The following is a 136,863-nucleotide window of genomic DNA, read 5'->3' as shown; positions in this document are numbered from 1 at the left end:
GCAGCTATAGGCAATGCCAGTTGTGGCCCAGGCCTGTTTGGACCATTGAACCGGGTGTTCAAGTGCTTCCTTGCCATGACGATGCCAGCAATACACCTCTGAGCGCCACAGTCAAAGGTGTGAATAAACTCTGGTAGATGCCAGACCATCTCGTTCTCATCCAGGTTCACACAGAACTGCTCCTCCTCATCAAACTCAAACATATACTCTCTAGAGGGTCTGTGTGTCTGCACAAACTCTGCATATGTTGACACATGGTCTGCTGCATGAAGGAGAAGAAGATGGAGAATGGGTGAACATGAAAGAAGCTACACAGAATGCAGGAAGCAAACAGGTAACAGGAAGGTTATTGGGAACATGAAGGAATAACACAGAAAATGAGAAATGCAAAACGAAAGAAAAGAAAAGGAGTGAGAAGAAACAAAGACAGAAATGACCCATGGATGATATAGGTTGTTTCTCTTGTCCCCGAAGACTTAACATCCAAATATGATAATGATAATATTGAAGACAATAAGATAATATTTATTGGGCACTTACTATGTGCTAAACTTACTCATTGAGTCTTCACACCCCCATGTAGAAGAAATTATTTTCCATAATAGGGAACTGACTCCAGAGGTAAAGTAAGTTGTCCAAGTCACACAACTCCTGGTAGAAACAATATTGAGTAGTCCTCCTGCCCCACTCCCACAGGATCTCAGAAAACCTACAAGACAATACATTAAAAATTACTGATCTAGCCATAAAGCAAGGCAGGGAAGTGGAAGGATGGAATAAATATTTCAGAGTGGAAAAAGATCGTGACGGACATGAAAATACCTCCAGAGTCGTAGTGGCATTTATTGACTTCAAGTTACATTCTTACTTTTAGAAGAAAAATGGTTCCTTATATAATTTTATCCACAACACTTACATCTTAGGCAGAGTAAATTTAAAAGTATTATCATTCACATAACATTCACAAAATTGTCTTGTGGAGTGTAGTTTCACCTGGAAATACAAGTTGTTGTATTTGAAACATCTATGGGATAGTATCTTAGCTTTACCTGATATGTAAGAAGCAACAACTGGTTGATAACAAAAAGTGAATTATTATTACAGTGAAAAAGTAAAGATGAGAGAGTTTGGGGTTCAGCCTGGAAGAGGAAGTGAAGCAAAATGGCACTACATGGTTGATGGTCCCTAAGCGAGGATTTCCCCTCCCAGACCAACACGGGGAGAACCAGTCCTCTACTTAGATGCATAGAGTGACAGCAGGTTCAGTGTCGCACACGGATGGTGAGGGTCGCCCACTGAGTTTAGGGTCTAGAGAATTATTCACCTACAGAAATGAAGCCCAAAGGAAAAAAAAAATACATGGTGTATAGACTGGGCTACACAGATGTAATTGGTTCAGCTTAGGCTACTTTATATTTATTATATTCACAAAATCTGAAAACTAAAAGTTGGCACATTTTGAAGCAAATTCCACACTTCAAATATTAATTTTCATTCAGTTAAATAAATGCTTATTGTGAACTTTCACTCTCCAGGTAATAAGGATGTAACTCTAAAGATAGAGACTTTGTCCTCAATCTACTTGAAATTCAAGAACAAAAGAGACAAAGAAAAGATTATTGCTACATGTGGTGGTTTGATCACCACTGAGTATCACAAGGTATACCAAGAGCTACTTAGGAACAAAGTTAAAATATGGTTTAGGAAAGGTTCCTAGGGACAGTGTTCACCTGCAGATAGCAAAACAGAGAAAGGGGAAATGGCTTTCCAGCAGGAGAAGCAGGCTCAGGAGCAGAGAGGCATAAAGCTGCAAGGAGAACTGCAGTTCTTCAGTGTGACTGAAGCCAGAGGAGATGTGGACCGGGCTGCACTGTAACCTGCCTTGTGTGCTGATGACAGGTGTTTGTATTTTATCCCACAGGACACGGGGGAAACTGTGAAGGATCTTAAGCAGGAGAGTAACATGGTCAGATTTGTGTTTATATGGGGCACCGATAGGAAGGATGGGCTGGAGGAGGCTGGACTCAAGGAAAGACCAGTAGGACTTTTAAGCCCTCTGGTGGGAAGTAACGAGGGTGTAGGCAGGGGCAGGAACATGGCGTGAAGAGGACAGCAGATGGGTTTGATGGCAGTAATGACATGAGAGGCCATAGGAATCACTAAATCATCTGCCAGAAGTAGGGATATGAAGAAGTCTAGAATAACCAGGCAACGTGGAGAATTGTGGCATCAGTGACTGCAAAGGTGATAATGAAGTGATTGAGAGAAGATAAAATTTTCTGTTTGGGACATACTAAATTTTAACTTCTAGGGAAACAAATGTAGTTGATTTGAAGGCAGTGAAATAAATGGATGGGTGTCATGCTACACTAGGTTAGTGACATAAACTGGAAGGAGGCTCATGGTGGGTGAAGTTCTAATTTTGGGTCAGGATACTCAAGAAAAGTACACAAAGTCAGGATAGCAGCGATCTGAGTGTGTGCTCCTGCATCCAGATAAACACAGACATGAAGACAGAGGCTGAGAAGGAGAGGACTAGAAAGTGGTAGGAAAACAGAGAGGAAGTGGATTCATAAAAGACAACAGACAAGAGAAAACTTCCAGGAAAGAGGCGAGGATGCATCTCAGATACACTAATGACACACATAAGACAGAAACAGAAGAGTGACCACTGGCTTGAGTTGTATAAAAGTCATTAGTTGCCACCATGAAAGCAGCATCAGAGATGAGGGAAAGAAAAAGGGAGAAGTGCATTGGGTTGAGGACTGAATGAAATGGGAGAAAATCGATAATAGGCTGGGCACAGTGTCCCCTACCTGTCATCTCAGTGATTTGAGAGGCCGAGACAGGAGGATCACTTGAGGCCAGGAGTTTGAAATCAGCCTAGGAAACATAGTGAGAGTTCATCTCAAAGAAAACAATTTTTGATTCCCTGCCTTCCATGAGCAACATAGCGAACATAAGCTCTGCAGATGTGCTCAGACTTGAGCCTGACTCACTGAAGAGAGTCTGGGGTTGCCAGGCCTCAGACGCCAGATTATAATCAGCCTCTTCCCAGGCCCTGCATAAGTGAGGCCCACTCTGTGGGGCAAACAGTGCCCAGGGGTGGTACAGGCCCTACAGAGATCACAGACTGTTCACCTGATGAGAAATATCTTGAGGAACTCACTTCACAGATCCCTCCAGAAAGGAACCACTGCAGGAGAATATGCAGAAAACTGAAGGAATTCATAGATCCTTTTAAAGAAGTGAGGAGCCACTGCAAATTCCACCAGACAGATGAAAAACTGTGGTTTCCAAAGAGTGAGAGGGGAAAAACCTGCCTCCGAACACATATCCCCACTGGGGAACCCGAAAATCCAGTTTACAGGAAAAGGATTTAACTTTACCTAGACCTGAAACAGACTTAGCATGAAAAATAAAAGTAGGCCAGGCGCGGTGGCTCACGCCTGTAATCCCAGCACTTTGGGAGGCCAAGGCGGGCAGATCACGAGGTCTCAGAGATCGAGACCATCTTGACTAACACCGTGAAACCCCGTCTCTACTAAAAAGACAAAAAAGTTAGCCAGGCATGGTGGCAGGCGCCTGTAGTCCCAGCTATTTGGGAGGCTGAGGCAGGAGAATGGCATAAACCTGGGAAGCTGAGCTTGCAGTAAGCCGAGATCGCCCCACTGCACTCCAGCCTCAGTGACAGAGTGAGACTCTGTCTCAAACAAAAAAAAAAAAAGTAGATGCAGCAGTGGGAAGAGTCTCGTAGGCACGCCCAGTCTTTAGCTCAAGCCTAGGGATGCCATCCCTGACTATGTATCACAAGGGCCCTGGAGGAAGGCAGATAGCAAAATTTGGAAAGGGTCACAGTGTGAAAGAAGCATCCAACTGAAATTTGTTATAATTTTGACTGGGCACAAATCCTCTGGAGCAGAATCTGGGGGCGAACAGGAACTGCTGGAGAGAGAGCAGAAGTTACTGCCAACATTGTGGGCAGATAGGGAGGCACATGGCCTGAGAGCTGTGCTTGCTTTCTAAGCAGGAGACTTACAGCCTGGAGTGAGGTCTGAGTCCCTCCTGAAGGCTGCCTGGAGATAAACTCAATGCTGTTAGTGTGGCACAGCAGGAGCAAGACCTGCCTCGCCCACTGCATGGGAGCTGGTTGAAGCCTATTGCTACTAGCTTTCCCCCACTTCTCTGGTGACAAAGGCAGCCATAATTCCCTCTGGAACATAATTCCATTGGCTGGAGAAAAACCTCCCACCCCATCTCTCACAGTGGCTGCAGCAAGCCCCGCCCAAGGAGAGTCTGAACTCAGACCTGCCTAACCCTGCCCACACCTGAGAGCATTTCTCTACCCACCTGGTAGCCAATCACAGAAGATGTAAACTCTTGGGAGCTTTATGACACCGCCCATTGCCTGAGAAACCGAATGTTTATCTTGGCCAGCTTAGGGCAAGCTTATATCCCCCTTCTACTATTGTAGCTGGTGCTCTCTTGAAAGCACCACATCCCGGCTGGAGGCCAAACAACTCAGGACATTACAACAACTCATGGCAGAATTACTGCTCCAAGAAAGGAGAAAACAGTTAATTCCACTCTCTGAAAAATCCTGACTAACCAGTGGTTCTCGGTCTGTCCACGTGATAACTACACTGCTAGCATAACCAGCATTTAAGAAAGCCACCACACTAAGTCTATCTACAACCAAGGACTCTCACGGAGTCTACTTCACTCCCCTACCACCTCCACACTAGACCCCAGCAATGGATCCAAACTAAGAAGAAATCTCTGAATTGCTAGATAGATAATTCAGAAGGTTGATTTTAACTACTCAAAAAGATACCAGAGAAAGGTGAAAAACAACTTAAAGAAAAATTTTAAAAACACAGGATATGGATTAAAAATGCTCCAGGGACATAGATATCATAAAGAAGAAACAATCCAACTTCTGGAAATGAAAGACACACTTAGAGCAACACAAATGCACTGGAAAGTTTCAACAATAGGATCAAACAAGTAGAAGAAAGAACTTCAAGACTTTCTAATTAACCCAGTCAAAGACAAAGAAAAAAGAACTTTAATAAATAAAGCCTCCAAGAAATTTGGGATTATGTTAAATCGCCTAAGAATAATTGGCATTCTTGAGGAAGAACAAAAATCTAAAAGTTTGGAAAACATATTTGAGGGAATAATCGAGGAAAACTTCCCTGGCCTCGCTAGAGATCTACACAACCACATACAAGAAGCTCAAAGACCACCTGGGAAATGTATCACAATAAGATTATCTCCCAGGCACATAGTCATCAGGTTATCTAAAGTCAAGATAAAGGAAAGAATCTTAAGAGCTGTGAGGCAAAGGCATCAGGTAACCTATAAAAGAAAACCTATCAGATTAACAGCAGCCTATAAACCAGAAAGGATTGGGGTCCTATCTTTAGCCTCCTCAAACAAAATAATTTTCTGGCAAGATTTTTGTATCCTGCAAAACTAAGCTTCATAAATGAAGAAGAGATACAGTCTTTTTCAGACAAATGCTGAGACTGCACTACTACCAAGCCAGCACTACACAAAATGCTAAAAGGAGTTCTAAGTCTTCAAACATAACCCAAAAATACAGCAAAATAGAACCTCCTCAAAGCATAAATCTCACAGGGCCTATAAAACAATAATGGAAAAAAAAATAAGGAATTCACGCAACAATTAGCACAAGAAATAGAGCAGTACCTCCCATCTCCCTATTAACATTGAATATAAATGGCCTAAATTCTCCACTTAAAAGATACAGAATGGCAGAAAGGATAAAAATTCACCAGCCAAGTATCTGCAGTCTTCAAGAGTCATCTAATGCGTAAGGACTCACAAAAACTTAAGGTAAGGCTGGGCGCGGTGGCTCAAGCCTGTAATCCCAGCACTTTGGGAGGCCGAGACGGGCGGATCACGAGGTCAGGAGATCGAGACCATCCTGGCTAACACGGTGAAACCCCGTCTCTACTAAAAAATACAAAAAACTAGCCGGGCGAGGTGGCGGGCGCCTGTAGTCCCAGCTACTCGGGAGGCTGAGGCAGGAGAATGGTCTAAACCCGGGAGGCGGAGCTTGCAGTGAGCTGAGATCCGGCCACTGCACCCCAGCCTGGGCGACAGAGCAAGACTCTGTCTCAAAAAAAAAAAAAAAAAAAAAAAAAAAAAAAAAAAAACAAAACTTAAGGTAAAGGAGTGGACAAAGATATTCCATACAAATGGAAAACAAAAGCAAGCAGGAGTAGTTATTCTTATATCCGTCAAAACAGACTTTAAAGCAACAACAGCTAAAAAATTCAAAGAGGGACATTATATAATGATAAAAGGATAAGTCCAACAGGAAAATATCACAATCCTGAACATATATGCACTTAACATGGGAGCTTCCGAATTTATAAAACAATTATACTAGACATGAGAAATGAGATAGACAGCAACACAATAATAGTGGGGACTTCAATACTCCACTGACAGCGCTAGAAAGTCATCAAGACAGAAAGTCAACAATGAAACAATGGACTTAAATTACACTAGAAGAAATAACAGATATTTACAGAACATTCTACTCAACAACTGTAGAATATACATTATTCTCATCAGCACATGAAACATTCTCCAAGATAGACCACATAGTAGACCTCAAAACAGGTCTCAATAAATTTAAGATAACCAAAATTATATCAAGTACCCTCTCAGACCACAGTGGAATAAAATTGGAAATTAACTCCAAAAGAAACCCTCAAAATTATACAAATACATGGAAATTAAATAATCTGCTCCTGAATGATCCTCGGGTCAACAATGAAATCAAGATGCAAAATTCTTTGAAGTGAAGGATAATAGTGACACAACTTGTGAAAACCACTCAGACACAGTAAAAGCAGTTCATAGCATTAAATGCCTGCGTCAAAAAGTCTAAAAGAGCACAAATACAAAATGTAAAGTCACACCTCAAGGAACTAGAAAAACAAGAACAAACCAAACCCAAACCCAGCAGAAGAAAAGAAATAACAAAGAGAGGAGAAACAAATGAAATTGAAACAAAAAAAAAATACAAAAGATAAATGAAACATGAAGCTGATTATTTGAAATGATAAACAAAATCGATAGACTATTAGTGAGATTAACCAAGAAGAGAGAGGATCCAAATAACCTCAATTAGAAACAAAATGGAAGAAAATACCACTGATATTACAGAAATTTAAAATATCATTCAAAGTTACTATGAACACCTTCACACACACAAACTCAAAAATCTAGAGGAGATAAGCTCCCGGAAATATACAACCCTCCTAGAATAAATCAGGAAGAAATAGAAACTCTGAACAGACCAATAAAAAGCAGAAAGATTGAAATGGTAAGTTTTAAAAATCTGCCAACAATAAAATAATCACAGGTTCACATGGATTCACAGCTGAATTCAATCAGACATTCAAAGAAGAGAATTGGTACCAATCCTACCGAAACTATTCCAAAACATAGAGAAAGAGAGAATCTTCCCTAAATTATTCTATGAACCCAGGATCCTAATACCAAAACCAGGAAACTAACAAGAAAACTACAGACCAATATCTCTGATGAAAATAGATGCAAAAATCCTCAATAAAATACAAGCTAACGAATCCAACATATATCAAAAAGATCATACATGATGATCAGTTGGGTTTCATGCCAAGGATGCAAGGATAGTTTAATATGCACAAGTCAATAAATGTGGTATATCACATAAACAGATTTGAAAACAAAAATCTCAATAGACACAGAAAAAGCATTTGACAAAATCCAGCATCGCTTTATGATTAAAACCCTCAGTAAACTTGACATACAAAGATCATAACTTAAGGTAACGAAACCCATCTATGACAAACCCACAACCAACCATATACTGAATGGGGAAAAGGTGGAAGCATTCCCCCTGAGAACTGTAACAAGACAAGTACCGGAAATCCTAGCCAGAACAGTCAGACAAATCAGTAAATAGGAAATCAAACTGTCGCTGTTCACTGAGGTTATGATTGTATAGCTAGAAAACCATAAAGACTTATCCAAAGAGCTCCTAAATCTGATATACGAATTCAGTAAAGTTTCAGGATAAAAAAATCAATGTACACAAATCAGTAACACTGCTACACACCAACAGTGACCAAGCTGAGAATTAAATCAAGAACTCAACCCCTTTTACAGTAGCTGCAAAAAAAAAAAAAAAAACAAAAAAAAAACTTAGGAGTATACTTAACCTTGTAGAGGTAAAAGACCTCTACAAGGAAAACTAAAACCACAGCCAAAAGAAATTATAGATGACACAAACAAGTAGAACCACGTCCCATGCTCATGGATGAGTAGAATCAATATTGTGAAAATGACCATATTGCCAAAAGCAATTACAAATTCAATGCAATTCCCATCAAAATGCCATCATCATTCTTTACAGAACTAGAAAAAAAATCCTAAAATTCATATGGAACCACAAAAAAGTCCACATACCCAAAGCAAGATTAATCAAAAAGAATAAATCTGGAGGCATCACATTACCTACAAGGCTATAGTCACCAAAACAGCATGGGAATGATATAAAAACAGGCACATAGACAAATTGAACAGAATAGACGTCTCAGAAATAAAGCCAAATATTTACAGCCAACTGATCAAACAAAAACATAAAGTGGGGAAAGGACATCATATTCAACAGATGGTACTGGGGAAATCGGCAAGCCACATGTGGAAGAATTAAACTGGATCCTCATCTCTCACCTTATACAAAAATCAACTCAAGAGAGATCAAAGACTTAAATCTAAGACCCGAAACCATAAAAATTCTGGAAGACAACATCGGAAAAACTCTTGTAGACATTGGCATAGGCAAAGAGTTCATGACCAAGAACCCAAAAGCAAATGCAAAAGAAATAAGATAAGCAGATGGGACCTAATTAAACTAAAAAGTTTATTCAAAAGAAAAGAAATAATCATCAGAGTAAACAGTCCACAGAGTGGGAGAAAATATTTGCAAGCTATACATACAAAAAAGGACTAATATCCAGAATCTACAATGAACTCAAACAAATCAGCAAGAAATAAACAAATAATCCCATCAAAAAATGGGCTAAGGAGAGGAACAGACAATTCTCAAAAGAAGATATACAAATGGTAGACAAACATATGAAAAAATGCTCAACATCACTAATTATCAGGGAAATGCACATCAAAACCATTATGTGATTTCAAAACCACTTTACTCTTGCAATAATTGTCATTAGTTAAAAATAAAAAAAATAATAGATGTTGGAGTAGGTGTGATGAAAAGGGAACACTTCTACACTACTGGTGGGAAATTAAACTAGTACAACCACTATGGAAAACAGTACAGAGATGCCTTAAAGAACTAAAATAGATCTACCATTCGATCCAGCAATCCCACTACTGGAGGAAAAGAAGTCATTGTATGAAAAAGACACTTGCACACACATGTTTACAGCACCACAATTCACAATTGCAAAAATATGGAACCACCCCAAATGTCCATCAATGGGTGAATGAAGAAAATGTGATATATATATATGAGATAAATGTGATATATATATATATATATGAGATATATATGATTGATGTACCTTAAAATACTACTCAGCCCTAAGAAGGAATGAAATAATAGCATTTGCAGCAACCTAGGGGGAGTTAGAGACCATTATTTTAAGGGAAGTAACTCAAGAATGGAAAACCAAATATTGTATATTCTCACTTATAAGTGGGAGCTAAGCTATGAAGACACAAAGGCATAAGAATGATATAATGGACTTTGAGGACTTAGGGGTATGAGTAGGAGCTGGGTAAGGGATGAAAGACTAAACACTGGATACAGTGTACATTCCTCAGGTGATGGGTGCACCAAAACCTCAGAAATCATCACTAAAGAACTTATCCATATAACCAAACCCACTTGTTCCCCAAAAACTATTGAAATAATTTTTTTAAATAAAACTTTTATGGGAAGGACGCTCTGGAGTTCTGAGGAGGAGGCATGAGCATGTGTGAAAAAGGCAGAGATGAACACAAAGGAGGGATCTCTGAGAAAATAATGGCTACCAGGTCACTGCTAGACTCACCGCAGGGCCTTCTAAACCAGGGGGCCCTGGATACCCTGTGGAGTCAAAGGTTAAAACTCAGAGGCGACAGGGCCAGCACACCAAACCCCACTCACTTCTCCTCTTTCCACCACCTCAGCCCTGTGACCAGCATCACTTACAGGTTCCAGCACTGCAGGCTCTCTCTTCTCTCCCTTCAGCCCCCGGGGTCCATGGGCAGCCTGAGGGAGACACACATGTAACCCCAGTGGGGCCCGTGAGCAGCCAGGACACCAGGCCTGCCCCCATCTCAACTCCAACCTTGATTCTTAGGTCCTCTGGAGACCAGACCAGCCCTACACCCAAGCCCCACAGCCCTCCCCTAAATACCTCTGTTCACAAAACTCTCAGGCCTGCCAAGGAGACCTCAGGGTTCCCAGCACCCTAGTTCCTAGTCCCACCTCAGCAAACACAACCTCTCCAAATCCTGGAGAGCCTCTTTCAGAAAGAGGACTTTGAGTCTTTCAGTCTTTCTCCAGAAAAGAAAAAGTATATGCCGTTATGCACAAAATTTTATTTAGAATTTGAAGGAGTTCAAAAAGGTAAAAACCCCACACAAGTTAAGTATCCATACTCTAAGTAAATTTGGAGAGCATTCCCCAGAGATATTCCAAACTGAGGCCTCATAATTGGCTTTTGCAAAAGATATAGTTCTTGGGCTCAGTTATCCAAGCCCCAGAGCAGCCCCCTACAATACACCCCACAGTTCCTCTCCCAGCAAGGATGCTTTGCCCTTCCTCTGGCCCTCATGTACACTCCAAGCCAACCAGTTCCCTCCCTTGCACACCTCCACTGAGATGCCTGTTCCCAATCCAGGCCATAGCCAAGATAAGGGTAGGGAGAAGGTGAAACATTCACCACCACCCCAACTCACCAAAACAAAGATCTTCAGAATGCCCCTCTCCACTTTCATCCTGACAGCAATGATCAGTTTCAAAATTCTCCCATATCCAACATCAACCCCAGAGATCCAGACAGCAGCATAAAGGAAAGGCAGCAGAAGGTTAAGGGTGCCAAGAGTGGGAGGTGTGGGATGCAGCAGCAGGGTAAAGAAGGCATCCATAACTGCAAGGCAGGCAGAAGATGGAGCAGAGTAGACAGGAAGCAGTCCCACTGACAAGGAATACTGGAAGATATGAGAACAACTAAGGGACACAGAACAAAATGACAAATACTTAGATGCAAGAGTGATGCCAGGGCCAAGGAAAATTAAACATAACCAAGATGGCCACAAAACAATCCAGACAAACAGGAAGTGGCTGTACAGACAGGAAGCAGCCAAGAAAAGAGGATCCAGGAAGTGAACTTTCAACATTATGGCTACCATGATCCAGAGTGAAAAGAAAGGCACAAAACAGGTAGAATGGGACTCCTGAAAAGGGAATTATGCATGCGAGGTTTGGTGGGTAGATGAGCGGGAGGTACAGAGTAGATGGAATCAGATGAGTGAATAGATAGATGAGTGGAATTGAATAGGTGGGTGAATGAATGGTTGGATGGGAAGTGAGTGGGTGAGGAGATGGGTGCATGAGTGTATTGAAGGAGAGAGCGGTTGAGTTCCAGGAAGGATAATGGATAGCTGGGTGGCTGAACGGATGCATGCATCCTTGTATGCGTAGGTAGATGGGGTGTGTGAGTGGGTGGGTGAGTGAACAGATGGATGGATAAGTTGAAGAGGACAGATGAACAAAAACATAGTCGAATAGATGGGTGTAAAGAAGGGGAGAGTCGTTAAGCAGGGGGAAGATGGGCAGGTGAGTGGATATAAGCCTTCCTGCATGAGTAGATGGGTAAGTGTGTGATGCATAGGTGAGTAAATGGTTGGGGGAGTGGGTGGTGGATGTGTGCGTAGGTGGGCTGGTGAATGAGTGAATGGATGGGGTGGATGAGGAGAGAGATGGGTTCAAGGGATGGATAGATGGGGGGATGAAGACTGAAGGACAGAATAAGCGGCTGTGGACAGTCCTGCCACATAAGTGGACATCTAGTTATTCTGCAGAGATCAGTAGTCCTGAAGATAGGAAATGCAAATAAAAATTCACGAGAAAAAAAAATGAAGGCTTAAGAAATAGGAACACTGGATACTGGGGCCAGAAAGGGAGTGGGCACAAGATAGGGGACTAGAAGTCACTCCTTTCTCTGATTTCTGTGGTTACCTCAAAGACTTCTTCATCCAGGATACAGGCACCAAGGATTATCACCCCACAGGTGTCCAACACTGAACTAGTGTTTCAGGGGAGAGGCCGGGTGACTCACATCTTGCAGTCAACAATGAGGGTGACAGACTGGCCCTTCACGGCCATAGCCACACGGTGCCACCTGGTCATGGAGTGAGAGGTTCAAGTGACTGACTGAATCGGGGATGTCAACAGGGTTGGAGAGCAATTGATGAAAGATAAAACCAATGATGATGAGAACACTAATCACAAAAACTGCCATTTATTGAGTGCTTACCGTGCACCAGTCACTGGGCCATCACTTTCTCACTTGATTGTGCTGATTCTATTTACTGTCCATCCTAAGATGTAGAAACTGAGGCTCAAAAAATTTAAGTAACTTGCCCAGGGTACAGGCTAACACAACATGCAGAGAAAGATGCACTCTGAGCCCAAACTCTGGGCTAGAATTGACTGAACTTTGGGCAGTGCGTAGGTGTGGTGTGGCCAAAAGAAGGAACAGGGTTTCACAGTTTAGAGTATACAGGCTCTAGGGCACTTTCTCCCAAAAGTGTGGGCCGGGCAGACCAGAGGAGCAAACAGATTTACTTGCCAACTACCAGGGTGAGGCTCCAGAAGACCAGCTGAGCAGGGGGTTGAAATCGTCCCGTCTGATCCTCATACAGGAAGCAGACAGGTTGGCCCAGCTCCAGGCTCAACTGTTGGACTCCCTGGGCACTGTAGAGAGTCAGGAGGGGGAGCTTGGAGACCAGGACGGGTCCAGAAAACAGTTAGGAGAAAAATCTTTGGGAAATCCTCCTGATGCCCGAGAGAAATACACACAGAGTGAGAGGCAAAGAGAGCCACAACCCCTTTCCTCCTGGTGTCTGATTCCAGACCCCACCCCGTTACCTCCCTCACCTTGTCACTATACCTAGGAAGAGGTAGAGGGTGGGTGTGCTGAGTTGGGCAGCTTATGACACTCAGTAGGGGGACAGATACCCCTTGCCCTCCAGACACCATCAGGGAAGGAGGGAACCTCAGACCCAGGAACAAATCCACAGGGGGTGCACCTAGGAGAGTCCATGAGGGTCAGGGGAAGGGACATGCCCTCAGGAGGGAATAAATGGGAGACTTTGTTTCAGAAGGGAGCGGAACTTGCACTTGTGGCCACAGTGGGCTGCTAAGAACTCCTCAGCAGGACAGCTCAGCTGTGGGAACTGGGAAGGGGTGAGACTGGGAAGAGGGGAGGCTGGAGAAGTGTGTGATGATGCTGAACAGTGTGCAGCAGGAGGGAAGGTGTGCAGATGAGAAGAGAACTTGAAGGGTCAGCAATTCCATCAGGCTTTGGGGTAGAGAGCACATGAACTGAGAAAGAAAGCTGAGATGGAGTTTGTAGGACAACTGGAATTCAGATCTCTCCTGAGTCCTCTTTCTTTCACATATTTCGTCACCGGCCTCGAGACACACACAGTTACTGTCATCCCTGGGTTCGGTACTGTAAGCCCAGACCCATCTTTCCCACTCCCTTTGTACCTGATCCTCCTATTTCTCTGCCCTGTTTAGGTCCCAGGCAGAAGCTACGTGGTCATCTCTGTGCCTGCTCTGGTCCTCCAGGTGAACAGCACTTAGAAGTCAAGGAGTTCTCTAAAGTCAATGAATTTCACCCCCAAGCTCCTGCTGACTTTGAGGGCATCCGTATGCATCACGTCTCCAACATATCCTGACAAGGGGAAGGGATTTCTGAAGCCAGAGAAGAAGCTCAGTTCTGGAATGATGGTGATGAAGGAGAAATAATTGCTCACGTTATGTAAAACTGCTCTCTGTAAGGATTTCAAAACCAAGGTAAGATTTCTGAAATGACTTTTGTTGAACTTCTGACTCCACTCTACTTCCTCCTTCCTGGAAATCTTTACTTCCTTGGCTTATGTGCCAGTATATTCTACTAATTCTTCTGCATCTCTGCTTCTCCATTTTCTTTGAATAGTTCTCTTTTGACATTTTGTTCATTATATATTCCATTAATTTAGATTGCTTAAGATATTTCATTAAAATATGATTGACTTTTATTACTGAGTTCTTTTGGTATCTTCCTAAATTTTGTACCTAAGGTAAGTGCATCCCTAGTCCCGGCCCGGCTTTCCACACTGTCTCTTAATATCTAACATTCTCCATTCATTTCATTCATTTTATGTAAGTCATTGTAAATCCTTATAGATAGAATTATAAATGTGTGTAAACAATGAAAAATTGAAAAGAGAGAGAATATATCCTATGTCCTACTGGATATTAACATATACTATAATGTCATAGTAAAGAAAAATAGTATTAAAAACCTACTATATGTCAAACACTGTTAGACACTAAATATTCAAATAAAAGTAAGATATACATCTTGTCCTCCAGATGCTTACAATTCACAGAAGGGACCACAAGTGACAAGACAACACAGGCCCAGATGGATAAGTGCAGATATGGGGCATGCACAAGATGCTGCTGTCAAGGCATCAGGGAAGGCTTCCTGGGGAACAGATGGCTTCAATGTAGACAGTCCAAAAACAGGGCAGAAGCCACTTCTCACACAGCAGGAAGCAGGTTCAAAAGTGTGGGCCCAGTGTGGCACATGACATATTTGAAGAACTTTGGATGCTTCAGTATGAATGGAGCCAGCTTTGGACGTGGAACAGCAGCAAGAAAAGAGGAAAAATAGACGGGCATGGACTAGATCATGACAGATGTTACATGCAAAGCTCGGGAGTCGTTACTCTGTCCTGGGAGTCATAAGGAATTATTGAAGGATTTTAAGTGGGAGAGTGATGGCACATTCGCAATTTAGGAAGATCACTATGGCAACAGTGGGCAGCATGAGTGGAAGAAGTTGGTTCAAGAGGCAAGACCAACAGTGCCTGAATAAAGAGAGAGGAAATGGGCACAGTAGCAAAATGATGGAAGAAGAGGACTTAATTTGATTGACATTAAAGGGATTATTGGTGAGTGATGTCAGTGGTATCTGACATAGAAAATGCCGAGATAACTCTTATTCCTACACTAGCCAATGCAATCATTTCTCTTGTGTGTGTGTGTGTGTGAGTGTGTGTGTGTGTGACTTTTCTAAATTATTTTGATTGACAAAAATTGTTTATATTTATCATGTATGTTGCTTTGAAGTGTATGTACATCATGGACCGGCTACATCAAGCTAAAGAATTTATGGCTCACCTCAATACTTATTTTTTGTGGTGAGAACACTTAAAATCCACCCTTTTGGCAATTTTCAACAATACATTGTTAGCAACTATAGTCCATGTTACACAATAAAACTCTTAAAATTATTCCTCCAATCTAAATGAAATGTGTCCTTTGAAATGTATCCTAAATGAAATGAAATGGATGTGTCCTTTGACCAACGTCTCCCCAGCCCAGTGAAAACATCTCAATTGCATTCATTGGAAAGGGTAATGAGAGAGGACAGCCTGGCTGAGAGAAGACACTGAGTTCAGTGTGGGGCTATTGCACTTAGCATATCTCAAAGTTGTCTAAGGAATAATAATACATAAACATTCATGTATGATGGGTGGTCTCAGGACAGGAGTTTAAGCCAGAGAACTGAGAGTCATCAGGCATAGTTGCAGGTTAGATGAGCTTTTCCAGGAAGAGTGCCAAAAATCAGAAATGCAGGGATCTCAGGATATGATGAGAGGACATGATAATTAGGAGGTGATTTCAAAGGATGATAAGGAGGATTCACTAAGCAGGAGAAAAATAAGGAGAGAGTAGCTCATTAGAAAGAAGTGGATTACAGTGCAAATATTACCAGTAACTCAAGTCAGAGGCACTGAGAAGAACCCACTGGATTTGACCTTCTGCAGAGGTTCCTGATGGCCATAACGAGAGGGTCCTCAGGGATGTACTGGAGACAAAAGTCAGAAGCTTAGCTCCAACTGGGAGGACACAGAGAGAGTGTCTCTAGGGTAGGATGCAGACTGAAGGCAAGGTTGCTTTTTCATTAGTTAGTTCATGGTTATGTTGTTTTTTCCCCCATAGGTTATAGTGGTACAAGTGATATTTGGTTACACGAGTAAGTTCTTTAGTGATGACTTGTGAGATTTTGGTGCACCTATCACCTGAGCAGTATACACTATACCCTATTTGTAGTCTTTTATCCCTCGCCCCCTGACACCTTTCCTCCCAGGTCCCCAAAGTCCATTGTATCATTCTTATGCTTTTCATCCTCTTAGCTTAGCTCCCACATATCAGTGAGAACATATGTTTAGTTTTCCATTTCTGAGTTAGTTCATTTAGAATAACAGTCTCCAATCTCATCCAGATTGCTGCAAATGCCATTAACTCATTCCTTTTTATGGCTGAGTAGTATTCTATCATATATATCTATATGTATATCTGTATCTGTCTATAGCTATCTATATATCTCGATATATATATCTCACAGATATATAGATATAGATATAGATATATCGCACAGTTTCTTTATCCACTCATTGACTGATGGGCATTTGAGTTGGTTCCATGATTTTGTGACTGCGAATTGTGTTGCTATAAACATGCATGTGCAAGTGTCTTTTTCATATAATGACTTCTTTTCCTCTAGGTAGATACCCAGTAGCAGGATTGCTGGATCAAATTGTAGTTCCACTTTTAGTTCTTTAAGGAATCTCCTCACTGTTTTCCATAGTGATTGTACTAGTTTACATTCCCACCAGCAGTGTAGAAGTGTTCCCTGATCACCATATCCACACCAACATCTACTGTTTTTTGATTTTTTGATTATGGCCATTCTTGCAGGAGTAAGGTGGTACCACATTGTGGTTTTGATTTGCATTTCCCTGATCATTAGTGATGTTGAGCATTTTTTATGTTTCTTGGCCATTTGTACATCTTCTTTTGAGAACTGTCTATTCATGTCCTTAGCCCACTTTCTGATGGGGTTGGTTTTTCTTACCGATTTGCTTGTGTTCATTGTAGATTCTGGATAATAGTCCTTTGTGAGATGTACAGATTGTGACTACTCTGTGGGTTGTCTGTTTATTCTGCTGATAGTTCCTTTTGCCGTGCAAAAGCTCTTTAGTTTAATTGAGTCTCAACTATTTATCTTCGTTTTTATTGCATTTACTTTTGGGTTCTTGGTCATGAAATCCCTGCCTAAGCCAATGTCTAGAAGGGTTTTTCCCATGTTATCTTCTAGAATTCATATAGTCTCAGGTCTCAGGTTTAAGTCCTTAATCCATCTTGAGTTGGTTTTTGTGTAAGGTGAGAGATGAGGATCCAGTTTCATTCTCTTACGTGTGGATAACCAATTATCCCAGCACCATTTGTTGAAAAGGGTGTTCTTTCCCCACTTTATGTTTTTATTTGCTTTGTTGAAGATCAGTTGGCTGTAAGTATTTGAGTTTATTCCTGGGTTCTCTACTCTGTTACCTTTGTCTATGTGCCTGTTTTTATACCAGTACCATGCTGTCTTGGTGACTATGGCAGGGAACCTGAGCTTTTTCCCCACAATCCTATACTGACCCCTTCTACTGCATAATTATTTTGTTCTCTTGAATTTTACATGCTAGTATTCTATTTAAATTTTAATGTTTATATAAATAAATGAAGCCACTTTTACATTTTCTTTATTAAATTAGGAGGTCGTACAGGATCACATTTATAGGTCTTTAAATTAAGGAGTAATATTCTTTGAAAATTCACTAAACTATTCAGTATAAACACAACAGAATCAGATGTTTTGGAAAAGGTAGGGTCTTTTATGACATTTTTTTCATTTCTTCCTCATTCACTGTATAATTTATAGTCTCATTTTTCCAAAGCAGTTACAGATCTGTTGATCTAATTTGATCTTAAGAGCCCTGCTGTAAAGGCAGGTTATATCATCCCCATATTGAAGACAAAGTGTTGAAGTCCAAGAGAGGCAGTGTCCTTAAAGCTGCATACTTACATGGTCGTGTAGGTGGTGTGTCCATGCTCCCAGGTGTAAGGTCCCTAGATTGAGCCCTACTGATCCCGAAGACGGTCCTATGGAAGGAGGCAGTATCCTCCGCACATCTCAGGACCCACAGACATGTGGGAGAAAGAAAATATGAATGGGCGCTAATCTGAAGCATGGCCTTGAACAAAGTCAAGACAGACTCCAGGCCTCATTTTCAGTTCTGGAATGGGTACTCTAATCTCTCTAAATCATGCCACTGAATGACCTTTTACACACTGAGATAGCATTTTTTCCACACCAGGCCATGTCCTGTGGGTGTGTGAGGTGTGGCAGAATTCAGGAAATGGTAATGCCCATAGATGGGTCAGCAGAATATCTGAGATCACCTTCAGGGCAAAGAAAACACATCATCTCCCCAAAACTCATGACTCTCACTGGTTAAAATGAGTGTCACTGTTCTCCATCTGTCATCTTAACAGCATCACCAGCTCCATATTGTCAGATCTTTCATACCAACTTTCTGCCCAGTGAGCAATGACTCATACAAAGCTCAGTGCCCATTGGTTCTTTTCTCAGAGTCTGTCCAATCCCAGGGTCACAGAAGACTACCTGGGTTCATGGTCTCTAATATTTCAGACAGGAGCTTCTTTTAATGAGTCTTTATTTTCCTGATTGCAGCTCTCTTCATTCTGCTATCCTTTTCCAGCTCCATGATGATCCTGCAGGTTTCAGGGCATCCCTGGACAGTGGATCTGACAGCACTACTGATGGTGCTGCTCATATCTGTGGTCCAGGACTGGGCCACTCCAGGTAAGAGCAGAGCTGCCATTCCTGGAGGGTCTGGTTCAGGGAACAATTCCTAGGGGACTTTCTCTTCATGGAACCAGACTCTGAGACAGCATGTGGGGCTCCTGCCACAGCCTAGTGTCCTTCTATCACAGCTGGAGAATCAAACTCACCTCCTATAGGACAGGTTGCTATCCAGCAGGTCTATTGTCTCTCCAGGAACATGGACACAGTAAATAAGGAGCCCAGGGGTCAGGATGCTTGTCTATGGGGAAATGGGGCCAAGAGGTTCAGGATAACCTTGGACAGACAAGGTTTGCAGAGAGAGAGAGGTTGGCAAGTGCAGGCTCCTGGGTATGCTCACATCTGCATCCAACCTTGAGGCGACTCAGGCAGAGAGCCCTTAGCCGGTGTGTCCAGGCTCCAAGGATCACTGAGGATTCAGTGCTCATGGAGAATGCCTGTCATTCTCCAGGGTGGAGCAGGAGCCCGTGCCCCTTGGACAATGAAGGCAAGATGGGAGGGAGGAGGACAGGTTTGAGCCCCTGAAGGCACTCTCGTTGAAAGTATTTCTCCCAGCCTCCCCAGAACTTGGTTAGAATATCAGGGTGGGTTGAAACTTGTCAGAAGAATGAGATAAGGATGTGTGAGTACGTGAAAGAGATTGAATGTAGGTTATCAGACAGCCAAGGAAGCAGTAACCAAGGGAAAAACCTCTGTCTCCTGCTGTCTCCTTGTGGCTGGTGTAATATTATGGCTTCTATGACCCATTGTTTTCCTCTCAGAATATTCTTACCTTTCTGGCCCAAATTTACATCAACACCCTGAGAGGAAGGACTGCAAAGTAGGTGCCTTACTTTTCCACTGACTTCCACCTTTCTGCATAGACCCTTCCTCTGAGACCGTTCCACATCCACCTAGGACCTACCTAGAAAGTACTGTCCTCATGTCACCTCCCCATTTTCCAGGATAACAGCCTTCGAATCTCCTGAGGACAGCCCCTCAAACCCCAGAGTCCCTCACCTGTTACCTCAGGTTCATTGTCCAGGAAAGGGTGGAGAACCTGCACTTGTAGTCACAGAGGAGTGCTGAGAACTAACCAGCAAGACGGCTCAGCTCTGGAAACTGGAGAGGGGTGAGATTGGGGAGAAAGGAGGCTGGAGCAGCACTGGTGACACTGAACAGTGTCCAGCAGGAGGTCCATAGCAACAGTGCCCATAGGTAGAGTTGTTTGTAGGATGAGGGGTGGTGTTGGGAAACGCCATGGAAACCTCAAGGTGCAGGGTAGCAGAAAGCACAGGAGGGAGTGTGATGATGCTGGGCAGTGAACAGGTGGAGGGGCAAAGACTGGGTTGAGGTTGGTGGGGGAATGAGATGAGGCAGTGGAGCCATGTGACAGGGACTGAGGGTGGGTTACCAGAGCTCCCTGCATAGAATGAACATTCAATCAAAACCTGCTGGAGGGAGAGCTGGAGCCATAGGGAGTGGGTAGAGTGGACAGAGCCATTTCTACAATTCCCCGCATGCTCTTCCAGCTCCACACACATCTCCATCCTCAAACAGAGCACAAGAGGAAAGGCACAAGGAGCCAGGCTGTGGCTTAAAGTGAGGGAGGGGAGGGTGGAGAAAAGCTTGGCTGAGACACCACCTAGGGAGCAGGAGATGACACAGCAGGTGGAAAAACCAGCCTCCTGGAGGCAACACCCTTTTGTCTCTGACAGGCTTTAAAATGGGCTTTTTACTGCTGAGATTCTTACCTCACCCCACCCACTACCCCAGGCATTAGGGCCACACTCCTGAGTCCTCCTGTCACACCAGCTGGCACTTGCAGAAGCTCATTGTGCATTTGAGTCTTTGAGTACTTACTCTTCTGTTAATCTAAGCCCTCAAATAAAATCACTAGCACAGAAGACAGGTGGGAAGATCCAGTCAGCAAACAGCCAACACTTTTCAACCATTAAGGTCTAGTGCCCGTGGAAAGTCTTCCTGAGGTTTTCCAGTAGCTCATAAGCTGATCCAGTTCGTTTTTCATATGCATTTATTTAGAATTTTGCTCCTATTCAAACAGGTCACACAGTGAAAAGAGGAAGGGAACTAATTAACATGGATTGAGCAGTGACAGATACAATACTATGTATTTTACATATGTGAGCTCATTTGGTTCTCACAGCAATTTTACTAGGTAAATAGTGTTATTACTATTTTGCCTTTCAAGAATTTGAGAGTTAGAAGGTTGTTTCTTGCCCAAGATAACTTAGTAATCAATCGTAGTGCAAGAACTGGAACCCCTACTTGGGACATGTTCCTTTTCTTACCCATATGGCCTCCCTTATATCTTTCTGCAATTATATTTTAATATATCCCATTCTGAGTGAGAGATGAATTCACTCAGATCATTGATTTTCATATTGTGCTCTGGGTAACTCAATTGTCAAGGGTCCCACAAACAGGATAAAGTTTCCCATATACAAAAAAAAAAAAAAAAATGAAGGTTTCAAATTCCACCGTACACTCGTCACTTATGTCTGCTTTGCAGGTAAAATTCCATTTAAAAAGTTAAATGTTGCAAAGGAAAGTTTTGAAATTCTTACTCTTGACTAAAACGTGTTCTCGTATTGGTGAATGAGGAAGAGAAACAAAGACTGACAAAAAGAGAGGATACACACTCAGAGTGCGGCAGTTGAATAGGGAGAGGTGGACTAAAGGGGCTGGGGGCGACGGGCCTAGGTGTTTAGGAGGCTGGAGCCCAAGGCACCGGGAGAAGAAGCAGGTTAGGATATCTGAAGTCCTGGGATCTTGCCTTAGAGATGACACTGGAAACTACAGGCCGAGTGTATGGTGCCCCTGAGCCCAGCACCACCCCTTCTCCACTGTCCTCTGCCACCAGCTGTGCATCTTCTGTGAGGGGTGAGTTAACAAACGTGAGTTGTAAATTTGTAGAACACGAAACAGGTGTCCAAAACAAATCTTAATTTGCTGTGTGCAAATCACAGCACCTTAATTTCTCCACTGTGATCAGGAACAGATCAGGACTGAAGAGGCTCAGACAGAAGCAAGCAGACATGTGCTAGGTCATTGCTACTTCCGTATACACATGCACCTGCTGGACACTGCCATGGTGCTCCCTAGGAAGAACCACAGGTGGAAAAGGCTGCCACACTTCTTATGTAAAAATGACACCATCAATGCTTCTAAACCTAAAGGAGTCCAGCCACTTAGTATTCTGGTTGTTCTGGTGATTTTCATCGATTAAGATATTTTCCAGGTATTTTGAGATCAAGTCTTTCTACAGCCATGTTTGAAAAGTGAAAATTAACTTTCAGGCTACATTGTCTTTCTTATGGCAAACTTGAAGAAGTTTTAAGAAATGCATTTCTGGCCGGGCGCGGTGGCTCACGCCTGTAATCTCAGCACTTTGGGCGGCCGAGGTGAGCAGATATCGAGGTCAGGAGTTCGAGACCAGCCTGGCCAACATGGTGAAACCCCGTCTCTACTAAAGATACAAAAATTATCTGGGCGTGGTGGCTCACGCCTGTAATCCCAGCTACTCAGGAGGCTGAGGCAGGAAAACTGTTTGAACCCGGGAGGCGGAGGTTGCAGTGAGCCGAGATTGTGTCACTGGACTCCAGCCTGGGCGACAGAGTGAAACTCCGTTGAAAGAAAGAAAGAGAGAGAGAGAGAGAGAAAGAAAGAGAGAGAGAGAGAGGGAGGAAGGGAAGGAAGGAAGGAAGGAAGGAAGGAAGGAAGGAAGGAAGGAAGGAAGGAAGGAAGGAAGGAATGCTCTGAAGAAAGAAGAAAGAAAGAAAGAAAGAAAGAAAGAAAAAGAAAGAAAGAAAGAAAGAAAGAAAGAAAGAAAGAAAGAAAGAAAGAAAGAAGGAAAGAAGGAAAGAAGGAAAGAAGGAAAGAAGGAAAGAAGGAAAGAAAGAAGGAAAGAAGGAAAGAAAGAAAGAAGAGAAAGAGAGAGGAAGGAAGGAAGGAAGGAAGGAAGGAAGGAAGGAAGGAAGGAAGGAAGGAAGGAAGGAAGGAAGGGAAAGGAAATTCATGGAAATGCATTTCTACATTTCCAGCATGCAGAACAGCAAGAGCAAGTTGAGTATTCTCAAGAAACTGGCAGAGAAAAGAGAGCACCTAGCTGTAGAAAGGGAAAGAAGGAAGGGAGGGCTTCCTGGAGAAGGTGGCATTTGAGCCAGGACTGACATCAGGATGGAAATGTCAGGCAGGAAGTTGGGTACGGGGAGCAGCTCCAGCCTCCAGGTCCCCAGCTTCTCCCACGCCTTCTGTTTCTTTGCCTGAGGGACCCTCCCCCTGATGAGACTCTGCTCCTCCCTGAGACTTCACATGAAATATTTCCCTCTCCTCCTCCAGCCGCCAGCAGAAGGGGCTGCTTTCCCTTCAGCGTGGGCCTCTCCTTAATGATTACTCAGCCACCCTGAGCAGTGAGTCTCATTCTTTTCAGCAAATCCTCTCACTGCATGGTGAGAAAACTGAGGCCTGGAGAGGGTCTGTGACCTGCCTGGGACCACAGAACTCGGTAGTAGGAAAAATCGTATTTTTAAATCCAGCCCTGAGTGGGAAGATTTGAGGAAATAGCTAATATTGAGGAGGGGGTGTTGTTGGGGGTGGCACCACCCCCATCTCTCCACCCTCTTCACAGAGAATTCCGTGTACCAGGAACGGCAGGAATGCTACCCGTTCAATGGGACTCAGCGCTTTGTGGACGGGCTCATCTACAACCGGGAGGATTACGTGCATTTAGACAGCGCAGTGGCGGAGTTCCTAGCAGTGATGGAGCTGGGGCGGCCCACGGGCGAGTACTTGAACAGCTAGAAGGACTTTATGGAACGGAAGCGAGCCGAGGTGGACAAGGTGTGCAGACACAAGTACAAGCTGATGGAGCCACTCATCCGGCAGCGCCCAGGTGAGGGCTGTGGACCAGGGCTCCTGGGGCGGCCATGGGGGCCGGGTCCAGGGAGTAGGGGCAGCTGGGCCGGCCTAAGCGACCTTAGTGCCAGGAGCGAAGGGGACTTTGGGCTGGGAATTGATGGGAGGAGCCCAACCGGAGTTTGTCAGGAGGGTGAGCACGGAGACTGGGCTGAGCATGGAGTGAGGAGGATGGAGGGAGAGAGACCTCCGGGACTTCATCACGCCTGGCAGCTGACTGCAGGTGGGGTGAGGGGAAAGGTCACAGGACAGCGTGCAGGGGTGTGGTGTGGAGATGGAGGTGGAGATGATACAGCAGGCCATGCAGAGAAGAAACCTGCAGGGAGACCCCTGGGTTTGAGATGCTTGAGGGGCAGATGGATGGTCTGATGGGCAGGTAGAGAGAAGAGTTTGCGGCCAGGGAGGGGCCTGGGCTACATGAGACCACCCAGGGAGAGGGGACCCAGCGGGAGGAGCATAGGACTGGATCCTGGGAACTGGACATTGTGATTTTGAAACGGCTCCATTGTCTGGGGTATATACCCTGGTTTTTTGTCATGGCCGAGAAGATTCACGACACAGACACACATGAGGCGTGGGTTTGGGAGTGGAAAGTTTAATAGAAAAGAGAGAAAATCCTTCCTCATGCTGAGAAAGCGGGTTGCCCAACAGAGGGTCTGCGGTTTGTGGTGGAATGCAATCGATTTTGTACAGAGACTTGAGTGATTGATTTACAAAGAGCTCAGGGGATTGGTTTGACCAATTGTGTCATTTACATAGCCCACAAAAAGACTGACTCTCCCACCCTAGTCTTTTATTATTCAAATGCGGCCTCCAACTGGTGGTGGACATGATACCTGTACATGTGGTTTTACCTGGAGGCTGCCATGACACCTGTAAACGTGGTGACAAGGAAAAGCGAGTGGGAACCGCCATATTGGATGTACCTGACTTCCAGGTACGGCTGCCAGCATTTACATGTAAAAGCTTCAAGTTTGCATATCTATGCCTGAGTTTTCAGGCTGCTTTCTGTTAGAGAAGAAATGGTTTGGGGCTGCTTTTTATTAAATGAAAATTCCATTGAGAGCTTTTACCCTTTCTAGCTGCCTAAAAATAATTTCTTAATAACTCCTGTATTATTTCCTCCCTCAGGAGACGTAACCATAACTGCTGTTAGGGGGTATTGGATGACGATTCTTTCTGGCTGCCTCCTGCTGAAAAGGGGCGTCGTGTTGGGGGCTGCAGTTGGGGCTTCTCCTAAGGTTGATCTAAGGCTTCTTGGCAGAATGACATGTCCGTGTGTGGCTTTGTTTGCAGCACCATTTGAAGTTTGATTGCTTCTAGGCAAAAAGAGATAAATTTTACAAGAAGGTTTAAAATATAGGGTTACCATATGAGTATTAAGATTACCACTATTAGTAGGGGTCCTACAGACCATAACTATGACAGTAGAGTTTGATACCTGTTAGTTACACCAATAGATTGTAATACTGGTTTGTCTCCACTAGATGTCGCTGTACATCACCAGAAAGGTTATAAAAGTAACATTTCCTTTGCGAAAAACATGTATTTCCCCCTTGACTTGCTACTAGGGCGTAATTTTAAGTTTAGGCCATTCTTTATAACTTATGATATGATTGGGAAAATATGTTATTGGGTGGCTAAAATAACTTTGGTGCTAATCTTGGCAATTCCTTTCCTTTAATTATTAAATTCCTTAATTATTAAATTCTTTCATGACTTTCACAGACCCTCTTACAGCATACTCAACTTTCTGACTTGTCCTAAACATCCTTCCTTTAAACAACCAGTTCCTTTAAACAACCAGTCATTTCCTTTTAGGACAAGAATTTACTATACAAGATCGTTTCTTATATAAAATCTCTTTCTTTCTAACCTTCTTTCCATAGCTTAGAGTGCACCATATTACCAGTCTTCAATAAAAAGTCATATCAAACTTAGTGATAGTAAAACTTCCATGCTTACTTCTTGTCTGTAACTATTACTCCTGCTGTAAGCAAAACAAACTTGACCAAATCCTTCCTGCAATTATTAATTCTGTCATAAAGATGATAATTAGGCAAAATATTACAGCAATTAGAATTTTACAACCAGAATTCCACATTGTGAGTGCCACAGTATATAGTTCTATTGCAAATAATAGCATGACTGTAATAATTCCCATAAAAGTGGTGTAGTAAATAATTTCTGTTTAAAACTTTACTTGCCAAGATATGTTTCCTTTTGGGGATTTACAAGTAACAAATGCAGTCCCATGTATAATTAAAATCTCCCTGCAAATATGCATTAAAAATAAGTTCTAATACTGGACAGTGAATATTGAGAGGAAAGGTAGAAATGATAAACAGTACCTGGTGAGGTAGGAATGGCACTAAGATGAGTAGCCCTCACTCATTTACTTATCTTTCATGATTTTCAGCTTAAGATCTTCTATTTCTCCACATTGATATTCAGGATGTTCCTCTGGGCTGTCAAAGGTTGCTCCCTCAGCTTTTCAGGCTTTGACTTGAGTGTGATAAATTCAGAAGCTGATACCTGTAACTTTTACTGCTGAGGGGGTTGAAAGAAGACCTGTGTAGGGCCCTTCCCACTTGGCTTAGGGAAGGAGAGAGAGAGAAAGATGAGTTTTCACTAATACCAAATTTTCTGGCTAAGTAAAGGTGGTCCAATTTCCTGGGGTTGGCCTTTTGCTAGTTGTGCCAATTCCTGTTGGAAGTGAGCTAGAGAGCTTACATTTTTAAACTTAGAGGTTTTCTGCCTGAAAACAGTCTCTGAGCTCATTGATACGTTTTACCCTTTCTTACATGAAAAGCTTGGTGAAGGATTTTAAGGACTTCCCATTGACTGGAGGCTGGTAAACAAAGTTTGTCATCCTCAGGGCTGGGATACCCTTGAGAAAGGGCTTATTTTATTTCTGCAGGGGAATACTGAGGTTTAAATTCTCTTATGGAGGCTTCTGAGATTAAAAGGGCTTGAAGTGTGTTAATGCCTTGAGGTTTCCTTGCCCTGGTTTAGCTCCCTGGTCAGCTAACCTATTTCCTTTGGCTACATCATCTGTTCCCTTTTGATGCTCCCTATAATGCATTACTGCTATTTTTCATGAAAGGAAAACTGAGGATAATAACCTGTTAATTTCCTGGTGATATTTTATAGGAGATCATTTAGTGGTGAGAGAATGTCTTTCCTTTTAAATAGCAGCATGAACACGGAGAGCTAAGCAGCTATCTTTCCCTTGCTTAATTTAAGTGCTCTTGCAAGAGCTATTAGTTCAGTTAATTGAGTGCTTGTGTCTGGGAGAGACATTATTTAGAGTGACTACTACTTACCCTGCCTTTATGTATTCTTGCTTTACCTGCTGTTTGTTAGCTAAAGGCTCCCCTAGAGGACAGTAATCCTGCTACATTATGTGGGGTGTAAACAGCTAAATTATTTCCTAAGGTTAATTTGGAGGTTTTTTTGACTGGTAGAGCCATAGTGAAAACGGCTTGGAAGCATATGTAAACAATAGGTCCTCCTAACTGCAATTAGGAAGTTGAGAAAAATATTGAAATAGAGTTTTTCCTGAGACTCCTTACAATCATGCTATGGGAAGAAGAGCGGCCTGGATTAAAGAGGAGAAAAGAGAAAGAGGCTGGCTCTACTGTTTAGAAGGAGGTATGCTTTCCTTCCTTCAATTTCCAGAATCACCTGGCGGCTCCTGTGCTGCAATGGCAGTTTGAGCCACTGGAGCTGGGGTTTGAGCTCCGGGACCCATGAGTCCTGCTGGGCCATCTGTGAGACGGGTTCTGACCCCAGTGACCTCCGTCTCTGGGGGCAGTTTGATCTCCAGTGGTCTCCACCACAGGCTGGACAAGGTTGAGGTGTCTTCCTCTTGCTGTTTGGGCACTCCTTTTTAAAATGCCCTGGCTTCCCACACTGATAGCAACTAGCGGATGCACCTCGCGGATCCTGGACTTTGCAAGCCTGCAAAGCTGCTACTAGAGCCTCTGTCTTTCTCCTGAGCTTTCTCTTTTTTGGGGCCTCCTCCTGGTCCCTATTATAAGTGACCACCCTCAGGAGGTTTTCCAAGGAGCTATCTGGTCCTATAGCTTGCTTCTACAGTTTCCTTCTAATATCAAGAGCTGCCTGTGTAATAAACTCGTCCTTTAGAATGAGCCATCCCTTGACTGAATCAGGGGCTAAGGAAGTGTGCTCTATTGGTGCCTCTCTCAGCCTTTCTATTGGTGCTTCTCTCAGCCTTTCCATAAAAGCTGCAGGATTCCCATCTGGCTTTTGGTCTATCATAGACAGTTGAGAGGAATTAAGAGGTCAGGCCTTAGTTCTTCATAGGCCCTCTAATATGCATATTTAAAAGCGCTTCCATTTCTATTCATTTGCAGAGCTATTGGGGTCCCAACTGGGGTTGTCAAGAGGAATTGCTTCCCTTCCTATTGGGAATGGTGTTTCTGCTATTTTTTTCACTTTCCCTATCTCTTTTCTTCCCTTTTGGTGTATTATAGGAGACATGTTGCTCATCTCCGAAAGTATCTGCTGCCTGCAAATCTGCCTGCTTTTCAACTGCGGTTAGAGTTTGGTTTAGGAGCAGCATAACATCCTTCCATGTAAGGTGAAACACCTGAGTTAAATTCTGGAAAGCTTCTATATACCTATTGGGGTTGTCAGAAAATTGGCATAAGTCTTCCTTTGTTTGCCTAAGGTCCTGTAATGAAAAGGGAGCTTGAGGTTGAAGGGGACCAGCCCCTCCACACCTGTGGGTATTTCTGGTCAGGTGGGACAAGAGACTGAGAAAAGAAATAAGACCCAGAGACAAAGTATAGAGAAAGAACAGTGGGCCCACGGGACCAGCGCTCAGTATACGGAGGACCCACGTCAGCACTTGTCTCTGAGTTCCCTCAGTATTTATTGATCACTATCTCTACCATCTCAGGAAGGGGGATGTGGCAGGACTATAGGGTAATGGTGGGGAGAGGGTCAGCAGGAAAACATGTGAGCAAAGGACTCTGTGTCATAAATAAGTTTAAGGAAAGGTGCTGTGCCTGGATGTGCGCGTAGGCCAGATTTATGTTTGACTTTACACAAACATCTCAGTGCTGTAAAGAGCAGTATTGCTGCCAGCATGTCTCACCTCCAGCCATAAGGCAGTTTTCTACTATGTCAGTAAGTAGAATGTACAATGGGGTTTTACACTGAGACACTGCATTACCAGGGATTGAGGAGGAGACAGATGCCTTCCTCTTATCTCAACTGCAAAGAGGGCCTTCCTCTTTCACTAATCCTCCTCAGCACAGACCCTTTACGGGTGTTGGGCTGGGGGACGGTCAGGTCTTTCCCTTCCCACGAGGCCATATCTCAGGCTGTCTCAGTGGGGGGAACCCTTGGACAATACCCAGGCTTTCTTGGGCAGAAGTCCCTGCGGCCTTCCACAGTGCATTGTGTCCCTGGGTACTCAAGACTGGAAAATGGAGATGACTTTTACCAAGCATACTGCCTGCAAACACATTTTTAACAAAGCACATCCTGCACAGCCCTAAATCCGTTAAACCTTGAGTCAATACAGCACATGTTTCTGTGAGCACAGGGTTGGGGCTAGAGTTACAGATTAACAGCATCTCAAGGCAGAAGAATTTTTTTAGTACAGATCAAAATGGAGTTTCTTATGTCTTCCTTTTTCTACATAGACACAGCAACAGTCTGATTTATCTTTATTTCCCCCACATTGGTGACCCCAAATAAGGGGAATTCTCAGATGGTTCCCTTGGAAACCACCTTTCTAATTCTGGGGGATTCTTTTCTATAGGCCTATCTGATATACCTATTTAAAAAGCTGGGCTGATCTTACAATGCTTGCAAAGGTTTCGTAAAAATGCCATGCCCTTGTGCAAAAGAAAATGAGTCACTTTTCTATTCAAAGTCCTGAGGTTAAAGGAGTTCCAGTGTTTCAGAGTGAACTCCAGAGGGGTGCAAGCTGAAGCTAGTCTGTCACCTATCTAGAAAAAGAAGTGAGAATAAAAGTGTCATTTCAGTCCCCATTCTTTCATTGTGACCCAGGGTGGAGGGGAAGACAGTGGAAGTGTCCTCCCTACTGTATTCTCTCCTTGGTTCCTGGGTCCTGGCAATGCATTAAATGTGCCACCCATGGTTGTATACATGGTCCTCCAAGCCATGGAACTGGATAAGCTAAGTGATGGGATTAATCATGCTTTACCCACACAACCTTAGCTTAATCACCTTGTGTGATCCCCTTTGACATCTTAAATTTGTGTGATCTGTGTGGCTCCCCAAAAAATGGATCTCCAGAGAGACTATGTCGTCTTTGGGTAGGCTCCTTTAATGGAGGCAATGTGCTAGATTGCCTACCATTACGGACCATGCTAAAACATTTACCCTTAGCAAAATGGCTCTGGTTAACTTCCGAACCTAAAATCCCCTTGCTAATTAAGTACTGTCCTAACTGGAGACAGAAATGAACATGGGAACCTAATGGCAGTTTTTCCTGCCGATGGGACCGTATCAGAACTAAAATTTCACTGCAGAGGACATTTTACTCCTAACTGTTGAAGACAGAGCTTTCCCATTCACAGAAGAGGCTTTTCTAGTGGTATGGAAAGAAAGAATTTGGAAGCTGCAGTGTTAACGATAAAACACCGACAGGATGCCTGATGAAGAGGATTTCTATTTCCTCTAGGTGGTGGTGTTGGCTTAGAAATACTATGTGCTCACCAGAGACAGGATAGAGTAAGAGTTACTGCCTGTGGCATTTGCCTATCTTCCCTAACATGACTGTTTCCCTGAACTGTAAAACTTCCCGCAAATTGCACACACAGAGAGGACAGGAGACATAGTGACCACAGATAGAAAAGAAAGGAAAATTTTGCAACAGCTGGAGATCCATTACCAATGCCTGGACAGGCTGTCGGAGTCTGGATTCAGTACAGAAGCCTTTGAGTAACACCAGGGTGTACCCTGGCCAGAAATTTTCAGTTGCCCCAAGACTTTTCCCAGCCTCATGCGATGGTGAAGTTATCCATGAAAGAAAACTGGTATGAAGAGAGCCTTGAAATTAAAGAACAGATTTGAGGGTTTGCTCCATACTCACCGCTCCGATGTTTCTATCTTCCATTCTGATTCGGATCCCAGATGAGCTCCCAAAATGAAACAGCTCCATTGTCTGGGGTATATATACCCTGGTTCTTTGCCATAACCGAAAAAAGAATTCACAACACGGACACACACAAGGAGTGGGTTTAGGAGTGGAAAGTTTAATAGAAAAGAAGAGTGAGAGAAAAAGCCTCCTAATGCTGAGAAAGCAGGTTGCCCAAGAGAGGGTCTCCTGTTTGTAGTGGAACACAATTGGTTTTGTACAAGGCTTGAGGAGGCAGTGATTGATTTACATAGGGCTCAGGGGATTGGTTTGACCAGGTGTGTCATTTACATAACCTGCAAAAAGACTGGCCCTCCCACCCTAGTCTTTTATTATACAAATACAGCCTCCACCTGGTGGTGGCCATGATACCTGCACACGGCTTTAACCTGGAGGCTGCCATGACACCTGTAAACATAGAAGGAAAAGAGAGTGAGAACGCCATATTGAATTACCTGGCTTCCAGGTACAGCTGCTTGCATTTACATATAAAAGCTTCTAGTTTGCATATCTATGCCTGAGTTTTCAGGCTGCTTTCTGTTAGAGAAAAAAATGGTTTTGGGCTGCTTTTTATTAAAGGCAAATTCCACCAAGAACTTTTACCCTTTCTAGCTGCCTAAAAATAATCTTTTAATAACCCACCCCTGTATTAATTTGGCCAAGAGAGAAATCCTGTGAAGGAAACCAAAAAGCACTAGTGAGCCTTGCACTAAACAAGGACCTTTGTCCTAGAGAGGAAAGAATGAAGGGGGAGGAGGAGGAGCCTCAGGAGGTCACACCATTGATCCCTCTGTTCCTGGGAAAGTGGAAGGAATGTCATCCAATAAGAGGGAGAAGATGGACACATTGAGTAAGGATGAGGAATGACATGGGTTTAGGAAAGTTGCTGAGGTAATTGGTTGAGAGAGGTGTCCAAATTTGCAAAAACTGTCACTAAGACTTCATAGAGGCCCAAATCAGCAACGTGGCAGCATTTTCTTTCATGGTAATCAGCTGCCAGATTGCAGAGACCCCCTGATTCCAGTCTAAGGAGTGTGGGTTTCTCCTCTTGAGGAGATAGACCCTCTCATATTGAGGAGAGAGAGAGAGACCCCCTCATACTGTTTTATATTGTTTTACACTCAGTACCTGTTTTAAGAAAAAAAACAAGGAAGTAAAACCAAAGACAGGCAGCCCGGTGCCAGGTCCAAAACAAGGCCTGGGCCTGCCTGGCCTAAACCCAGTAGTTAAAAATCAATTCATAACTTAGAAACCGATATTATTCATAGATTCCAGGCATTGTATAAAAGAACGTAGTGAAACTCCCTCCCGGCCCTGTTTTGTTTCTCTCTGACCACCAGTGCATGCAACCCATCATGTACCCCTTGCTTGCTCAAATCAATCATGATGCTTTCATGTGAAATCTTTAGTGTTGTGAGCCCTTAAAAGGGACAGAAACTGTGCACTCTGGGAGCTCGGATTTTAAGGCAGTAGCTTGCCGATCGATGCTCCCAGCTGAATAAAGCCCTTCCTTCTACAACTCGGTGTCTGAAAGGTTTTGTCTGCGGCTCGTCCTGCTACACTCTTGGCCAGCAGGTCCCCAACCTCGCTGCTCAGAAGATTCTCCTTGAGATCCTCTGTGAAGCAAAGATTCCCCCCGACTCACTGCCTAGAGATTCAGATTCCCTGGGTGGGGAGGTCTGGAGATCTATGTTTTTAATCAGCTCCCAAGTGATTCCCAGTAGCCAGATTAAGTCTCAGAACACTGAATATTTTTTTAAATCTTCAGAAATCTTCAAATGAAAATGACAAGGCTGGAAATCTGTTTTCGGAAGACTGTGAAGTCAGTTGGAGAGAATGAAAGGACACAAAGATAGATGTGTACCCGCCCCCCACCCGCTACACCCTTGTTCTGCTCTCTAATCTTTGCACGTACCAGAGGTTTCGTAAGTTCTGTAAGTACATGTTTCTCTTTCTGAGGCCAGGTCACAAGGAATGTTTAAGTAAGATAGCCAGGTCACAAGGTGTGTTTAAGCAAGATAGCCATAAACTGGTCGTGCAACCTGATGCAATATAATTAACTGCCTTTGTGTAAAACTGCTCTTCCGCCTCAAGGGTTGTACTGAAATATCAGAAATGGCGGGAACCAATCATAGTTTGCCAAATCGCTTTGTTCAAACTCCAGCCAATCATACCTCTAATATGTATAATGATTCTATGCCTACTTTCCTTAGACTATATAGCATTGTTCGGAGCTCAGTAGGGGAGCTCTCCTGCCCGTCTCGTTTCACGAGCAAGTGAGAGCTCCAGGTTCGAACCTGTAATAAAGATCCTTGCTGCTTAGCTTTGACTCTGGACTCTGGTGGTCTTCTTCGGGGAATAAACAGTCTGGGCATAACAAATGGGGGCTCGTCCGGGATTTCCCCCAAGCCCACCAGACCCCCAAGTCAACGGATCTTAATCTGTAGGTAAGCCGGCTTTGTCACTGTCTCTGTCTTTGTCTCTGTCTGTCTCCCTGAAATTTCACGAAATCCGTAATCTGTAATCTGTATTGGTCTGTTCTGTAAGTGGCACGGTCTTGGCGGACGCGCTAGAAGACAGCCACTCGGGACTGGTGGGAGACGTTCCCCAGTGCCCATCTGGGGGCCTCCATCCTTGGTTGCCCCGTCTGACTCAGGTCGGAAGTCCGACACGCGCTCGCGAATGCTCATCGTTATTACTGTCTGTCCGTTATTGTTAAGTGTTAAGTGTAAGCCCAAAACGAAACATAAAACCTTTTCTTCCCCCTCCAGGACCGGACCTGTCGGATACTCCCCTCTGCTTCACGCTCATTTTCGTCCCCCCTTCTCTTTGTAGGAGCAGTCCAAAGATGGGCAACAACCAGAGCACGCCGCTCTCACTCCTTGTTACCAATTTTAAGGATGTGAAGGCTCGGGGGCGTAACTTAAGCGTAGAACTAAAGAAGGGAAAGCTAGTTACTTTCTGCCGTTCGGAGTGGCCCTCTTTCGGCGTAGGGTGGCCCTCTGAAGGAACTTTCTGTCTCTCTATTATTACTAAGGTAAAAACTAAGATTTTCCTGCCAGGGCAGTCAGGACATCCTGATCAAATTCCTTATATTCTAGTGTGGCAGGATCTTGTGGAAAACCCACCACCCTGGATAACTCCATTCATCCTTGAGCCCTGCAAAGTCCTAGTAACGCGACCTACAAGACAAAAGACTCCCTCTGCTCCCTCGGCCCCTGTGCTGCCGGACAGCCAGGACCCCCTAACGTTAGAACCCACATTTCCCCCACCATATCAGCACCTTATCCCGCAGGACCCAGTCCCCCAGGGTGGTGCTTCCGTAGAGGGAAACCGAGAAGCGGAAGCAGCCGAGAGTGAAAGTAACCTGGGGGGGCCGGCCGGCCGAACACGAGGCCGCGTACAGCGGGACCAAGCTTCCCGACTCCCTGACTCCACTGTAGCCCTGCCTCTCAGAGAAATAGGATCGCTCGATGATACCGGGCTCTCCCGTCTCATGTATTGGCCTTTTTCCACCAGTGATTTATACAATTGGAAGTCCCAAAATGCTCGGTTCTCAGATAATCCCAAAGATCTAACCTCGTTGTTAGACAGTGTCATGTTTACTCACCAGCCGACCTGGGATGACTGTCAACAGCTCCTCCGAATCCTGTTCACAACGGAGGAGCGGGAAAGAATCAAAGTTGAGGCCAGAAAACTGGTTCCAGGAGATGACGGCCAGCCAACTGCAAATCCTGACCTCATTAATGCGGCTTTCCCTTTGACCCGGCCCAGATGGGACTACAACACGGCAGAAGGTAGGGGACGACTGCTCATTTATCGCCAGACTCTAATGGCGGGTCTCCGGGCTGCAGCTCGCAAGCCCACCAATTTGGCTAAAGTATATTCTGTGTTACAAGGTAAGACAGAAAGCCCCGCTGTGTATTTAGAGAGATTAATGGAAGCCTTCAGACAGTTTACCCCTATGGACCCGGAAGCACCGGAAAATCAGGCAGCGGTAGTAATGTCCTTTGTAAACCAGGCAACACCAGATATTAAAAGAAAACTCCAGAAACTAGAAGGTTTAGAGGGAAAGCAGATTCAGGACCTCCTTCAGATGGCCCAGCGAGTTTATAATAATAGGGATACTCCAGAAGAAAAACAGTTCAAGGCAACCAAAGAAATGACCAAAGTCTTAGTAGCAGCTTTCCCCCAGGCAGGAAATGGCCAAAACAGAAAGCAGAAAAAGCAAGGCCCTAGGCAAGGATTAGAAAAAGATCAGTGTGCTTATTGCAAGGAACGTGGCCACTGGATTAAAGACTGCCCAAAGAAACGGAGACCAGCTAACCCTACCTCCGTACTCGTTACCCAGGACTCTGACTAGGGAGGACGGGGTTCGGACCCCCTCCCCGAACCCAGGGTAACTTTGCAAGTGGAGGGGTCCCCAGTTCGCTTCTTGGTCGATACTGGGGTGGAACGCTCAGTCCTAACCAAACCAATTGGAAAAATGTCTAAGAAAACATCCTGGGTGCACGGGGCCACAGGCATCAAAAAATACCCCTGGACAACCCAGAGGACTGTAGACTTAGGAACGGGAAAAGTCTCCCATTCCTTCCTAGTCATCCCAGAGAGCCCCTGCCCTCTACTAGGGAGGGACTTGCTGACAAAGATGGGGGCCCAAATCCACTTTGAGCCAGAAGGGCCCAAGATAACTGATTCCCAAAACAGGCCAATATCTATCCTGACTGTCACCTTAGAAGATGAGTACCGACTCCATCAAGAGCAAAAGCCCCCCGATCAGGGAATTGACTCTTGGCTCCAGCGTTTCCCTGAAGCGTGGGCAGAAACTGGGGGCTTGGGGCTAGCTAAACATCGACCTGCCATATTTGTGGAAGTTAAGCCAGGGACGGACCCCGTTCGGGTTCGGCAATATCCTATGCCCCTGGAGGCAAGAGAAGGAATTACGCCCCATATCCGCCGACTCCTAGACCAGGGAGTCCTACGGGCTTGCCACTCATCCTGGAATACTCCACTGTTACCTGTTCGTAAACCCAACAGTACGGACTACAGGCCAGTACAGGATTTAAGAGAAGTTAATAAAAGGGTCATGGACATACATCCCACTGTGCCCAATCCATACACCCTTCTGAGTGCCTTACATCCCAAAAAACAGTGGTATACCGTTCTTGATCTAAAAGACGCTTTCTTCAGCCTTCCTCTGGCTCCCAAAAGTCAAGAACTCTTTGCATTTCAATGGACGGATCCTGAGAGGGGCATCAACGGTCAGCTAACATGGACCAGACTGCCACAAGGGTTCAAGAACTCGCCAACTCTGTTCGATGAAGCCCTTCATGAAGATCTGGGTGAGTACCGGCGGCAACACCCTGAAATAACTCTTTTGCAATATGTTGATGATCTCTTAATAGCGGCCAGGTCCCCGGAAACTTGTGTTCGAGGGACTGAGGACCTCCTGAAGACTCTGGGGGAGCTAGGCTACCAAGCCTCAGCAACAAAGGCTCAGATCTGCAAGTCGGAGGTAACTTATCTGGGGTACCTATTAAAAGGGGGGCAACGCTGGCTAACCAAAGCCCGAAAGGAAACAGTCCTACGCATCCCTAGACCCCAGTCAACACGGCAAGTGAGAGAATTCCTGGGGTCGGCAGGGTTCTGTAGGTTATGGATACCCGGATTTGCTGAGTTAGCCAAGCCCCTATACCAGGCAACAAAGGAACGGCAGCCCTTCAGTTGGACGGAAGAGGCTGAGCTGGCCTTTCAGCAAATCAAAACTGCCTTGTTATCAGCCCCCGCGCTGGGGCTCCCTGATGTCTCCAAACCCTTCCACTTATACGTGGATGAAAGTAAGGGTGTTGCAAAAGCCGTGTTAACACAGTACCTAGGCCCCTGGCAGAGGCCAGTTGCCTATTTGTCAAAAAAATTAGATTCAGTGGCTGCTGGCTGGCCACCCTGCCTCCGGATAATCGCGGCGACTGCCCTAATGGTCCGAGACGCTGATAAACTTATCATGGGGCAAGAGTTGCGCGTTATAACCCCGCATGCCATTGAAGGCGTCCTCCGGCAGCCGCCGGACCGATGGATGAGTAACGCCCGGCTCACCCACTATCAAGGACTGCTGTTAAACCCCCTCAGAATAACTTTTCTGCCCCCAACCTCTTTAAACCCTGCTTCACTGCTGCCAAATCCAGACTTGGACGCCCCGTCCCATGAGTGCACTGAGATACTGGCTCAGGTGCATGGGGTGCGGGAGGACCTGCAAGATCGTCCGCTCCCCGACACAGAACTCACCTGGTTCACTGATGGCAGCAGCTATGTCCACCAAGGCCAGCAGTATGCAGGAGCGGCTGTAACGTCAGAGACTGAGGTAATCTGGGCAGAACCCTTGCCTCCAGGGACATCGGCCCAAAGAGCCGAACTGATAGCCCTTACACAGGCCCTCACCCTAGGGGCAGAGAAAAAACTAACAGTATACACGGATAGCCGCTATGCTTTCGCTACTGCGCACATACATGGGGCCATCTACAGAGAAAGGGGACTATTAACAGCCGAAGGCAAAGAAATAAAAAACAAGCAAGAGATCCTAGCTCTATTAACTGCTTTGTGGAAACCAAAGAAATTGGCTATTGTACATTGCCCTGGGCATCAGAAACCAACTACGCCAATTGCTCGAGGCAACTTCTTAGCCGACCAAACCGCAAGGAGCATAGCAAAAGCTCCCAGTCAGCTCCTCGCGCTCCAGCTCCCCGATCCTGGCCCGCGAAATTTGCCATGTTTTCCCGACTATACCGAACAGGATCGCGAATGGATGAACACGCTTCCACTAAAACAGGTTAAAAATGGGTGGTGGACTGATATAAATGACCAAACCATCCTACCAGAAAAATTAGGACGGCAGGTGTTGGAACACATCCACCGGACAACCCACCTGGGTGCCCGGCGAATGATGGACTTAATCAGGCACGCCAAGTTTAGAATCAGGCGCATAGCTGAACTGGCCAGCGATGTCACAACAAATTGCAAAGCCTGCCAACTAAACAACGCTTGCCCCCAAACCCAGACCACCACAGGAATTAGGTGTAGAGGAACTAGGCCTGGTATCTATTGGGAAATAGACTTTACTGAGATAAAGCCTGGAAAATATGGGTATCAGTACTTACTTGTCTTTGTAGATACTTTTTCAGGATGGACAGAAGCGTTCCCAACTAAGAGAGAAACTGCTCAGGTTGTAGCAAAGAAAATTTTGGAAGAAATCCTCCCCAGGTATGGCTTTCCCGTCCAAATAGGGTCAGACAATGGACCAGCCTTCGTTGCTAAGGTAAGTCAGGATTTGGCTTCCATTCTGGGGGCAAATTGGAAATTACATTGTGCTTATAGGCCCCAAAGCTCAGGACAGGTAGAAAGGATGAATCGGACTCTGAAGGAGACCTTAACTAAATTGACCATGGAGACTGGCGCTAATTGGGTAGTACTTCTCCCCTACGCTCTGTTCCGGGCCCGAAATACCCCTTACAGACTAGGCCTCACACCATATGAAATCATGTATGGCAGACCCCCACCCCTGGTCCCCAGTCTAAAAGATGACTTACTCAAACCTGAAACTGAAAATGTCTCTGAGCTCCTGTTCTCCTTACAAGCCTTACAGAAAATTCACCAGGAAATTTGGCCCAGACTACGAGAACTGTACGAGGCAGGACCTCCGCCGACGCCTCATCCGTTCCAGCCGGGAGACTGGGTCCTAGTCAAGCGCCACCGGCAAGAAACTCTTCAACCCAGGTGGAAAGGACCACTGCAAGTACTCCTGACTACTCCCACCGCTCTCAAAGTAGAAGGCATCGCTTCGTGGATCCACTACACACACGTCAAACCAGTGGACCCAACATCCGACCTTCTCGAGCCGTCTGGAGCACCGGTTACATGGACTGTAGACAAAGCTAAGAACAATCCCTTAAAGCTAACCCTGCGCCGTCATCCCCATAGCCATAACCATGTCTAGCTTACCTATGCTTTTATGCCTTATGCATCTGACTCTCCTCACTGCTGCGCCGTCTAATCCCTATGTCTGGAGGTTCTGGCTCTATGAAAACAAAACTCACCCCGGGGAAACCCCCCAAGCGGGTAAACTGCTAGCTAGCACAGACTGCCCCCCCTCAGGGTGTAATACTATAGTTTACCTCAATTTCACTAGGTTCCAGATTGCCCAACCAGCAACACCCATGATCTGTTTTGAATATGATCAAACTGAATATAATTGTAAAAATTATTGGTGGCACCAGAGTGCAGGTTGCCCATATAGCTACTGTAAGACGCACTCTGTCCGATACTGGAGAGAACGACAAGGGTGGTATTTTTACAAAACTGAGTCTCCCGTCACTTACACTTGGATAATTAGAGACCCATGGGACTCTCGGTGGACAACCCCACAACATGGGGGAGTATATTACTCATCAACTAGTACCTGGCCCAGTAGCCATTTATATCTGTGGAGAAGTCTAGTCCAGATTCAACCCTTAATCCACACACAAATCCACAGGCAAGAAACCAAGTTATCACAAGACTTGCAGCCCTTCTCCTGGCTAACTCTATTACGGGAAGGGCTAGCATTCGCCAACCTCACTGGTTTAGGCGACCTGTCCTCTTGCTTTATGTGTGCAACCCTAGGAAGACCACCATTAACGGCTGTTCCTCTGTCCTCCCCTCCCACAAACTATACAGGTTTTAACTCATCGATAGTCACGATACCCGATGTAGCCCTGTACCGTGACCCATACCAAGAGAAATACCCCTATTGTTATTCGGCATTTAGCAACAGCCTCTGCAACCAATCGGCTACATACCCTAATAGTCCCATATATGCTCCCCCTGGTGTGTTCTTCTGGTGTAATATGACTCTGTTAAAAACTCTGTCCAAAAGCATCTCTGACGGACAGTTGTGTATCCCTGTTACCCTAGTTCCCCGACTGACACTGCTAACCCCGGCAGAGTTCATAGGCTGGGCAGGGACCGCCCCAACTAAAACTGCGCGACATAGACGAGCAGTTTTTCTACCACTAATTGCCGGAATATCCTTAACCACCTCTGTCGTCGCAGCGGGGTTAGCAGGAGGGGCCCTACAACACTCCATGATAGAAAACGACAAGCTGTTACAACAATTCTCTGTTGCTATGGAAGACTCCGCCTATTCCCTAGCCTCCCTTCAGCGGCAGCTCACCTCCCTAGCACAGGTCACCCTTCAAAACCGCAGAGCCTTAGACTTACTCACGGCTGAGAAAGGAGGCACCTGTATGTTCCTCAAAGAAGAATGCTGTTTCTATATAAATGAGTCAGGGTTAGTTGAGGAAAGAGTCCAACGCCTACACGAACTAAGCTTAGAAATGAAAAAGAAACAATTCACTACAGCCGCTAACAATTGGTGGAGCTCTTCAATGTTTTCCCTTCTGGCACCCCTTTTAGGCCCCCTAATGTCTTTACTACTTCTATTCACTATAGGCCCCTGTGTGGTAAATAAAATTTTACAATTTGTCAGAGAAAGGTTTGATACCATCCAACTAATGGTCCTCCGTAGCCATCACCAGCCTCTCCTGCACCCAGAAAGTGAGGCTATATTATAAGACTCTGGAAATCCAAGATTGGACATCCAGTTACTTATGAGAAGGGAGAAATGAAAGGACACAAAGATAGATGTGTACCCGCCCCCCACCCGCTACACCCTTGTTCTGCTCTCTAATCTTTGCACGTACCAGAGGTTTCGTAAGTTCTGTAAGTACATGTTTCTCTTTCTGAGGCCAGGTCACAAGGAATGTTTAAGTAAGATAGCCAGGTCACAAGGTGTGTTTAAGCAAGATAGCCATAAACTGGTCGTGCAACCTGATGCAATATAATTAACTGCCTTTGTGTAAAACTGCTCTTCCGCCTCAAGGGTTGTACTGAAATATCAGAAATGGCGGGAACCAATCATAGTTTGCCAAATCGCTTTGTTCAAACTCCAGCCAATCATACCTCTAATATGTATAATGATTCTATGCCTACTTTCCTTAGACTATATAACATTGTTCGGAGCTCAGTAGGGGAGCTCTCCTGCCCGTCTCGTTTCACGAGCAAGTGAGAGCTCCAGGTTCGAACCTGTAATAAAGATCCTTGCTGCTTAGCTTTGACTCTGGACTCTGGTGGTCTTCTTCGGGGAATAAACAGTCTGGGCATAACAAGAGCAGGAACCAGAGGCAGAGAGATGAGGTAAGAAACTACTACTATTGTCCAGGAAAATCATAATAAGGGCATGAATTAGAATAGAGAAAAACAAAGGGGTAGGGGAGACGGAGGAAGGAGGAGGATAGAAGTCCTGGCCATTCCAGTGTGGATGCCCACCCAAATCTAGAAGTAATTGAGCAAAGGCAACTAGAACAAACAGGAATCCTTGCCTTGGTGAAATATATTTGAACTGGGTCAGAAATGAGGCCAATGGGTATCAAGCCTTAGCTCCAGCGCCCCCTGGAGGTCTCTGATGTGCTCCAGGCTGACCAGCTCCTGACAAAGAAGATGGAGCAAAGTGCTTCTCATGGAATGTTCTGGGACCTTAAAACAGACACCCATATGATTTTCATGCTTCCCAGGACACCTATGGGGAAGAAGTTCCACTTAATCCACAGTTGGGATTCAGACATGGGTTGACCAGTCTGATGGATGTTGAGTTTATGGAGGTGGTTGAAGTAGAGCGAGAGCCAAGTGCTTCTGAAATAAAATCACATTGAGGGAAGAGGCTGTGAATGTGGATAATCCTGGACATAAGGCAAAAATACCATAGGGAGTAAGTGTTATGGGTTAGTTCAAAACTGTTGATTTACCTGGCCCAGGCCCACGTCAGGGTATTTGTGTTCTCAAGAACAGAGTAAATAAGAACCTAGAAGCTCTGATTTGGAACATTCCTGTAATTGGGCTGTTCTCTAGGGGCAGTTGGCCCTTTTCTGCCTTCTGTGGAGGAAAAGGGTACTGGCAGCTGAGGTCCAAAGGAAAAGCTGCAGGTGGTAGCGTGGAAATTGATCTGTAAGCAGCAGAAAAAGAGGGGGCAAAAATAGAGAGGTGCCAAGGCACAGCCAGCACCTGGTTATCTGTGAGAACCTCAATGGATGTGACAACACAGTGTAGAGGAGGAACTTAGGGAAAAGGATGGGATTTCTACCATTTAAGCATGTAGGGGCTCAGGATATTATGTAAATAGGAGGATTTTGAGTGTAGGCAAGGCCAGAAAATCCATAGCTTACTTGCAGAATAAGTCATGTCAAGCTCACTTTATTTTCTTGGTATATTTATGAAATATAGTTATTGGATTAATAGACCGTGAGAATGTTGTTTTTTTATATATATTAATTTCAAGAAATTATTTGAGCAAATTTTTCATCTTTTACATCAGGATAGAGCACTCAAAAGATAAGGTAGTGTCACTGCTGATTAAATATTCTTTGTCTAAAGGCTGTTAATCAGTGGCTAATAGACAAGATTTCTTTTAGATGTGCTACAAACTGGTAAGTTTGTGTGCCTCCTGTTCTTCTCAATACTATTTCTATTTCTCAGTACTCCCCGTATCCACTGTCCTAATCACATCATTCCTTTCTTTTTTTTTTTTTTATTTGAGACACAGTTTCACTCTTGTTGTCCAGGCTGGAGTGCAATGGTACGATCTCAGCTCACTGCAACCTCCACCTCCCGGGTTCAAGTGATTGTCTTGCCTCAGCCTCCTGAGTAGCTGGGATTACAGGCATGCACCACCACGCCCAGCTAACTTTGTATTTTTAATAGAGACTGGGTTTCCTCCATGTTGGTCAGGCTGGTCTCGAACTCCCGGCCTCAGGTGATCCACTTGCCTCAGCCTCCCAAAGTGCTGGGATTACAGGCGTGAGCCACTGTGCCTGGCCATTATTCCTATTTTCAACATCTAGAAATCAGTTCCATAATGAGCATGTCTAAGAAATAATAATCTCAAATGCTATTCCACTTTTCCACTTCCCCACTCCTAGTCCAGCCGAGGCTGAACGTCTCCCCCTCCAAGAAGGGGCCCTTACAGCACCACAACCTCCTCGTCTGTCACATGACAGATTTCCGCCCAGGCAGCATTCAAGTCCGATGGTTCCTGAATGGACAGGAGGAAACAGCTGGGGTCGTGTCCACCAGCCTCATCCGTAATGGAGACTGGACCTTCCAGATCCTGGTGTTGCTGGAAATGACCCCCCAGCAGGGAGACGTCTACACCTGCCAAGTGGAGCACCCCAGCCGGGACAGTCCTGTCACTGTGGAGTGGAGTGAGCTAGTCTCTGATGACCCTCTAGACTCCACCTCTGGAAAGCAGGGACTCTCTGGCTCTGGGGTTCACTCGTCTTCTGCGTCTATACCCTGGGGCCATGTCCGACCCCATTTTTCTTCTGTACAAGACCCTGAGTGTAGTTTTAATCTGGGGGCAATGGAGACTTGCCTGTCCCAGCCTAGGAGGTCCTAAGGATTCATAGTTCCTCTCCTTGTCCAAGAATCTAGGGACGCAGACACCTTCCTGAACTGACCTTACACATGGGAACTATTGTCTTCCTTCAGCCTTTTAGCTTATTCTAGTTATTTTGAAAGGCAACTAATTGAATCTGCATTTGTCTGTTGTTGAGGTCACACCCTCTGTTCCAGAACTGAAAGAGTGACTGTTTCTCAATTTGCTATTATGCAAGGTGTATCCCCCTCACTGTCCTCGTGCCGATATTCTGCATCAGGCTCCAGGATCTCAGACAGGACGTGAGCAGCGGTGCAGCTGCTGGAGGTGACACTCAACCTGAGCCTGTTCTTCACAGAGACACAGTCTGATTCTACCCAGAGCAAGACGCTGACAGGAGCCCCGGGCTTCGTGCTGGGGCTCATCATCTGTGGAGTGGGCATCTTCATACACAGAAGGAGCAAGAAAGGTGAGAAATTCTGTGAGGTGACTGATACCTGCCTTTCTCCCAACTTGCTCACCCTTCTTCCATGATGAGGGGCTGAGACAAAAAAGCACTGCCAGAGGGCTTACTGAAATCACATAGTCAGGGAACAAAGACAGCTTCTAAGGAGAGAGGAATCCCAGCCTAGCATCTTAATGCAGCCAGATGCATGAAGTCCCAGTTACTCAGGCTCCTGCAGAGTGTCCATTGAGTGATGGGCTATGGAAGTGTGATGAAAACGTTTCTCTAATTGTCTGAGGTGGTTTCAATAGCTGAATACATTCTCTTTCCTCCTGTCATTTCAATTCAACAAGGATCTGCATAAACAGGCGATATTCCTGCTTTGATTTCCTTATTGCGGGAGTTACAGGAGGACATAAGTCCTTTCTGTGCATTGTGACACTGAGACTCCTCTAGGAAAAGAGTCTGAGGCCTGAACCCCTGTTTCAACCTCAGCCCTGGGGTGAGTGGGGAAAGAGCATTGCATGGTTCCTTTGCTAAAGGAAGCTCAGATCAACTCTCTTCTTTGTCAGCGTGAGATTCAGCCTCTCACCATTATTTTTGTCTCCTGGGACTTAAAGGAAGAGGGCCAGCAACCTGGGATAACTTTGTTTTTTACCTCCACTGGGTTCTTGACCTTGCCTAAAAGACTAATGTGCCTTGGAACAAGCATTTTCTGTTTCTTTATTCCCAGTATCTGCTTGAAGGACAGACCCCCAGCCTCCCAAGAGGATGCTGCTGCTGAGCAGTTGCCCTGAAGCCAGTTTCTATCATTCTGTTCCTGGATTCAATGCATGGTTTCTCTCATGGGGCCTCCAGCCAAGTTCCTTTCCCCTTAGTGCCATCAATAATCAAAACCCAGCATGACCGTTTTCTGTTAAGAATATATACCAAGTCATGTCTCATCACTTTTTTTCTTGAGAGTTTTGGCAAACAGTGAGAGTTAATAAAGAAGTTCAATGTGGTTTACACATAGGAAAGAAGACAACCATGAAAATGGGGATATCCAAGCTATTGTATAAGATGGTCCGTTGGACATGGACCTCTCCTGGATTTACTGTATTTCAGTGAGCTGTTCCATCATCGTGTTTGGTGTCATCATCCATTCAGGTCTGAAGCCACTATTCTTAGCTATTCAGTTGTGAGCAGACTGCAAATCTGTGTTATAGGACCCATATTGACATAGCACTGATTCGACATATAACTTACTAAGAGCATGTATTAGCATTACTGTTTTTTTTTTTTTTTTTTTTTTTTTTGAGACGGAGTCTCGCTCTGCCGCCCAGGCTGGAGTGCAGTGGCCCGATCTCAGCTCACTGCAAGCTCCGCCTCCCGGGTTTACGCCATTCTCCTGCCTCAGCCTCCCGAGTAGCTGGGACTACAGGCGCCCGCCACCTCGCCCGGCTAGTTTTTTGTATTTTTTAGTAGAGACGGGGTTTCACCGTGTTAGCCAGGATGGTCTCGATCTCCTGACCTCGTGATCCGCCCGTCTCGGCCTCCCAAAGTGCTGGGATTACAGGCTTGAGCCACCGCGCCCGGCCAGCATTACTGTTAAGAAATTAAATGAGCATCAGAATTTACAATGATAAATATAATCTAACACACTTTCAACATTTTCTCTGAATGCCGTCACAAATACCCCTTAACCAAATGTTGCTTGGCCTTTTGAATGCATCCAGTAGACATTTATCCTGTAAGTCTGCATTCATTCACCAGCCTAGACCTCCTGAGCTAATAATTCATACAGAGAGAAACGCCTCCCCGTTGTTGAAAGTGCAAAGCAATATGTGCAGCACTCTTTCAAACACTGATCTTTTTTTTAACAGTCCAAAATTGTTACATGTTTTGCATTTCATAGTAAGTTACTGTAAATCAAGGAAGAAGACATGTTTGGTCTAAGCTTTTCTTTTCATGTAGAGGATGGATTCTTAACTCCTGATACACATAATGAGCACTCAGTGGCTCTCTGACACATCCAGATGTTGGCTTCCTTCTCCCTGACTTCTCACAAGCAGCTTCTGGGCCTTGTGTGCCCCTGGGCACCTATCCCTGGTCAGTTTCCCAGAGCTACCCGTGTTCCTCTCACTATCCAATCAGAGTCATCCCCTTCCATTTTTGTCCCCTGGAAACATGCTGTAGGTGTCAGCAATATCCAGAGTGGAGTGAACAATCTCCAGACTAATTCTTGCAGGATGCAAAACTGAGGTATCTGCACCCATAATGCACCTGTATCCTACAATTACAGGTCCAGGATTTGCATTCCTAGGGAACTGAGAATATAAGCAGTCCCAGAAAGGCATCAGATGTGTCTAGCTCTGACATACACAGGTATTTATTGAACTCTGGGATTTCTCAGGAAAAATGCGGTGCAGAGAAAGGTCCCTGATGCGACCACAGCATACAGACCATCCAGTGTGGGCACCACCTTGTCACTATACTTTAAATTCTTCATGTTGATTGAGTGCTATCTAAATGTCAGACCCTTTGCTGAGTGCTAGGTGCAGGAAGATCACAGGCAGCCAGGAGGTGGAGGAGTCTTGGGGTACATAAGTCATTGTGGTTAAAGAGCAGAGATTCAAAAGAAAACTAGGCTGGGAGCTTCAAAGGAGACCTGAAGCTGGTCACTTCCTTATGTCAACTTCTGACTGAGAAAGTTTGACACCTGGAGTAGAGCCAACACAGTGGGGTTAGGACTGCCAGCTTAGTGTTCTGTCCCCCATCCCTTTCCATCCCTGGTCCCTTCATTTTCTGCCCCTCACAGCATGAATAAACTCTGACAGATGCCAGACCATCTCTTTCTTGTCCAGGTGCACAAAGAACTGCTCATCTTCATCAAATTCAAACACATACTCCCCAGAGGGTCTGTGTGTCTGCACAAACTCTGCATACTTTGACACAGGGTCTGCTGCGTGAAGGGGAAGAAGACTGCAGAATGGTGAACATGTAGGAAACGACACAGAATACAGGAAGCAAGCAGGTAACGGGAAGGTTTTTAGGAATGCAAGGGAATAACAGAAAATGAGAAATGCAAAACGAATGAAAAGAAAAGGAATGGGGATAAACAACGACAGAGATGACTCATAGAAGATTTCAGGTGTTTCCCTGGTCTCTGAAGACTTACATATCCCTCACACCATTCCCATAATGATAACACTGAACACAATCAGAAAATATTCACTGAACATGTACCATGTGCTCAACTTACTCATTGAATCCTCACACTTCCATGTAGAAGTGTTAAAGAAAAACATCTGGCCAGACACGGTGGCTCATGCCTGTAATCCCAGCACCTTGGGAGGCCAAGGCGGGTGGTTCACTTGAGGTCAGGAATTCAAGATCAGCCTGGCCAATATGGTGAAACCCCTTTGTCTCTACTAAAGATACAAAAATTAGCCAGGCATGGTGTCTGTAGTCCCAGCTACTTGGGAGGCTGAGTCAGGAGAATTGCTTGAACCGGGAGGGGGAGGTTGCAATGGGCTGAGATTGTGCCACTGCACTCCACACTGGGTGACAGAGTGAGACTCCATCTCCAAAAAACAGAAAAAAAGAAAAACAGAAAAACTTCAGCTGAATTCAATTCAAAAGAGTCAAATTGAGCCAGGCTCGGTGGCTCACGCCTGTAATCCCAGCACTTTGGGAGGCCGAGGCAGGTGGATCACGAGGTCAGGAGATCAAGACCATCCTGGCTAACATGGTGAAACCCCATCTCTACTAAAAATACAAAAAAATTAGCCAGGCGTGGTGGTGGGCGCCTGTAGTCCCAGCTACTCGGGAGGCTAAGGCAGGAGAATGGCGTGAACCCGGGAGGCGGAGCCTGCATTGAGCCGAGATCATGCCACTGCACTCCAGCCTGGGCGACAGAGTGAGACTCCATCTCAAAAAAAAAAAAAAAGAGTCAAATTGAGCAATGAATGATTCGTGAATCCGGCAGCCTCCCGAGGCAGAGTAGGTTCAGAGACTCCAGTGCAGGCATGTGGTGGAAGATTTATGGACAAAAAAAAGGAAAGTGACATACAGAAAACAGAAGTGAGGTACAGAAACACCCAATTGGTTACAGCTGGGTGTATCCTTATTTGAACACAGTTTGAACAGTTGGCTACATATGATTGGCCAAAACTTGGTGATTGGCACAAATGTGGGCCACAGTCTGTTTACACCTCCACTTATTATTATAGTTCACGATGTACAGAGAAACCTTTAAGCCAAACTTAAAATATGTAAGGAGACAGCTGTAGGCTAAACTTGATTTAACAATTTTGCTTTTTTGGTCGTCATCTCAATTTTGAGAGATTGACCAAAACTTTAGTCATTGATGCCACTATGACCATTGTAAATGTACTTATTTGGTCTTGAAACCCACTGGGAAATAGCAGAACAAGGAGTTTTGTAAGGGGGAACAAGGACTTCAGTTTATTTGTTTATTTTATTTTATTTTTGTAAGAGTTAGATTACAGGGTACCTCCTTTTGCTGGAACGTTCTGTTTATAGGATAAAAAACAAAACCTAGTCTGTTCTAGAATCTACGTGTTTCCTTAAAGTCTTAGTTTAATTATGCCACATTTAGCACGAGGGACTGACTTCATTTTGGTTTGGTCTGATCTGTTGGAGCTTAGTGCATTTGGACTTTCATTGAAGTCCAAAACAATGACCTCTCGTGATTTTGTTTAAAAATATCCCCTTTTATTCTCACTTAAATATCCCCTTTTATTCTCACTTAAATATCCCCTTTTATTCTCACTTAAGTGAGAATGTGACCAAAGCCTAGGGCCTTAGCATCACTCTCAGCTACCATCATTTTGGGTTTCCAGTCTCAGCACATCATTCATAGATTAAAGTGCCCTCATGGTCACACATTTCTTTCACTCTTGTCATTTCAGGTGAAAAGAGACAATTTGACATTCTAGAGATGGCTACATGCAAACATTTAAAACGTTTTTTTTGTTGTTGTTGTTGTTGTTGTTTTTTGAGACGGAGTCTCACTCTGTCGCCCAGGCTGGAGTGCAGTGGCTGGATCTTAGCTCACTGCAAGCTCCACTTCCCGGGTTCACACCATTCTCCTGCCTCAGCCTCCCGAGTAACTGGGACTACAGGCGCCCGCCACCTCGCCCGGCTACTTTTTTGTATTTTTCAGTAGAGACAGGGTTTCGCCATGTTCACCAGGATGGTCTTGATCTCCTGACCTCGTGATCCGCCCATCTCGGCCTCCCAAAGTGCTGGGATTACAGGCGTGAGTCACCGCGCCCGGCCGTAAAACTTTTGAGAGAATACAGTGCACCAGGTAGACTACTATTACGACTATCAGGAGGATAATACCAAGAGTTTGTAGTATGCTCCTTACCCAAGGTCCCCATAAACCAAACCACCTGAAATTAAATAGATCAAAGAATGAACTAAATAAAGAGTTACTCACTTAACTAGGCAGTCTCTTCATTAATTACCTACAACTGAATCTCTGTAGTACCTGATGTGATGTATTTCTCCATAGGCCACAAGTGCCAGCAGCTGCACAGATACTTCTCTGTTTAGCCAGTAAGTAACCTACAGCAATCCTATTATTAAGCATAACTTTCACAAAAGAATTTAAAATCTGTTGCATAACCATAGCCCTTACAGTAGACTCTGTTTAGAGCCTATCATGAGGGATACATTTCTAATCATTGCCTGTTTTACTCCAAATCTTGGTAAAAAAGGACACTTCTAGAAGAGTGAAGTCCTCCTGGCAATGTTCTCTTTAACCCATGATGTGGAATAGGGGAGTGAATCAATGTTCTGTTTCTGACTGATGATGAGGCAACCTATGTACTATTAAAACTTCTCACCTACACTGGGCCTTCATCTTTCATCTATCAAGGTGTGAGGTTATCCATGTATAAGGCTGGCTGCAAAACCCTTCACAAATAAAAGTATACCTACCCCATGAGTGCACACAACAGACCCTCTTTGTACTTCTATTGTTCATAGAGGCATAAGCAAGGAGAAAAATACTCAAAGATAAGAGCCTCATTATAGCAGAGAAGTCGTGATCTGTGATCTTGGTAAAAGCTCTTCACATCAAGGATACCATCTTCCTCTGGGGAGAAACTTCCCTGGTTAGCTTTACCTTAAGGGTTCCGATGGGTGTACAGTTTCAAGAATGCGGAGGGATCCTTCTCAGTTGAGAGATTATGAACCCAAGGTTCATGGTTCTGATGTTTGCTGCAGTGTGGATGGCAGGGGCACTCTTTCTCTGATGTTCTCAGAAGATCCAATCTTCAGGTTCCAGATTGTGAAGGGATTGACTGTCCTCAGTCAGTGAGCCATAAAAAGCTTTCTTTATCTGGTGAAAATACACTGTGTCATAATAATCTACTGTTATAACATCAGTTGACTTGTATAGGAAAGCTTTTTCACAATCAGAAAACATGCACTGAAAATGACAATTGACTGAAATCCCTTCATAAATGTTTAGACGGCTCACTGGGTAGCAGAATGTACCTGAAGCTTTGATTATCTTCCCAGGAATATGGATTTGGCAAGCCAAACATTGGTCATAAACTATTTTAGCAATATAGAAGTCACCACACCAATATGCATTTAACTTGGATCATTTTATCTTTTCCATGATGAGTGATGGAATGCAGAACTTTAAATTATAAAAGCTTTAAAAGCTCAGGAAGGATAAGGCAGCCACCTTGGTTCTCCATGAGTCCATGCTTAACACGGTTGTTTCTCCAGTTGAGGTGCATAGCACTGATAACTGATGGGTTATCACAGGTAATTTGAGTTAGACCACAGAGTTTATTCAAATTGTATATCAAAACAATTTCAGTATTGGCTGATTTAGCATGAAAGACTTGCAAAGTATTTTCTTGGTATTCAATTAATTTGTATTCTACTTGGAATAGCAGTTTTATAAACCAGTCAGTCTTTTCATTAAAGCTCCAGGAAGCCCCAGCTACTCTACTCGGGAGGCTGAGGCAGGAGGATGGTGTGAACCCAGGAGGCGGAGCTTGCAGTGTTGCAGTGAGCCAAGATCACACCACTGCACTCCAGCCTGGGCGACAGAGTGAGACTCTGTCTCAAAAAAAAAAAAGCTCCAGGAATTTTCTTACCCAGTAAAAATGATATGATTCTAAAGTTATCAGAAACCTGTAATCAAGAGTACTTTTTGGGGTCCTTTCCATCCTTTCAGGAACCTCTTAAAAGACACCATATTCTAGAATTGTGCCTACTTGTGAAGTTTTCAGAAACTGCATCAGCATTAAGCAGTTAACTGTGGAAATGATCTTCCTTCCTTCCTTCCTTCCTTCCTTCCTTCCTTCCTTCCTTCCTTCCTTCCTCTCTCTCTTTCTTTCTTTCTTCCCTTCTTTCTTTCTTTCTTTCCTTTATTTTGAGACAGAGTATCACTCTGTTGCCCATGTTGGAATGCAGTGGTGCAATCTCGGCTCACTGCAACTCCGCCTTCCAGGCTCAAGCAACTCTCATGCCTCAGACTCTCCAGTAGCTGGAACTACAGGTGTGCACCACTTATCCAGGCTAATTTTTGTATTTTTAGTACAGACTAGGTTTTGCCATGTTGGCCATCCCCAAAAGGATACTTAGCCTTAGATTTTCAGAGGGATCTATCTGCTTTTGATTCCTGGTGTTTCATGAGGAAAACAGAGGTTTATCCCAAAACAGGATCTGTAGTGCCTCCTCTGTTTTTCCCAAGGAGTCCCAGGCTGTTAGAAGTTACCTTAAGTCCTCTCATGTGTGCAACAAAAGTGACAAGAAGACAAAATGGAGAAAAACAATTCAGTTGGCTAAAAAGAAAAAAAAAAAAAAAAACTTAAAAAAAAAACAAGATCCAAGAAGAGAAAAAACCAAAAGGCCTTTTAAATATACCTATAGCTTGGATATCCACTTTTAATTAAGCTGACTTTTAACTATAGCGCTCTTTCTAAAAAAAAAAAAAAACAAAAAAAAAAACAAAAAAAAACCTTTTGTTTGGTTTTTGAGATGGAGTCTTGCTCTGTTGCCTAGGCTGGAGTGCAGTGGTGCGATCTCAGCTCACTGCAACCTCTACATCCCAGGTTAAAGCAATTATCCTGCCTCAGCCTCCTGAATAGGTGGGATTACCAGTGCAAGCCACCACATTCAGCTAATTTTTATACTTTTAGTAGAGACAGGGTTTCTCCATGTTGGTCAGGCTGGTCTCAAACTCCTGACCTCAGGTGATCCACCCTTCTTGGCCTCCCAAAGCGCTGGGATTACAGGAATGAACTACTGTGCCCAGCCTAAAAAAATCATTTTAAATATCTTATTACTCGACTTTAGCCAGGCTAAACAGCCAATATGTCTGGCTTTTGAACTTTACCAAAGGCAATCTCCCAGGTGAAACCAATAAGCCTTAACTAAGGTTATGACTTAACCACAAGTGTACGAGGTATTTTCAAAAGGGTAGCAAGCAATTTTTACAAACTCTAGAATTTCCAAACATAGCTCAGAGAAAGGAAAACTCAAGATGAGGAGTCAGAAGTTGTTCATGAGGGGAAGAGAATCAGCAAATAGCAAAGATCTCAAACCAAACAGGTCTCATTCCCTGAGCTGTGATTGAACCCTGGCCACCATCATAAGATGGAAAAGCCTTAACCACTAAGCTACACCACTGGTGGTTTCCATTGCTCTTCCCAGAAGAGGAAGAGCGGCCAATTTTCCGCTTGCAAAGGCTTTTAACTGTTCAAGACAATTTTTAGAGCTAACTATGACATGAACTCCAAAATTCCTGTCCTCCAGATGGTGGAGACCAAAAGCAAGTACCATCATGTGGTTATAAGGTCAAGCTCCCAAGGACATACAACAAGATGAGAGGGAATCCTTATCCAGTGTTTTTTGGTTTCAGGGACCTGCAGTTTGTAACTGACCAGTTTGCCAGGCTGGCTTGAACAGCAGGCTTCTGGGAGTCCTAGGCCCACATTTGATCCTATTTAACCCCTTTTTATGACCAAATGACACAGAAAGACTAATTCATAGCACAAAGTACACCAGATCTGCTACAGCTTAAAATTAGCTCACAAATCCTTTTTATCATTAATTAAAACTTTGCAGAGGACACCATGATTTTTACCATTCCTACAACCATTTCCACACAGAGAGAGGCCAGAAGTCCGACTGCTAAGAAATTCTTACCTTTTTGCTAGCATGCCAGGCTTCCGGGCTCCCTCTTTCTGAGTGGCCCTAGTGACCCTGTTAGCTGCACCCTGGTGTGTGTGGCCTGGGGGCCAAGTCACAATGCAAAGGAAAATCATCTTGTTTGATTTCATGGAACCATAGGCAAAAGCCTCTCAATTTTGTAAGATGCTGCCCAAGAGATTGCATGGGGGAGCTGAATTAATATTTTCCCGTCCAGCCACAGCAAAATACATGTGACAAAACTTAGACATTAGCCACTCTGCTTAGTGCCCAATATTGAACTGGTAAGGCTTAAACTTGCCCCTGGTTGGGCTCTGCTATCTTTAATCCATTCAAAGTGGGGTGGAATGACCTCCAGCCACGAGTTTCACCATGTGGTCTCTAGGCAAGATGTAATAGAAAGATAGAAAAAGGAAAGAAGAGAAAGAGAAAAAGAAAAGCATTGATTGCAGCAGGGTGGAGAAGGCAAAGAGTTCAGGGAGGCCAGAGAAGGACCCATCTATTGCAGTGACACTAAATTAAAAGTTCAGGGACGGGCGCCGTGGCTCATGCCTATAATCACAGCACTTTGGGAGGCCAAGGTGGGCAGATCACCTGAGGTCAGGAGTTTGAGAACGGCCTGACCAACATGGTGAAACCCCATCTCTACCAAATGCAAAAAATTAGCCGGGCGTGGTGGTGGGCGCCCGTAATCCCAGCTACTCGACAGGCTGAGGCAGAAGAATCACTTGAACCCGGGAGGCGGAAGTTGCAGTGAGCTGAGATTGTGCCACTGCACTCCAGCCTGGGTGACAGAGTGAGACTCCATTTCAAAAAATAAAAAACTTCAGGGAGCTGCTTGTCAGTCATGAAGGGATCTTTTCCAGTTGTTTCATCAGCTCTCAAGTGTCCACTTTGGGGAGAAAAAAGTTCCCCATGTCCCATGATCCTGTACATGCCTCATCCTGTCACCCACAGCCATCAGCAAAAAGTGCAAGGCAGATTTAATTTTTTAAATCAATTAGTTGCTTAAAATTTTTATTTAGTTTTTATAAAGTCTTTAAATGCAAATATTGAAACTTTTTAGAAGTTTCTGCATATCAATAGGCATCACTACATGAGACTGTACATGACTGTACATAACACTAATTTGGGAGCCCTCATTTTCAAATACACTTCAGTGCAGTGTTGTTCTTTCGGAATGTTCCACTGCAAGTTATCTTTAGTAAAAAAAAAAATTTTTTTTTTTGAGACACAGTCTCTGTCACCCAGGCTGGAGTGGAATATTATGATCTCAGCTCATGGCATCCTCCACCTCCTAGGTTCAAGTGATTCTTGTGCCTCAGCCTCCCGAGTAGCTGGAATTAGAGGCACATGCCATCATGCCTGGAATTTTTTTTTTTTTATTATTTTTAGTAGAGACAGGGTTTCACAATGTTGGCCAGCCTGGTCTCAAACTCCTAGCCTCAAGCAATCTACCCACCTTGGCCTCCCAAAGTGCAGGGATTACAGGTGTGAGCCACCACGCCTGGACAATTTCTGTAAGACTTTGCTCCTTCCAGGTCCTAATACTTATGCATGTGTAATCCAAAAGGAATTCAGTTCTTCAGAAATTAAGGATCACATTTTTACCTCAAATATTGGCTTTGCTCTCAGGTTCCCTTGTTCAACTTAGCCAGTGATTTTTTTTTTTCCTATATAAGTGCACAAGAAAAATGAAACAAAGGAGTAGAACATGAAAATCCCTGTGAATTTCCAAAAGCCAAATTTTACACCCTTGCAATATTGCCATTTAATACTGGTTTCTTTCTGATCCAGTTAGATGTAAGAGGCCTCTAACTAGATCCAAGCCAGTTAATTACTGGAGCCAATCTGATCCTGGACTCAGTTCAATTTCTTTTGCTACTTTCAAACCCAATCAGGATCAGAAATTTACTCAAAGAAACTCAAGAGAGCTCAACACACAAATCTGTGGAGCTTCAGAATCTGAGAGAGAACTTCCCACCATCCCCAGCTGCTCCGAGAGAGAAGGAGACACAATGAGCCCGGAGTGTACCTCACTAGGTCGTTCAGCACTCCTGGGGGTCATTAGAAGCTCTACTTCCAACCCCACTTCTGACACCACCTAATAAAAGAAAAACTTCAGCCGAATAAATTTTAAATGAGGTTAATTGGGCAATAAACAATTCACAAATCGGGCAGCCCCCAAAGCCAGAGTATGCCCAGAGTCTCCAGCACAGCCGCGTGGTGGAAGAAAGTTTACGGACAGAAAAAGAAAAGTAACACACAGAAAACAGAAGTGAGGTACAGAAACGGCCAGATTGGTTACAGCTCAATGTCTGCCTAACTTGAACACGGTTCAAACAGTTGGCTACATATGATTGGCCAAAACTTGGTGATTGGCACAACTGTAGGCTACGGTCTGTTTACACCTCCACTTGTTCGTGATGTACAGAGAAACCTTTAGGCCAAACTTAAAATATGTTAAACCAAGTTTAGGCTAAACTTGATTTAACAGAAGAAATTATTTTACATATTAGGGAACTGACCACAGAAATAAAGTAACTTGCCCAAGTCACACAACTCCTGGTAAAAACAAAATTGCATAGTCCCCCTACCCCATTCCCACAGGGTCTCAGAACCCCTACAGGACCAGACATAAAAAATACTGATATAGCCACAGAGCAAGGCAGGGAAGTGGGGAGATGAAATCAAAATCTTTCGGGGAAAAAAATAATGCAGGACATGAAAAGACCTCCAGAGTCTTAGTGCTATTTGTAGACTCCAAGTTACGTTCTTACTTTTAGAATAAAAATGGTACCTTATATAATTTTATCAAAACACTTTCATTTTAAGGCATAGTAAATTTAAAAGTGTTGTCATTCACACAACATTCACAAAATGTTCTTGTTGAATGTGTATTTTCAAGTGTAGTTTTACCTGGAAATAAAAGTTGTTGCATTTGAAACACCTATGGGATAGTATCTTAGCTTTACCTGATGTATAAGAAGCAGCAAAAGGTTGACAACAAAAAAGTCTATTACTATTACAGTAAAAGAACAAAGATGAGAGAGCACGGGGTTCAGCCTGGAAGAGGAAGCAAAGCGAAATGACACTGCATGGTTGTTGTTCCCTAAGCGAGGATTTCTCCTCCAAGCCCAACACGGGAAAACCAGTCCTCTCCTTGAATGCATCAAGTGACAGCAAGTTCAGAGGCACACACGGATGCTGAGGATCCTCTACTGAGTTTATGGGCTAGAGAATTATTTACCTACAGAAACGAAGCCCAAAGAAAAACCAAATGAAAAACGTGACATACAAGCTGTGCCACAGAGGTGTGGTTTGTTTACCTTAGGTTACTTTGTTTTTATTATATTCACACAGTCTAAAACTAAAGGTCTGTGCATGTTAAAGCAAATTCCACCTTCAAATGTTAATTTTCATTCCATTAAATAAACACTCATTGTGAATGTTCGCTCTCTAGGCACTAAGGATGTAACTCAGAAGACATGGGCCTTGTCCTCAAGCTGCTTGAAATCCAAAATCCAAAGAGACAAAGAAAAGAAGATTGCTACATGTGTATTTTATTTCGTGTTTTTTTAATTTTTTATTTCCATAGGTTGTTTTGATCACCACTGAGTACCATAAGATATACACTGGAGCCGCTCAGGAGCATAAAGAGGGCACTTTGAAAAAATGAGATTTAGGAAAGGTTCCTGGGGACTGTGTTTACCTGAGGTTAGCAAAACAGAGAAAGGGGAAATGGCATTTCCAGCAGGAGAAGCAGGCTCAGGAGCAGAGAGGCATAAAGTTGCAAGGAGAACTGCAGTTCTTCAGCGTGACTGAAGCCAGGTGGGATGTGGGCCGGGCTGCACTGTAACCTGCCTTGTGTGCTGATGGCAGGTGTTTGCATTTTATCCCACTGGACATGGGAGGTTGTGAAGCATCTTAAGCAGGACAGTAACATGATGAGATTTGTGTGTGGAGGGGGCAGCGGTAAGGAGGATGGGTTGGAGGAGGCTGGTTTGAAAGCAAGACCAGTACAACTCTTCAGCCATCAGGTGGGAAGTCATGAGGGTGTAGGCAGGGGCAGGAACATGGGGTGAGGGAGACAGCAGGCGGGTTTGAATGGCAGTAATGACATGAGAGGCCACAGGAATCACTAAATCTTGTGCCAGAAGTAGGGATATGAAGGAGTCCAGAATACCCAGACAGTGTGAAGAACTGTGGCATCAGTGACTGCAAAGGTGATGAAAAATGAAATAATTGAGAGAAGGTTAGATGCTCTGTTTGAAACATGCTTAGTTTGAATTTCTGTGGGAACAAATGGAGTTAATCTGAGGACAGAGAGCTAAATGGATGGGTCCCAGGCTACACTAGGTTAGTGACATAGACTGGAAGGAGACTCATTATAAGCAAAGTTCTACATTTGGATCGGGCCACTCAAGAAAAGTACATAAAGTCAGAATAGCAAGGGTCTGAGTGTGTGCTCCTGCATCCAGACAAACACAGACATGAAAAAAGAGGCTGAAAAGGAGAAGACTAGAAAGTAGGAGGAAAACAAAGAGGAAGTGGGTTCATAAAAGACAACAGACAGGAGAAAAAGTCCAGGAAGGAGGAGCGGATGCATCACAAACACACTAATGACACACAAGAGATAGAGACAGAGAAGTGACCACTGGTTTGGGTTGTATAAAGGTCACCCTGAGAGCAGCATCAGAGATGTGAGGAAGAAAAACAGAGAATGCAGTGGGTTGAGGACTGAATGAAATGGGAGAGAATCACTAACGGGCTGGGTGTGGTGCCGCACACCTGTAATCTCAGTGCTGTGAGAGGCTGAGACAGGAGGATCACTTGAGGCCAGGAGTTTGAGCCCAGCCTAGGAAACACAGTAAGACTCCATATCTAAGAAAAAAAAAAAAATATATATATATATATATATATATATATATATTTTTTTTTTTTTTTTTTTTTTAATTACCCAGGTGTGGTGACAGACACCTGTAGACCCAGTTACCCAGGAGGCTGAGGTGTGAGGATCCCTTGAGCCTGGGAGTTCAAGGTTGCAGTGAACTGTGATCACGTTATTGCACTCCAGCCTGGGCAACAAAGCAGGACCCTGTCTCGAGAGAGACAGAGAGAGAGAGAGAGAGAGAGAAGAAGAAGGAAGAAGAAGAAGAAGAAGAAGAAGAAGAAGAAGAAGAAGAAGAAGAAGAAGAAGAAGAAGAAGAAGAAGAAGAAGAAGAAGAAGAAGAAGAAGGAGGAGGGGGAGGGGGAGGGGGAGGGGGAGGGGGAGGGGGAGGGGGAGGGGGAGGAGGAGAAGGAGAAGGGAAGAAGGAAGAAGAGGAGAAAGAGGAAGAAGAAGGGAGAAGGAGGGAAGGAAGGAAGGAAGGAAGGAAGGAAGGAAGGAAGGAAGGAAGGAAGGAAGGAAGGAAGGAAGAAAAAAAAAAAACCCACATTGCAGACTCCTATTTGAGGAAGCTGACCTCTACAATTTACAAGAGAATCTCCAGAGGAGGTTGCCAAGCCCCAGCTCTTCTCTCTTCAGCGCGAGGACATGGGGGAAAGGAGACATTTATGAATCTCTTTGAGTCTCAGTCTTTTCATTTCTAAAATTGCATTAATGAAAGCCTTTCTGAAAATCGTGTTGTGAGGAAGGACATGAGGTTTGGCACTCAGGAGGCGTTCAGTAAACGTTGGTTATACTGTTGTTAGAATGAGAGAAAGCAAAAGGGAGGCGCACGCAAAACAGTAAAGAAGAGAGAAAAGAAACAGGAAAGAAAACAGCATCTGTGGACTCCAGAAGCGCCCAGAGCCCCCACTCTCCCTCGCCCACCTGAGCACTCACCCCTGATGACCTGGCTTCCGGGAGGCTCAGCAGGGCAGCCAGGGCCGTGGCTCGCAGGATCCTGGCTCTGCCCTGGCTCCTTCAGTCTTCAGGGTGCATCGGCAATGGCCACTGTGCGCCAGACCCGGAGGAGAAAATGAGGCGGTGCAGGGAAGGAGGAGCTCCGAATCCAGCACTCCTTTCCCCACCCCTGTCCAGGGAGAAAGGCTGGAGATGAAACAGGCTGATGGGGCTCAACCAACCAGAATACATCAGAAGGGATGCCTCTGTGGCTGGGGAAGGAAGATGCTGGAGCTGCCGGGAAGAAGTGAGAGAATTCTCAGGCACCAGCAGGACCCAGAAAGCCCCTGCCTACTGCAGAGCGTGGGGGTAAGTGAAGAAAACGAAAATTAGGACGTCACAATCACCTTCCTCTTAACGAGGAAATACATTACGGAAGTTGGGATTTTTTATTTGCAGTTACTTTTGTGAATGGATGATATTTCTTCATAATTTTACATTGATTCTTTGCATCATAGAGGAATTCATTTGTTACCAGGTGATATTATATTGACCCTTTTATAGCTTTGATAATTTTGGAGAAAATCTTTGATGTTTTCAAACATATAAGGAGAAGGAAATAGTATTTAATTATTTAATTAGTAATTATTATTTTATTTCTTCTTCTTATAAAAATGTGGTGAGGTTGGGTGCATAGCTGAATGAAATTTAACAGTCAGCTGGGCTCGGTGGCTCATGCCTGTAATCCCAGCACTTTGGGAGGCTGAGGCGTGTGGATTACCTGAGGTCAGGAGTTCGAGACCAGCCTGGCCAACATGGTGAAACCCCGTCTCTACTAAAAATACAAAAATTAGCTGGGCATGGTGGCACATGCCTGTAATCCCAGATACTCGGGGCTGAGGGAGGAGAATCACTTGAACCCGGGAGGAGGAGGTTGCAGTGAGCCAAGATTGCACCATTGCAGTCCAGCCTGGGCAACAAGAGCAAAACACCGTCTCAAAAAAGAATGTGGTGATACAAAGAACCCCACTTTAAATTTTATGTTTAAGAACAATTTATTTTTCTCCTTTATTTTCTCTATGTGTGTGTGTGTGTGTATGTGTGTGTGTGAGAGAGAGAGAGAGAGAGAGAGAGAGAGAGAAAGAGAGAGACAGGGTCTCACTCTGTTAACCAGGCTGGAGTGCAGTGGTACCATCTCAGCTCACCGTAGCCTCCACCTCCTGGGCTCAAACAATGCTCCCACTCAGCCTCCCCAGTAGCTGGCACCACAGGCACATGCCACTGTGTGCCTGCATTTTAACTCATGTACTTCCTCTTTCCCATGTTCTCTAGTTTATAGCGTGTCCTTTCCTGAGGAACATAAATCAATGTTATTGTCTGCCCCTTTCATCCTGAGAGGAAGGAGATAGTCACATGGCCATTTTATGCTTGAAGGATTTGGTGATCACTGGGTCCAGTGAAGAGCCCCAGGATGAGTCAGTATGGTTTCACGCCGGCATGGAGAAATTAACTTCTTGATAATGATCAAGTCTCCTTATTAAATAGGAGTGCAACTGATAGAGGATCTCCTCACATTTGCTTTATTTCATGGTGCTGCCCAAATTCATGCTGTACCCTCAGCAGCAAGGAGTGGGACCATTACTCCTGGCGTTCCCAGATGGAACAGACACCAAGCCTGGCTTTGCCACTGAACACAATACAAAACTGATAATGCAGGTCAGTTATTAGGAATATGCTTCCCAACTGTAGAAATCAACATAAGATCCCAATTTTAAATAACAGGTAGAATAGCATAATATATTATATTATTTTATTTTATTTATTTAGAGATGGAGTCTCACTCTATCACCCAGGCTGAAATGCAGTGGCATGATCTCAGCTTACGCAACCTCTGCCTCCAGGATTCAAGCGATCTTCCCATCTCAGTCTCTAGAGTAGCTGAGAGCTAATTTTTTGTGTTTTTAGTAGAGATGAGGTTTTACCATCTTGGCCAGGCTGATCTTGGACTCCTGAGCTCAAGTAACCCACCCACCTCGGCCTCCCAAAATGCTGGGATTGCAGAAGTGAGCCGCCATGCGCAGCCACATAACACATTATCGTTCTCTTTGTATATTATTTGTACTAAGTTATAGATACACACTTATTCCATAACTCTATGTTCACCAGATCACCCCAACTCCTTCTCTTGCAGGTTATACAGTGAAAATACATCCTTAGTTTCAAAAACTATGTGTATACCAGATTTTTCAGGCATAAGCTTGCTTTTAGAATACAGTTTACTATGATTTTTGTAACTCATCTTAATTGATGTTTAATACCAAGAGAGAAGTCATGTTTTCTCCAGTCATTTCATGGTATGATGTGCCAGTAAGTCCAAATTTTATGTAATGGTAATCAGGAGGCCAGGCACGGTGGCTCATGCCTGTAATCCCAGCACTTTGGGAGGCCGAGGCGGGCAGATCACCTGAGGTACGGAGTTCAAGACCAGCCTGACCAACATGGTGAAATCCTGTCTCTACCAAAAATACAAAAATTAACTGGGCGTGGTGGCGGGTGCCTGTAATCCCAGCTGCTTGGGAGGCTGAGGCAGGAGAATCGCTTGAACCCAGGAGGTGGAGATTGCAGCGAGCCGAGACTGTGCCATTGCACTCTGGCCTGGGCAACAAGAGCAAAACTCCATCCCCCCAGCAATAAAAAAATAGCAATCAGGAAAACTTGTAGTTGCTACAATATTATTAGATTAATATGAATTTTCAAAAATGGCAAAGCCTTAACCAAACTTAAAGAGTTTTTCTTTCTTAACTGACCTTCTGGGATGTGACTACAGGAAATTTTGATGAAATATGTTCATAAATTATGATGACAAGTTGGTTTTGGGGGATTTTTACATATTAGCAGATACCAATGCCAAAGGAAGAGCTATGTTGGGGGCCTTCAGAGCCACCCCAGGTGAGATGACGCCCTCGGAGGACTCACAGGGCTCCTCATGCAGTCCTACTCAGGGCTCTGATTTATTATAGTAAAAGGATGCAAAGTAAACTCAGCACAGGGAAAGGCACACGGGGCAAAGCCCAGGAGAAACCAGGCGCAGGCTTCCAAGGATCCTGTGCCCCTGGAACCACACAGGACACACTTAGTTCCTCCCACAAGGAGCTGGGATGCCATATGTAAAATATTGTCTACCAGGAAGCTAGTAACAGACCAGCACTAGGGCCTTTGGGGGCTTTTATTAGTCAGACTTCTTCAGAGAAACAGAATTTATTGGATATATATAGGTAGACAGATGAGAGGGGATTTATGCTGGGGATTCACTCCCTCAACTATGGGGGCTGAGGAGTCCCACGTTAGGCCATCTGCAAGCTGCTAAGACAGGGGAGCCAGTAGCACGGCTCAGTCCAAGTCTGAAGGGCTGAGAACTGGGGGAGCTGGTGGAGTAACTCTGAGTCCAAGAGCAAAAACATGGGGGGCTACTGGTGCAAGTCCCTGAGTGCAAAGGCCAGAGAACCTGGAGATCTGATGTCCAAGGGGAGGGGAATATAGGACTCCCTACTCCAAAACAGAGAGAGTGAATTCGCCTTTTTTCTCCCTTTTTGTTCCAGCCAGGCCTTCAGCCGATTGAATGGTGCAGTGAGCCGAAATCACGCCACTGCACTCCAGCCTGGGCAACAGAGCGAGACTCTGTCTCGGGAAAAAAAAGAAAAGACAAAGAAAGGCATATATTGCTACAGAAGATACTCTTAAATCCTATTTTTCTGGAAATATTGGTTACTATAGAAAATATAGAACTAAATTCATTTTAAAATTCTCATTCTGAAATTATTACAAATGTTTTATGAATCATATTAGCATATAGGCAAGTTTTAGAAAGCTAAAATTACAAACCAGGGGTGCAGATGAGTCTTCTGTGAAATTTTTAATTTTTGCAGAACACCATGAGAAATTACACATTTTCTATTCTATATTTCTTGTAGGAAATAGAGGCTGCCCCTCTCTCAGTGCCCCACATGAGAAAGGGAAGTTGTCCTTTTACATATCCACTGTCAAACATCTTGGTAAACAGAAGAAAGCAGGCTGGGCCTGGTGGCTCATGCCTATAATCCCAGCACTTTGGGAGGCCAAGGAGGGCAGATAGCTTGACTAGCATGGGCAACATGGCAAAACCCTGTCTCTACAAAAAAATAAAAAAATAAAAAATAAATGTAGTCCCAGGTACTCAGGAAGCTGAGGCAAGAGGATCACTTGAGCCCGGGAAGTAAAGGCTTCAGTGAGCCATGATAATGCCACTGCACTCCAGCCTGGGCAACAGAGTGAGATCCTGTCTCAAGAAAAAGAAAAACAAGAGGAAGGCAATCTACTTTGTACCCAAAGAATTTTACACGCAAAGAGTTTGACTGTGAATGAGCCTCCATTGCTTAAGAGAGACTTCACTATTTGGGATTTTAAGAAAGACAGACACAAACAAGCAAACCTCATCTGCAGAGGACTGAGAAGCCAGTGTTTATAATACCCAGTGATTAATTTAATATTGTCTTGAGTCATAATTAAAAGGGACTTAGTTTAAAAGTCATTTCGATTGATAACTGACTCAGAGTCCTCAACATTTCACCTTTTGCTTTATGAAAAGAACGAGTAGATTAATTTAGAGTTTGACAAGGAGAAGGAAGTCTCCCCTGATTTTCTGTTTGGCCAAGAATTTATCCTAACGTGGTACCATCAGAGTACAGTCAGAAAGCTGTGAGTCAATTCAGATTTCTCACCATTGAGTCAAGCTGTGAAGCCTGCCGCCTTGGGGGTAAGGATTTCCATACAGAAACACTGTAAGTAAATAATTTAGCACTTGTTTCTTATTCCTTTTTATTGGGTAACTACACAGAATTAAAACTGTTGTTTTGAATTCACAAAAGAAATGTTTTAAAACTTTCGAGGAAAAAGCCAGATTATCCATTGCAAAGCATCGAAATTCAAAAATCATGTTAAGGCTAGAGAAACAGGATCCTATCCCCACCTAGTGGCCAACACTGAAATCTAGACAGAACAGGAAACAAGGGAATTTGTCAACAATTTGGGAATACTCCAGCATTCTTTACAAAAAAAAGTTAGAGAAAAGGTTAGGCACACAAAAAAACACATATCAAAATAAATATGACCAAATACATAGGTTTTGGCAGCACATAGGTTTCTGTGGTTTTGCTATGCTTTTAGCAGCAGCTGTAAAAAGCATTGCACACTAAGCATTGCTAGATTGCTAAACAAACCTAATTATATTTTTTTGTTTGGTTTTTTGGTTTTTTCAAAACCTCCTACCTCTGTGACATAATTATGTTTTTAATGAGTTGAATGTAAAAACAAACATCAATGCATACAAAATTTCAGTTAGACAGGAGGAATAAATTCAAGATATGTACTGTACAACATGGTGACTCTAGCTAATAACAATGTACTGTGTACTTGAATATTGCTAAGTGAATAATTTTAAGGGTTCTCACCAAACACAAAAAATATGTAAGGTAATGCATATATTAATTAGCTTGATTTAGCCATTAAACAATGTACACATATATATAGAAATCAAAACATCGTATTGTATACCATAGATTCAATTTTTGTCAATTAAAAAAGAATTAAATGAATACATATATTTTTGTTGCAGAGATGTGTGAGAGATCGATCTATAAAGACTCTAAAATATTTGTTAAAAGATACGAACTGAGGGAAAGCCTTCGACGTCATATTTGGAAGAAAGTGTACATAGTTAGACCATCCTAGTATCTGTAAAGTGGGTGAGATCATCAGAGAGTGATACATTGAGCAGTGCTGTCCCATACAACGTTCTGCTGTTAGGGAAGTGTTCTATATCCAGCTCTCCAACCGAGCCCCCACTAGCCACAGGTGGCTCTTGAGCACTTAAAATGCTAGCAGCTGGTGAGACCAAGGAGCTGAAGTTTTCATTTAATTTTAAATTAAGGTAGAATCACCTATAAGAGAAAGTGCTAGAGAATTGGAAAAATGAAAAAGAATTTGAGAAGCCAGTGGGAATGGAGCTAAAGTGTATGGTCATGGCTCATTAGATTTGGGGATATCAGAATTCCAACAGCACAATGGGCTCACTAGAAAATTAATAAGATTACAAAACAGGTTAAAGGAAACATCAAAAATAGTCCAATTTTAGCAGATACAGAAGCTACAAATTTAGCAATAGTTTTGGCAAACCCTCAACTCATGTAATTTAACAGTGCTAGGAACCAAGCCAAAGGTGAATGCCTAGACAAAAAGCTTATAAACGTTAAGAGCACATTTCTCTTAGAACATACGGAAACAGGGCACTTCCACACCTTTGATTCATTCTCCAAGCTTAAAGAGCTTTGCTCTAAAACCAGATCCTCTCATACCACAGGACAAACAGCCCCAGTGTTCTTCCCTCCACATCTGTTCCAACCTGTGTCTGGAGGCACCCTGCACTCAAGTTAAAACAGTTTAGACAAAGGACAATGTTTAGGAATTCCAGAAACTTTGGGATATAACATCAGTGGCAACTTTTAATTAGGAAAACCCAATCAAATAAGAAGGGCTTTTTTTTTTTTTTTTTTTTTTGAGACAGAGTCTCGCTCTGTCGCCCAGGCAGGAGTGCAGTGGCCGGATCTCAGCTCACTGCAAGCTCCGCCTCCCGGGTTTAGCCATTCTCCTGCCTCAGCCTCCCGAGTAGCTGACACTACAGGCGCCCGCCGCCTCGCCCGGCTAGTTTTTTTGTATTTTTCAGTAGAGACGGGGTTTCACCGTGTTAGCCAGGATGGTCTCGATCTCCTGACCTCGTGATCCGCCCGTCTCGGCCTCCCAAAGTGCTGGGATTACAGGCTTGAGCCACCGCGCCCGGCCAAGAAGGGCTATTTTGAACACCAGGGTATGTGGAGAGGAAAGTATCGAGGTAGAAGGTTATGAAACATTAATGGGAGATACAGAGAACCAAAAAAGTTTCTATGGTGATTTCTCCTGCCCCTGGGCATGTTATCTGAACTTACAATTGCAACTCTGGAAGCTGGAAAAGCTCTTAAGAACCTCTGGAATGCCACTTCCCCACAAAACAACACAGTATGAAATAGTGACAAATCCCTAGGAGAATATGTAAAATAACAATCATGATAACATTGTTGGAGAAATCTGACATAATCCCACCAGTAGGACTCTTTAACAACTCATTTTGACCAGCCAAAAGGTAGGTGAAGCTTGGAAGCGAATTGTGAATTACACCAATATGAAGAAAAGCAGCTAATTCTGAAGTAGTATTAAGTGGCAGTGACTATTCTAATCACTTTAAATATTTAACTCAATTATGAAAAATAAAATGTGATTAGCACTGTACATATTATTTCCTTAGTAGAAGATCTTGCTAAATCAACCCTTGATTAGCATTCATGCATCAATCTGGCTGATGTATCCTTTTCAACCCCAATAAATTATATTCACCAACAGTCTGCTTTCACTTGGCAGCACCAACCTTTACTAAGTTGCCAGAGTAAATTCTCCCACCCCCGAGGTACAATCCATTGAGCAAAATTTAAACAGCCTAAATCCAATTCAAGAATTAACATTGTTTTATTACCCTAATGACACATTAACCAGGAGTGACTTGAAAAAAACTGTGTCCATGAGGAAACTTCTTGGGGTAATAAAAATATTATCTTGATTGTAGTAGTAGTTACACAATGAATATTTTTTTCAAAACTCATAAACAACTGTATAGCTACAGTTTCACCATATTTAAATTATATCTCAGTAAACCTGATTTTATGTTATTTTTATTTATTTATTTATTTATTTTTGAGATGGAGTCTCACTCTGTCACCCAGGCTGGAGTGCAGTGGTGCAATCTTAGCTCACCGCAACCTCCACCTCCCAGGTTCAAGCGATTTTCCTACCTCAGCCCCTAGTAGCTGGGATTACAGGTGTGCACCACCATGCCCGGCTAATTTTTGTATTTTTAGTAGAGACAGGGTTTCACCATGCTGGCCAGGTTGGTCTTGAACTCCTGACCTCAGAAGATCTGCCCACCTCAGTCTCCCAAAGTGCTAGGATTACAAGTGTGAGCCACTGTGCCTGGCCTGAACCTGATTTTTTTTTAAAGCAACTGCATCCAAAAACCTCTGTCTTCCATTATTAATTTTATGAGTTAAAAGGAACAGACTATAAAAGAGCACAAATTTCAGTAAAATTTTGGGGAGAAAAATTCTGCCCAAGACCAGGCAAAAGCCTTTGTGCTTGAAACCCCCTACTTGAAAAAGAGGAACAGAAATTAATTGGCATGTTTGAATTCTGAAGACTGCATATCCCACATCTGTATTAAACTTGGGTCTCTTCATTGAATTATGTGTGTCCTTAAGAGAACAAGATGCCTCAGAGCTGTGCTGTCTAATATGGTAGCACTAGCTGGCTACCTGTGGCCATTTAAATTAATTAAAATTAAAATTATATTTCTAATTGAGTTCTTTAGTGAACTAGCCATGTTTAAAGTGCTCAGTAGCCACGTTTCAAGTGCTCAGTAGCCACATGTGAATAGTGGCCACCACATTAAATTGCATAAATGTAGAACATTTCCATCATCACAGAAATTTCTATCAGACTTAGAGGCCAAACTGTCTTAGAGACCAAACAGGTATACAGACCACTGGAGTTTAATGACTTAAGTATTGAATACAAAATTAGGTAGCATATGTCTCTGAAAATTCAATTGGCTGATATTTCTAACCATTAAAACCATCTTGAAGTGGCTGGGCACAGTGGCTAATGCCTGTAATCCCAGCATTTTGGGAGGCTGAGGTGGGTGGATCACCTGAGGTCAGGAATTCGAGACCAGCCTGGCCAACATGGTGAAACCCTGTGTCTACGAAAAATACAAAAAATTAGCTGGGCATGTATTGGGGGAACCCAACCCCAATATTTGAACATACGTTCTTTCTATTTTCCCTAAGTGTCAGCCGGTCTGAGAAATAAAGAGGAAGAGTACAAAGAGCAGAATTTTACAGCTGTGCTGCCAGGGTGACATCACATATCGGTAGGTCTGTGATGTCCGCCTGAGCTGCAAAATCAGCAGGTTTTTATTAAGGACTTTAAAAGGGAGGGGATGTACAAACGGAGTAGGTCACAAAGATCACATGCTTCAAAGGGCAATAAAGATCACACGGCAAACAGCAAAGCAAAGATCACAAGGCAAAGGGCAAAATTAGAATTAGTGATTTGGGTCTATGTTCAGCTGTGCACATATTGTCTTGATAAACATCTTAAACAACAGAAAACAGGGTTTGAGAGCAGAGAACCAGTCTGACCTCCAATTCACCAGGGTGGGGTTTTCCCCACCCTAGTGAGCCTGAGGGTACTACAGAAGACCAGGGCGTATTTTAGTCCTTATCTCAACCGCATGAGACAGACACTTCCAGAGTGGCCGTTTATAGACCTCGCCCCAGGAATGCAATTCTTCTCCCAGATTATTAATTATCAATATTCCTTGCTAGGAAAAGAATTTAGTGATATCTCTCCTCCTTGCACGTCTGTTTATAGGCTCTCTACAAGAAGAAAAATATGGCTGTTTTTGTCTGACTCCACAGGCAGTCAGACCTTACGGTTGTCTTTCCTTGTTCCCTAAAATCACTGTTATTCTGTTCGTTTTCAAGGTGCACTGATTTCATATTGTTCAAACACACATGTTTTACAATCAATTTGTACAATAGTGGTCCTGAGGTGACGTACATCCTCAGCTTATGAAGATAATAGGATCAAGAGATTAAGACAGGAATAAGAAATTGTAAGAGTATTACTTGGGAACTGATAAATGTCCATGAAATCTTCACAATTTATGTTCAGAGATTGAAGTAAAGACAGGCATAAGAAATTATAGGAGTATTATTAGGGAAGTGATAAATGTCCATATTAAAATGAAATCTTCACAATTTATGTTCCTCTGCTGTGGCTCCAGCCGGTCCCTCCATTCGGGGTTCCTGACTTCCCACAACAGACATGGTGGCAGGTGCCTGTAATCCTAGCTACTTGGGAGGCTGAGGCAGAAAAATGGCTTGAACCTGGGAGGCAGAGGTTGCAGTGAGCTGAGATTGTGCCATTGCACTCCAACCTGGGTGACAGAGAGAGACTCTGTCTCAAAAAAAAAAAAAAAAGTCTCGATCCACGTTGTAAACATCCTAGTGGTGTACTAACAAAGCCAGAGGCCTCCTCATACTGCCAGACACCTCAGAGGCAGACGTATATGGAGAGGTAACTAATGATGGCCTCACGAGGAAAGGGGGCAGCTACTCCATGAGCAAAAGTCCTAGATACTTATAACAGCCTTCAAATACTTCAAAAAACAAAACAATCCCTTGGGGAGACATTTCCGAGCAAAACAAAACAGCCTATTTGTTTTTGGACGCCTGCTATAATGCTTTGCCTAAAGGTACTGGCCAAGGCGGGTGGATCACTTGAGGTCAGGAGTTTGAGACCAGCCTGACCAACATGGTGAAACTCCGTCTCTACTAAAAATTCAAAAATTAGCCAGGTGTGGTGGCATGCACCTGTAATCCCAGCTACTCAGGAGGCTGAGGCAGGAGAATCACTAGAACCTGAGGGGAGAAGGTTGCAGTGAGCTGAGATCCACTACTGCACTCCAGCCTGGGCGACAGAGCAAGATTCCCTCTAAAAAAAAAAAAAAAAAAAAAAAAAAGAGGGGTTGTCCTTATTTCCCCTTTCTCCTTCAGCTGACTGGAATACAAACATGAAAGCTGGAACTCAAGAAGTCATATTGGACCTGAGAGGGAAGAGCTATGTTGAGGCTGGTGAAAGAACAAGATAGAAGGAACCTAAGTCTCTGACACTTAAACACTACACCAGCCCTAGGGTTGTATGTGAGAGAGAAATGAACTTCTATCTTGGTGAAGACACTGTTGTTTTCAGGGTTTTCTGTTTCTCACAGCTGAAGCTAATCCTAACCAAGCCGAACAAGCACAAACTCATCAAAACATAAAATGGAGTTTGCAAAGTGCATGTCACTTCCAATCATCAGATACAGTAAAATGATGAGATGTTTATCCCAAGCCCTGGCTCAGGACCCTCCCTAACAGCTCCCCCACAAGCCCTTTATCTTCTTAGTAATCACGCCTTGCATGGTGCCTTTTCCAACATCATACCCCTCTGTGGAACTCGTTAGTAAGGAGCAAGTGAGATTATTTTTATCTAATCAGTGAATTCCAAAAACTGACAAACAGGATAAAGAAGGAATACCAGCCACTGTTATGCATGTCAATAAGACATTTGTTGAGTTCAGGACCATCTTGATTTCAGAAGGGACCTGCGTAGATTTATTTGCAGTAATAAATCAATAACACAATTCAGTGGCAATTATACTTCCCAGTTTCCCACATTTCATCTATAACTGGCAGGTACAAGTCTTAGTATCTTCAAAGCATTTGCAATAGCCATAAAATGTCTCTTTCAAGACAGCAAAGTGGTGGCAGGCATTGCTACAGTTAAGGGGTATCGAACACGTCTAATGCATCTTTTCTTTGTGGGTGAATGTCATGTTTGATAGTGAAGTAAATGGAACAGCTATTATGACAAATGTACTTATAGTTTAGCCAAAGAAAATATGTAAGGGTAACATTGTGGGAAGGTGGAGTGTAAAGATATGAAGAGTCTGGGACCTTGATGGCATCATTAAATGGGCAAACCAACGCCGGAAGCTGTCATCCTCAGATTTCTTGTGAGAAAAATGAATTCCTATACATTTTAGCCCCTGTTATTGGGGTTGTCTGGGCCTGCATTTGCAAGCATTTCTGTTGGATGCAGCAGCTTCCAGAAGGCCCTTTCAGATCTAGGGCATTTGTTTGCCTTTCCCACTCTGTGCCTTTGCTTATTTCTTTCTTTCTTTTTTTTTTTTTTTTTTTTTTTTTGAGACAGAGTTCCACTCTTGTTGCCCAGGCTGGAGTGCAATGGCATGATCTCAGCTCACCGCAACCTCTGCCTCCCGAGTTCAAGCGATTCTCCTGCCTCAGCCTCCTGAGTAGCTGAGATTACAGGCATGCGCCACCATGCCCAACTAATTTTGTATTTTTAGTAGAGACGGGGCTTCTCCATGTTGGTCAGGCTGGTCTCAAACTCCCGACCTCAGATGATCCGCCTGCCTCAACCTCTCAAAGTGCTGGGATTACAGGTGTGAGCCACTACAACCAGCCATCTTTGCTTATTTCTTTCTTTTTTTCTTTCTTTTTTTTTTTTTTTTTTTTTTGAGACAGGGTCTTACTTTGTCTACCAGGCTGGAGTGCAGTGGCGTGATCTCGGCTCACTGCAACCTCCGCCTCCCAGGTTCAAGTGATTCTCCTGCCTCAGCCTCCCCAGTAGCTGGGATTCCATAAACGTGCCACCACACCCAGCTAATTTTTTTGTATTTTTAGTAGAGATAAGGTTTCACCATGCTGACCAGGCTGGTCTTGAACTCCTGACCTCAAGTGATCCACCCGCCTTGGCCTCCCAAAGTGCTGGGATTACAGGCATGAGCCACCGTGCCCAGCTGCTTATTTCTTACTGGGATCTCTCCAGTTTACAGCACAGGTTCTCAACTCAGCCTGCACTTTGGAATCGCTTGGGGAAATTTTACACAAGTCCCTTTGCTCAGGCCCCAAATGGATTGAATCCAGGTCTCTAAGGGTGAGCACATGTGGGTGTGATTATTTTTAACAGTTCTTCTAGATTAGTGATTCCCAATTTTTTAAAATCTCAATTTGAAAAAATCTCTCAACTTTTTAAGAGTATAAACCCCTTTTAAGAGTATAAAGGGGTTTATACTCTTAAAAAGTACTGAAAACACTGAAAAGCTTTACTTATGATATTGTTATTGATATTTACCGTATTCAAAATTAGAACTGAAAAAGATTTTTAATATGTATTAATTCTTTTTAAAATAGCAATAACAGGCAAGGCTCAGTGGGTCATGCCTGTAATTCCACACTTTGGGAGGCCAAGACGAGCAGATTGCTTGAGCTCAGAAGTTGGAGACCAGCCTGGACAAGATGGCAAAACCCTGTCTCTACAAAAAATACAAAAATTAGCTGGGCATGGTGGCTGGCCCCTGTAGTCCCAGTGACTTGGGAGGCTGAGGCCGGAGCATCGCTTGAGCACACCACTGCGCTCCAATCTGGGCAACAGAGTGAGACCATCTCCAAAAAAAAGCAATAATAAACCACTTTTGTATATGCTTAAATTTGTCCATAATAAAAGTAAACAAAAAGGACTTCTAAATAAATAAGGGAAAATGTAGATCTTTAAAGAATTAGAAGACCATCAACTTTATTTGGATCATGAGTCACACACACGCAAAACCTACAAAACAGTCTTGGAAATCTGAACACTGACTGGATATTTGATGACAACAGGAATGATTATTAAAAAAATGTGGGAATAGAATTGTGATTGCATTTTAAGAGTAAAACAGTAAAATCTTTAACGAAGACACAAGGAGGGCCCATGGATCCATTATGTGCAGCAGCCACAGTGCCTAGGGCCCACAATACTCCCTGGGGCCCATGGCAATGTTTACATTTCTTTTAAAATAGAAAAAAAATTACTTTAAGGCTGAAGAAAATATTTTAATATATAATATTAATATACTTGCCTGTATATCAACATGGTCATAAGTATGATTTTGAGTTTATTGTTTAGAAAAGTACACAGGGCCCGCAGAAGTCGCAATGCAGCCCTGGATAAAATGGCCACGAAAGTTTATGTGCTGAATCACAAAGTGGCAAAATAGGAACTGGCAGAGATGTCGGCCTCTGAGGTAAGAGAAGTCATGGCCACAGCAGCTGAACGTGACTTTGGGTTGCCCATCCAGGAGATTGAGTGGCAGAGAGAGCAAATGTGGTCATGAAGGGGCTGGTTGTATCATGCTGGTCAAATGCATATAAAGGAGTCTGTTTAGACGGAAGCGAAGAAGGGAAAGAGAGCAGACACCTTCTGGGGGGCCTTAGGATCCCACATTATCTGGGAACAGTGCCCCCAATGCCCCTCCACTTCCACCAAAAGGCATCCTACATACCTGTTTGTTGGTACACTGGGCCCTCAGCCACAGAAAATTGGTTCTCAGGGAGACAGATGACCCAAGCTAAGCCAACCAGATTGTCTCTCCATGACTCTGAACCATGGAGCCCAGAGACACAGAGGTCAAGAGCAGCTCTGCTGAGTGGTGGGTATCCACACTCCAGGGACAAAGTCTATGAGCCCCTGAGGTCCCCAGAACTGTTCTCACTCTTCCCTGCTGAGTCAACTCTGTCTTCAAATCCTGAGAAACCCAATATTTTTACAATCAGTTCCTTCTAGGGCTTAAGCTATTCTGAATCCGATTTTGCTATTTGTAACAAAATAATAATACTAATAGTAAGTAGGGAATTTTAACAGCACTAAGATCAAAAGTGTAAAAGGGACAGCAGCATGCCTCAGACACCCGCATGTCAGCAATAACTAAGACATGGAGATGGAACCAAGACATCTTGTCAGGTCCTTCCCCTCCGCTTCCATTGCAAAGGCTGTCACTAAAGGGGGAATTATTCCCTTACAGAGCAAGTATTATCCCACTTTGCAGGTGAAGAAACTGATGCTGAGGTTAAATGTGCAACTCAGAAGCAAAGCATCCCTGCTAAGCTAAAGGAAGAAGTCTCAGTTAGAAATACAGAGAGGCCTGCTGCCAGCTAAAATCAGTGCCACCTTGCCCTAAGTCTGCTCCACCCACCCAAAACTAGACCATCTGCCACTCAAACTCTTTTGTCTGAGTCCCTCTCTCCCCAGGGCCCCAGTCAAACAGGGTGCTATTTCTCATCTTCTCCCTATCCCTAATGTCTCTGAAACATGTTTGTTGGGTTTGGGGTTTGTTTGTTTCTATAGATTTACAGCTCTAAAAGTAAAGAAAACCTGCAGGCATTAATAAAAATAACCACAACTGGAAAGTAATGGAATTATAAGAAATCTCTCCCAGCATTGGCCGGGGCATTGGCCGGGCACGGTGGCTCACGCCTGTAATCCCAACACTTTGGGAGGCCAAGGTGGGCAGATCACAAGGTCAGGAGATCGAGACCATCCTGGCTAACACGGTGAAACCCTGTCTCTACTAAAAAAAAATACAAAAATTTAGCTGGGTGTGGTGGCGGGCACCTGTAGTTCCAGCTACTCGGGAGGCTGAGGCAAGAGAATGGCGTAAACCTGGGAGGCGGAGCTTGCAGTGAGCCAAGATTGCACCACTGCACTCCAGCCTGGGCAACACAGCAAGACTCTGTCTCAAAAAAAAAAAAAAAAAAAAAGAAATCTCTCCCAGCTTTAGAAATACCGGTATGCCTTATTTCGTGAGGACAGCAGGCCCATTACCTAACCCAACAATATAGCCCAGGCCCCGGGGAGATGTGAACACAACAAGGAACATATCTCTGTTACCCACATTCTTTGGCCCGAGGCTCTGCCGGAGTCCAAGCCTATTATAGGTGAAGTGATGAAGACCTGGAACATGACCTTTACCTGAGCTGCTGTACAGCCCATGTGGCCTTTATCTGTTGTACTTTGGAAAACCATCCATGTCTCGGGAACCAAAAGTCCTTCAACCTAGAGTAAGGTGTTTCTAACAGAAAGAGAGGCCAGATAATCCCAACACTTTATGTCGAGGCGGGGAGATTGCTTGAGCCCAGGAGTTCGAGACCAGCCTGGGCAACATGGCGAAATCCTGTCTCTACTGAAAATACAAAAAATTAGCTGGGCGTGGTGCACTCGCCTGTAGTCCCAGCTACTCAGGAGGCTGAGGTGGCAGAATCATCTGAGTGTGAGAAGTCGAGGCTATAGTGAGCCATGATCGCACCACTGCATGCTAGCCTAGGCAACGGGAGTGAGACCCTGTCTCAAAAAATAAAGTGGCCAGAGCAAAGTAAACAAAACGGATTGACCTGCTCCTGCCAGTTGAGGGAAAGCCAGACAGGGTGATATGCTGGCTCTCACGGAAGCTAAGAGCTGTGTTCGTTCTACCATCCTGGCCATGTAGGGAGAGCCCTAAAGGAGATGCCCCTGTAGATATCCTTGGTCTTTATTCAAGGACTAGCAGGACAGGTCTTCCCTACTGAGACGGCAGTCTGCTGTCAGTGCCAGTTCCCATGAAACTGCCCTGAATATGAGAGAAAAGATAACAGAAGGCCAATCGTAAGCACTCAAGGTGACTTCTGCTTACTCTAGGTTTGAGCTGAGAAACATAACTATGGCCTACACACGTACAGTCTCTGTGAACCGCGCAGCTTGACAGAAGGAAGCTCCGGTGTGGCCCTGATGGCCCCTGCTGACCACACCAAACTTGTAGCAAAAAGGGTTAACCACAAAACAAGGTGGCCGCCACTTACTACACAGAAACTTATTTCTGAGGCAGCTGGAGCCTTGGTTTTGTTTGTTCGTTTGTCTGTTTGTTTGTGATGGGGTCTCTCCCTGTCACCCAGGTTGGAGTGTAGTGGCAGGAGCGTAGCTCACTGCAACTTCAAACTTCCGGGCTCAAGCGATCCTCCTGCCTGAGCCTCCTGAGTAGCTGCAAACTACAGGCACACACCACCATGCCCAGCTAATTTTTAAATTAGTTTTTGTAGAGAAAAAGGGCCGTGCGTGGTGGCTCATACCTGTAATCTCAGCACTTTGGGAGGCCAAGATGGGCAGATCACTTGAGCCCAGGAGTTCAAGACCAGCCTGGGAAACAGGGGAAAAATCGTATCTCTACAAAAAATACAAAAACTACTGGTACACGCCTGGAAACCCAGCTACTTGGGAGGCTGAGGTGGGAGGATCGCTGGAACCCAGGGAGGTCAAGGCTGCAGTGAACCATGATCTTGCCACTCCACTCCAGCCTGAGTGACAGAGTGAGACCCTGTCTCAAAGAGAAAGAGAGAGAAAGACAGAGAGAGAAAGAGAGAGAAGGGATCTTGCATTGTTGCCCAGGCTGAGAGCCTTGTTTTGACTCATTCCTTCCTCTATCTCACCTCCACCCCTACCTGCCCTGGTTCATTCAAAACTACAAACCTCAGCATGCAAGACAGCCAAGAGAGGGCAAGAACAGCTCTGTGTAGCCCATGGCCCTCTAGGATATGTGGCGCTCCCAGGTACAGTGATGTAAGTGGTCTGTAAGTTATTTTTATTTTATTTCACGAGTTATTTTTTGATTATAAGTTGCAAATGCTAAAAATATAAGCCCAAAGCTGAAAAGCAGCTCCAAGGGTGTGACAGGCCAGAGGACCCACCCCACAGCCCTCCGTCTATACAAGATGTCCTGCGCAGTGGCTCATGCCTGTAATCCCAGCACTTGGGAGGTTGAGGCGGGCAGATCACAAAGTCAAGAGATCAAGACCATCCTGGCCAACATGAGGAAACCCTGTCTCTACTAAAAATACAAAAATTAGCTGGGGGTGGCGGTGCACACCTGTAGTCCCAGCTACTCGGGAGGCTGAGGCAGGAGAATTGCTTGAACCCAGGAGGCAGAGGCTGCAGTGAACTGAGATTGTGCCACTGCACTCCAGCCTGGGCGACAGAGCTCTGTCTCAAAAAACAAAAACATGATCTCCCTGCGCGCCCCATCCCAAACCCTCCTCTTCTCTGCCACCAAGCAGCACACAGTTCCATCACATCGCTCGCCTTTTCAAACACCATCAATGACTCTCTCTTACTTTTTGAGTTCAAGTTCAATTCCTTCCATAGGCAGTCAATACTTTTCAGAACTTGGCTGCTCCAACAAAAGTTTATGTTCTGTCCCAATCAAACCCAAAGTAGTTCCCTAAAACCTCTGCCTTTCTCTTCCCTATCTCCTCCAACCCCATCCAGAAGCCTCCATTGCCCACCAGCCAATGGTGACGCTACCAATACCCACAGGCCCAGAGGCCTGGGCACTTGGCCTATTCACACCCAGCTCCACCCCAAAACCTGGCCTCTACAGCCCTGACCTTAAACCCCTCCCACCTTTCCTTAAAGCCTGGCCCTAGCTTTCTGGAGGGGAGGAAGAAGTTAGCTGCCAAGAGAAGGCTATGGGCCTGGCCTCCTCAACAGCGACTCGGCACAGACTCCCTCATGAAACTGTTAGATGGGGTGGTTGGCAGCACTGTGTAATTAAATAGGCTTTTGTGGATTGGCCTGGGGACTTAGCTGCCGTATATAAATGTTATTCGAGTGACTGTATAGCATTGTTTCCATGCAGAGAAGCCTTCGGAACTCAGAGCATCTGACCAAACGTGACCTTTGGGAAAGTCCTCTTGGTTTTCCGGGGGGGACCTCTATTGGTTTGGCTCCAGCTGCAGAAAGAGCTCCAGAGAAACCTCAGTTCCAGCCTAGCTTGGCTGGGAGTGGGTGCGGGCGAAACAGATGGGGGCACCTATTTAGGTCTGATCTTCTCTTGATCTGACCCTGAGAGGGAGGGAAGGGGGTGTCTGAAGCCCCTGGCCCTTGGATATTGAGATGGAGGGCATAGGTGATCCCAGAAACCCTATCCACCACCGGACCCCTGACAGATGAGATCTGGGGCTTCTTCCTCCATTTGGCCTCCTGGGTCAGGGGGAGTTGGTGGGGGCTCAGCGGGTGACGAGGGAGAGGCGTTGAGGGACCGGGATTATTCAGCTCACCCGGTGCAGGGCCGCGGTCTTAGCGCAGGCTCTAGGGGGCGGCAGAAGCGGAGGCGCCAGCGCCAAGGAGCGGCTTCCATCCTCCAGAGGTTTTTCCGCGCATCCGCCCGGGCCAGGGTGGCCCTCTAGACGCCCACGTGGGGCTTCCTGCGATCGAGAATGAGTTGGGACCGGGACGGCCAAGCCGATGCTGTCGGGGACACGCTGGGAGGAAGAAGTACGAGGAGGAGGGGCGGGGGCGCAGCCTACCCGGGCGTGGGCTCAGGGTGAAGGGCACCCCCGCCGGGCCCTCCCCGAGGCTGCCGATGCGAAACCGGGACACAAAGGCACGCACCCGCGAGCCTGGCGCCCGCGAGGAAGCGGCGTCCCAGGTGGGATGAGGCCCTGGAACACGTTTTAATGCAGCGCCCTGACGGGCAGGAGCCAGGCAATGCTGCTTGGGAATGTGAAGCCCCATGGGTGCCAGCTAGGGGGTCCCGACTGCGCGGCCAGCCTTGGAAGAGAGGCCTTCTTGGACACCTAACCCGGAGGGAGCAGAGCTTCTGAGTGCCCAGGAGAGGGAGGCTAGGAAAGTGGGGGTCAGTCAAGAGTCGGGGGACACAGCAGGGACTGTGCATCTCCACCCAACACAAAGACTCAAGGAGTGTGCACGTGACTACATGCGAGTGTAGAGGGCCTGGCCACAGTCCTGGTCTTCATGACAGCACAGCACAAGCCTGATGGGGAGGCATCAGGCGACCAGAGGTACAGATGCAGTAAATGTCTTCTTGAAAGTGGGCCTCAGCCTCCCCATTTACAGAGATTAGACTGGGCTATGTAAGGCTCCTTCTGGAGCACAGGCCCGCCCTCACCCAGAAGCAACTGCACACCGATGTCAGAACCTGGGGCCACAGGGACCTGAAACCCCTACCTGGTGTCCCTGGGGCGTCATTTGTAATTTTATGCTAGTCACCCAGGCTTTGTAAACTCTGGGCCCTGACACCCCAGCTGGGCAGGGCTTGCAGGGTATCTGGATTAAGCCATACGATTCTGGTAACCACTTAGCTGGGGAGAGGGAATATCAGATGGGTGTTGGGGGAGACTGAAATAACAACACGAGCAGTGACACAGACACCTGGGAGGAAACAATCACATTATTTAACCATCAGTCAGCATGGACACTGAGCACAGGGTCCTGGGAGTCCCTTCCATATGCCACACATTAACCCTTTAATTTCAGGATCAGGGAAGGGGAGGGGTTCCCAGGGGAGGGACAGAGGTGGCAATGAACATACTCAGTGGCTCAGGGCCATGGCAATTTACCAGCCAATATAGAAGAATTTTAATATTCCAGCCATCTGCTGGATGCAGCCCTGCACACACCCCACACTATTCCGTTTCTTCCCTGGGGGAGCATCCTGGCCCTCAAGTAGCAGGCAGTGCCTGCCAGACCCAGACCAAGTGGAAGAGACAGTGTGCACATGGGCCAGGCAGCCAACACCCGTGGGTTAGAGAGCCCCACCCTGGCAGAGTCAGAGCCCTGAGGCCAGGGAGACCACATATTCCAACTTTCACAGTGGGTGTGACAGGTGAGGTGGGAGGGAGGGTTCAGCCCTGAAACCCCCCCCACACAGTCACTGAGGAAAGTCCTGACACAAGGATGTGGGTGCCAGAGCCCACCCCCGAGAGCCCTATCTCCAACATCTGCTGATTTTTGTGGGCATTTCTCTTTTTTGTTATTTTGCTTTCCACGCTTTAAATAATTAATATAATTACTTTTAAATACAAAATACACCGTGTCCTTTCTCTTCTCTTCCATTTGTTTGAGGCGATTGGGAGGTGAGTTTTAAATAAGGGTCTCAGCTCTCTAACGGGTCACAGGCTCCAGGTGGGAGGGCCAAGAGCCCCAGATGCCACTCCTCCCATGGGGTGTCCGGGCAACCACTTCACCCCTCCCCTGGCCTACCCCTGACTAAGGGCTCTCGGTGCCCTGGCCCAAGGCTCCCTAGATGGTGAGGAGCCCTCTTGGGAGGTGGCACAGAGCTGATGTTGTGGGATTCCAGGTGGGCCTGGTTCCGATGGACAGGATCAGACAGAGAAGGTCCTATCCCATGAAGCAGACAGGCCCCAGCAGCACCCCTCCCCGCCTCGGTGGGGTTCCCAGGTCTGAGAAGGAGGCATCCAGCACCGGCAGCTGCTCCAGCACAGGCGTTCGCACCTCCAGCACCGTCCGGCCTTGCTGTGTCTTCAGGGGGAGACAGGGAAGAAAGGGTGAGCTGGGTAGGGGCCCAGGCTCACCTCTCCTCTGAGCACCTTGGCCACATCAGGGTGACTCAGGATGTACAGATTGGGAGTGTCTGTGTGCCCATGCGTGTGTGCCTGCTTCTTCCCCACCGTGTGCCTCTGCTGGGCAGCCATGTGCCAGTCTGTGTACATGTCTGCATTACCTTGTGTGACGCTGGTATGTGTACCCAAATGACCCTCACCTGATGGCTTCCATCTTTTCCACCCTGCTCACTGGCTTTTGAGCTCCCTCAGGCATCCCCGACAATCCAGCAGGACAAGACTCCTCCCTGCTCTCCCTGGGTGCCCTGCCCAAGGGGTCTTCCCACCTCCTTCCTCCAGCCTGAGTCTGAGATCAGTCCCCCACCCAGCTCTTCCTATTCCCACCTGGCAGCCATCTCTGAATTCTTTGACATAGGGGCTGGTCTCCGGGCTCAGCTCATCCTCATTGGCCCCGCGGAGTCTCAGGGGACCGTTGCGGGCTGCTCCAGAGCAGGGGTAGGAGATGTCCTGGTGGGCTGAGACACTGAGCAGCCGCAGGAAGGTGAGCTGGACCACACCCACTGGGGAACCCTCTGAGTCCACGTAAGAGAACTGGAAGGAGAGAGAGGGCTGGTGTCAGGGGGAGACAGAGACGGGCCTCAGGAGCATCTACAGCACCAGGACAGCTGAGCCAGAGTCATAAGCAGGGAATGGCTGGAAGGCAAGGGCTGGGAAAGAAATGAGGGGCTGAGTGGGAGCCAGGAGACTGGGGGTACACGAAAGGCAAAGTGAACATCAGAGGACCGGTGAGAAGGAAACGAAGAAAAAGCTAAGAAGTGGAGAAGGGGTGGCAGGCTCCATGGGGGGCAATAGCCAGAAGACTGTCACCAAAACCCAGAAACCACTAGGCCCTGAGGGGATGCACTATGGGGCAGGGGAGGGGCAGCCAGGGGCCAGCTCTCACCTGCGTGACATCATCCCTGGGCGTCACACAGGTCTCACCCCCTGCTGTGAAGTTGCAGAAAACTCGGAAGGCATCCCGAGCACAGCCCTGGTTGGGGTCGACCCAGTATTCTCCTGTTGGGTGACGGAGAGGGGAGGTCAGGGCCACCCAGGTCCAGGCTCCAAGATGCTCTTTGCCCCCACATTCCCTCTTCCCTCCCAGCCCTCCCCATCATGCTCTTAGTCTCCTGGTCCTCCTCCCTCCCAGAACCCTAGAATATAGCCCATCCTACCGCTGCAGCCCACTTTCATCATGTGACACCTCTGCCCCCAACAGTAACCCCAGACCCACTGACTGGAGGAGGTCCGAGTATGGACAGCCTTATACTGGGACAACATGTGGTTGCAGGCGATCATATAGATTCATCTGTTCAGGTGCAAACAGGTGTGTGCACAGATGTATATTTATCTGCTGTTGCAGACACAGGGCTGATAACCAGCTGGTACATACTGACCCAGATCAGTTGCTCAAGTATTGGGATACTTCTGATCTGGTTGGTAAATAGCTGCAGTTCCCAGCCCCTCAGCCCTCACCCTCAATCCAACACCTTCTCCAGGACTCCCCCAGCATCCATTCTGCTTGTTCGGTACCCATGCTGTGGGGGAGATGTTTGTGCACCCTGAGGCTGGCACTGACCATCAGGCAGCTCTGGGTGGCACAGCTTTAGGTCCTGGCAGGTACGAGCAGGGCTGTCCTGGGTCCCCGTCGGCCGCCTCATCTGCTCGATCTCCTCCCGTAGGGAGTCGAGTGAGCCAAAGATCTCCTCCAGTCCCCCAGGACTGCCGGGGGCTCCCCCGGTCGGTATGGCCTCATCTTCCTGCATCAGGCGGCTTCCATCCACTGACCGCCGAGTCTTCTTGGGCATCTGGATGGGCAGTGGCTGGATCACCTCGCCCGGGGGACCCTGGGTGCAGGGACAGATGGAGAGGGCAAGAGACGAGGTTAGGGTGAGGGTGAAGTATGGCAGCAATGGAGCAGAAGGGGATGGCCCTGGGAGCAGCCCCCATTCCTCACTCACCGGGTGTCCTGGAGGGCCCTGCACACCCTTCTCTCCCTTGGGTCCGGCTGGGCCCTGACAAGGAATAAATGAGGTCATGGAGGGGTCAAGAGGTCAAGTATGGATCAAGGTCACAGAAGGATCAAATCAGCCTCCTGGCTGGGATTAAGGGGCTCCTTGGGGGGAGTCTATTTGCCCTGGAGAAACATCATCAAGTCCAGAGGGGGGTGGGGCAAAGGTCAGAGCTGAAGGGGGTCACTCACTGTGGCTCCTTTGGCTCCTTTGGGGCCAGCAGGTCCCTGTGAAATGAGGAACAAGAAAGAGACAGTCACTGCAGGGGAAGGTCAGGACTCAGAGGAGCGGGGAGGCAAGGTCCCAAGTTCACAGGAGCCTTGGGTTACTACAGGAGGAGCAGTCCTGTGGGGATACCAGGACATTCACAGCCCTGGAGGTATGAGGAGGAGGGACTGGGGGTGACAGGACAAATGGGGGACTCTGAGGACTATGCTTGTTAGGCTGGTGGTTCCGTGGAAGTCACTGGGAGGCCATGGGCAGGCAGCAGAGGGGTTTAGGGGATTTGGTGGAGGAACAGAGGCAGTACTCACCGGGAGGCCAGGGGGGCCTCCAGGACCAATGGGGCCGGATGCTCCTGGGATACCCTAGGAAGGGTAGGGTCTGGTTCAACTGGGTCCTCCTCCCACACCCTCCTGAGCATCTGCTCGCTCACCCACAGCTGAGTCCCAACTCCAGCTCCACCCCTCTCCACCCCACTCTCAACCCCCACAACTTCCAGGACCATGCCCTCTACTCACCGTCTCGCCCTTCTGCCCAGGGGAGCCCTGAGGCCCAGGAAGTCCCCGATCTCCCTTCTCTCCCTGCTCACCCGGGGGCCCAATCAGTCCAATGAGACCTGGGTGGCCCTAGAGAAGGGTGCAGGCAGTCAAGAGAATGCAAAGAGGAGTCATGTGGATGGGGAGAAGGGCCAAGAAGACATGGAGTGGGAGCCGGGCACAGGGTCCGTGAGTGGCCCTCACTGAGCAGGGACCCCCTGGGACTGGCTGCTGGAGGCCTGAAGCAGAGCAGTGGGCACTCGGGTCCCACAGGTTTCAGGGTCAAGGGTGATGGGAGAGACACCTGGCCACATGTCTGTCACTCACCTTCTCTCCCTTGGCTCCAGCATCGCCCCGGAGACCAGGCAGCCCTGGGGGTCCCTGTGGAGAGATGGGAAATCACTCTCTCAAGGGAGAGGTGGGACCAAGTTCTCCCCAACAGTCTCCACTTCCTCCAGGGCTTCAGCTCTGTCCCAGGGCAGCGCCCTCACCCCTCACCCAGCCCTATCCCAGTCACTCACCACAGGACCTGGGGGCCCAGCCTGGCCTGTAGCTCCAGGTCGGCCTTGCTGACCCTGAAGATTTGAGGGGACCACAGGGGTCAAGAGGAGCATCCCCACACTGCACCCCTCCCGTGGCTCCTCACTCCCACCCCAACCCAGCCCTTCCCTGCGGTGACTTACCACTGAGCCTGGGAGCCCCCTCAGACCATCAGGGCCAGGTTTCCCTGCTGGACCGGCAGGACCCACCGGGCCTGTCTTCCCCGGGGCACCTACAGCACCAGGATCTCCCTGAAACACACACAAGGAATATGTCCTGAAGGGCAGAGGAGTGGGGTGTGGGCAGGGGGCAGAGGGTCCAAGGTGGAAGGTGTGAGGCAGGGAGGAAGGGCCAAACTCTAGGACCCCCTAGCGCAGGAACAAGTATAGGGAACGCCTCTCCCCAAAAGGGCCCAACATGGGAGAGGTGGACATGGGGTAGGCATCTGGGGACAGAGGCATCTGAGGGGTGGGAGGTGGAGCGGATGCTCCAGCACCAGGGCGGCCTTTCCCTCACCTTGGCTCCCTTCCCTCCTTGTCGCCCCTCGGGACCAGACGAGCCGGCAGGACCCTGCAGATGGAGCGGGAAGGAAGAGCACATGAGGCCATGGGCAGCCAGGCTCAACTCTTTCCCCTTCCTGTCCTGGACACACACATACACATGCACACACACACATGTGCGTACACAGGGACACACACAGAGGGCTGATTCACAGATGTGCGAACAGATGCAGCTGTGACAGCTGTGAAGATACTGGGTAGTCTGTACATTTGTGAAGAGTCACTTGCCCACACCCTACCTGGTGGCCCGTCTCCTGTCCCAGCAACTAAAAACGTTCACCCCTGGCCCACAGAAAAGCCAGCCAGCCCCTCCTCCAGTTTCCATTCTGCTTTGTCAGTAACCACCACTCCCCCTGGTGAGAACATACACACTAGAACCCAGGAACGAACATGCCCAAGACACCACACATCAATCAACCCACCAGTTCCTGCCCGCACACTCTGCCCAGGGCAATGAGATACTGCACACCCTTAAACCCACCGGCTCCTGCCCACACACCCAGCCAGGGCAATGCAGACACCAGGCACCTCCCCGCCCGTCCCACCTGCCATTGCCCAGCCTCCATCCACAGAGCCCAGGGACTGCCTCCCGAGGTCTCAGGGGTCCACCTCACTCACCCGCTTTCCAAGTGGCCCTGGGGGTCCATTCTCCCCAGTGGGACCAGGGGATCCCTAGGGAGAGAGGAATTGGGGTAGCTGAGTGTTTATCCTCCAGCCAAGGGACTCCTCAGCCCCTCAGGAGTGGGGCACAGAAGAGGGGTAAAGGGGATGAGGCTTGGGCTCAGGGGGGTTGTGGGGTCACCAGTCACTCACAGGCTGTCCTGGCTCACCATCCTCGCCTCGGTCACCCTTAGCACCATCCTGGCCCTGCAGAGGTGAAGCAAGGTCAGAGATGGGCCCCCAACCTGGCTGGCATCACCCCCAAAACGGTCAATCCTCCATCCCCTTGCCTGCCCTGCCATAACCCCAGCTTCCCAATACCCAAGCCCAGCGGCCACACAGAGGCCCCCCCATAGAAGCCCCACCCTTTTTGCCCCTTCCCCTCTCTGAGTAAGACTCACCCGAGGGCCACCTTCTCCAGGGGGGCCAGGGTCACCAGGAAAACCAACGGGACCCTGATCCAGAGGGAGAATAAGAGTCAGGGTCACAGCTCCCTGAGCCCACCCAGCACAGATGCCCACAGGCACATGCCACTGCCCTCTAGAGGCAGTGTCCACCCGTACCCCCAGGAAGAGGCCTCTGCACCCCTCTCCCCACCGCGTGCACTGCGTGTTGTTTAATGCCTCAGGGTATTAACTGCAGGGCATCTCTCACTTTCTCTCTGGATCCTAGACCCCATGCATCCCTCCAGATGCCCCGTTTCCAGAGCATCCCCCCGAATCCTGGGCTCCCCACACTCCAAGATCCTCCCTCACACACACCCATATTCCCAGGTCTGTCGTTCACAGGGCCTGACAGGACTCCATCCCCACCGCCCCAAACTCACAGGGTTCCCTTTGGGGCCGTCATCGCCTGTGGGGCCTTTAGGCCCTGGTGGTCCTGGCTCTCCAGGCTGCCCCGACTCTCCTTTTTCTCCACGTTCCCCGCGTGGACCCTGCAGAACAAGCGGAGGACACAGATGGCCCAGGGGGTCTTGAAGGTCAGGGCTGCAGCCTCTGCTTCCGAGACACCTTCAGCCATCCCCTACTCCCCTCAGTGACAATGGGACACACACAGAAAGTCAAGCCTATAAGGGGAATCCCCTGGTCCCCTTCCCTTTGAGGAAGGGGAAGAAGGGCTCACTCAGACCAGGGATCAGGCCTCACAGAGGATGGCAGGGAGCAGAGACTCTTGCTGCAGAGGAGTTCCAGCTCAAGGAGGTCACAGGAAAACTAGAGGCAGGGTTGAGGCGGGTGAGGGGGATTGGGGAGTAGGGCCTTGGAGCTGTCACTCACCTTGACACCTGGCTCGCCCTGGATCCCTGGAGATCCTGACTCTCCTGGTTCCCCCTGCAAAGAGATTAGAGTCAAAAACCTCCTCTCCTTCCCTGGCCAAACAATTCTGATATTCCCCACATCTCATTCTCTTTTGTCTCCCCAACCAAAATTGGCAGAAATCCAACTCTCATCCCCGACTTCCATGACTGCTCCGTTCACCCCCTTCCCAGTTACCTTCTCTCCAGGGGGACCCAGGTTCCCAACACCTCCCGGGGGGCCTTGTGGGCCCTGGAAGAGGAACAGAAATAGGTGTCATTGCTTAGGAAGGAGGTGCCATTTCAGGGGCAAAGTCCCAGATGAGCAGCCCAAGGTCACAGCAGTGAGGCAGTGGAGGCCTCCCAGGAGTAAGGGCTTCTCTTGGCCCCTGAGATGATACTAGAGTTTATGGTCTGGGAAAGGGAGGCAGAGGACCAGACACATTGATCTGAAGGGACAGGGGCTGAGATGACTCACATCAGCGCCATTGGGTCCAGCTGGACCTCGAGGTCCTGGGGGGCCAGGTGGTCCCTGGGGGGAAAGAGACACACCACAGATGGGGAAGGGAAGTGAGACGGCTGAGCATAAGTGGTGGAGAGAGGAGGACGAGCAGCCAGGCCAGGGAGTCGGCAGTGGGGTGTGGGGTGAGGGCTGGCCAGGGAGAGGGGTGACTAGTATGGGGGCTAGGGTCAGTAGGGGTCACACTCACCATAGGACCCACATCTCCTGTTTCTCCCTTCTCCCCAGAGGGGCCCGGCAAACCCTGTGCAGGTATACAAAACATGGGCCCAGGTGACCACCCCACTCAAAGCACAACCCTAGGCAGATAGGCCCCACAGTCCCCTCCCCTCAGACCCCACATGCCCACCAGTCCTCATCAGCAGGCTGCTGGCAGGGTCTGGGGCAAACATCACCCCATCCTGACCCCACCTCTCAGCCCCTGTCCCTATCCCCCAACACACCTGTAGGCCAATGGGTCCTGGGGGCCCATTGAATCCTCTTGTTCCTTCATCGCCTTTGGCTCCAAAGTGTCCCTGGGGTCCCCGAGCTCCAGGCTCCCCATCTGCTCCCTGCAGGTGGAGGGAAAGCAGAGACAAGGACACAGGGATAGGTCATGGGTCAGGTGTTCTCTATCCACAAATACCACACAAAGCTGGGTGCCATGCCCAGAGCCCCTGCTCCCACTCCCAGCCCCAAGGGCAGAGGGGGAGCTGAGGGAGGACCAGAGGCTGCTGGGCCTTTGGTGGGGGTGGAGGGGTCACTCACCGCTGCTCCAGGCTGCCCCACAGGACCAATGGGTCCAGGGGGTCCAGGAGGGCCCTGGGTGAGAGAAGAGAGTCAGAGACACCAAAACAGGGAGAGAGATCAGGTGGGAATGAGGTTAAAGGCCAGGAGATCAGAAGTCAAGGTCATGGACACTTACATGTTCACCCTTGTTCCCTTTGGTGCCCTTCTGTCCAGGGTCCCCCACCTCACCCTGGGAGGAGAAGACAGACAAGATATTAGAGAAAGGTGATAGGTAGAGTGGGAAGGATGACATGACAGGGGCCAGGGGTCATGCCCAGGTCAGCCATCTCATCTGGAGAAAAGATTGTAGGGGTCTGTGGGGTCCCTCACCTTGTCTCCATCCTCTCCAGCCACACCTGGAGGCCCAGCAGGACCAGGAAGCCCCACAGGACCCTGCACCCCGTCTCGGCCAGTCGGGCCAGTGGGGCCCTTCTCACCCTGTGGGACAGGACGAAGGAGTCATAGCCTGGAGGTGACCCTCACCCTTAAACACCCCACAGGAAACTTGTCATAGCCCATCAACCCTAGGCTCCCAGACCCCTCCCCAGAGTCCCTCCCCAGGACCCCCACACTCACCGGGACGCCTTTCTCTCCTGCGGCTCCAGGGGGACCCTGAGGGCCTGGGCGTCCTGGCGGACCAATGGGTCCCCCTGATCCTGCTGCACCTCGTTCCCCAGGGGAGCCCTGAGAGAACAGATGAGTCAGACCCCCAGGAAGGAGACCCCAGTTTGCCCATACCAGAGAACCTCAGACCAAAATTCCCAGAAGATCCCAAAATCAGACGCATTCTGGCTGTCCCTGGACAGCCTCTGCCCAGCCGCACAGCCCCACAGCCCCTGGTGGTATTGGAATGCCACTCCTACCCTTCCTCACCCACCCCTTTCCTGGGTCCTTTCTACCACCTCCCCCCTGGAACCCCAGACTCACTGCAGGGCCAGGGGGGCCAGACGGACCTTCATTCCCCTTCAGACCAGGTCCACCCTAGGAACCAAACATTTGGGGACGATGAGACTTCATGGAAAGAGAAGGGTAAGGGCTGGGGAGGGAAGACAGGTTCCAAAAGATGCAAGTGGGGAGTGACATGGAGGGGGTCCGGGTCAGGGAGGGGACTCAGGACGCTTGGTGCTTGTGACAGGCAGGGGTCTGGGAGTCACACTCACAGCAGTGCCTGGGAGGCCTCTCTCTCCTGGGAATCCTCTCAGACCAGCAGGACCATCCTTCCCTGGGGCCCCAGGGGGACCAGGGTCACCCTAAAAGGAAAAGAGTGGTGATGAGCCACAGCCATGCTCCCATATTAAACAGAGAGCTCTCGAGCCCCCCTCAAATCGCCAATTCCCTGTTCCTTTCAGCACCTCAATCCCCAGTTCCCCAACCTCCCCTCTGCCTGGCCCCTCACTGACCTTTGTTCCTTCTTTTCCAGCTGTCCCAGGTAGTCCCTGCTCTCCAGGGGGCCCTGGGGGGCCTGGGTGGCCTCTCTCCCCCATAGGGCCGGTTTCTCCTGCTGCTCCCTAGACAAAGGCAGAGAGAGTTCCCGGTCTCAGGCCCTTCATCCCACTGTCTGCCAAAAGAGCCCAACCTGGCCACCCTAAAACACTCCTCCAGAACCCCTTTATCCCTGCCCCAAAGCCCCCGGGAAATTCCCCGGCATTCCTGGGCCACTGCTGGGTTTTTTCCTGCCCCGTGTGGAGTAACTACACCACCTTGTGTCTCTGTCGGGGAACTGCCTCTCCTGGGGGACAAGACGATGAGAATGTACCCCAAAACAGACTGAAGCTCAGGACCCCTGCCTGAAATCCCAGCCCCCACCATTGACCCCAGCCCCAGGAGTCTGGGTCAGGCGGACCAGGGGCAGGGATGTGTGACCGAGAGAAGAGGGGCAGACAGACTAATGCTAGGGTCTGGGGTCCATTCTCTCCTAGGGACAAACGTACCTGAGGTCCCACCACTCCTGGAGGACCAGAGGGGCCGGTCTTCCCTTGGAAACCCTAGGCGAGGAAGAGAGGAGAATGCAGTGAAAGCAGGTGTGGGTGCTGTGGGCCAGATTCCCAGGAGGAGGGATCCCAGGCAGGATCACACCAAGCCCTGGGCCCTGGGTCTGAGCAGCACCAGGGCAGGCTCCACTCTGCCAAGAGAACGTCCCTGTGGACTTTCCAGACAGCTCTGGGGTTAAAGGGTCTGAGGGAGCCCCCCAAGAATGGGTAGCCAGGAGCATCACTCACCACTTCTCCTCTCTGGCCTGGGTGTCCCGGCAGCCCGTCCTTCCCAGGAGGGCCCTGGAAGGGGTTCAGGTGTCAGGTGAACTCTCGGTTGGAAAGGGGGCAGGGAAGAAGGACTCAGAGAAGCGAGGTGGGTCAGAGCTCAGGGTTAACATACCGGGGGTCCTTTGGGTCCAGGAAACCCATTGGGACCCTGAGGTCCAGGGAGGCCCTAGAGACAGAGGTGGTGGAAGTCAGGAGAATAGGGGCAGGGGCTGAGTGGTGGAACTCAGCTTCCTCCCTGGGGTGAGGAGGGAGCTGGCTCACCCAGGCTTCCTGGGGAGTTCAGGGGAAGGGGACTCTCGATCCACACTCACCCTCTCTCCAGGGGGCCCATGGGGGCCATCACCACCAGATGTTCCCTGTGGGGGGGGAAACAGAGTCAGGGAGTGGGAAGAGCTGCTTTCCAGCTGTCCCTGAGGTCAGGGTGTTGACAGAGAGCTGGGGCTGAGTGGGCAGGGGGCAGATGGAGCCCTGTAGAGACCACTCACCTTAGCTCCAGACTTCCCAGTGGCACCTCGTGGTCCCCGCTGACCCCGTGGACCCTACAGAGGGGAGAGGAGTTGTCAGAAAAACCCAAATGCCTCCCTCTGGACCTTGAGCCACCTGTTTCTCTCCCCTGCACTCACCGTGGGGCCCCGTTCTCCCCGAGGCCCTGATTTCCCCGACAGGCCCTGATGGGAATGAAGCAGAGAGAACATTACCCAGCGTGAGACTCCCCACAGACCCCCCTACACCTCTCCAGCCCTTCCCTTCTCATCCGCTCTCATCCCCCAGCTTACCCGAGCTCCCTTCTCTCCACTGGCACCAGGAAAGCCAGGAAATCCTAGGGACCCCTGGTGAGAATAGAGAAGGGGGGAAATTGAGAAGTGATGAAAGGTAGGGTTCAGGAAGGGGCAAAGGGGGTCAGGAGAGGCCACAAAGGCAGTGGCGAGGGAGACCTGAGCTCTGCCAAGAACTAAGTGGCCTTGGACAAACCGCTGCTGCTCTCTGGGCCTCTTTCGTCATCTATAAAATGGGGGTCAGCTAAATTCCCTCTGGGGTCCCCCGCTGCCCTGCATCTGTGCTTCCTGGAATCAGGGATCAGGGAAGGGAGAGGAAGAGGGGCACGTATGGGGCACGGCATCACCTTGGGTCCCTGACGTCCAGGATAGCCAGGCAGACCAGGAACACCCAGCTTGCCCTGTGGAGGGACAGGGAGCAGTTAGGAGTGAGAGGAGATCCAGATGCTGCTCCACCCCTGGAGACCTCAACCCTCACATATAATGGCCAGCCCCCACCCAGCAACGCACCCCACACAGCCCAGCCTCTAGCCCGCCATTGCCTGCCCCACAGCTGCCTGACTTGTAGTCTCTCCTTCTCACAAGTGGATTTTCCCCAATTCTAGTGCTGGAATTCCACCTCCCCTGCGCCTGCAGAGGTATCAGGTCCTTCAGGGTCACTGTGATCTAGCTGCTTCCCACCTGTCAACCTCAGCTCCATCTACCCCACAAGGGAGGTGGGATCTACTCCAGCACCCACTCCTGCTCCACCAAGACCAGTCCCCCTGCAGGCCCTTTGCCCACCACACCCTGACTCCTGTGCACGCCCCCTTCCCCAGAGGCTCCAGGGTTCATCCTGCCCAGGCAGCTGCAGAGCAGGGCTTAGGAGCAGAGACTCTAAAGCCAGACTGACTGGGCATAACCCCTGGCTCTGCCCTTCACTGGCCATGTAATTAACAAGCATCCCTGTGCCTCCGTAAAAACCTCAGCAAAACAGTGCTGTCACATGCCTACCTCATAGTATAGACAGGACGCATCAGCACAGCACCTGGCACAGGGCAAGCGCTGGGGAGAGTCAGCTCAGGAGACCACAGACCTCACTGCTATTAGACTCTCTCATCTCAGAACTCCTGCTGCTTGGAGTCCGAACGCATGTTCACTCTGCCTTGAAGCAACAGCTACTCTCTAAGCCTCGTCTCCATCCAACTCTTCATGACAGGGACTTTTCCCTGACTTCTTATATATCCCCTCTGCCCATCAGCAGCTGGGAGATGCCATTTACACAGAGGGAAGTATAACTAATGCATGGCCATCTTCAACTGACTGGCTGACTTCAGCTGCGGGCACCCCCCATGCCCATCCTGACCCCAGTGCCCACACCTCCAGAGGACCCAGGCACAAAACCCTCATCCCATCACCTTCTCGCCCATAAGCCCCGGGGGCCCAGGGTCTCCAGTCGGTCCACTGCGTCCCTTTGGCCCCTCAGGACCATCCTCTCCCCTGGAACCAGGGACTCCAACCTCGCCCTGTGTGAGAGGGAAGGACAGGTGAGTGTCGGGGACTGGAGGTAGGGTCTGGGCCCAGAGGAGAAACGGGCACCAGTGAGGCTGAGGAGGGCTGGAGGGGTCCCAGGAGCCACTGCAGGACAGGGAGCCGGCAGGCAGGGATAGTGTAGTGATGGGAGGGCAGGCACGACACAGACCATGGGGTTATCATCCTGTAGGGGTCAGGCTCCCAAGAGAACACAGCACTGGAACTGCGGAGTCTGGAGACTCAGGAGAATAAACTGTTGCTTGGGGTCTCCAGAGTGGAGGCTCAGTAGGACACGGAATTGGGGCCAGTGTGGAATCTCTACTCACCCTGTCACCTTTCACGCCTATGTCACCTTTGAACCCTGGAAAGCCATCCTCGCCCTAAGAAAGATAGAGGTGAGAGGACACCACAGATGACAGAGGGCTGGGGTTCTAATGGGGATTCCGAGAACATAGGTGGAAGCAGGGGCTCAGGAGCTGGAGGGCAGTGCGGGGCAGGCTGGAGGGAAGACAGTGAAGAGAGGAGATGGCAGGACTGACATGCTGGGAAGCTGGGGGCATGGTGCTCACCTTCTCACCCTTATGACCCTTCAGACCCCGAATTCCGTCCACACCCTAGAATTAGACAGGGGATAGAAATAGAGTGATCAGGAGATGGAGGTGGGTTGGAAGGACCAAGCTCCTAAGATCCCATATGGCTCCCCTGACCACAGCCCTTTGTCTCCCAGCCTGGTGGTCAGTTACCTTGACCCCTCGAGGTCCTGGGTATCCTAGAGGACCCTGAGGTCCAGAGGGACCCTGGAAGAAAAAAGAGAGGCGTTTATAAAGGGGCCTCAGAGTGTCACTGTGGGGACCTCCAGGGGTGGGAGAAATGGAAGTAACAACATTGCTGTCTGGGTAGCGTTACAGGGCACAGGAATTGAGAATGTGGCAGAGCCGTATGAATAATGAGAGAAGGAAATCCCGAGGACTTTGAGGCTCTAGAGTCTGGGTAGAGATTCCCTCAGGGGTTAAAGACATGGAAAATCTCACCTGGTTTCCTTTGGTTCCAGGGGGACCTTCCTTCCCCGGGTGACCCTGGGAGTAAGGGATAGAAAATGTGACCAGTGGCCCCTGTCACCCTCTCTGTACCCCTCCCTACACTTCTTCCAACACAAATTTCCTGTGACCTAGTGAAGCCAACTGTCCATGGACAAGCACCACCAGTGACCTTTCAGTGCAAGGGTCACTGAAGGAGCTTTGAGGTCATGCACTGGGGCGGAAGGCCAAGGGAACTGGATTCGGAAGTGGGGGCCCACTCACCGGGGGTCCGTCTGAGCCAGGCATGCCAGGGAGCCCTGGCTTCCCTTGAGGACCCTACAGGAAGACAAAGAGGCTCAGGGTCACTAGGAGGGTCATGTCTGGACACAGACAAAATCCCAGCAGACATTTAGGGTTCTCTCTACATTCCCACTCTAAACCCCTGTCCTCCAAATCACTTAGTCACTTACCTTCTCTCCATGAGGGCCGATGGCACCCTGGGGCCCAGGGAGACCCTACATACAGGGAAAGAGAAGTCACAGGGGCCTCCCAGGGTGTCTTCCAGCCAGCCTCCCCATTCAGAGCATGAGCGACAAGGGCCTGAGACCCTTAATTTCCTGTATTCTTCCAGCATCTGACCCATTGTGGAAGCCCAAGGGAAGCCATGAAAATTGGGGAAGGGAGTAGGGGCACCACTCACCTGGGTCCCAGGGGTGCCCTGTTGTCCAGGAGGTCCTGGCTCTCCCTGGGGTCCCTAGAAACAGATGACCAGGCACAGGTCAGAAGGAGATGGGGACAGAACAAATTTAGAGCATGGAGCTGAGTCCCAGCAGCAACAGCCAAGAGGGCAAGAGCAGGAAGCAGACAGGGGTCAAAATAGTGGCCAACAGGATGCTGGCAGGGACCTCAGGGGATAAGAATGGGGGCGGGATCTGCCATCCATCACTCACCAAGCTCCCTTTGGGGCCCTGGGGACCATCCATGCCTCGGACGCCCTGAAACACAAGACGGGTGTGAGCAGCCTGAAGGTGGCCCAGAGGGACCTGTGGTTTTCAGAGGCCCAGCCATTCCCAAGGTTGGGACAGTCAGACCTCCAATCCATCCCGAACCCAAGCAAACACAGCTGGCCCAGGCCTGCAGGGTGTGGGACTGTGGATCTGTGGGCTTGTGGGCATTCGTTTTGTTTTTCTCAAGGATTTATTTCCTATGCCCAAGGGCCCTCGGGGCACCACACCACATGGCCCTCCCTGTGCCTGGGGAGTGAAGGCTGAGGCAGGGCAGGGTGGGGCCAGAGCCGGGGGAGCTCACGGGGAATGGGAAGCATGCCGAGAGAGGAGAGGGAGCAGGAAGGCAGCTAGAAAGGTGGAGAGTTGGAGAGGTCAAGGGGTCACCTCAGGGTCAGAAGTCAGGGAGTCACTTACAGGAGGTCCAGGAATACCAGGTGGGCCTTTGGGGCCAAGGAGACCTCGAGGTCCCTGCATTCAGGGTGAGGGGAGGAGACAGCATGAATGGATAAAACTGTGTCCCTTTAGTGCCCATGTCCCCCTCCTGGCTTCCCCAGAGCCCCCTCCCCCAGCACCAGCCCTTGGACACTCACCGACTCTCCAGGCAGCCCTCGAGGCCCGATCTCCCCATCATCTCCCTGGAGGAGGAGGACATGGTGAAGCTGCCGTGCCTTCCAGACCTCCCCTGCACCCAGCCCCTACATTTGCCACTACACGTACCCTCTCTCCATCCTCACCAGGGGGACCAGGAAGGCCCTGGGCACCAGTATCACCCTGCAAAATAGGAGAACTCATAAGAGGGGCCTCAGAGCCCCCAACACAGGCAGACACTGAACCTCTGCACTTAGCCGACCCATTACGTTCACCGAGCTCCTGCCAAGCCTCCAACCTCCCTTCCCTACCTATCCTCACTCCCACAAAAGATTTATCCCCAATTACAACACACACCCACTAATGTACTCACCCTATGGCCCTTTTCTCCAGGGAGCCCTGGGAGTCCATCAAAACCTCGGTCACCCTAGGAGGAGGAGGGGCAGCCAGAGTGAGGACACAGCCCTGTCCAACCCCACCCCTTCCTACTGCACCTGAGTTGGGGCACTGATCCTGGGGGAGCCTGGGGAACTAGGCCATCCCCAAGAAACAACTGAGCCCAGGGTGGGCTGAAGGCTACAGGCTTCAGGGAGGGGCCCAAGCCTGTTACCTTCACTCCAGGTTCTCCAGGCATCCCCCGGGCTCCATCAGCACCTGCCCGGCCCTGGGAGAACAAGGGAAGTGTCAGAGCAAGCAGGGGCGCAGTCCCCCACACTGCAGGCCCTGTCTCCCCGCAACACCCATCCACCCCTGGGGCACTCACCCTTCTCCCAGCTTTGCCAGGAGGGCCTGTGAGTCCCTGAGGTCCTCTGGGGCCCTGGTAAGAGGAGAGATGGGGTGGGGTTAGGAGGCATGGGAGGGGAGTGAGGGAGACTGAGCTGGGGAACAGATACTAGGGTGCAGTGGAGGAGGGTGGTCACCTGAGGTCCTAAGTCTCCAGACTCTCCTTTCAGGCCAGGGCTCCCAGGTTGGCCCTGGGAGAGAGAAGAGAGGACGGTCGTAATGAAGGACACACCCAAAAGTGGCCTCTGAGTGTTCCCCAAAAGAAGCCCTTCTCCAGAACTATCCACACCACACACACAAATAAAGCATCCTCCACCCAAGCACCCTGCTCACTCACCAAGGGTCCAGGGCGTCCTGTGTATCCCATGGGGCCAGGAGGTCCACGGAGCGCCAGCTAGGGAAGCAGGGTGACAGCAGAGCTGAGGGAGAGGCAGTGGGAACCCCCAGCCGCAGCAGCCTCCAAATTCATCCTTCCTCTCCTGATCCTCATCCACTACCCAGGATTCTCCCCAACCTCCCTGTTAACCTCAAACCAACCCAGGCCTCCCCTGCCCCACATTCACTCCAACCAAACCTTCCAGTGCCCTCCAGAGCCTTCCCTTTCCAGGGAAGCAGCCCCACTCACCCTCGCCTGCTGCAGGATCGCCTGGGCCTGAGCCTCCTGGGCCGCCACCACAGGGCCCTTGTCACCCCCACCACTGCCAAATCGGAACTGAGGGCAAGGAGAGAAGATCCAGATTCTCTTCCAAGAAAGCCATGGGACCCTCCCAGGCAGAGGTTCCCTCCAGCGTTTCTGCCACTTGCCCCAGGTTCTGCCCATCCAGCATTTCCCATGGCTTCCAGATAACCACTTAGAGGATTCCAGAAACTCAGCTCCTGCCCTCCTCCTCCACTGTCCAGCCTCTGCCTCCAGAAAGACTCTCTTTTGGTTCTAGAGTCCCTGAAATATAGGCTGTTCTGCCCAGTCCTAGAAGACTGGTGTTTTGTTCTAGGTCATCTAATGAGGACCCATCTCCCCAACCCCAAAGACAAATCCCTTTGGAGTGATGATCTTTTGAGACTCCTCCATAGCTTTTCTGCCCATCTGGTTCTTGGTAACACGACACAATTCCTTGTCTTTCCCATCAGCAGGTTCCAAAACCCAAGAGACAACTCACTGGGAGCATGAGAGATGTGCCAGGAGGACCAGGAGCCCCATCTGATCCAGGGAGCCCTGCTCGGCCAGGAGGGCCCTGGAGTGGGAAGAGAATGCAAAATATGGGGTGACAGATAAGGGAACATCAAGATCTTAGCACGATTTTGAAACATCCTCTTCAACAGAATAAGTGTAGACTCCTCTAGCTCTTTCCTGAGTCTCCCACCCCCATGGGGAAAACTGAGGGTGAGAAACCAGATTAGTACCCTCCCCAACCAGAGTTTGCCCTCCTTTCTGGTTGCTGGGAAGCAAACCATCCCCTCATTCATTAACAAGCCACCTAACAAGAAATTACTGGGCATGGCAGCCCCCACTTGGATACCACTAGCTCCCCCAAAGCTCCCCCCTCACATAGAGGACACCCCCTTACCCGCTCTCCAGGGTCTCCAACTGGGCCTGGGTTCCCCTGGATGCCAGGGGGACCAATCAATCCCTGAAGAACAAAACAGTAGGGGTCAGGTGTGGGCATTCAGACAGGTGTGGGCACTCAGCCTGTGGCTAAGGAGTGGTCTGTGCAGAAGAGATCTGGGAATCTGGGAAGCGTTGATTGGAGAGATGCTCCAGAGTTCTGAGGAGGAGGCCTGGGCATATGTGGGGACGGCTCAGATGAGCACATAGCAGGGCTTTCTGAGAAAAGCATGGTCACCAGGTCACTGCTAGACTCACCGCAGGGCCTTCTGGGCCAGGAGGCCCCTCCACAAGCATACCCTGTGGAGCCAAAAGTTAAAAGTCAGAGGTGACAGGACCAGCACACCAAACCCCACTTGCTTCTCCTCTTTCCACCACCTCAGCCCTGTGACCAGCATAACTTACAGGTTCCAACACCGCAGGCTCTCCCTTCTCTCCCTTCAGCCCTCGGGGTCCATGGGCAGCCTGAGGGAGACACACATGTAACCCCCAGTGGGGCCTGTGAGCAGCCAGGACACCAGGCCTGCCCCCATCTCAACTCCAACCTTGATTCTTAGATCCTCTCAAGACCACTTCAGCCCTACCCGAAAGCCCCACAGCCCTCCCCTAAAACTCCCTCTTCATACACCTTTCAAGCCTGCCAAGGAGACCTCAGGGTTCCCTGCCCCCCAAACAGTTCCCAGCCCCACCTCAGCAAACACAACCTCTCCATCTGCCTGACAGCCTCTTTCAGGAAGGTCCCCAGACCTTTCTAGTGTTTTTGTTGTTGTTGTTGTTGTTGTTGTTGTTGTTGTTTGGTTTTTTGGGTTTTTTTCTTTTTTTTTGAGAAGTCTCGCTGTGTCACCCAGGCTGAAGTACAGTGGCGCGATCTCAGCTCACTATAACCTCCGCCTTCCAGGTTCAAGAGATTCTCCTGCCTCAGCCTCCCAAGTAGCTGGGATTACACTGGGATTACAGATGTGCACCACCATGCCCGGCTAATTTTTGTATTTTTATTAGATATGGGGTTTCACCATGTTGGCCAGGCTGGTCTCAAACTCCTGACCTCAGGTGATCCACCTGCCTTGGCCTCCTAAAGTGCTGGAATTACAGGCATGAGCCACCACACCCGGCCCCTTCCAGGGATTTTAAACCACCCACCTTCCCAAACCCTCTTCTAGAGGACCCTATACTATCCCCCAAAATCCCTCTGACCCCAGGAATCCCTAGAACCTTAAGAAACCTTCCACACATTTACCCCGATACATCATAAAAGAATCTCTCTAAGATTGTGGGTAGATTTTTATTTGGGGTAAGAGGAGGGCATGGACCCATATGAGAACCTGATAAAAGCTAGGCTGGGTGAGGTGGCTCACGCCCATAATCCCAGCATTTTGGGAGGTGGAGGCAGGCAGATCACCTGAGGTCAGGAGTTTGAGACCAGCCTGACCAACATGGTGAAACCCCATCTCTAATAAAAATACAGAATTAGCCAGGCGTGGTGGCACATGGCTGTAATCCCAGCTACTTGGGAGGCTGAGGCAGGAGAATCGCTTGAATCCATGAGGTGGAGGTTGAAGTGAGCCGAGATCGTGCCATTGTACTCCAGCCTAGGCAACAAGAGCAAAACTCCATCTCAAAAAAAAAAAGAATCTGATGAAAGCTCTGAGTCTTTCTCCAGAAATGAAAAAGTATATGCTATTATGCACAGAATTTTATTTAGGATGTCAAAGGGTTCACAAGTTTAAATATGCCCCAAAGGTTAAGCATCCATACTCCAAGTAAATTTGGAGGCTGGGCACGGTGACGCACGCCTGTAATCCTAGAACTTTGGGAGGCGGAAACAGGCAGATCATTTAAGGTCAGTAGTTTGAGACCAGCCTGGCCACCATGTGAAACCCCGTCTCTACTAAAAATACAAAAAATAGCCGGGCGTGGTGGCACATGTCTGTAATCCCAGCTACTCAGGAGGCTGAGGCAGGAGGATTGCTTGAACCCAGGAAGCAGAGGTTGCAGTGAGCCAAGATTCTGCCACTGCACTCCAACCTGGGTGACAGAGTGAGACACTGCCTCAAAAAAAAAAAAAAAAATTGGAGAGCAGTCCCCACTGAATGCATTGCCCTTCCTCTGGCCCTCAAGTACATTCCAAGCCCACCAGTTCCCTCCCTTGCACACCTCCACTCAGATAACTGTTCCCAACTCTAGGGCCAGAAACAAAAGAACAGGGAGAATGGGAGACATTCACCACCACCCCAACTCCCCCCAACAAAGATCTTCAGAATGTCCCTCTCCACCTTCATTCTGACCAAACAGCAATGATCAGTTTCAAAACTCTCTGAAATCCCATGTCAACCCCAAATACCCAGAGAGCAGCATAAAAGAAAGTCAGCAGAAGCTCAAGGGAGGCAAGAGAGGGGAGGTATGGGACGCAGCAGCACAGCAGAGGAGGCAGCCAGAACTGCAAGGCAGGCAGAAGATGGAGCAGAGTAGACAGGAAGCAGTCCCACTGACAGGGAATACTGGAAGATATGAGAACAACTAAGGGACACAGAACAAAATGACAAACATGTGGAAGCAAGAATGATGCCAGAGCCAAGGAAAATTAAACATGGCCAACATGGCTAGAAAACAAACTGGACAAACAGGAAGTGGCTGAACAGACAGGAAGCAGCCAAAGAAAGAGGATCCAGGAAGTGAACCTTCAACAACAACATGGCTACCATGACCCAGAGAGAAAAGAAGGGCACAAAACAGGTAGAATGTGACTCCTGCAAAGGGAATCATGACAGTGAAGAGTAATTCTTCCAGAAAACACAAACATCAAGGCTAGGACACACAGGAAGTAGCCATGAGAAATATTGAGGCCCACAATGGAAACTTTATGATTTAGATGACCTGAGACATACAGGAAGTGGCTTATTGTCAAAGGAAATTGTCACAAGATAGCATGAAAAACTAGAGCCAGAACAGAAATAATAAATCCCTTGCAGTCCAACCTGACACAGTTACCAAGATGGATGCCACAGCTGGAGAAGGCAGGAAGGGACAGATAATAAGTGGCCTGTAGGTTAACAAAAAGGTGACATAGGAAGTTAGATCGTTCGGTAGAAACATGAACAAAAAAATTGTTTCACCAAGAAGAAATGATAGAGAAACTCTGAAAATGGACACAAGGTAGTAGTTTATTGACCAAAAGCTTTATGAAATCCAGTTTCAGTTAGACAGGAAGTGATCAAGAAAGACAGGAAGTAGCTATATAATTTTTATTTAAATTCCCAATTGCCCTGAGCAGAAGTATCCACAAGAGTCACAAGGTAAGACATTTGGCAAGGGAAGGCAGGTAGTAATCTTTTCAAGCAACATATATATCATATGTGAACAGAAAATGACAAGTCACAGATGGGAAGTTGCTCACAGCCAACAGCCAAGGATCAAAACCAACAAGAAGCAATTCTTGTAGCTCCCACTGGTGGTCAAGAATGAAAGAGAAGCTCCTTTCACTTACGGCTCCTGAGTGGGCTGTCTCCGCAGAGAGGGCAGGGCCAAGCTCTGTCTCCTCACGATAATCATCCCCATAGCCATAGGTGTAATCGTAGGGCCCTTCAGGAGGGTCTGTGCCACCCTCCCCATATTCCTCTGCCTGGAACCTGTCGGCTGTGGGGGGGACCTGGAGATCTGTCTGCTCCTTCCCAGGGATGGGGAGGGAGAGGAGTAGATGGGGATGTTAGGGCTGAGAGGAGGCTTACCCTGGACCCCAGGGTGTGAAAACTTCTAGCCCAAAGGATTCTGAGGTTAATCAGAACTGGAGTTTTTCTCCCAAGAAGAGCCATGGGAGTGGTTGTATATAAATGGAAGGGCCATCAAAGGCCGAAAATGGGGAGAGATGTCCAGAAAGTGGGTCCAGTGGGACGAAGTGGTGGATAAAATGAAGGGTGGCCGGAGGGCTGGATGCAGAGTGGACAGTCCATGAACACAATGACAGACAAAGTAGTCCAGGAATGACCAGAGAGATAGGGAAGACAAACGGTGACAACATTGGACAGAAAGTGGCTCCTGGAAACAGAAATAGGACATAGAAAGTAAGACCATTAGACACCAACATGGAGACGAGGTCACTCTGGAATCAAAGAATCGTGGAAGAAGGCCTGGATACTGAAGGGAACTGGCTGGACTGAGAGAGACAAGCAGACCCACAGAACTATAGAGTGACCCAAAGACAGAGGCCATCAATGGAAATGAGGAAGAACCCTCCGGCCAGAGGAGGGGCTGGTCCATCAAGATGTCATGGGCCGAGGGGAGTGAGTCACAGGTGCCCATTTCCCCCAGCTAGGGTGAGGGTGGGGCATAAAGTTACCTCCTCAAGGGGTGGCAAGGGGCTTGACTCCAGGATTTCTTCCTCTTCACCTGGGGTGGGGTCCTGACCCCAAAGAGAGAAGGAGAAGAGTAGCACAGGGTGGGAAGGAAGGAGAAAGGTTAGCGGAAGGGTGGCAAAGCAGCACCCGTCCCCCAAGGGCAGGGTCTGTCTGTGCTGGGGGATGGGGGAAATCTCAGATCTTGCAGCCCCTTTGGAGGGGGATAGTTTGGGGAGAGTGAACCTCCAAGGTCATAGAGGTTTGGGGGCAGAGATCTGGATGCCCCGGCTCTACCTGCCGGTAACCGCTGCCTCTGGTCCTGGGGGGGGGCCAGGCAGTGGGGGAAGCTGCCCTCCAAGCTGGGCGTCGGGAAGGGGGAGGCTGGCCCTGTGCTGGGCCAAAGCCTGCAGTTGGAGAGGGCCTCCGGTCTGGTGAGGGGGACGCCTGCCGGGCCGCTGACCGCTTGGCAGGTGGGGTAGGCTTTCGGGGAGGGGTCCGACGCCCCCTAGGGGAAGGGGGAGGCCTGTGGTGGGGGCTCCCAGGGTGCTGCAGCAGAGAGACAGGGAGGGGGCAGGGAGTAAGTAAATCCCCATCATCTAAACACACTGTGCCTCTTCCCACAGCATGGGGGGGGAGGAAGGTGTTCTAGGAGATGATTGCTGGGGGTGCTGGGAGAAAGGGAAGAAATGAAGGGGTCCCTTGAGTTTACCTGATAATCAGGGGTTGTCCCCGTAGTCATCACATCGTAATACGGGGGCTCGTAGTCGTAGTAGAGAGACTCAGTGGGCTGGGATTGGGGGGTGGGCATAGACAGGAAGGGGATGAGGTAGTTGGAAGGTGTGGGGTGAAGGGCAGGAGAGGGAGATAAAAAGATGGTGTGGGTGTTGGGGAACAGAGAGTTGAAGATGAAAGGAGAGGTTGAGGGTCAGGAGGGAGGTGGGGGGAGGTGGAACAGAGAGAAGGAGTTCCACATGTGAGGCAGAAGCAGACATGATTAAGAGATTGACCCTCTGATCTTCAGTCCACTGACCCCAGAGCCTATCTGTATTCTAACTGTCCAGGCCCCACCTAACCCAAGCTCCCTTCCCTTCCCTTCCCCCACCACCTCCCCTTTTCCTGCCCCTCCAGGTAGGTGGGGGCCAGAGACCAGGCTCCCCACCCCCACAATTCTGCAGACCCACCCCTACTTTGACATTCCCTCCATCCCCACTTCTTCCCATTCCTCCTCCTTGGTCTCACCGTCCTAACTGCTTTCTCCTGGTTTCAGTCCCCTCTACACTCCTCTCCTACCTGCCTCCCCAGCTCTCACCACGCCCCCACTGTCTCCCAATCTCTTAATTCAAGGAAGGAAGGGAAAACCCAGGGACACAGTTCCAGGAAGACTGGTAGAGGAGACGCAGAGCAGGGAACACAGCTCCCAGCCACGAATTCTTCATAACAACTCTTTTTATTTTTAGATGAAAATAAAAAGGCTGATGAATGAGGACTAGGAAGAGGGGGTGATGAGAATAGGAAGATGAGGGTGGGGAGGACAACTAAGGAGGAGAGATGCCTGGGTGTCTTCCCTCTCTGGGGTGTGCTGCACTTGGGGGTTCTCCTGGCTCCCTCACCTGGCGCTGGGGTTCCTGATTTTGTGGCCTATGAAGTCTTGATGGTTGCTGCTCTGGAGATCTCTGGGCTCTGTGAGGCTGTTGGTTTTGGGGTCTTGCCCTCTGGCCCCCCTCGCATTCCAGCTCCTTCTGTTCACATGATTCATAGGCTGTTTGGACCCCTGGGACAATGGCCAACTCCTGGACATCACCCTGCAAAGACATGAGAAAGATGGAGCAGAGAGATTCAGAGAGAGAGGCAGAGGGTATCATCCAGGAGAAAGGGTAGGAGGCCAATCCTAGGCAAAACCCTATGACGGGAGAAGGTCACTGTCAGTCCTCCATATGCACAGCCCTTTTCAGTTCTCAAGGGATCTCATGGGACCTTCATAACAACCAGGAAAGTTGGCAGAACAAGGATCTTTCTTTCTACCCATTTTTCAGATACATTCCATTCAGAAAAGCCCAAAAAGGCAATGACTGCCCCAAGGTCACCTAGAATGGCAGAATCAGGACCAGATCCCAGGCCTTCCAGAATTATTTGCCTCCCCTCTGCCCTTTGTGGCAATGCATGAACCCTTTCACAGTGGCTTCCAGAGACAGGGCTCAGCCTTAGATGCCTTGGTCTTTCAATGGCAGTGATGATGAGAATTCTCTGGACCTCTAGAAATGGAGTGGGGAGAACCCATTTCTGAGTTCCAATGGCATTTACTTTTGCCCACACAAGGTGCTTAGCATACTCTCCACTGCACCGTAATTTAGGGGATGTTGTCTCATTTCCAGAGCCCACCTGGGAGCTCTTGGGGGTGATAGAGACTTTATATTCTTCTTCTTTATTCTCCTTGGCCAGCAGGTATTCAGAAAATGTTGACTGGCTTGGAGGGTGACTGGAGGGATGGATGAATGGATAGATGAGTGGATGGGTGGCTGGGGGCTTACACACATTAATGAATGGGAGCACTGATAAATAGTGAATGAATAAATGTATATATGGGAGAGTAGACTGGTGGGTAGATGAACAGGGGTTACAGAGTAGATGGAAGCAAATGGGTGAATAGGTAGATGGGTGAACTTATGTGGGTGAATGAATAGTCAGATGGGAAATAAGTGGGTGAGGAGATGGGTGCATGAGTGTATTGAAGGAGGGAGTGGTTAAGTTGGTGGAAGGATAATGGATAGATGGGTAGCTGAAGGAATGCATGCATCCTTTTATGCATGGGTAGATGGGGAGGGTGGGTGGGTGGGTGAGTGGATAGCTGGATGGAGGAGTTGAAGAGGATAGATGGATGGAAGCATAGATGGGTGGTTTGAAGGGAAGAGTGGTTAAGCAGGGGAGGATGGACAGGTGGGTGGATATAAGCCTTCATGCATGAGTAGGTGGGTGTGTGATGCATAGATGAGTAAATGCATGGGGGAGTGGGTGGTGGATGTGTGCGTAGGTTGTCTGGCGAGTGAGTGAATGGATGGGTGGGTGAGGAGAGAGAGGGGTTGAAGGGATGGATGGATGACGGAACTGATGAAGACTGAGGGACAGAGTAAGTGGCTGTGGACAGTACTGCTGGTAGGCATCTAGTTCTCCTGCAGAGAACAGCAGCCCTGAAGATATAAAATGGAAATGAAAATTCACAAGAAAAAAAATGCAGGCCTAGGGAATAGGAAGATGACATGCTGGGGCCAGAGGGGAGTGGGCACAAGACAGGGGACCAGAAGTCAATCCTGCCTCTGATTGCTCTGGTTACCTCAAAGACTTCTTCATCCAGGATACGGGCACCAAAGATTATCACTCCATGGGTGTCCAATACTGGACGAGCACTTCGTGGGAGTGGCCGGGTGACTCGCTTCTTGCAGTCAACAATGAGGGTGACAGACTGGCCCTTCACAGCCACGGCCACGCGGTGCCACCTGGACATGGAGGGAGAGGTTCAAGTGAACTGGTGGCTGACTGAAGTGGGGGAGTCAACATGGTTGGAGAGCAGTGATGAGAGTTGAAACGAATGGTGATAAGAGCAGTAATAACAAAGGCTACCGTTTACTGAGTGTTTACAGTGCACCAGGCGCCATGCCATCACTTTCTTATTTGTGTCGATTCTATTTAATGTCCATTTTACAGATGTAGAAAGTGAGGCTCAAAAACTTTAAGTAACTGGCCCAAGGTACAGGCAAGTTCAACATGCAGAGAAGGCTGCACACTGTAAAGCCCAAACTCTGGACTAGAAGTGACTGAAGTTTGGGCAGTGGGTAGGTGTGGTGTGGCCCAAAGAGTCTGAAGGGTTTCACAGTTTAGAGTGTAGGAGTTCCGGGGCACTTCCTCCTCAAAGTGTGGGCCGAGCAGACCAGAGAAGCAAACAAACTTACTTGCCATCTGCGAGGCTGAGGCCTCGGAAGACTGGCTGAGCGGGAGGTTGAGGCCGCCCAGTCTGGTCCTCATACAGGAAGCGGACAGGTCGGCCCAGCTCCAGGCCCAGCTGTTGGACACCCTGGGCACTGTAGAGAGTCAGGAGGGGAGCTTGGAGACCAGGGCGAGTCCGGACAACAGTCAGCAGAGAGAAATCTTTGGGAAATCCTCCTAGTATCCAAGAGAGATACACACAGAGTGAGAGGCAAAGGGAGTCGCCACAACCCCTTTCTTTCCTCCTGGTGTCTGATCCTAGGCCCCATCCCATTACCTCCCCCAGGCCTCCCTACCCCACCACGTCACCCATACCTGGGAAAAGCTGGCGAGTGGGTGCACTGAGCTGGGCAGGTCGTGCCACTCGGTAGGCCACATCAGCTGGACAGATGCCTTTCGTTCTCTGGACACCATCAGGGAGGGAGGGGAACCTCAGAGCCCGGAGCACATCCACAGGGGGTGCACCTGGGAGAGTCCATGACTATCAGGAGAAGGGACGTGCCCTCAGGAGGGCATAAATAGGGGACATTTGGGATCTAGAACTCAGCTTTCCAGGGCTCAAACTCCCTGCAAGGCAAAGGTCACCTCACCCTCACTTGCTTCTAAACAGTGCCTGAATGGACTGGAAATGCAAAGGTACCTGGAGGCAGGGCAGCATCAGCCGGCATTCATCCCCACGACACTCCTGCCCCCCTTTCTCCTAGCATCTGCCTGTCTTACACTCTCCCTTTGTCTTTTAGCCTATGAATCTGCCTCTCTCTGTGCTCTCTGAACATCTCTCTCAACTCTCCATCTGTCTCCTGTCTCTCTCACTCTCTTACTCTCTCTGTCTCATTATGTTGGTCTTTCTGTCTCTATCTCTTCTGTCTTCCTCCGTTTCTCTCACATTCTGTCCATCTTTTTCTCTCCCTCGCTCTCACTCTCTTTCCATATCTCTCACTCTCTGGGTCTCTGGCATCTGTCCCGTCTCCAGCACAAACAACATCTGGGCAATCGATCATCCTGGGCACAGGAGGTGCAGGGGGGCCACGAGGAAGAGACCAGAGAGGCAGCTCTGTGGGAGGGGCTTTGAGCAGCTACCGATCCCAGGTTTGGGGGATGGGGTGGGAACAACCCTGACCATGCTGAGGAAAAAGATACAAGAAAGCTCTCCCAGGAGTCTGTGCCTCCTGGTTTGGGAGATGAGTTGGGGAGGGGTGGAGGAATGGGGGGCGGGGGCTGAAGCTGCCACGCGGAGCCGGAACAAGTCCAGGGCCCCGAGCCACACATCTGTGGATCCCATCAGAGTGCTTGCCCAGAACCCAGGCAAGCTCCCCACACCTGGAACCTCAATCCTGTCTCACCCCCCTCACCAACCCCACCACCTGGGACCCAAAGATTCAAGACCCAGCCCACCAGCCCTGTCTACCTAGAACTCAGCTTCCTAGGGCTCAAACTCCCTGGAAAACAAAAGATCACCTCGACCTCACTTGCTCCTCTGTATACATACTCTTCACACCATCAGCTCCAGATTGGAAAAATCCCAAAGAGAGTTCCAGCAAAACTTTCATAGAAGTGTGGGGCAGGGCAGAGGCCAGAGCAATCAGGAGAGCAGAGCTGGGTGGGGTGGTTGAGGTGGGGCGGGCAGGCAGAGAAAAGGCCCTTTGAGTCCAGGAGCTGGGAAACCACGGCCTTCCCCCCTAACCCCCGCCTAAGCCTGGCCCCCGCGCGTGTGGCAGCTCCGCAAACACCAACACACAAGGGCTGCTTTGAGAGACGAAGGGTGAGTGAGACAGAGACACAGAGACTCACAGAGACCCCAGGCCAAGGAGACCTTGGAGGCCCCTACCCTCCACCAAACCCCAGGGGAGTACAATTCGATCATATAGACGACCTACCCACAGGTCCGCCCACCATCTTCCCACACCAGGCCACATACTTGCCCCACTGTCTCCAGCCTAATCTGCCCCACAGGCTCCCCATTGGTAGCCCCATCACCCTCCACCACTCTACCTCTGGCCCCCCAGATGCCTTATTCTCTAACCTTAGGAATTCCACAGTAACTCATTTCCCTAAAGTCCCATCTCTACCGACTCAGCTCCTGAAATAAGAAACAGTCATCTTAGCCATCCTCCTGCCTCCATGCCAGAGGATCCCTCTTCCCCCTAAGAAAGACTCCTAGAGTCTACAGGTACCATACGCCTCAATGTCCTGGCCCTGGGCCTCGCTGTCCTCACATCTTGGAAGTTCTTCCTTCTGAAATCTAATCTAAATCCTTTATGCTGCCATTCTGACCATTTTCTCTCTAAAGCAGAGAAGAATTGAATCGTCAAGTTAAATACAAATCAGCCCTCAGTGTCTCCAGAAATAGTGGACTTTTCCCAGCCTGCTGAGGGCTTGGTGTTCACAGCCCCCTCCTCCCTGACATCAAATCCCCTTTCCTAGAAGCCAGGAATTCTGGGTCCTGGGAAAAAGAAGGAAAAGATCGGGGTTGTGGACACGAGGGTCCCAGGGGAGCCTGGCTGGCCAGAGGGAGGAGGGGCTAGGCAGGAATGCAAAGAGTTGGCTCTGGCCTCAGACACCTGATCCTGGCCTGTCCGGCGGGCCGTCCTGTTGGCAGCCAGCCCCAGTGCTCCCCAGAGCCAGCTGCGTGGCAGCATTGAGGGCACAGGGAGGGGGAGGGGGTCCCTGTCCAGGAGGCTAATGAGACAGGTAGTCAAGGCACCCTTTCTTTCTGGGCTTACTGGGCTCTGCTCTGAATCACAGGTGCTCACCCCTTATCCCAGAGATAGCAACAGAAAGGCCAGAAGACACACACGCCTCACCCATCAACACTGGCATCTACCACCCCCACACCAGCAATGACTGGACCCGGCTGGCCCTGGCCATCTTTAGCTCTGGCCATCTTCAGCTCTTCCCAAGGACCCAAGACAAGCATCCATCCCCATTCAGGGCTCTCGAAAGTGGTCCTCCACCTTTCAGCCCTACCTGCCCTCCCCCAGTCACTTTAAGGAGGAAGAGATCCCTACCCTGAATCCAAGGAACACAGGTGTCCTGCCCTCCAGCCTGGACCCTTGAAGCCCCAAATCTCCTTGTTAGACTCAGAAGCTCCTGCCCCAGGCATCAGCTGTCCCCTTCCCGGAGACACTCGGAGCTCCAGCCACACTCCGAGGACTCAGGCATCAGGACTCCGCTTACCTGCCCAGCCTGGGGCCGCGCTCAGCCCCAGCACCAGAGGTAGGAGGAGGAGGAGGCGATGGCAGCGGCTGCACCGCTCCATGGCTGAGAAACCGGAACGCCGGGTCCCAGGGACCCAGGGACCCAGGTCGGCCTGAGACGCTGGATGCTCTGAGGCTGACAGAAGACAGGGAGCAGACTATGAGCCTCAGACGCTGGGGTCCCAGGGAGGTCAGAGGCTGCGGGCAGCAGCAGCTGTCAGCGGCCCAGCTCCATGCAGCAAGGCGCCGTCGGGACTCCCGGCACTGCTCCCTCCTCGGTGGCTGCCGCTTCTGTGTGTCCCCGGCCACCCTGGCGCCCAGAGCCCCCACCTCGCCCCCGCCCCCGGCCCGGCCCCTGCCTCCAGCCGCCCGCCCACAGCCACCAAGGGGAAACCCCACCCTCAGTCTCCACCTGGGGAGGGAGGCGAGAACCCTCCCTCTCTCTGGCTCTCTCCTGCTCCTTGTAGGTCTCAATGGCCTGTACCCTAAGATTCTCTTTTCGGGAACCCAAATATCTTCCCTAGCCCCTTCCTTTTCTAGGACCCAAACGTCCAGTCACACACACCCACTCCCGTTCCCTCCCTCTTGGGGGCCCAGAGTCCCCTTTCAGCAGAGACCTGGGTGGGATTTAGGGCACAGTGGGAGGGGAGAGGCGGGCCTGGGGGTCGCAGTCCCCACCCCACCCATAATCAGGTCTCCATAATTACTTCCCTCACCCCGCCCCGTGTAATTACAGAGCGGGCCGGGGCGGGGGTATTTATAGACAAGGCTATAGATAGCGACGAACTGGGGCGGGGGATGTGTGGGGAGGTGTTCTACGGGGAGCAAGAGGCCAGAGACCGGAACCCACCGACAAACACAGGATAGTCAGGTCCAAGGATATGCACATGGGGGACGCGGTAAGGGAGTCCCAGGGCCCAGGTAGAGGGGGAGCAGTGGTGAGATGAGCGAGCAGTTGACTCTGGTTGGAAGAGTCCAGGGAAATGGGGTCACTCAGGGACGTGGGCCGCCTCCTGGCGGGCAACGCCTGAGAAGCCCGCAGCGCTCAGCGCCCAGTGCGCCCCCACGAGCAGGCACGGCGCCGGGTCTGCCCGGAGCCCGCAGCGCGGCCGGAGGGAAGGCCGGAGCGAGCCGAGGCGCCGCCGCCCGCTGGCGCGGAGAGGGCACGAGCGAACAAGGCGCCTTTGAGAAGCCACCGCCCCCCTTCCTCCTCTGGCCGGCCCCGCCCCTAGCCTGGCACACCCTCTCCCCCCTCCCCGACAAAGCTTGCCTTGTGTCCCCCACCCTGCGTCCACCTCTTGGGCCCCAGGGAACCTCGGTGGCAGCGTCCAGGGATCGCGTCCGGAGCTCCCAACCGGATACCCCCCCAAGCCCGAAACGGCGCTGCCCATCCTCATACAGTCACCTCAGTCCAGAAAACAGCGATTTTAATTTGAAAGCGATTTTATGTATGAGTGAGAGGGGAAAGGAGCCCCAAAGAGAAAGGACGCAGGGCAAAAATCATGCAGCCCCAGCACCCCACCTCTGCGGGCTGGCCACCTCCCCTCAATTCTCAGGCCAGGATCCTGTGTCCCCAACCTATGCTATGTGCCCAGGGCTGGAGGAGAGCTGTGAAGGGAAGGCCTCCGGGACTACACTCAGGAAAACATCCCCTGTGGGGGCCCTGTCCTCACAGCCCAGGCCCCTTCCCCAAGTTAGACAGAAGAGATGGGGAGGGGGAAAGCTGGGAAGGCTAGTGCTCGGAGAGCCCTAGAGACAGGCCATTTCAGGGCCCTGCCTTTCCCAAACACCCACCTCCACCACTGGCATTTCTTAGTCAACCTGGGAAAGTACAGTACTTCTTTGAGTCTAACTGCAAGTCTCTATCCTCAGAGGAAATTAAAAATAGCAGATCGGTTCATACATCTCCACCAGCCCCTTCACCACCACCACCTTTTTTATATTTCAGTCTGACTGCAGAAGGAGGTGAAGTGTAAAAAGAGACTCTGGACAGTAACAGGGCCCCTCCCTCTTCCAGAGAGGCCCCCATCTGCCAGGTTTGAGAAGAGGAAGGCCTGTCAGGCCCTACTCTCATGTCCATCAGTTTGGGGGGCCTGCCCCCCAATATCCACCTCTGGGGGAGTTCCCCATTTCCACTCTTCAGATGGGAAGCAAAATGAGGCAAGATGAGAAGGAAGCAAGGTCCTGGAGGCAGGGCCAGTGCTTTGTGCTGGGGGAAGGACAGAGGGTGAGAAATCACCCCAAATCACGGGAGACCCCGACAAATTCAGAGACTCAAGGCCACTGAAGGGAGACAACCAGTCTTCACAGGGATCTGGGGTCCCTTCCAACTTGGGGTATCAAGCAGATCCCTTGGAGGGTTTATGTTCTTGGTTCTGCCCTGTACTTCTCACCCCATCAAGGTTCTGGGAACATGGCCCCCCACCCTGCCCCAGGGCTTGGAGTCCCTCTAGGATGTGTGCTCCTCCAGTGTGAGAAGCACCACGTCAGGGTCTGAGCTCAGGCCAGTTGATGGGGAGCCTCAAGCATCTCCATGAGGAAGGTGTCGATGGGGGTGTCACCAATGAGCTTGAAGAAAAACAGATGCTCTAGACACTTAAGGCCAATGGACCGGAGGGCAGGAAGACGTAGCAGCAGCTTGGCAAACCTGGAGTGAAGGTGGGAGAGGGGGATTGAGAGCTGGAAGCACACGGGCCCTAAATACATCCTCATCGCACTCCCCACTCCCAAGGGAGCCTCAGTGCCCCCAGCCCCATCTCACCGTCCCTGCTGCTCAGGGTACTTCTGTTTGCAGTAGGTCTCCAGTGATGCATACACTTTCTCCCGCAGGACCTCCACCTCACTAGGGTTGGAGAGGCCCTTGGCATCTGGGATGGCAGGGAAGAGAGGAGGAAGAGAAATGAAGACAAACCAAATCAGGATGGCCGTGTGGATGTCAGTCACAGGATGCCCCTTTTGGGCTGCATTTGCTTGCCCTTTACCAGAGGCCTGGCAAGGGAAGCAGGGCCCACTGGGTTTGTGGGATGGATCCGTGGATGTGGGTTTTTCCTTGGCCAGTTGGGAGATTTCCAGGTTGAGGGTCTTACTGAGGGGGATAGCTGGGTAACTTAGGAGTCTCGGAGAAGAGGAGGCTCCAAGGTTGCCTTGGCCTTGACAGACAAAGGTAATCCTCCTCTTACCTGGATTAAACAGAATGATTGCCCTCAGGCAGCCAAGCTCTGTCTTGTCCATCCTCATGTCACGCATTTTGGACACTAGCTCTGTCAGCACCCTGGAGAGGGACCTGCAGGTCACTCAAAGGTCACAGCTCAGCCAGCCTTGGACACGGACCAGCCTATAGCCCCACCCCCTCTATCTACATGCCAGCCTAGCCGAGGGCCACTGACCGATCAAAGATGGCTCCTACTCCTGCCGAATGGGCTGAGTTGCGGTGCACATGAAGACCTGTGGCAAGGAGGATGCCATCTCGAACATCAATGGATCGGTGGGAGAAGGAGGCAATGAGGAGCTCATTCCAGCCTGGGTGGGGCAGCAAGGGTCAGGAGCCAGAAATCAGGCCAAGGGATTCAAAGCACATCAGTAGAAGAAAAGGAGAAAAGAGGTGGCGAGGTCAGCAAGTTTGGCTCCGAGTACACAAGGTAAGGCCACTGGGGTCACTAAAGGTTGGGAAGTCAAAGAGGGGTCAAATGTCAAGAGGTCAAAGGGATCCAAGGTCACTGACCTGCCCGCAGCAATATGACCTGATCATCCAGAGGCAAGGAGGAAAAGTGTGGGATCCTCTTCGCCCACTCAACAAGCGTGAATAGCTGTTTGTCAGCTGCCTGACAGATGTTAGTCACGGGGTCATTTGGCTGCAGGGGACAGGGGTAAGAGTTACGGAAGATTTTGAGATACGCTGGGAGCCCCTTGTAAGAGGCTTTTGACAACCCCTCCTTACATATAGTCTTCCTGTGAGCCCCATCCAAACCAATCCCTGTAAGTCAGGCTTCTCTTCTGGCATTCGTGCAAACAATTATTTATTTGGGACATGCCTGTGGTTCTGCCAGTGGGTTGTTTGGGGATTGGAGACAGAAGGAGCTATCACATCCACCTCAGAGGTTTGAAAGACCCTGTTTGGCAGCACTTCCAGTCCCAAGTAGTGTTACGAAGGTTATGAGGGGAAAGGAGGGGGAGGGGATATAGAACAGACCTAGACTGCCTCCCCCAACCCCCATCACCAAGGGGAGTGGATTGACCCCAACACTCACGCTGCTGCCGCTACCCCCGGTTCCCCCAGGACCCTCAACGCCCTGGTCACTCTTCTGCTCCACAGCAAGCTCTGCCTCCAGGATCCTGTCCACAGGCATCTCCTCGGGGGCTCCCCCAGCCCCCTCCCCATCCCCATCCTTGTCCTTTCCCCGCTGACGCTCCTCCTGTACCGCTGCAGGGGGAAGCGGGAGAGAAAAAATGGAAAGTCAGCAGCCATCCATGAAGGGGTTCCACAAATATACTTGGCCTCATCAGGATCTCATGGCCCTTGGGAGATATTTATATGAATGGGGACGTCACTAGAAAGGGTGGACTGGGGGCAGCCCTGAAGCAAGGGTTATAAAAGGGCAGATAAGTCAGTCTGGAAAGGTGAGGTAGGTAAAAGAATTAGGGAGGAATTTAAATGGAGAGCCTACTACATGGTTAAAAAACATGCCTGAGAAAGCTGATTGAAAAAAAAATTTTTTTTAAATAAAATATGCCAAGAAACATGCTAAGCACATTTTAACATTTATTCAATTATCATAATGATGCTGGAAGCATTTATTCTCATTTTTAAAGATGAAGAACTTGGGATTCAAAGAAATTAGTTTGCTTAAATTCATATACTACATAGCAGGTCATACAACTTAATCTAAGTGTGTCTGAGTGCAAATCTTGTGCTCTTCTTACTCAACAAATAGGCAGTGAAAGGAGCACTGGCCTAGGTATTCAGAGATGTGGGTTCTGATCCCAAACCTGCCTGCCACTCCTTTGTTGCATGACCTTGGGAAAGCCAAGCCTCAGGCTCATCTTCTCTAAAGTGGGCGTTTTGACCAAGATGCACTCTAAAGGGTCTCTCAGAATCCTAGGAATCTGACTTAAGAAGATAAGATGGAGAAGGAAGGGAAGCCCTGAGGTCTTCAGTAAAGTCTGTAAGCTTAAGAGTGTCAGAGTCCCAGGAGTTAGAGGAAAGACCACAGATAACAGGAAACAAAGACCAGAGAAGGTCCATGGAATCAAAGAGAGGAGGAACTACTTAGGTTAGAAATGGGGAGACAGCCCATCATGGGTAAGGAAAAGTTATTCTATCCTAGGACCAGTCTAGGGAGGGGTCACAGGTGCAGGCCACAGAGGCCTAATCATTAAGAAGGAAACTGAAGGGCCAGAACAGGGTAACAGGGAGGAGAGCTGCAAAGGGAGAGAGAAATCAAATATCGCCCTCTAGAGGAGAGAGAACAGTCCAGCCTTCCAGAGACGTACACAGTCTGAGTCGGATAGGGGAGAAGGGTATGTGGTCTAAGACACCTGGGTAGGGCAGGTCCTTACCCTCCCTCTTCATGCCAGTGGCCAGGCACTTCTGATAGCGGCAGTACTGACAGCGGTTCCGCTGGCGCTTGTCCACTGTGCAGTCTTTGTTGTCCCGGCAAGAGTATGTAAGGTCCTTGCGGATGGTGCGTTTGAAGAAGCCCTTGCAACCCTCACAGCTGTAAACCCCATAGTGTTTGCCTACAGGGAAACGGGAGGAGCAATAAGAAGGTTGCATGGAGACAGCTTCACCATTTAGTCTCTTTCCAATCTCCCCCTAGCAAAACTTAAAGTTTAAGTCCTCTCCGTTTGCCAAATACAGAGATAGGGAACCAGGAGCTGAGTGATGATCCAGTCCCAGTCTCCCCACTGTTCAGAAACCCTACAGGCACTCCCTTTTCCCTCTGACCTTCCCCCCAACTGCATCCTACATCTCAGCTTCAGTTTCTTTACTCTCATCAAGCCTCCCCCAGGTCACTTGCTCTGACCAAACCCCATAAGCCCTGGGAATCCCACAGGTGATGATACACGGCCCAGACTCTCCCTCTCTGTTCATCCTCTGAGCCCCATACCTGAGCTTCTGTCCCCGCAGATTGCACATAGCCGTTTGCCAGCCCCAGGGCCACCTGGAGGGGGTGGACAGTGCAGGCCCCGGACCCCTAAGACTGGTGGCTTCACATCTTCAGGGGGGCCAGACCCACCCCCAGGGAGTGACACTGTTGAGTTAATCTGGGATGGGGGAAATAGGGAAGTCACAGGAAGACTTGTTGGGAAGGAGAATCTCACAGAAGTGATGGAAATCATTCCCTACCACTAAGCAAGGCCCTGCAGTGCACATTCCAGAGGGCATCATTTACACTGCAGTCTATGTGAAGGGCCATCCCTGGAGCACAACCCCAAAGAGAATAAACAGGCCCCCCGAAATTGTGCAACACAGTGACCCTGAAGGGCAGGTGTCTTGGGAAAGCAGATGGGACCAAAAGGGCAGAAAATCCTGATAGATGAAAAGGACATCAAGAATATCAGAATTAGCTGGGCGTGGTGGTAGGCACCTGTAATCCCAGATACTCAGGAGGCTGAGGCAGGAGAATCGCTTGAACCCAGGAGGCAGAGGTTGCAGTGAGCCGAGATCGTGCCACTGCACTCCAGCCTGGGCAACAGAGCAAGACTCCATCTCAAAAAACAAAACAAAACAAAACACACACACACAAAAACAAAGAATATTAGGGTTCTTTTAGGGGAGGAAGCATGCACTGAAACATCAGTCACCTCAGGAAAGGCAAGGGGTCTCACAAAGACCACAGGACTGACAAGATTAGAGAACTGGAAGGTCAATGGGCCATGGGGAAGTTCACATATGGATCCTCGGTTACAAGGAAAACAAGAAAACGAAAGTGGCCAGGCAGTAAGTTGGTCACAACCTCTCACCTGGGGGCTGCTGACAGGCCCGGAGAATCCTGGGGGAGCTGGAGGGGGCAGACCAGGGGACCCCATGGAAGAACTGATGACTGGAAAGGGAGAGCCCAGTGGGGGGGGTGGCATCGGAGGTGGGGGTGGGGCCCCAGAGCCTCCAAGGGATGGAGCTGTTGAAGGGGGCAGGGGTGGTCCAGGAGGAGAAGGGGGAGGGACTCCCTGGGGAAGGGGATTTGGGGAGGAGCTGTCTGGGCTTCGGGAGTCTTAGGGAGGGGTATGTACACGTACACAGACACAAAAGAGACAGAAGAGACAAAAAAAGAAAATGAGTCTTCAAACATCCAACTAGAGACTTTAATTCTCTAATACCCCACCGTGCCGGACCCAGCCCACTCCACCCATCCCCAAGTCCAGAGACACCCTGCTGCCAAACAACTGTGTAACTCCGGCTGGTCCGATGGTAGTGGGTTATCAGAACTTATTAATAAACATTAGTGTCACTAAAATTGATATACAACCCCCCACTGCTATATTTGACTGGCTAAAAAAACACAGCATAACTCCTCATTGTGGTGAGAGGAGGGAGGTGACAAGGAGAGGAGGATAGTTCAGGTGAGGAAAATTTTCCAACCGATCTATTTGAATACCAGGTCATCCTAAAGCCACACCTGTCTCGTGGGTGGGGCAACACGTGGGGTAGACCATCGAGCCCCTCTATTCCCAGCGTAAAGCCAGGTAGCCAGAGCGTGCAGGGGAAAGAGATAGGCGGGAGAGACCCCTCCTACGACGCAGGATCTGCCTTTAAACGCCCAAAGTTCTGAAGCTTAAGAGGAATCGTGCCCTTCCCACGCCCGCGACCTCCGGTGCCCAAGGCCTCAAGCGGTCACGGTTAGGAGGGCGGAAGCTCCCCTTCCCCGCCCCGCCCCGGGGAGGAGGGTGCTAAGGCCCTCGGGAGGGAGGGGACGCGTGTTTACAAACAAGGGGGCGGGAGCGCCAGGAAAACCAGAGGAGGGTGTGGGGGAGGGGTTGCAGATAACGCGGTTACTGGCTCGCCTGCCCTTCTGCTGGGACACTCACCCCGCCCGCTGTCGCCCATCCCGTCCCGTCCAGCCTCCCCCGGCTCCGGCTCCGGGGTTTGTTGTTCTCCGCCTGCCACCGCCGCCGCCGCCGCCGCTGCGGGATCCAGCCAGGGCCGTCGCCGCCGCCACCGGGACGCGACCCCACAATGCATTTCTTTTCGCACCCCCACCGGCCCACACTGCCCTGCGGCATGCCGCTGAGGGAGGAAGGGCGGGCGAGCGGCCCAAGACATATCCCTGGCTGAGAGTAGGGATACCGAAGAGCTCCCAGGGATTCCCAGGGGTTGATCGGAGGAGTAGCTGAGCACGTAGAAGCCCCTGAGAGAAAGACTCTGGCCTGGATTGGGTAGAATTAAGCCCGTCGCTCTGCTCTGTACCAAAATGACAGCGCCAATGTGGCAGCCATCTTTGTACAGACGGGAAGTCTCGGCGCGAGTTCCCGCCCCCTCGTCTAGTTGGAAACCGAGGAGGCGGTCTCCTCCGGCCTGTTAGCCCGCCTTGCCCACCCTCCCCTCAAATAACCTCCACACTCGCGCATGCGCATCAGTGCAGGATGGATTCGTCGCTACAAGAGTACCGCCATATTGGTAAAGGCACTAGGACGAAGGTGGAACGGAACTTCCTGTTCTCGCGGGAGCTAAAGGCGGGACTGCCACGTCCGAGCAAACCGGGAAAGGAGAGGATCCCGGAGCTGGTGAGAATTCTCTGTTTTTCTCTACCATCCTTTCTAGGCCTTTTCCTTACCTAATGAGTCATAGAGACGAGGGCCCAGAGAGTCTGTAAAGTGGCTGGTGAAAGACTAGTGTCCCAGGGCCCTACATCCGGGAGGGGGTTCGGGATAAAGAGAACTAGTCTTGGGAACAATGTAGGTAGGTGGGAACTTAAGGGAATGGGAGAGCGGCCCATAGAGGTGGACGGAGGGCGCTATTGGAGTAAAGCTGACCCTGTGTAGGTATAGAGTTGAGTCAAGTGGAGTCACTGTCTCTGTCCCTCTGGTCAGCGTGATGGCCAGAGGCCTGGGGGCCCCCCACTGGGTGGCCGTGGGACTGCTGACCTGGGCGGCCTTGGGGCTTCTGGTGGCTGGACTCGCGGGTCATGACGACCTGCACGACGATCTGCAAGAGGACTTCCATGGCCACAGTCACAGGCACTCACATGAAGATTTCCACCATGGACACAGCCATGCCCATGGCCATGGCCACACTCACGAGAGCATCTGGCATGGACATACCCACGGTCACGACCATGGACATTCACATGAGGATTTACACCATGGCCATAGCCATGGCCACTCCCATGAGAGCCTCTTCCACAGAGGACATGGACATGACCATGAGCATAGCCATGGAGGCTATGGGGAGTCTGGGGCTCCAGGCATCAAGCAGGACCTGGATGCTGTCACTCTCTGGGCTTATGTGAGTCTCCAGGGGATGGGAGAGAGAGGGGCTGGTTCTGGATTGTTGGAAAACACCACAGTACTTGACCCTGACTCTCCCTCACCAGGCACTGGGGGCCACAGTGCTGATCTCAGCAGCTCCATTTTTTGTCCTCTTCCTTATCCCCGTGGAGTCAAACTCCCCCCGGCATCGCTCTCTACTTCAGATCTTGCTCAGTTTTGCTTCCGGTGGCCTCCTGGGAGATGCCTTCCTGCACCTCATTCCTCATGCTCTTGGTAAGTAACCTCTGACTTCTACCTCAAATCTAACCTATTTTGTTCTTTGGGGGAAAAGGGTTCTTTCTCCTTTATGATCCCTGACCTTTCGATATTCCCCCAAATATACACCCTTTGTGTCAGATATTCCCTCATCTGGTTTTCCCCCCATCTTCCAGAACCTCATTCTCACCACACTCTGGAGCAACACGGACATGGACACTCCCACAGTGGTGAGGAAGAGACAGATGGGGATGGGAGTTGGGGTGCTGGGGAAGGTCTGTCTCTCCCTATTCCTCACCTCCTGCACTTGAGGAGGAGGAGTCTGTAATGCACATCTCCTTTAATGTCTCAATGCCTCCATTCCCAGGCCAGGGCCCCATTCTGTCTGTGGGACTGTGGGTTCTCAGTGGAATTGTTGCCTTTCTTGTTGTGGAGAAATTTGTGAGACATGTGAAAGGAGGACATGGTCACAGTCATGGACATGGACACGCTCACAGTCACACACATGGAAGTCATGGACATGGAAGACAAGGTGAGCCCAGGAACAACTTTCCCGAAAGCTGACTTGCCTGCCTCAGAGTCTCCTCATCTTACGGCCCTCAGGAGGGAGAGGACATGTTGGAAGATCTGTTCTCCACGCTGACTAACTCTTTTCTTCCCTCAGAGCGTTCTAACAAGGAGAAGCAGAGCTCAGAAGAAGAAGAAAAGGAAACAGGGGGGGTTCAGAAGAGGCGAGGAGGGAGCACGGTACCCAAAGATGGGCCAGTGAGACCTCAGAATGCTGAAGAAGAAAAAAGAGGCTTAGGTAAGGGCCAGAGTTGGTCATAAATTTGGGCAAGGGACATCATCACAAATCACATGGAATATGTGCTGTGGGTAATGGCAGGTGTCTCGGAAACACTAAAAGACTGGGTGTGAAGTGGTCTCTGAGGGGAGGTGTGAGAATAACTGACCAAGACTGAACAAGTGGTGATGGAGGCCTCTGATCATTTTCTCTTCTCGTCCTGTACAAGATCTGCGTGTGTCAGGGTACCTGAATCTGGCTGCTGACTTGGCACACAACTTCACTGATGGTCTGGCCATTGGGGCTTCCTTTCGAGGGGGTCGGGGGCTAGGGATCCTGACCACAATGACTGTCCTGCTACATGAAGTGCCCCATGAGGTCGGAGACTTTGCCATCTTGGTCCAGTCTGGCTGCAGCAAAAAGCAGGTTGGTGATGTCTGCCAAACACAGCTACCTCAAACCCTTTATTTCTCCTCACTCACCCTAAACCCAAACAGCCTCTTGTTAGTTCCAAACAATTCATACTGTCATTGACAAGTCCTCTAGAAATGAGGGGAAAGAAGTTCTGGTTACTTGGTCCTTTAGCTCAGTATTTCTTAAACTGTGGTCTATAAACCATCTGAATGGTTTAGTGGAGTCTTACACACACACGCCTACTCAATCAGAAAGTCTGGAAAGGACCTCTGATCGCTAAGATTTTTCAGAAATTGTCTATTCTAGACTGCCCCCTCCTCTCTTTTTACTTTGATGTTTAGTTTCCAAATCCATGTCCCCTATACCTACACCCCACCAGCCACTTCTAAACCACTGATAATCTTTAGCTATTGGTGAGTGCGTTTTTCTCTTTTCTGCCCATCAGGCAATGCGTCTGCAACTACTGACAGCAGTAGGGGCACTGGCAGGCACAGCCTGTGCCCTTCTCACTGAAGGAGGAGCAGTGGGCAGTGAAGTTGCAGGTGGTGCAGGTCCTGGCTGGGTCCTGCCATTTACTGCAGGTGGCTTTATCTACGTAGCAACAGTGTCTGTGTTGCCCGAGCTGCTGAGGGAGGCATCACCATTGCAGTCACTTCTGGAGGTGCTGGGGCTGCTGGGGGGAGTTGTCATGATGGTGCTGATTGCCCATCTCGAGTGAGGCGTGAGATAAACTACTCCTGCCCCAAACTTCTACCCCTAACTCCAGGTCAGTGGTGTGTAGAGGTTGGGGGCCCTGGCCAGGGACATCTGCCAAAGGAAGGAACTGTAGACTGGGAGAATGGTTACTTTGGCATTAGGGCCTTCAAGGGCTGGCAGTCTTAGAGGCTGGAGCAGTGAGAATGAGAGGCCAGAGGGATGATAGTGTTGGGCACCCCTTGACCATGTTGGGGCCATGAAGAAGGTTGGAAGGGAGAGGGGGTGATGGCAGCTTACCTGGTGTCCCCTACCCCACCTGTTCTCGGAGAACCAAGTTGCCATACAGAAAGTTCTCCAAGGTCCAGTTCCCTTTCTCCCACCAGTCGGTGAAGGCTTCAGAGAAGACCAGAGTCCTGGACAGAGAGGGTAACAGGAGGAGTCGGGGATAAACATCAGACATCAATCATGTGTCCTAATTTGGGAGTGATTCCGGGGGATGGGGGTGGGAGAGGGTTAGTTGGTAATCTCATGGCCTGATTTTTTTTGTTTCTATTCCTTTTATATCACTGTTTGACTCGAGGGGGAGGGGTGGCAACCGGAAATAAAGTCCTCCGATCTTCCGCCCCACATGCAGTCTTTGTCTTTTTGGGGGGAATGGGGCCCCCTGTCTTCTCCGCACCCGGGGCCCCTAAGCAGCAGTGTCTGGCCACGCCCCCGCAGTGGGAGGTCGGCCTGCGCTGGTGGCCACAGATGGCCTAAGGCTGGCGGGTCTTTGATTGGCCCCGGCTTTGCCCTGGCCACACCCCCCTCTGCGCTGGGATTGGCTTAGTGCTGGGGTTCCCACCCACCCACAGGCCGCAATGGCGTCTCAGCTCCAGAACCGGCTCCGCTCCGCACTGGCCTTGGTCACAGGTTGAGGGGGTTCTCTCCTGGGGCGGTTTGGGGTGTTGGAGTGATGTCAGGGGCTTGCCCTTGGAGTCCGCGGCTGCTGTGACCTCTGACCCCTTATCCACATTTTACTAACTTTCTGCCCTGTGACCTCTGATCTCTGCCGCCTCCTCCCCTTGCCCGGTCCGGCGTGTTCTGTCCTACCTCAGGTGCGGGGAGCGGCATCGGCCGAGCAGTCAGTGTACGCCTGGCCGGAGAGGGGGCCACCGTAGCTGCCTGCGACCTGGACGGGGCAGCGGCACAGGAGACGGTGCGGCTGCTGGGCGGGCCAGGGAACAAGGAGGGGCCGCCCCGAGGGAACCACGCTGCCTTCCAGGCTGACGTGTCTGAGGCCAGAGCCGCCAGGCGCCTGCTGGAACAAGTGCAGGTGAACGCCAGGCTACCTTCCCCCTCTAAAGCTCTAATATTACCTCCACTGCCCCGGCTCTTTGGCGGGGGGGGGTTTGATGCGTAACTTCCCCCTCCCATAGGCCTGCTTTTCTCGCCCACCATCTGTCGTTGTGTCCTGTGCGGGCATCACCCAGGACGAGTTTCTGCTGCACATGTCTGAGGATGACTGGGACAAAGTCATAGCTGTCAACCTCAAGGTGGCGATCTCTGAACCTGCTACTTTTGGCCCCCTTAGCCTGGAGAGGGAGTTGAAGGAGGGCTGTCACCCCAGCTGATCTTTTCTCCCTTGTTACCCTTTCCCACCAGGGTACCTTCCTAGTCACTCAGGCTGCAGCACAAGCCCTGGTGTCCAGTGGTTGTCGTGGTTCCATCATCAACATTAGTAGCATCACAGGAAAGGTCAGGTTGAGTTGGACGAGGTCAGCCAGCCAAGTGGCATAGAGAGGAGAACTCCTCCTTGAGACTCCTGACTCATTCCACATCTCTGACTCACCTATAGGTGGGGAACATGGGGCAGACAAACTATGTAGCATCCAAGGCTGGAGTGATTGGGCTGACCCAGACTGCAGCCCGGGAGCTTGGACGGTTGGTCAGATGCTTGAGGGTGCTGGGGAGCACCTGGGGGGTCTGAAGGAGGGACCAGCATTCAGCCTTCTCCAGAATCAGCAGCCACTCTCCTTCCCACAGACATGGGATCCGCTGTAACTCTGTCCTCCCAGGGTTCATTGCAACACCCATGACACAGAAAGTGCCACAGAAAGTGGTGGACAAGGTAGGAGGCTGTGGGTGGAGGGCAGAAGCATTCAGAGACTCAATCTCTCTGGGCTTCACAGAGAGAGAATACTGGGCACAGTTCCTGGCAAACATTAAATATTCAATGAATGTATGAGGAATGAAAACAAAAAAGGGTCACAGACTCAGTCTTCAAAAAAATCCATAAAAGCAGCTTTCACCCACATGAGTATTTCCTTACAGATTACTGAAATGATCCCGATGGGATACTTGGGGGACCCTGAGGGTGAGCACTGAATGGAGAGGAGTCCCTGGGAAGGGGGCCTGAATGAAGAGATCCCCAAGGTTTTGGGATTTTCTACGGGACTGGTGGTTGGTGTCTGTGGAGAGGTTTGTGGGGAGGGATGTCTTTGGTGGGAGATTATAGCTATTTTGGGTCTATAGGAGTGAGCAGGATTCTGCCCTCTCCCCACCATTCTCGTAGATGTGGCAGATGTGGTCGCATTCTTGGCATCTGAAGACAGTGGATACATCACAGGGGCCTCAGTGGAAGTCACTGGTATGAGGCCAGCATGGGGAGGGACAGGGCAGAGAAGTAGAACCCAGACTATATGAGAAAGCAAGTAAGGGGAGTCTGGAGCCACTGGGAAGGGCAGAGGTCCCCAAGGCCAGGGACAAAAGTGGGCACCCCCTAGCCCATTTGTCTCTCCACCCATGCATCTGTCCAAATGTTTCTGCCCCTCCCAGGAGGTCTTTTCATGTAACCGCCTCAAGGACCCTGGACTCTGCTCACCCCCCCATCACTGTGCCTGGCCTCCTGCTGATGAGGACTCTAAGTTCCCAGGCTACAAAAGGGGTGGCAGTGTATGGCTCAGGAATGCTGAATATGGGAAGCAGGGGTGCTTGTGACCCTAATAAATTCCAAATCCTCTTCCCTGCCACCTCCGGTTCTTCTTGTGTCCAAGCCCTCAGACCCTTCCCCACCTCCCCCTCCTTTCCCTTTCCCGAAGGATTGTTCCCTTTCACTGCCTGGTCTCCCAGGGCAACCCCCGCCGCCGGGTGTGAGAGGAAAGAGTGTGTGTCACTGTGTATGCGTGACACTCCGGGTCTTTTTGGAGGGAGGGGTTTCTGCATCACCCCTTTCCACTGGTTCTGCAGCACCAGTCCCCTCCCCCCAACTCCCTGGGTTCTTATGGTCCCCAAGGTTGATTTGTTCATGGCCTCATCTTGGTGTCCAGTCTGGCCTTGAAAGGGGGTCTTGGAACAGGTGGCCCTCCCCCACCCCTCTCCTTTCTCTGAGTCCCCCCCTCCCCTTTCTCTCCACCTTACAATAGCTGCAGCCGGCCTGGGGTCGGATGGGGGGGATTAGGGGAGGGGGCCAGGATTAGGGGAATGAACCAGCCGATGAAAGGGGCTGGAGAGAGCAGGAGGGAGGGGGCTGGAAAGAGGAGGAGGAAGGGGAGGGGGGTCTGCGCTAATCGACTCTGGCGCCCACATAAGGACTGGCCACGGACTGAAGGAGAGGACAGGGAAGTAGGGGGGAACTGGGGTGGGGGGCGAGGGCACCCACTGCTGCCTTGTCCCAGAGACAGGCCACCCCCTGGCAGCCGCAGCCCAAGTCCGGGAGCCTCAGCTCGGGCGGGGACAAGACGTCCATCAGGGTCTCTAACTGCCCCCTACCCCCTCGCTCCGTATCCCTCTCATTCCCTACACTCAATGGGGATCGCTCTGCCCCTTCCTCTTCTCTTTCCTCCCCATCCCCTTCGTTTACTTTAGAGTCCTGGAAGAGGCTTCTGCCCACTTCCCACTCCAGACATTCTGACCCTGTGTACCCCACCCACACGCGCACCCCCACTCCCCAATGGGAGCCCCATCTTGTGTGTGTCCCTGTTTCCGCGTGGTGTCTCCATTCCTCCCGTTCCTCCCGTGCGCCTCCCTCCCTTCCCCGCCCCGGGCCGCGGCTCCTGATTGTCCAAACGCAATTCTCGAGTCTATGGCTCTGGCCGAGAGTTGAGTCTGGACGTCCCGAGCCGCCGCCCCCAAACCTCGAGGGGGAGAGCGGGTCGGAGGGTCTAGGGAGAACCAAAGTGGAGGGTGGAGGGAGTCCCCAGGGTGGTAAGGGGAATCCCGAGCACATCGGGACCTAGGTGCGTTCTCTGGACTAGAGGGCAAAAGCGGCAGAGGATCTTTTGCAGCCTTTTTCCACGGAATCCTGGAATGGGGGTTACGGAGAAGTAAGGGGGGTTGATCCCCAGAGTCGCCAGGGTACGCAGAGTGGGGGAGGTAGCCCTTTTCACGAACCCTCTGTCCCCTCCTGGGGTCCCAGATATTCCAGGCCCCGCCCCCTGGAGCTGAGGCCCTGGGTGGGGGCCTCTGGAAGGGAACCGAGGCTAAGGTTGTTGGCCGCGCGACGGTGCTGGGCCGGGGGCGGAGACCGTGGTTCCCTAAGTGGCGCAGAACTCCCGGGACGCAGGATCCTCACGTGGGACTAGCTCGTCCCGTGGGCGGGAGAACCTCGGCGTCCACGTCCCGTCCCACCCGCGCCGCGAATGGCGGGTGACGTCTCCGCCGGCGGGGGGGCGGGTGTAGCGGAGGAGCAGGCGGAAGTGACGTAGGGCCCCAGCGCCCGGGCCATGGCGGCGGCGGTGGCGGGAGCTGCTGTCTGAGCAGCAGTTGCGGACCCAGCGAACTTGGCGCAGGAGCCCGGGCCTAGAGAGAGGCGCGGCGGCGGCGGGAGCGCGAACGGCTGGAGCTGGGTGAGGGGCAGTGCCGGCGCGGGGGCGGGAGCGGGGTCGGAGAGGGGCGCTTCTGGAGGGGCGGGGTCTGCGCGAGGGGCGGCCCCCCTAACGCCCTCCTCCCCTTTCCCCCACCCCCAGCCTTCCTCGCCTCCTCCTCGGCTGTAGAGCTCTGGTGGGGGGGTCTGTGCCCGGTCACCATGACGACGCCGGCGAATGCCCAGAATGCCAGCAAAACGTGGGAACTGAGTCTGTATGAGCTGCACCGGACCCCGCAGGTGACAGGCATTCTCCCTTTCAGGCTTACCCCCTCCCGCAAACCCCTCCATCCACAGACCCCATCACACAGCTTCTTTTCCATAATTTGCTCTATTCTGCCCTGCCTGGCCCTATCTTTGAATCACCTTAATCTTTACAAAGCACTTCGCATTTACCTCATTTAATCCTCAAAACAGTCCTGCCAGAGAGGTGGAGCAAGTATTATTGTCTTCATTTGAAAGATCGCAAACACAAAAATTACCTTCCCTGTTCCTCATTTAGTATTATAAGTCAGTGCATATAAGACTCACCTTGGGAGTTTATTAAAAGCAGAGCTTCATGCTCCCCAACATTCTGATTCAGTAGTGGATTGGGTTCTCAGAATCTGAATTTTTAACAGGCACCCTATGGGGTTCTAATACAGGTAGCACCAGGACTTTAAAAATTTTTGTCGAATAGTTTTTCTCAGCCACAGATTTGTGCCATCTTCACTCCTAGGCCACTTAGTTACCTCAGATCCTCCTATTCCAAAGCTCCTACTCTTAGTTAATGGACACTAAAGTCTGTCTTTTCTCCATTTGCTCCAAGTCATCAGTCCTTCTCTTTCTCAGAATTCTTGTCTCGAATAGAGACCAGCATGGGTACCCAGATTCTGCCTTCTCACTGTATTTTTCAAAACTCTTATTTTATGGGCTGCTGTTTCTAAAACCCCTTTCCCTCTAACCCACACCACCTTTCTACTCACTGATGCCTCCAGGAAGCCATAATGGATGGCACAGAGATTGCTGTTTCCCCTCGGTCACTGCATTCAGAACTCATGTGCCCTATCTGCCTGGACATGCTGAAGAATACGATGACCACCAAGGAGTGCCTCCACAGATTCTGCTCTGACTGCATTGTCACAGCCCTACGGAGCGGGTAATAGGAGAGACATGTTTGAGATGAGATGAAGGGGTACAAAGTTAGGGCCCTCTCACTGGTCTTGGTTCAGCTTAGGCTTCAGTTCCCTTGACTGACCACTCAGGGCTTCCCTTCTTCTACCCCAGGAACAAGGAGTGTCCTACCTGCCGAAAGAAGCTGGTATCCAAGCGATCCCTACGGCCAGACCCCAACTTTGATGCCCTGATCTCTAAGATCTATCCTAGCCGGGAGGAATATGAGGCCCATCAAGATCGAGTGCTTATCCGCCTGAGCCGCCTGCACAACCAGCAGGCATTGAGCTCCAGCATTGAGGAGGGGCTACGAATGCAGGCCATGCACAGGTGTGAGGGTCAGGAGAGAAGCAGGAGTGGTGGGATGGGTCCGTGGATCAGTCTTTGTTGCCTGCTAGCTTCTAAGCCTCAGCATCCTAAGAGCTGACCACAGACTGATCATTAGGGCTGGAAATCATGGGTATAAATTGCAGTTTCTTAGTAAACAACTGGCACTACTATTCTTAAGAAAAATATAGGGCTGGGCACAGTGACTCACATCTGTAATCCCAGCACTTTGGGCGGTGAGGATGGGAGGATCACTTGAGCCCAGGAGTTTGAGACCACCTTGAATAACATAGGGAAACCTCATCTCTACAACAAATTAAACATTTAGGTGGGCATGGTGGCACATGCCTGTAGTCCTGCCTACTTGGGAGGCTGAAGTAAGGGGATCCCTTGAGCCTAGGAAGGAAGTGGAGGCTGCAGTGAACCATGATCATACCACTGCACTCCAGCCTGGGCGAAAGAAAAAGGCCCAGTCTCAAAAAAAAAAAAAAGAAGAAGAAGGAAAAATACAGTTTACCTCTTGACTTTCTAGAAGTTAGAACAGTAGAGCGATTTTGAGAATAAGCTCTGGATTTATACTGCTGGAAGTTAAATCACCTCCTAGGCCAGCATCTCTCAGTCTTTCATGTGTATCCAAATTACCTGTAGATCTTCTTCAGATGCAAACTCTGATTCAGTATGTCTACAGTTGGGCCCGAGAGTCTGCATTTCACAAGCTCCCAGGGGATGTCTGTGCTGCTACCACATTTTGAGAGGTGTCAGCCTATGATCGCTAACAAGTTACTTAACCTCTCTAAGCCTCAGTTTCCTCAGCCATAAAATAGAGATAATATAATTACCTGTGTCATAGGATTCATTGTATTAGGTGAGGGGATTGGTGCAAAACACTTAGCAGAGTGCTTAGCACACAGTTAGTGTTTAATAAATGTTAGGTATCATCATGAGGATTTTTCTTATCTCTTAATTCTCTGAAGTTTAAAGTCTAAGCCCTTTATCCTGGATGCTTTCTAACCTTAATCACTTGCTTCTACAGGGCCCAGCGTGTGAGGCGGCCGATACCCGGGTCAGATCAGACCACAACGATGAGTGGGGGGGAAGGAGAGCCTGGGGAGGGAGAAGGGGATGGAGAAGATGTGAGCTCAGACTCCGCCCCTGACTCTGCCCCAGGCCCTGCTCCCAAGCGACCCCGTGGAGGGGGTGCAGGGGGGAGCAGTGTAGGGACAGGGGGAGGCGGCACTGGTGGGGTGGGTGGGGGTGCCGGTTCGGAAGACTCTGGTGACCGGGGAGGGACTCTGGGAGGGGGAACGCTGGGCCCCCCAAGCCCTCCTGGGGCCCCCAGCCCCCCAGAGCCAGGTGGAGAAATTGAGCTCGTGTTCCGGCCCCACCCCCTGCTCGTGGAGAAGGGAGAATACTGCCAGACTAGGTGAGGAGCCCTGTCCTTCCCCCAGCCACTGAGAAACCAAAGATCACAGATTTCCATCAGAAGTGGGCTTTGCCCAAACCCAAAATACTACCCCAACCCAGAATCCATTTTGGAAAGCCCCTACCTCCAGTCCCCATCTGAGGCGTCCTGGCTCTAAGCCTGTCCTCCCTCCCACTCCAGGTATGTGAAGACAACTGGGAATGCCACAGTGGACCACCTCTCCAAGTACTTGGCCCTGCGCATTGCCCTTGAGCGGAGGCAGCAGCAGGAAGCAGGGGAGCCAGGAGGGCCTGGAGGGGGCGCCTCTGACACCGGAGGACCTGATGGGGGTGGCGGGGAGGGCGGGGGTGCCGGAGGAGGTGACGGTCCTGAGGAGCCTGCTTTGCCCAGCCTGGAGGGCGTCAGTGAAAAGCAGTACACCATCTACATCGCACCTGGAGGTGGGGCGTTCACGGTGAGAGCTTCTGAGGGCAGTAGTAGAAGAGGGGAGAGGAGGGAGGGTGATCTGGGCCACATAGAACCATGAACCTGGTCTAACTCATCAGCACTCTTCCCCTATATATCCTCCATCTCTTTCTATGTCCCTTCTCCTTTCCCATCATCCGTGTCCTTTTTTGCCCCATCCCTTTTATTATTCCTTTTTTCTTTCTTTCTTCCTCCCTTCCACCTTTTGCCTCTCATTCATTTCCTTTTCCATCTTCTCCAACTTTCTTCTCTCTTTTCCTCCCCTCCCCCTTTTACTTCCTCCTCAGACGTTGAATGGCTCGCTGACCCTGGAGCTGGTGAATGAGAAATTCTGGAAGGTGTCCCGGCCACTGGAGCTGTGCTATGCTCCTACCAAGGATCCAAAGTGACCCCACCTGGGGACAGCCAGAGGAAGGGGACCATGGGGTATCCCTGTGTCCTGGTCCATCACCCCAGCTTCTTTGTCCCCCAGTATCCCCAGCCCAGCCCGCCAACAAGAGGACACAAATGAGGACACGTGGCTTTTATACAAAGTATCTATATGAGATTCTTCTATATTGTACAGAGTGGGGCAAAACACGCCCCCATCTGCTGCCTTTTCTATTGCCCTGCAACTTCCCATCTATACAACGTGTTGGAGAAGGTGAAGAACCCTCCCCTTCACGCCCTCCTACCAACAACAAACGTGCTTTTTTCCTCTTTGAAACCTGCAGTTCTGTGTGTCTGTTTATCAGGAGTGTAGAAGAAAAAGGGAAATAGATTGGGGAGGGAGGCCTAGAAATAATGTAAAATCAGCGTTGGAAATGGGGAGAAAATGTCGGGTTATTCATGATATGTCGTCGGAAACTCCAAATTAGCAAATATGTATGAAAATAGGAACTATCTATGAAGCTGGAAGACAGGATAAAAAACAGGTGCCAAGTCGGACCCCAGACTTCCCCGAAAACTTGAGTCGCCCAGGCTGAAATCCAGGGTTTCAAGACTAAAGTGAAAGCAGGAAAATGGCTCAAAAGAGAAAGGGATGTTTGTAGATGTGGGAAGGACCGTGATGTTTGGAAGTCACTGTGAGCAGCTGGTTTCTATAGCTGGAAAGAGGGAGGAAGGTGGGGAGGGCTGCGGAGGAGCTCCCTGTTCCACATCCCGGTCCCCGGGCCACCTCCCAAAAAAGGGCAGGCTGGGCTGCGGACTAGGAGTGCGAGTGCACAGCCCTTGCCCGCCGGGCGGCAGGGCTGAGCGGAGGGAGGGCCGCCCGGGAACTGTAGTTCTGTGCTCCTCCAGGCAGCGGCTGAGAGCAGAGGACTGGGGGCATCAAGGAAAGCCGCGGCTGCCTTACCGGACTCGAGTTCCTCGAGCGGGGCTGGGCACCAAGCCTGAGGCTGAGGGGACAGGGGCGCATGACTGCACTCCCGGTCCGAGGCAGTGCAGGGATTCGGGGCAGATGAACCGCCTCTCCAGAACCGACTGCTGTTCCTTCCACCACCCGCAACCTCTCTGCCCCTCACTTCCTGTTTCCTCTGCTCTCGGTACCCCCAGCCCCTCCGGCCCCAGATTCCTCCCCCTTGCTCAGTTCTCTGTCTCACTGGCAGAGGAGCCGGTCGTGTTTCCCTCTAAAGCCCGCTTGGCCCTCCCAGTTCCGCAGCTGGGCAGCCCACCCGCCGATCCGATGGCTCCCTTCTCCACCCTTGGGATTTCTTGTTTGTTCGGCCTCCTCCCCAGTACCCTCAATCCCGCAGATGCAGGTGGGCATCCTCCAGCCCCAGCAAATACTGCGGACCAGTTGGGCTGGCTGGTCCCTTGCCTGCAGAAGCAGACAACACCCTCTTCTACCCTCATAGGAGCCCCTTTCTACACCCACTTCCCTGGAACCCGTCATCCTGACTCCCCTCCTCCCGGGCCCCAAGCATCCAAGAGGTGAATGGTATAAGGGGAAGTTGTAGTGGGAGGCAGATGGGCGTTGTTCCTGGAGTTTCAGGGTAGAGAAGCAGGTGGGGAGGAGTCGGGTGAGACACCGAAGTGGAAGCCGAAAGTCTGGAGTTAACCTGACTTCTGGCTCCAAGAGCTGCTGGGATTGTCCTCACCCTCCTTGTCCTCCCCAGCCCTAACCACCCGGCAGCCTCTTCTCTGTCTCTGCTGCCCGCCCCGCCTTCACTCTGAAACAGCCTGACCCCTCCCGGGTCCCCAGTCTTCACCTTGGCCCCACACGCCCCCCTCTCTATCACATTTCGTTTCGTGCCCCCCCCCTCACCCCCACGGCCTGGTGCGAGTGTTCTTTCGCCCTCCTACCCCCGTGACTGAACCTCACAGACATGGCTGTATATTTAGGTAACACCATGTGGGAGACACACAGGAACCCGTTTCCATCCTGGCTCCACCGGGGCATTTCCTTTCCAAGTCCTTCAGTCCCTCCCGATCAAGCCTGGGTTACTGGGTCAGGCAAGGTGAGAGATACAAAGTGTGCAAAAGAAAACGTTACTATTTTGTTGAGGAACAAGATACATGTGCAATAGTTGACAATGCAGAGGAACAGGGTAGAGGAAGAAGGGTCGATACAGTATTAGAGTCAGACAAACCTGGGTTCAAATCAGCTCTGCCACTTAGAAACTGAGCGACCTTGCACAAGGCACTGGGTCTTCCCTCTGTTTCTTCACTTGCAAAATGGGGGAGAATAACAGGTTGCCCTGAGAATTTAGAGATAATACAAGTAAAGTTACATGCCTAACAGATCAGTGGGTCTCCCAGTGTGGATCCCAGACTAGCAGCATCATCATCGCCTGGGAACTTGTTAGAAATGCAAATTCTTGGGCCCCACCCCAGATCAGCTGTTTGAGAAACTGGAGGTGGGGCCAGCAGTTGCATTTTCCCAAGCCTCCGTGTGCTTCTGATGTTCTCACAAGGCTGAGGACGCTGCAGAAGATGCCCCACAAAATGTTACCGCCTTGCCTTATAGTATAAAGAATGGCAAAGGGCCCGTGCGGGGGGTCTCTGTGACTCCCAAGCAGGAGGATCACTGTGGGCCAGTGGGGAGGTTAGGAGCAGCCTCACAGAGGAGGTGGGACTGGGCTGGGGAAGGAAACAGAGAAGCCTTTCTGCAGTGGGTGAGGGAGATGGGGGGAAGCTCCCTCTCCCTTACCCTACCTACCACCCAGCACGATTTTACCTCTCTCAGGCTTCCCAGTCTCCAAAGCAGAGCAGACCGCGTATCTGAACGCAGAAGCTGAGCTCTGGAGCCCAGAGCCTCAGGGGCCTGAGGGAAGGTTCCCCCAGGAGACCCCTGCCCAGGCAAGGCCTAACTCTGAGGGCCCTGTCCTTGCCTGGCAGCCCTCAACGCCCTGGTAAGTTGCTCACAGGAGGCTGTGCTCTGGGTTTCTCCACCTTCACAGTCCACCTCAGCGAGGAGGGAGGCACCGCTGAAACCACCAGTTGGGTGTGGGGCTTAGCCTCTCCTCTCCCACCTCTGTCTCCTCTGCTTCCTCCTCCCCCATGCTGCTCTCACCTCTTTCCCCTCTCCCTGCAGGCTGGGAGCAAAGGAAGAGGAGGAGGAGAAGAGAGGACAGACCCAGCCCTCTACCTCCTATGACACTCCACCCGCCAGCTGTCACAACCGACCCTTCCCCAACTCCCCTACCAGGGACCCCCATCTCCACCCACAAATCCACTCAAATTTCCTGCCTGGAATGTGGAGTCTCTTCCCACTGCTCTCACCTCTCTCTACACAGCCTGGGCAAGGGACCCTTCCCCTCCCCCTAATATAGGAAGTGCTTCAGCCAAGGGGCCCACCTGGACCTGTATGAACACTTTCACACAGGTGATAGGCCCTATTCCTGCAGAAAGTGTGGCCACAGCTCTTGCCACAGCTCACACCTGGCCCAGCACTGCAGCACACACCTGCCTGAACCCAATCACTACTGCCAGCGTGGCAAGGGCCTCTCCCCAGAGCTCCAGCCCGCTGCAGCCTGCCACTCTACACACAGGCAAGCAGCCTTACGTCTGTGCCACCTGAGCCTTCTTGTGGTAGACGAGGGTGCTGGCCCCCACTCCAACCTGTAACACCAGCAGCAGAACCATACCTGGGGGCGTCCCCATCACAGTGACCAGTGAGGCAAGGGCTTTGGACATTGCTCAGGGCCGGTGCAGCACCAGCAAGTCTGCAGAAGCAAAGGCTACAGGCACGGTTTCTGATACAGCCCCAGTCTGGTGCAGCATCACCAGGGCCACATCAGGGACAGGCTCTACTGCTTGCCTCTGTGACTGTGGCTTCACTTGGAACACCCACCTGCCGTGACACCAGGCCTCATATATGGGGAGGAAAGAGATGAACACAGTGGGGAGGCAGGGAATCAGAGCCCCTGTGGCTGCATCACTGCCCCCAGCCTGCAGCGCTCTATGAGCGTGGCAGGGCAGCCTCAGAGACAGACTTCCTCCACCTATGGGAAGCATAACAGAGCAGAGCTCCACCCACCCCCAGCCACAGTGATTTTCAGAGTAACCATAAGGGGTAGCTTGAGTGTCTCCCCTGAACCCACTCAAAGCTGGAATGCCCAGGTCCACTTCACTCTAGACCAAAGTGCCAATACCTGAGGGAGCTCGCAGGCCAGGAAAAGTTTCCTCTGTTTCTTAGAAAAGAATCCATACTTTTAAGTGTCTTAAAAAATTTTGTTTTTTTATATAAATAAGAGGTCCTGGGGCACTTTTCCATCTACTGTCCTTGGTCGGAGAAATTTCACCAGGCTGTCTCAGACCTGCTGTTGTCGTGGATGGATTAGACTCCTTGGGACTTTCTTGAAGGATCATTTTAAAGAGATAGCTTAGGTTGGACATGATGGCTTATGGCTGTAATTCCAACACTTTGGGAGGCCAAGGTAGGTGGATTACTTGAAGCCAAGAGTTCAAGGCTGGCCTGACCAACATAGCAAAACGCTAGCTGTACAAAAAACACAAAAATTAGCAAGGCGTGGTGGCTTATGCCTGTAATCCCAGATACTCAGGAGGTTAAGGCATGAGAATCACTTGAACCTGGGAGGCGGAGTTTGCAGTGGCGGAGATCACACCACTGCACTCCAGCCTGGAAGATAGAGTGAACCTCTATCTCCAAACAAAACAAACAAACAAACAAAAAAATGCCCTTAAGGGTTCTTTTATAAAAATAAAAATAGAAAAAAAAAATAGGTAGCTTAATCTCCAGAGATCTCCATGACAACCCCCTACCATCAAATCCTAGTCCCCCAACTCTTCCCACCCTACCCCTAGAGGCTGCTGGGTTCTCCCCGAGGGCTGCTGGGTTCTTCCTGCCTCAGGTGCTCACACTACACCCAGCACCCCTATTTGATGAGCCATCTTCCTGTGCCTACTCCTTGCTTCACCAGGCCTTGTTCTTACAAGTTTACCGTTACTCTTCATGTTATAGGATAAGTGAGACCTTATTCTTGTATTAACTTGCCCAGAGTATACTCTTTGGAACTCGGCAATATCTCTCCCTATGATGTACCAAGGAGGTTGATTATTGACACATGCTGGAAGAAATTAAATACCCTTAGAGGTCAAAGGATTACCTGAGAGACTGCTAATCATTTCTACCCTTTCAGGAAATGTGTTTTGAGTCTACCATGTGTCAGGAGTTGTTCTGGGACCTGGGTATCATAGTCATGTGACATGGCCCCTGCCTTCCAAGGATTTGACATAGGGGTGGTTTAGAATGAGCATCTCAATATTTAATCCAGCACCTAGTCCTATCCATTTTATCTGCTCTAATATATCTCAAGTCTGTCCACTCGTTTTCAACCCTCCACATCCCTGAGCCAGCCACCATGTGGACCATGTGGCCTTCTCTGAATCATTGCAGTAGGTGAAGAGGCTGGGAATGGCCTTCTCTACAATATGATGCACACCTAAGAGGGATCCTTTAAAAATGCAAATCTGATTGTTTCAGTCAGCCTCCTTAAACCTACCTATTCAGTGGTTTTCCACTGATCTTAGGTTAAAGACCCAAGTCCTTAACCTGACCTCTAAGGCCCTGCAAGGGGTGGCCCCTCCTCTCCAGCCACTCCCACCACTCCCCCTTACTCGTGTACTCCAGTCCCTGTCCACCTTGTGCTTCCTCCTTCACAGAGCCTCCAGGGAGGCTAGACCCCCCTGCTGGAAAGGCTCCTTCCTCTGTTCCTCTTAGCTCCTCTTCATTCTTCAGGCCTCAGCTTCTTAACAGCCTCAGGGAAGGCTTCCTGACCTTCCTTTCAGGGTCAGATTCCCCTATTATGAGCACTCACACTAAGGTGTACCTTTCCTCAGAGGCACTTGGCCCTATTGGAGTTCTACATTTGTTGATGATTATGTACAGATTGATGTCTGTCTGCCCCATTGAATGTAAGCTCCCTGAGGTCAGGGACTATGACTGCAGATGCTCACTCTTGCCATTCCCGGGACCTAGCACTGGATACTTTATAAATAGTGGTTGGATAGATGCATTCTTGCCAGGATCTGGGCAGGAAGCTAGATATTTCAGGATTTCAGAAGTGATGAATTAAGGCCATGATCCTCCCTTCTGTAGCTGCAGCCCAAGAGTCCCATGTGCTATTACCTAACACTGTTACTTCCTCCTTAATTCCTGGCATCATTCAGCTCCACAGCCCTGCCTTCATCCCAGGCTCCCTCCATCTTGCCTGTGAGACCCTCTCCCCCTTTAACTTTTTAGTTTCCCTTTCTGATTTTGTCTCATTGGCTTCAGAAGTCAGCATGGAATAATGTGGCAAGATGCAGGATCCAAAACTGGAGGCCAGGTGCAGTGGCTCACTGCTAAAATCCCAGAACTTTGGGAGGCCAAGGCAAGAGGATTGTTTAAGCTCAGAAGTTCAAGAGCAGAGTGGGCAACATAGTGAGACCTCGTCTCTACAAAATATTTTTTCAACTTTTATTTTAAGTTCCGGAGTACAAGTGCAGGATGTACAGGTTTGTTACATAGGTGAACATGTGCTATGATGGTTTGCTGTACCTGTCAACCCATCACCTAGGTATTAAGCCCAGTATCCGTTAGCTATTCTTCCTGATGCTCTCCCTCCTGCCACTTCCCCTTCTGACAGACTTCAGTGGGTTATTGTTCCCCCTCACATGTGTGCAGGTGTTTTCATCATTCAGTTCCCACTTATAAGTGAGAACATATGGTATTTGGTTTTCTGTTCCTGTGTTAGTTTGCTGAAGATAATGGCTTCCACTTCCATTCACGTCCCTGTAGAGGACATGATCACATTCCCTCCTACATAGTATTCCATGGTGTACGCATACTACACTTTTTTTCCTTTTTTTTTTTTTTTTAAAGATGGTGTCTTGCTGTGTCACCCAGGCTGGAGTGCAATGGCACAATCTCGGCTCACTGCAACCTCTGCCTCCTGGGTTCAAGCGATTCTTCTGCCTCAGCCTCCCAAGTAGCTGGGACTATGTGCAAGTGCCACCATGCCCTGTTAATTTTTGTATTTTTAGTAGAGACAGGGTTTCACCATGTTGGCCAGGCTGGTCGTGTACTCCTGACCTCGTGATCTGCCCATCTTGGCCTCCCAAAGTTCTGGGATTACAGGTGTGAGCCACTGCGCCTGGCCTTTTTTATTTTATTTTATTTTATTATTATTATTTTTTTTTCTTTTTTTTTTTTTTTTTTTTTTTTTTTTGAGACGGAGTCTCACTCTGCTGCCCAGGCTAGAGTGCAGTGGCCGGATCTCAGCTCACTGCAAGCTCCTCCCGGGTTCACGCCATTCTCCTGCCTCAGCCTCCCGAGTAGCTGGGACTACAGGCGCCCGCCACATCGCCCGGCTGGTTTTTTGTATTTTTTTAGTAGAGACGGGGTTTCACTGTGTTAGCCAGGATGGTCTCGATCTCCCGACCTCGTGATCCGCCCGTCTCGGCCTCCCAAAGTGCTGGGATTACAGGCTTGAGCCACTGCGCCCGGCCCTATTTTCTTTTTTTGAGATACAGTCTCACTCTGTCACCCAGGCAGGAGTGCACTGGCACAATCTCAGCTTACTGCAACCTCTGCCTCCTGGGTTCAAGATATTCTCCTGCCTCAGCCTCCTGAGTAGCTAGGATTACAGGCATTTGCCAACACGCCTGGCTAATTTTTTTGTATTTTTAGTAGAGGTGGGGTTTCACTATATCTGTCAGGCTGGTCTCGAACTCCTGATCCACTCGCTTCAGCTTCCCAAAGTGCTGGGATTACAAGTGTGAGCCACCACGCCTGGCTGCATACTACATTTTCTTTATCCAGTCTTTCATTGATGGGCATTTGTGTTGACTCCATGTCTTTGCTATTGTGAATAGTGCTGCAGTGAACCACAAAATATTTAAAAATTAGCCGTGTGGTGGCTTGTGCCTGTAATCTCAGCTACTTGGGAGGCTAAGGTGGCAGGGTCCATTGAGCCTGGGAGTTTGAGGCTGTAGTGCTCTATGACTGAGGCTGTGAATAACCACTGCATAGTGAGAATCTATTTCTTTTCTAATCTTTTTAATCTAGCTAACTAGGAATAGGAAGTAACTTCCAAAGTAAAGACAAGGATACCAGTTTTTACTGTTTCTATTTACCTTTCTGCCAAGAAGTCTGAACTGACACAAAAAGAAAAAGAAGAAATAAGCCATCACTATACATAGACAACTACTATACGTAGATTGCTTACTATACAAAGAAGATTCACAAGAACCTACAAACTATTAGAAGTAACAATTTCCTTGCTGGGGTCAAGGAGAATACACAAACATCAATATCCCTACACCACAGCAATAAACAGATAAAAGATTTCATTTTAGGCCGGGCACAGTGGCTCACGCCTGTAATCCCAGCTCTTTGGGAGGCTGAGGCAGGCGGATCACGAGGTCAGGAGATCCAGACCATCCTGGCTAATACGTGAAACCCCATCTCTACTAAAAATACAAAAAATTAGCCGAGCGAGGTAACAGGCGCCTGTAGTCCCAG

At 49.0% G+C, this 136,863-nt stretch overlaps 7 protein-coding genes and 2 long non-coding RNA genes across 32 annotated transcripts; 5 read left to right on the top strand and 4 right to left on the bottom strand.

The window, feature by feature from the left end:
- The first annotated feature begins 18,912 nt into the window (after positions 1 to 18,912).
- Positions 18,913 to 31,224, top strand: LOC102136468 (HLA class II histocompatibility antigen, DP beta 1 chain). The gene is given in 2 exon segments (XM_065544180.2): positions 18,913 to 19,040; positions 23,671 to 31,224. Coding segments are annotated over 2 exon segments (756 nt in total). The 5' UTR covers positions 18,913 to 18,940; the 3' UTR covers positions 24,327 to 31,224.
- On the top strand, positions 23,462 to 45,030 carry LOC135970649 (uncharacterized). Its single transcript, XM_065544179.2, has 5 exons — positions 23,462 to 23,934; positions 32,867 to 34,895; positions 36,504 to 37,456; positions 38,262 to 44,024; positions 44,734 to 45,030. The coding sequence occupies exons 2-4, from the start codon at positions 33,947 to 33,949 to the stop codon at positions 38,319 to 38,321; spliced, it is 1,962 nt and encodes a 653-aa protein (XP_065400251.1). The 5' UTR covers positions 23,462 to 23,934; positions 32,867 to 33,946; the 3' UTR covers positions 38,322 to 44,024; positions 44,734 to 45,030.
- Positions 24,533 to 32,928, bottom strand: LOC141410123 (uncharacterized). The gene is made up of 2 exons (XR_012433922.1): positions 26,309 to 32,928; positions 24,533 to 25,273 (listed from the first exon to the last, which is right to left on the bottom strand). It is a non-coding gene; the product is annotated as an uncharacterized lncRNA (long non-coding RNA).
- Positions 41,566 to 59,129, bottom strand: LOC135970650 (uncharacterized). 4 transcript variants are annotated; one of them, XR_012433921.1, is made up of 3 exons: positions 59,017 to 59,129; positions 50,140 to 50,355; positions 41,566 to 41,661 (listed from the first exon to the last, which is right to left on the bottom strand). It is a non-coding gene; the product is annotated as an uncharacterized lncRNA (long non-coding RNA). The 4 variants fall into 4 exon arrangements; XR_010586448.2 differs by having other exon boundaries at positions 41,568 to 41,704; XR_010586447.2 differs by lacking the exon at positions 41,566 to 41,661 and adding an exon at positions 41,691 to 41,817.
- Positions 59,130 to 78,778: 19,649 nt separating this feature from the next.
- COL11A2 (collagen type XI alpha 2 chain) lies at positions 78,779 to 109,311 on the bottom strand. Of its 14 annotated transcripts, none has more exons than XM_065544171.2 (68): positions 108,982 to 109,311; positions 108,112 to 108,267; positions 105,250 to 105,399; positions 104,901 to 105,111; positions 104,285 to 104,447; positions 102,567 to 102,758; positions 101,666 to 101,743; positions 101,251 to 101,502; positions 100,959 to 101,021; positions 100,110 to 100,289; positions 97,031 to 97,090; positions 96,884 to 96,925; positions 96,588 to 96,650; positions 96,180 to 96,254; positions 95,648 to 95,734; positions 95,360 to 95,416; positions 95,160 to 95,213; positions 95,003 to 95,056; positions 94,850 to 94,903; positions 94,613 to 94,666; positions 94,369 to 94,422; positions 94,242 to 94,286; positions 94,066 to 94,119; positions 93,595 to 93,639; positions 93,345 to 93,398; positions 93,115 to 93,159; positions 92,927 to 92,980; positions 92,657 to 92,701; positions 92,369 to 92,422; positions 92,195 to 92,239; positions 91,952 to 92,005; positions 91,511 to 91,618; positions 90,461 to 90,514; positions 90,114 to 90,167; positions 89,961 to 90,005; positions 89,823 to 89,876; positions 89,649 to 89,693; positions 89,450 to 89,503; positions 89,296 to 89,349; positions 89,008 to 89,061; positions 88,477 to 88,584; positions 88,237 to 88,326; positions 88,004 to 88,057; positions 87,653 to 87,760; positions 87,407 to 87,514; positions 87,213 to 87,266; positions 87,056 to 87,109; positions 86,752 to 86,859; positions 86,499 to 86,552; positions 86,267 to 86,320; positions 85,988 to 86,041; positions 85,772 to 85,825; positions 85,324 to 85,431; positions 84,899 to 84,952; positions 84,651 to 84,704; positions 84,456 to 84,509; positions 83,794 to 83,847; positions 83,421 to 83,528; positions 83,259 to 83,312; positions 83,065 to 83,118; positions 82,720 to 82,827; positions 82,513 to 82,566; positions 82,171 to 82,206; positions 81,929 to 81,982; positions 81,547 to 81,814; positions 80,872 to 80,984; positions 80,313 to 80,519; positions 78,779 to 79,887 (listed from the first exon to the last, which is right to left on the bottom strand). In XM_065544171.2, exons 2-68 carry the CDS (start codon positions 108,191 to 108,193, stop codon positions 79,747 to 79,749), a joined length of 5,463 nt encoding a protein of 1,820 aa, XP_065400243.1. In that variant the 5' UTR covers positions 108,194 to 108,267; positions 108,982 to 109,311; the 3' UTR covers positions 78,779 to 79,746. The 14 variants fall into 14 exon arrangements, with proteins under 14 accessions (XP_065400243.1, XP_065400242.1, XP_073894484.1 ...); XM_065544170.2 differs by lacking the exon at positions 108,982 to 109,311 and adding an exon at positions 108,544 to 108,640; XM_074038383.1 differs by lacking the exon at positions 101,251 to 101,502.
- Positions 109,312 to 109,541: 230 nt separating this feature from the next.
- On the bottom strand, positions 109,542 to 116,586 carry RXRB (retinoid X receptor beta). Of its 4 annotated transcripts, none has more exons than XM_005553333.4 (10): positions 116,157 to 116,586; positions 115,095 to 115,342; positions 114,239 to 114,395; positions 113,688 to 113,867; positions 112,379 to 112,551; positions 111,853 to 111,982; positions 111,518 to 111,650; positions 111,311 to 111,414; positions 110,893 to 110,998; positions 109,542 to 110,778 (listed from the first exon to the last, which is right to left on the bottom strand). In XM_005553333.4, exons 1-10 carry the CDS (start codon positions 116,389 to 116,391, stop codon positions 110,631 to 110,633), a joined length of 1,614 nt encoding a protein of 537 aa, XP_005553390.1. In that variant the 5' UTR covers positions 116,392 to 116,586; the 3' UTR covers positions 109,542 to 110,630. The 4 variants fall into 4 exon arrangements, with proteins under 4 accessions (XP_005553390.1, XP_005553391.1, XP_045246615.1 ...); XM_005553334.4 differs by having other exon boundaries at positions 111,311 to 111,402; XM_045390680.2 differs by lacking the exon at positions 115,095 to 115,342.
- Positions 116,587 to 116,803: 217 nt separating this feature from the next.
- Positions 116,804 to 120,333, top strand: SLC39A7 (solute carrier family 39 member 7). 2 transcript variants are annotated; one of them, XM_065544177.1, is made up of 9 exons: positions 116,804 to 116,852; positions 117,159 to 117,459; positions 117,496 to 117,573; positions 117,662 to 117,830; positions 117,989 to 118,042; positions 118,180 to 118,344; positions 118,477 to 118,617; positions 118,826 to 119,022; positions 119,456 to 120,333. In XM_065544177.1, exons 2-9 carry the CDS (start codon positions 117,163 to 117,165, stop codon positions 119,726 to 119,728), a joined length of 1,374 nt encoding a protein of 457 aa, XP_065400249.1. In that variant the 5' UTR covers positions 116,804 to 116,852; positions 117,159 to 117,162; the 3' UTR covers positions 119,729 to 120,333. The 2 variants fall into 2 exon arrangements, with proteins under 2 accessions (XP_065400249.1, XP_005553394.3); XM_005553337.3 differs by having other exon boundaries at positions 117,159 to 117,573.
- A 225-nt stretch (positions 120,334 to 120,558) lies between these two features.
- HSD17B8 (hydroxysteroid 17-beta dehydrogenase 8) lies at positions 120,559 to 122,717 on the top strand. Of its 3 annotated transcripts, none has more exons than XR_276586.4 (9): positions 120,559 to 120,618; positions 120,804 to 121,021; positions 121,125 to 121,241; positions 121,351 to 121,443; positions 121,544 to 121,629; positions 121,732 to 121,816; positions 122,020 to 122,121; positions 122,261 to 122,335; positions 122,524 to 122,717. XR_276586.4 is itself a non-coding variant. In XM_045390683.2 (9 exons), exons 1-9 carry the CDS (start codon positions 120,567 to 120,569, stop codon positions 122,538 to 122,540), a joined length of 786 nt encoding a protein of 261 aa, XP_045246618.1. In that variant the 5' UTR covers positions 120,559 to 120,566; the 3' UTR covers positions 122,541 to 122,717. The 3 variants fall into 3 exon arrangements, 1 of the variants encoding a protein (XP_045246618.1); XM_045390683.2 differs by having other exon boundaries at positions 122,020 to 122,062; XR_006697516.3 differs by lacking the exon at positions 122,524 to 122,717 and having other exon boundaries at positions 122,020 to 122,148.
- Positions 122,718 to 124,387: 1,670 nt separating this feature from the next.
- RING1 (ring finger protein 1) lies at positions 124,388 to 128,622 on the top strand. 2 transcript variants are annotated; one of them, XM_005553330.4, is made up of 7 exons: positions 124,388 to 124,532; positions 124,653 to 124,789; positions 125,527 to 125,687; positions 125,816 to 126,031; positions 127,062 to 127,451; positions 127,632 to 127,905; positions 128,204 to 128,622. In XM_005553330.4, exons 2-7 carry the CDS (start codon positions 124,712 to 124,714, stop codon positions 128,303 to 128,305), a joined length of 1,221 nt encoding a protein of 406 aa, XP_005553387.1. In that variant the 5' UTR covers positions 124,388 to 124,532; positions 124,653 to 124,711; the 3' UTR covers positions 128,306 to 128,622. The 2 variants fall into 2 exon arrangements, with proteins under 2 accessions (XP_005553387.1, XP_045246617.1); XM_045390682.2 differs by lacking the exon at positions 125,816 to 126,031.
- Positions 128,623 to 136,863: the final 8,241 nt, after the last annotated feature.

Source organism: Macaca fascicularis, chromosome 4 (genome assembly GCF_037993035.2).
Source record: "Macaca fascicularis isolate 582-1 chromosome 4, T2T-MFA8v1.1".
NCBI lineage: Eukaryota > Metazoa > Chordata > Mammalia > Primates > Cercopithecidae > Macaca > Macaca fascicularis.
Note: the sequence above shows the minus strand (reverse complement) of the source record. Positions and strands in the feature narration are given on the sequence as shown.

What these genes read in the sequence shown, in the direction of transcription:
- LOC135970649 (XM_065544179.2), top strand. Translation starts at nt 33,947, where the DNA reads ATGGGCAACAACCAGAGCACGCCGCTCTCACTCCTTGTTACCAATTTT. An exon ending in GGACTACAACACGGCAGAAG is followed by an intron (nt 34,896 to 36,503) that starts GTAGGGGACGAC and finishes ATCTCTTAATAG; the next exon opens with CGGCCAGGTCCCCGGAAACT. An exon ending in CTGTAACGTCAGAGACTGAG is followed by an intron (nt 37,457 to 38,261) that starts GTAATCTGGGCA and finishes TTGTCTTTGTAG; the next exon opens with ATACTTTTTCAGGATGGACA.
- COL11A2 (XM_065544171.2), bottom strand. Translation starts at nt 108,193, where the DNA reads ATGGAGCGGTGCAGCCGCTGCCATCGCCTCCTCCTCCTCCTACCTCTG. An exon ending in AGCCTGCGGTGTTGGAACCT is followed by an intron (nt 96,926 to 97,030) that starts GTAAGTTATGCT and finishes TTGGCTCCACAG; the next exon opens with GGTATGCTTGTGGAGGGGCC. An exon ending in CTGGACGTCAGGGACCCAAG is followed by an intron (nt 90,168 to 90,460) that starts GTGATGCCGTGC and finishes TATTCTCACCAG; the next exon opens with GGGTCCCTAGGATTTCCTGG.
- RXRB (XM_005553333.4), bottom strand. Translation starts at nt 116,391, where the DNA reads ATGTCTTGGGCCGCTCGCCCGCCCTTCCTCCCTCAGCGGCATGCCGCA. An exon ending in GGTCATATTGCTGCGGGCAG is followed by an intron (nt 111,651 to 111,852) that starts GTCAGTGACCTT and finishes TGCCCCACCCAG; the next exon opens with GCTGGAATGAGCTCCTCATT. An exon ending in TACCCTGAGCAGCAGGGACG is followed by an intron (nt 110,779 to 110,892) that starts GTGAGATGGGGC and finishes CCTTCACTCCAG; the next exon opens with GTTTGCCAAGCTGCTGCTAC.
- SLC39A7 (XM_005553337.3), top strand. Translation starts at nt 117,163, where the DNA reads ATGGCCAGAGGCCTGGGGGCCCCCCACTGGGTGGCCGTGGGACTGCTG. An exon ending in TCATGGACATGGAAGACAAG is followed by an intron (nt 118,345 to 118,476) that starts GTGAGCCCAGGA and finishes TTCTTCCCTCAG; the next exon opens with AGCGTTCTAACAAGGAGAAG. An exon ending in AGAAGAAAAAAGAGGCTTAG is followed by an intron (nt 118,618 to 118,825) that starts GTAAGGGCCAGA and finishes GTCCTGTACAAG; the next exon opens with ATCTGCGTGTGTCAGGGTAC.
- HSD17B8 (XM_045390683.2), top strand. Translation starts at nt 120,567, where the DNA reads ATGGCGTCTCAGCTCCAGAACCGGCTCCGCTCCGCACTGGCCTTGGTC. An exon ending in GCCTGCTGGAACAAGTGCAG is followed by an intron (nt 121,022 to 121,124) that starts GTGAACGCCAGG and finishes CCCCTCCCATAG; the next exon opens with GCCTGCTTTTCTCGCCCACC. An exon ending in TTAGTAGCATCACAGGAAAG is followed by an intron (nt 121,444 to 121,543) that starts GTCAGGTTGAGT and finishes ACTCACCTATAG; the next exon opens with GTGGGGAACATGGGGCAGAC.
- RING1 (XM_005553330.4), top strand. Translation starts at nt 124,712, where the DNA reads ATGACGACGCCGGCGAATGCCCAGAATGCCAGCAAAACGTGGGAACTG. An exon ending in AGCTGCACCGGACCCCGCAG is followed by an intron (nt 124,790 to 125,526) that starts GTGACAGGCATT and finishes TGATGCCTCCAG; the next exon opens with GAAGCCATAATGGATGGCAC. An exon ending in CGAATGCAGGCCATGCACAG is followed by an intron (nt 126,032 to 127,061) that starts GTGTGAGGGTCA and finishes TTGCTTCTACAG; the next exon opens with GGCCCAGCGTGTGAGGCGGC.